This window comes from Phodopus roborovskii, unplaced genomic scaffold (assembly GCF_943737965.1).
Source record: "Phodopus roborovskii unplaced genomic scaffold, PHOROB, whole genome shotgun sequence".
Taxonomy (NCBI): Eukaryota; Metazoa; Chordata; class Mammalia; order Rodentia; family Cricetidae; genus Phodopus; species Phodopus roborovskii.
The window spans coordinates 26,701,782-26,813,930 of record NW_026126416.1 but is presented as its reverse complement, the minus strand read 5'-3'; the positions used below and the strand labels follow the sequence as shown (position 1 = coordinate 26,813,930).

At 38.0% G+C, this 112,149-nt stretch overlaps 1 protein-coding gene across 3 annotated transcripts; it reads right to left on the bottom strand.

Moving 5' to 3' along the window:
* Positions 1-8,241: 8,241 nt before the first annotated feature.
* Trpm7 (transient receptor potential cation channel subfamily M member 7) lies at positions 8,242-94,664 on the bottom strand. Of its 3 annotated transcripts, none has more exons than XM_051183467.1 (39): positions 94,515-94,664; positions 75,827-75,906; positions 72,095-72,133; positions 67,196-67,394; positions 65,161-65,374; positions 63,161-63,285; positions 61,985-62,156; positions 59,827-60,001; positions 58,152-58,275; positions 56,265-56,337; positions 54,231-54,331; positions 52,413-52,547; positions 50,631-50,684; positions 49,990-50,130; positions 49,042-49,176; positions 47,814-48,094; positions 45,514-45,742; positions 44,633-44,788; positions 44,412-44,555; positions 42,418-42,546; positions 39,876-40,154; positions 38,758-38,932; positions 36,744-36,870; positions 34,008-34,192; positions 31,724-31,856; positions 29,518-30,230; positions 27,240-27,307; positions 23,954-24,047; positions 20,530-20,600; positions 19,267-19,301; positions 17,681-17,706; positions 15,924-15,974; positions 15,781-15,846; positions 14,534-14,817; positions 14,081-14,163; positions 13,684-13,889; positions 11,139-11,190; positions 10,934-11,040; positions 8,242-9,645 (listed from the first exon to the last, which is right to left on the bottom strand). In XM_051183467.1, exons 1-39 carry the CDS (start codon positions 94,515-94,517, stop codon positions 9,515-9,517), a joined length of 5,595 nt encoding a protein of 1,864 aa, XP_051039424.1. In that variant the 5' UTR covers positions 94,518-94,664; the 3' UTR covers positions 8,242-9,514. The 3 variants fall into 3 exon arrangements, 2 of the variants coding, with proteins under 2 accessions (XP_051039424.1, XP_051039425.1); XM_051183468.1 differs by having other exon boundaries at positions 20,530-20,597; XR_007834449.1 differs by lacking the exons at positions 8,242-9,645; positions 10,934-11,040; positions 11,139-11,190; positions 13,684-13,889; positions 14,081-14,163 and adding an exon at positions 16,934-16,982 and having other exon boundaries at positions 14,734-14,817.
* Between the last annotated feature and the right edge of the window lie 17,485 nt (positions 94,665-112,149).

Here is a 112,149-nt window from a genome sequence, read left to right as displayed (position 1 = left end):
TGAATCCAGTGCACACTGGCTGCAGTGGGGCTGCACCAGGAGTACTCCTTGGGAAGAGACACACAGACACATTACCTGTAGTACACAGGTATATTATAAGATTTACAAGCTATGACCTCTTAGCTCAGGTTATTCCCAGGGACATGTGCTTCAGACCAGGGAAGAGGACAGCATCCTCACTCAAGCAAGCACGTGGCTGTGACTTGGGAAAGCATCTGTGCTGGGGCCCTTGGTGCTGCTGGCCTGCTCTTCCCTGAGCAGATCTACCAAGGCAGCCAATAACAGCGAATATGGATGAGGGGAATGGGAGGCACATATGACTCAAGACAGCCATCCCTAAAAACATACCCAAATATGAGCGACAGCTTATGGAAGCTGGACTCCAGGAGCATATTCAACAGGTCTTTCAATTATAAGCCACACACTATACCTTCCCCACCCCTGCACAATGGCTAAGAAACATCAATTATATCCACTATAACCCTTGCTGTGTGTGAATTAGAATTCACACCCATGATCCCAACTCCAAACCTTTCCAGATTTATTCTAGTTTTTTCCTCATATTTCACTGATGCATGGGACTTGCCTGCCATTCCACTTCCCAGAGCATGATACTCTTGACCCAGCTGCACACCAGGGTACTGCCCCACGGCATGCTCTTACCTCACTCGGCTCACACTAAGTTACAGGAAGATGCAGCTGGCTCTTCATTGTTCCTTCTCTCTTCGGTGGTTTGTTTTTAATCTGCTCCTCTTTATTTCTTTTTGTTTTCTAGTTACCTGAAAGTTGTGCGGTATTTTCAAAATCTACTTCCATGTACTTTAGATATTCTGACAATATGAAAGTGTGGTCTATGTCCTTTTAATATATTTATATGACTAAAGTTGAGTAGAAAGGGTAACTATATTATTTTTAAGCTCTGGGTGATAAATAACAAATTTGTGTGAACATTTATATTAAATCTACTTAATATCTCCTGGTGAGGCTGGGAAGTAAGTTCAATGTGACATCGTAACAAACGAAACTGCTGTCTTGGCAGCTGTCTCCTGTGAGACTCTCCTGTGCAGTTAAACATCCTTGAAGCTGCAACTCTGGCTCTCCCTGATGTATTAGGAATTAAAGCGCCAGGCACTTTGGCACAGTTACAAAGCACCTATTTACATTGTGGTTTTGACAGCCCTTTTCTTGTAGGCTTTTCTAGAATAACACAGGGAAATTTATAAGAAAAGGAGAGATCAAGTGCATGACGTTTGGGGAGGACACTTCACTCCTATAATTATGAAATTCATTTCACAAATATTGACAAAACCTTGTAAAATCCCCAGCACATAATCCAGTCGGCCGACCCCTTCCTGCTCAGTCCCCTCCATCTCACTGGGTTGTTAAATTTAAATCATAGCTGAATTATTTACTTCAAGGAGACAAAGAGAAATCTCTAGTAAGAGACTCTAGTAAGTGTGAAATCTAGGAGAGTGAGGTTTGCCCATACTTAAAATAATTTTCACTGGGTGCAATTTTGAGATCAGTGGGACCTTTCTCCACCCAGATAGACGTGATCCAATACTTGGGGTTCCAGAAACTCAACACCCATCAAAAGTTAACTCAAGGCTGTGGCTCTTGAATTCATTCACAATGACAAAGATTAAACATGCAAAGTGAAAGCATTCTTTCTTGGGAGAAATCAAAGAAAAGTGAGAAACCAGGGAAGAGTAAGTGGAAGGGCTTCTAAGAATGGAATATACATTGAACTGGTTGGTTGTCTAAGGCCTTTTTATAGGGTTTAGAGTAGAAACTGGAAACACTGAGAATCTTTCTGGGCACACCCCTTTAATCCCAGCACTTGGGAAGCAAAGGCAGGTGGATCTCTGAGTTCAAAGCCAGCGGTCTGCAGAGCGAGACACAGCCAGGGCTACATTGAGAAATCCTGTCTCAAAAACAGAGAATCCTATTGCAATTGGTTGACTCTCTGCACACATCAATTAGACCAATTAAAGGTGTACATACTCTGTGCATGCACTTCTGGCCCACTCAGAAAGGGGCATGGTCACCTCTGAAGCCCTCTGTTCATCTCTGATTTGCTTTGTTGCATTTGGCTAGTTTGTTGGCTGTTAGTCTGGCCCTGCATTACCAGCTCTGCTAACCTTGCAGATGTTGCTGATCTGACCTGGATGGGGTCTGTGAGTGTTCATTAGTTCTCTTGGCTCTCATGTGTTTTAGCATAGTGGGAAGTGACTCCTATCAGTTACCAAGACGTAGCCACAGTCCTTTTTGATTACCACACACTAGCTCCTTGTCTATGGGGTGGTGTCCTCTGGACGTTTCTTGGTAGAAGCTGTCTTCACCTAAGTTCAGTCTGTTACATTTAGTGGCATTACAAGCAAAGATTTGAAAGCACCATCTTCCAGAGCTTCATGGAGCTGCCCACCCAACCTGCAAACATCAACTTGCTTCCCAGATGTAGGGTAAAAGGGACCAAGGAAGAAACACCCTGTCCCTGACTAGATCCAAGACTGGACCCTGACTTGACCCCAGACCAAGGCTTGAAAATCCACCAATCTCGAGCTTGCCCCAGAGTTAAGTTGTAGAATTTCACCAATCCCTGAGCACAGAATCCCATCAATTCCTGAGCACGAAAACCCACTAATCCCTGGGCTTGCCTCAGAACCAGGCTACAAAGCCCCACCAATCCCAAGCCACCCAAGAAATCCTATATAAGGTCTGTACCCTATTTAGTTTGCCACTGTTTCTCACAAAAGGCAGCCACCCTTTGGGTGTGGTCTGTTAATATTTTCGTGGGAGAGAAGCCCACTGTAACAACTTTCAAGGGAGCAGATCAGAGAAGAGCTTCATTGGGGAAACCCTTCCTTGCCACAGCAGAGTTGCTACACTTGCACTGGGGAAATCTTTCCCTGGAGCAGAGTTGTAAGGTGTTATAGTTATGGTGACTTTGTGGTATTCCTTGGTGCCCAACTACCAGGATACCTTTATATCCAAGCTGCAATGATTACACCAGAGTCCCTGGTTTTCCTGTCTCATATCCAGCTGTAAGCCATCACCACTCCCTTCCTCAATGTTACTAACCCTAGTTTCCATCTCTGTGCCCCTCAGCACTGTGGTTACAGATGATTGTGCAATCCCAACCAGTTTGCTCAGTAAGCACTCTTACTTGCTAAGACATCTCCCCAGCCCTTCCCTCCCTCCTTTTTGAGAGGTCTCACTATGCAGCCCAGGCTGGCTTTGAACTCATGAGCCTTCTGCCTCTACCTACTAAGTGCTGATATTACAGGTTTAAAATACAAGTAACTATTCACATTATAACTTATGGTTTTTGACAGTTTGGATGTCAGTACTGATTTCCACCTCTTACATATTTCCATTATTTAGACTTAAATTTTTTTTTTCAATTTAAGCTTTGCTGACATGTATATATGTGTACCATGTGTGTGCTTGGTGTCCTCAAAATCCAAACAGGGTGTCAGATGTGCTGGAATTGAGCTTATGGGTGGTTGTGAGCCACTATGCAGGTGGTGGGAACCAAACCTGGATCCTCTGCAAGAGTAACCAGTGTTCTTTTAAATTAATGTGTGCCAGTTATAAGATATTTATACACTGTGTGAAGGTGTAATACACTGTGATTGGTGTAATAAAAAGCTAAACAGCCGATAGGCAGGGAAAATAGGCAGGACTACCTGGCAAAGAGGAACTGGTGATGAATCTAGGCACACAGAGGGATGCCAGAGGAAGCAGGATGGGCCGAACATGGAAACATATAGATTAATAGAAATGGGTTAAGTTATAGGAGATAGTTGAAAATAAGTCTGAGGTCAAGCTTTCATATTAATAAGTCTCCATGTGTTACTTGAGGATTGGTGGTACAGAGAGAGACTAGATATAGCCAATGTTTTGTCTGTACATGCTTTGTGCACATGTGTGCCTGTGGAGCCCAGAAGAGGGAAGAGGATCCTCTGGAACTAGATTTACAGATGTTGTGAACCACCATATGGGTGCTCACATGTGGGTCCTCTGGGACAGCACCAGTGACCACTGAGCCATCGCTCCTGCCCAATTTAGACTTTAAAAAAAAATTCAAATTAGGCTTCTTAAAAGGATATTTTTATGTTGCTTGTATTGATTTTTGGCCCTTTCGTCCAGTGCTGGGTAGAACCTAGGGCTTCCTGTATGTATATGCTAGTCAAATGTTCTACCTAATCTTTTCCCTAGTTTTACTCTTAAAGTTTAAACCAAAAAATGCCATAAAAAGTTGAGTTCTGGGAGATGGCTCAGTTAGTAAAGTACTTGCCATGCAATCATGAGCCCCTGAGTTCTATCCCAGAACCCATCAGAGGACCAGATTGTGGTGATGAGTACAATCATTGTGTTAAGAAAGCAGATACATGAGGATCCCTGGGGCTTGCCAGACAGCCAATCTTGTCTACTCACCAAGCTCAAGAGACCCTGCCTCTACAATCAAGGTGGATGGCTCCTGGGGAAATGTCTGAGATTGACCTGTGGCCTCCACCAACACATATCCACATACACAGATATCAAAGAGAAATCAGGGCTGGAGAAATGGCTCAGTACTTAAAGAGTGCTGGCTGCTCTTGCAGAGGACCCAGGTTCTATTTTCATCACGCACAGGCTGTTCACAGCTGTATGTGACTCCAGCTCCAGGGGATCCAACACCCTCTTCTAGCCTCTGAAGGTACCAGGCACTCAAGGGGAGCAGACATGTGCAGCAAAACACATGTACACAAATATAAAGTAAAGAGAAATGTATAAAGTTGAACAGAGAGGGATGGAGAAATGGCTTGGTGGCCAAGAGCACTGGTTTCTCTCTCATGGAGATCACACAAAGGTGATCTCAGCACTTGGGATCACACGCCTTTAATCCCAGGATTTGAGAAGTATAAAAGGAAGAAGCAGCAGTCTGGGATTGCAGTCTGAGATTTGATGAGGAGCAGTGCAGTCTGGAGATGCAACCCAAGGTTCAGTAGATCGCCCTTTTGGCCCGAGGTAGAGGTAAGACCTAATGGCTGGCTGCTGTGCTTTCTGATCTTCAGCTTGAACCCCAATATTTGTCTCTCGGTCTTTTATTTTTTGTGCTACAGATAGGTATACTTCTTGGATATGTGAGTTCAAGTCCAGTGTGCTCTACATAGTGAAGTCCAAATGTCTCCACCTCTGGGGTGCTGGGATTAAAGGTGTGTGCCACCACACGTGGCTGATATATATGCTCTTAATGTGTATCTAATATACTTTCATATATAATGTATGCAATATGTGACATACAAAGCTCTAAAGAAAGCTTTTGGGTGAGAAAGGGTACAAAGGCCATGTTGTCCTGATGGATGCTGTACACCAACATAGTATCTCTGCTCCCACACTATAACAAGAGCCTACAAAAACTAAAAATGTATCATAGAGACAATCAGAATATTTCTGAGCTTAGAACCCTCCTAAGGAAAAGCCCACAAATTTGTGGGCCCTCCCAGCACAAGATGTCCTTTGTAAAAAAAAAAAGTAAGTTGCAGTAAATAGGGGGAAATGTTTTTCTGCACAGGACTACCATCATATTTCCAAGCAATTAACAGCTATTTACTAGGAATTCTTGCCTTAGCTGTCTACTCAAACATGTTCCACATAATCGTTTGGCTTTGTGATTTTTTTAAAAAATATTTTATAGTCTATGGACTATTTTGCCTGAATGAGAACATGTGTACCATTTTCATGCCTTGATGCCTTTGGTGGTCAGAAGAGGGCAGCTGATCCTGTAGGACTAGAGTTACAGATGGTTGAGTCACAATGTGGGAACTGGGAACTGAACTAGGTTCTCTGGAAGAGCAGGAAATGCTTTTAATTACTGAGCCATCAAGCCAGGTGTAGTGGCCCAAGAATTTAATCTTAGCACTTGGGAGGCAGAGGTAGGGAGATCTTTGTGTAGGGTGAAGGGCCAAGGAAAATCACCCTGACCCTGACTTGACTCTAGGACCAGGACATGAATTCCCACCAATCTCTGAGCTTGCCCCAGAGTCAGGCTACAAAACCTACCAATCCCAAGCTCTCTCCCTGGAAAGCCCCCCATCATTCCCCTGCCCCACAAACGCAGAAAACCCACATAAGCTCTGTGCCTTGTTCAGTTTGCTGCTGCTTCTCATTCTAGAGATAGCCACCCTCCTGAACTTTTCCTTCCTTCTCTCATGAAGTTTGTTTTGCAGTTTGACACTTGAAGGAGGAGTCCAGCTGCAACAGCTTTTGCTGGAGCCAGAGTAGAATGGAGCAGAGAGCAGAGCAGAGCTGAACACTTTGGCTGGGGAAGCTTTCCCCAGCAGACGAGAGCTGTGACATTTCTCCAGAGCAGAGCAGAGCTGTACCAACTTCACTGGGGAATTTTTCTCTTGAGCAGAGCTGTAAGCTGCTACACTTAGTGACTCTGTGGTATTCCTTGGCTCCTGACTGCCAGGATACCTTTCCATATCAGCTGTGAGGCTTATACTTCGTGAGTTCAAGGCCAGTCTGGTATACAGAGTCAGTTCCAGGACAGCTAGAGCTACAGAGAAATGCTGTCTCCAAAAACCAAAACTCAACCCCCCCAACTGATTTCAAAGGACAATTTTAATCTTTTAATAAGGAAAAAGGAAATTAAGCTAGTGCCATTTAAAAAGTGGATTACTAATTTGCTTCAACAATCAAAAGCAACAGTTGTTTGGGATTTACAGATATACTCATTCACTCATTCTCCAGAATTAACCAAAATAGAACAAAACAATAACAAAAGAAAAAAAATTAAAAGGAATTGGATCTGTTTTGAGTGAAATGTTCAGGAAATATTAATTTTTGTTGCTGTGATAAGATTTCCTGACAAAATTCAAGTTGGGAAGGAGGCTGGTTGTACAAATGCAGTTCCCTATTCAGCATTTCAGGGAAGCTCCAGCCAGGAAGTCACCATACCCACAGTCACACAAAGGGAATGACTGCCTTGTGCTCAGCAGCTGCCCTACTCTTGCACAATCCAGAACCCAGACCTGGGAATGGCTAAACTTTCCACATCAATGAAGACAAGCCCCTCTCCCCCCAATAGAAGTGCCCGAGGCTGACTTGAGATAGATAATTCTGTTTCTGGTTTGTTTATTTTTTAGAGACTGGGTTTCTCTGTAGCCTTTGAGCCTATCCTGGAACTCACTCTGTAGACCAGGCTGGCCTTAAACTCAGAGATCTGCCTGTCTCTGCCTCCTGAGTGTTGGGATTAAAGACTTTTGCCACTACTGCATGGCATGCTAGATAATTATTAACTGAAACTCTCTTCTCAGTGACTCTACACTGTGTCAAAGTTGACAGTTAAAAGTGACCATCAATGGTCATTGGACTTGACAGTCAATACAGGACACTGTTTAAAGGTGTGGGAAAACCAGCATGCCTGGGTTTGAACCCTAATATAGCTACAGACTAGAAATCTCTATAGTAACCTTGCTTTCTTTTCACCTACAAAATAGACTAGCATCTATTCTACAGGAGTGTTACAAGGATTAAGTATATAAATTATTTAAAAAATACTTTGCATACTATAAGAACTAAGTTTTAATATTATTTTGTAAAAATAACGAAATTAAGCATGAACCAATTCTTTTTCAGATGAATTGGAGATTAAGAACAACAAAAGTCATGATGTAATGGGCTAGAGTGCTTGCCATTAAGCACAACGACCTCAACTACTCAGTCCCTGGGACCCACACGGTGGAAGGAAAACTGACTCTGGTAAGCTGTGAGTTTAGATCCCCAGACCCATGTGAAAGCCAGCTGCCCTAGCCCCAGAGTGTACTATGGAGAGATGGAAGGAAAAGAGAGAAGAACACATACAAGGCCCAACTACCCTCTGTCCACAGTGCTGAAAGTGTCCAAACAAGGCTGGGGCCACTGGTAAGACAACTTAGCAGGTAACGCTTGCTGCCCACCCCTAAGGACCTGGATTTGATCCCTGGAACCCACATGGTGGAAGGAGAGAGCCAGCTCCTGTAAATTACCCTCTGACCTCTTCATGTGCACTGTAAGATGTGCACATCTCTCAGTCAAAATCATTAATAAATGTCAAAAAACCATTCCTAAAATAAAAGGAGAGGGCTGACCCCTGAAGTTGTCCCCTGACCACACATAACCCATGACAGATCACATGGAGACACACACACACACACACACACAAACACTGAAAAACCATACATTTCAGAATGAATATTCATTAAACATCTGTAAACAAGAATAAATTTAATTTCTTTTAAAGATTTAATGATATACAAAATGTATATGGTATAGTATCTTTAAGTAATACACTTTTTCTCTCCACATCAACATTAAACACTATTTAAACAGCTTATCTCTGCTTGCCTTGTCTGTATCTATGAGATACACTATTGAATACAAATAAGCTTTACACTGCTCCCTTCCAAATAAAAATTAAAATTAGTACCTAGGAAATGAAAAGAAAGAGAAAGCATAAAACTTGAGTCAAATGATAAGGTTTTCTTTTTGCTGAATATGAAAAAATATCAGGGCAATTAAATTACATTTTATTGGTATAAAGTTGGATTGTGATCTCCCTATACTGAATAAGGATAACCCAACAACTGATTTCTTAAATAAGTACCAAAAGCAGAATTCACATTGACACATTCCTACACAATTTTAAATGTGAGAGCTCACACAACACTCTGATTGGATACATTAAGTCAGTAAATCTTTGGAGATGTATGCAACTGCAGGTCGTTACTATTGTAACTTTCCTTGCAGGACACACCCATTTAACAGTGAGTTAGTTCTCATTTACCATGGCTTTCTTTTACTTAACATTGATAAAATAATATAAAAAAAAAAAAAAACCCTTTGCACAATTTGGGCTTTGTTTAACAAGAAACTGGCTGTATCCATAAACAGAATCTAAAGTTTATTCTTAAATAAAATCCCTCTTAGAAAATGGTCTTCGTGAGGTCCTGGATTTGATACTAAGGGGGCGGGGGCACATACATAGTTTTCAGTGCAGGCTTTTGAAGATGCCTGTGAAACTACAATAGTAAGGAGTCGTTTTTCCTGTGATCACAGACCTAGCTGAAAGCTGGAATCATTATCATGCAGCACATCAAACTGAGGAAGACATCTGCCATTTAACCAGAGAGCTATGTGGTTAGGCTCATTAGCTGAATGGCTGTAACTGAGCAGCCAAAACAACTTAAAGACACTTGACTTTGGCTAATGGTGCTGCACTGAGTGACAACAGAGCAGAGTTTCAGAGTTCTGCTGTAAGAGCCCTTCACAAGCTGAAAGCACTAACTTTTTAACCACTGTTACATGTCCCAGCTGTCATTGTATCAAGGTGCTTATCAACAAGAACAAGAACATCAGCCTCTAAACTATGTGTGGGGTCAGAAAGCTCAGTTTGCACACACATTTTTATATCATCAATTCCCTTCTAAAAGGAAAAACGACAGTCACACTTTGTGAAATGTAGGCAAAAATCAATGATTCAGGACTACAACATCAGACGAACAGAATTTGTTGCTTCTGATTCTTTGGTGGAATTTCCAGATTGAAGATTCAAATCTGATGGCTCATCTTGAGGAAATATAATTTTATCAGGCGTATAGTCATTCCTCTTCAGATCTATATTCACAATCCCAGCAAGGGGGAAAAGTCAGTATATTTACAAATGAAAAATTAAGTCATTTTCTACAACAAGTTTCCTCTAAACAGGTCAGATCTACTTCCTTAAATCTTACACTTAATAGTCAAACATTCCTATACAATTATTACTTGAGGACCACAAAAATCAGTAAACATATATCAATGAACACAGCATACGAGGTGCTGGCTTTTGCAATCATGGGAGTAACAGTACAGTAACAGAAGCACTGTACAAGGCCCTGTTAATGTGAAGCTGAGGAGAGCAAAGTCTGAACCAGAAACTTCCCATGCTCATGGACTGTTACAGTAAGACTGTGAAAACAGCCATGCTACCAAAAGCTATCTACAGATTCGATGCAATCTCCATCAAAATTCAAAATTCCAACACAATTCTTGACAGAAACTGAAAAAGAATTTTAATTTCATATGAAGCACAAATGATAGCAAATCCTTTTTTTAAAAAATCATCATGATTTTAAGTGATATATTACAGAGTTATAATAATAAAAACATCATGGGGCTAGCATAATGGCCCACATGCTTACAGTTACCTGATTTTTGCCAAAGAGGCCAACAGCCTGCCTCACTGGAGAGAAAAGGGGATATTCAACAAATGGTGCTTTTCAAACTGAACTGCTACATGAAGAATGAAATTTGATCCTTCTCTCTCACCCAGTACAAAACTCAACTCCAAACATATCAAAGAGCTCAACATGAGATCTGATGCACTGAATCAGATACAGGATAGAGTTGGGAATTGTAGTGAGATAGTCTTTCTGTGGCACTGACCACGCCCATTGGGGGGTGGAGCGATGGGCGGAAGTGACCTGTGGAAGGAGGTCGGAGGGAGCCAGGAAAGGCGCTCTCTTTCTGGCGTGACTCGGACAGGAGAGGATCGGGTTGAATTTCCTGGTGTTCATTTGTCTAGGTTGTAAGTTATTTCTCCCTGAATAAACATCTATTCAGCCTATTTGTTTATCCTGATCCTTATTTACCGCAATAGGGAATAGGCTTGAATTCATTGGCACAGGACAGGATTTCCTAAACAGGACCCCAGCAGGCCAATTAACCAAGTTTTTGTACCTATGGCCTTATTATTATAGTAAACAACTTGGACAACAATTTATATGGCATATGAACTAAAATACGGAAGTCAGGTACAGTGATAAATGTATAATTACCATATCCCAGAGGTTAAGGCAGCTGAATCCTGAGTTCAAAGCTAACTTGGACTATATAACAAGAGAAAAGGAGGGAAAGTTTTTACCTGGAAGTTTAAGCTTTCGACAGCAAGAATTACAGTGGTGTTTGGCTCGGAAGTTTTTTATCGCATCTTCTCCTAGATTGGCAGGACCAAAAACCATGTCACAGGATCTGTAGAAAGGGCAAATAAAGGGAGTTTACTCGAGTGGAAACATGGGATTTAAAAACAGCAAATTATGACTCAATGACAGGCATTTAAATCTTATTACCTTTTTTCTTCAGCTTTTATTACAGATGGGTCAGTCAAGTTTTCACCAACACCTTTAAATGTATACATAAAAAAAGACAACATAAATTATACAATCAATATAAATATTTATGCTTAAATAATAAAAAGGTTTAGAGAGATTTTATAGCATTGATCTTAATTACACTGTTAAATTATTCAAAGAAGTATTTTTCTCTCTTGATATTTCATAACTGTATTTTAGCATTCCATCATATCTGATATGTGACTAAAGTTACATCTCAGAGTGGGTGAGAGTAAGCACAAATGTTGATATTTGATTACACCATGTAAAGATGTGTCACTGTGATTGGCTTAATAGAAAGCCAAGTGGCCAAAAGGTAGGCAGGAGGTATAGCAGGGACTTCTGGACAGAGGGAGCTCAGGTAAAAAGAAAGGCAGAGTTGCCAGTCAGACTCAGAGGAAAGCAAGATAGGCAAAATGATGAGGTAAGGAACATTGGAAGAATGTAGTAGATTACACCCAAAAGCTCCTAGTGGTTCCCAGCATCTGATTCAATGTATAAAGGTATACACAAGCTGCCTCTGGTTCGGCTTCACTAGAAGTGTGCTTTGCTATTTGAAGGCTTTTTAAAAAAGTCCTATAGAACATTTGTTCTGCATTTAAGAAAGCTTTGGCTATTTGTTTACTTATTTATTTTTACCTTCAGTCTTCCCCAGAGGCATTAAAAAATTGGTTGAACCTTTTTTGAATAATCATAAATACTCAAACCCACCACAGTGAAACTCCATTAAAATGGTCCAGTTTCACAAATGGAAAACTAGAATTAAAACATGATACCAGGGCTCAGGTGGCAGAGTGCCTGACTACCATACACACATCTCTGGGTTCAAGCCCCAGCACTGCATAAACTGTGAAAGTGACATACATCCATATTCAAGGTCATCCTTGAACAAAGTGGAGTGGAGGTCAGCCTGGGACAAATAAGATCCTACTTCACAAAAACAAATAACAAAAGAATACCAAAAGCAGAGCAAAGCAAAACAAACACAACATATTTCTATTTCCAAAAAGGGTTTTAAAAACATTTAGAGTTTGTGTAAATATGCACATGCTATGGTGCAGTGTACAGAGGTCAGACAACAACTTTTAGCAGTCAGCTGTTTTCACTATGCAGATTCTTCAGATCAAAACCGTATGCCAGGCTTGGCAGTTCAGTCATTTCCTGGGCTCTCAATACTTCTATGTTTTTACCCAATGGATTGGAAAAGACTAAAAATTCTCAATACTCTTATCACTAGTGGATAGAAAGGTACTCACATACAAGGCTGAAAAGTCAGGACCCACAACCTTTTCTGAAATAAAAGCTGTACTAATCTCTAAACTAAGCCAATGTAGGGACCCACTGACAAATGAAAGCAGCAACAACTCTGTAGCAGCAAAAGTTCCAACTGGAAAGTCTACCAATGCAGGCATACATCATGCACCTCCACACTATTATAAATCATCACACTGGTACTGAAAGTAGTAAGTTAGACTCATCAGTTACATAAAGGTCACCTACAAAGTTAGGTTGAAAACATGCATTTTGTAACCCTAGTTTTGGGAAGTCTAGCACACCATATCATACCCAAGTAATTAAAAGAATTGTACTAATCTGTGAGAGTGATGGGAGTGGTGATTGTAGTTTCTGGATGTCTTCACAACAGCAACAAAGACAGGAATATTTTGGTCTTTCTGTATCATGACATTGTCTCAGTAATCATCTAAAATATCCCTACAAAAAATGGCTCAGTTGGACTTAGTGGCATAGGACTGTAACCTCAGCTACTTGAGAAGCTGAGGCAGAAGAAATGCAAAACTCAAGGCCTAATTGGACTACAGGCAGAGTTCAAGGCCAGCCCAACAACTTAGTGAAACACTATCTCAAAGAAAAAGGAAAAGGGGCGGGGGGAGGGGGGAGAAAAGGAAGAAAAAGAGGAGGAGGGGCTGGAGAGATGGTAGTGCAGTCAAGAATACCTGCTGCTCTTCCAAAGGACCAGGGTTCAATTCCCAGTACATACATGGCAACTCACTACTGCCTGTAACTCCAGTTTCAGACCTCCACAACACCAGGAACACTTCTAAATGCTAGATACCATGGAGGCAAAATTCATGCATATAAAATACAATTTAAAAATCTTTAAAAATGGGTGTGCATGTTGGGGAACTAGCAAGATGGGCTTAGGACCTTGCTACCTGAAGATGCAACTCTTGAGAACATCAGTTTGATTCCCAGAATCTGGGAAAAGATAGAAGCAAAAAAGCCAACTCCACAAAGTTGTCCTCTGACATGTATCACCTGACCCCCACTCCCCACACAAGTACTAGGCCAACTTGGGATGGAAAGTAAAACTCCACCTTAAAAAAAGGAAAGACAACCAGATCCCATTACTTAAAACCCCAATGACTATGCTGTCACTGTGACTTATTTTACACCCTCTGTCAGCCTCATGTGTAATATATGAATAGGTGAGAACCTACTATACAATTTCACTAGAAGGTAATTAAATTAGTAATAGATTTACCTTGTAAGTCAAGTACCAGTAACTCCCCTCTGGTATATTCATAGGTCCAGTGGCTAAAGGCTAGCATGATCTCTTCCAGAGTGTTCGTTGGAATAATTTCATCACCATTATTATTATTGTATTTTCTAAATTCTCCAGTCATGCATTCTTCTACAGCAAACCACTGCCCTGCTGAGTGGCAGTACAGCAGGAAAACCTCAAGGAATCTTATAGAAAAGTCACAGACAATAACAGAGGGATTGTTAGTAAGATTCTAACTGATAAGCAATATGTATAATAAATACCCAACATCAATAATGAGTGCCAAAACAAAACAAAACAAAACCCCCAAAACAACAACAACAACAAAAACTACTATACAAATAATACTAAGCTCTCACCAAATGTAAAGATTTACCTTGGAGAATATGGTATAGATTTGGGTTTCATCTGATTAAAGGCAAATGTGAGCTTTTGCGCGGCTCTCTGTTGTTGGATTTCCTACAGAAGGGGAGAAATGCCTTGATCAGATGGAGGGAAAGAAGGAGGGAGAGGGAACTGGGATCAATACGTAAAACAAGAAAAAAAAAAAAAAAGGATTTCATGTTAAAAGTTAAAAACACGGCTGGGCATTGGTGGTGCATGCCTTTAATACCAGCAGAGATAGGCAGATCTCTGTGAGTTTGAAGCCAGCCTGGTCTACATTGAGAATTCCAGGACAGGCTCCAAAGCAATACAAAGAAACCCCTGTCTCAAACAACAACAACAACAACAACAAAACAACAACAACAACAAAACCAAAAAACAACAACAAAAGTTACACTACGAAATTCAGATTATATCTTTCAGTTACATTTTCATGGATACTTACTCTGAGACAGAGATGAAGAACTGTATCTTCTTTATAAATACTTGACCATGTGTTAACCACTTCAGGAAGAAAAGACTTTATGATATAAAGATGCCCTGATTTTAGGATATCATGTTCTGACCAGGTACACTGTACTTTGACTGCTCTTCGTAAACCTCCTCCCATTTCCTCTTTACTTAAAAACTCTATTTTGGCACAGAGGCCTAGCTGAGACCAAGAAGACATGCTGTTATTCAGTATACTGGGAGAACTCTCTTCCAGACGATACACCGTGACAGGCTCACCTACAACACAAATGGACAGTTTAAGATCAACACATAACTTTAAAAATAACATAGTAGAATAAATATCTGTAAGTATCTATGGCTAATATTAAGTAAGGTAAAATAAAAATACACTTCCTTGAGAGGGGATGTAGCTCACTGGCTAAAAATATTTGTTAGGTAAATATGAGGGAGGCCCTGAGTCCGTATTTCCAAAACCCATGTAAAAGGCCAGCACATGGGTACCTAGAACCCCAGTGCTACTTGGAACTCTAGCCTTTATGAGCTGCCAGCCTAGTTCCAGATAGTAAGAGATCCTGTCTCACAGAAATAAGGCAAAGAGTGATAGAGATATGCTCTATGTGTTCATACCAGCATGTTTTGAACTCATGTTTAAAGGTAAACATGTTTCAAATTATGATAAAGACGAACTGTGTGGGGGGAATACACATACACATGAGGAAGTGGGTACCAGAAGGTAACTTTATTTCTCAGCAGCCATCCACAAAAGCTCAGTTACTCCAGAGTACCCCAAAATGACAACACAGGCTGGCACACCTGGCTTCTTCACATGGGTTCTGGGGAATGAACTCATCTTCTTACTGACTGAATCAACTTCCTTAGTTCTTGAGGACAAATTCTTAGGAAGCAAGTAAAACTTTAAATAATTCTAGACAGGTTAGAGAAATCTGCTGCACACACGCTATGATGTCAACTGTCTTACACTTCTGCTGCCTGACAATTGATCAAGGTCTCTGAAATAGGCACATAGAATGCTTTCCAATGCCCGCACCTCCTTCACTTCATAGAATGGTTTCTAAGGCTCCCTCCTAATTCAGTATTCCTTGCCCTGCTAGTAGGCAAAGAAGGTACATGAAGCTTTTATTTCTTCAAAGGAATCCTTCTCATTTTCTCCTGACACATGTTCTAAGTCATAATCAGAGATCAGTGGGGAATGCTTCTTATTTATTTTTGGGGATTTACCTCGTGGAGGTACAGGCACGAAGGGAATACTCTGTGATAACCTCATCAGGTTATTTCTTTCCACAGCTGCAATGAAATAGAGAGAAATGATGAAATCTCTAATTATTCAAATATCAGTAAATTTTGTTTTCAGTATCACTTACCTGAATAATAGTAATTTGTATCCATAACGGGCTTAAATGGAGAAGCAAGACCTAAAATTGTAAATAAACCAGACTGTTTAAAAAGGACTTGAGCAGCATAAATTTATGATCAGACATTCTCAAATAATAATCTTAAATTTCTTTCACAACCTCTCTTAACCAGCAGGGAGAAAAGAAAGGAAGGTAACAAAACTACTATCAGATATCACATGACCCTATTTCATTTTGGCACAATAGTGGCCACTGTGCTCCCAACACTTGGGAAGAAGCACATGATGCTCCACTCTCCAGCTCTTGATAAATTGCACTTTCACACCTGCCACTCAAAAACAAAACAAAACAAAACTACAAAAAAACTGTTCAGTTTCTTGCCTTTTGGGTTGGGGACTATCTAACCATTTTAGGTGATCTAACATGAGAAGTGAGCTCCCGGGATGTAAAGATAATTCAGGTCCCTTTCTCCACATCTACTTTTTATATATTTATTTATTTTGAGGATTTCATTTTTAACCACAGGAGAAGAGATGGGAGAATAACAGATCTGTGATGTGCTAAGTTTTAGAATATAAATGAAAAGGAATCTACTATTTCACAGGTAATAAAAGCCAACAGTTTTAACACTGTGATAATATAAAAAGATGTAGTATATATAGATACTTATACACAAACACTTGCATCATAAGACTAAGAGGAGGGTAATTAAGGGTGCCTGGTTAATAAGGGTAGAGGCTCCCTCACACAGGGTAAGAAAGAGATAGCAATCTGCAAGACAGTGGATTACTAGGGATACATTTACAAGAATATCTGAAGTGCTAATGTACATGCTACATTTGAGAAACCCCAGGCAGTTTAGTATGAATGAACAGTCTGTGGAGCTTTCTGAACATCACCCACTGACACTCAGTCCACAATCTCTAATTCCACAGGTCTGTGGCATTACACAGATGACTCTACAGTGATTTGAATATGCAACCAAGATTGCAAATTAACGAGCAAGAGCATAAGCATACCTGAAGGAGGTGAAGCTACAGAAGCAGGCAATATCAAATTGTGAAGAGCCTAATATGTCATGCAAAGAAAGGACACTGCATTTTACTGAATGACAATGGGAAAAATGTAAAGCAGAGGAGTGGCAAGATCAAATCTTTCAGGAGAATTATTCTGGTGGTAGCCCGAAATAACTACACTGAAAACCTATCTGGAAGGCAGTAACTACTGAATATGAACATATGCATCAGTTATGACCCAGCAATTTCACCCTTAGGCATATAACCAATGGAAAGTAAATTTGTTACCAAACAACATGAACAAGAATGCTCACAGCAACAGAAAGCATAATGATTACACACTGGAAGCTACTGAAATGCCCATCAATTAGAATGGATAAATTCAATATATTCAAACAAGAAAATAACTAATAATGCACAAGCTACAGTAATACAATAATACTGATGAATCTCATAACAATTACATTCTCTATGACTCCATTTCTATTGTAGCATAAAGTAAGCCCATGTTAGGATGGAGGCCACAGCAAGAGCCTGGAATATTAGCAACATTCAGGTTTTGGGTGCTGGTTAAGTGGGGAGTGGCAACAGAAAAGCGGCCATCATAATTCACCTCTATTAAAGATGAATTCGATAAAGATAAAATACTTCTATTAAAGATGAAGTCGAAAATGTCTTCCCTATGATAATGTAGTAAATGCTTTAAATTATGACCTTTAATTTTCTGAATTAAGTCTACCACACACTCACCATTTAATGTTCCTCCTTCAGGTGGCCTAAAGAAATATAAAAATTAACATAAGCTGTGCAACCTTAGTTTTGACTATCATTTAACTTTTGATTTTATAAGATTATCATAATTATTTAATGAAATGCAATTAAAGGAATACAGATGTTCAGATCTCTATGTCTGAATAATCGCCATTCCCCTGCCCCATGCATGTATTTATTTACATGTATCTATATTACCAACAACTGTACTTCCACTTTATGGCTACATAGTTATTATTTTGATGCCAAATTGATGGCTATTAGATCTTAATGGAATAATACTTTTATTTCATGGTTCAGAATATGTGGAGACTCTGTACTGTGACAACACCAAGAAACGATTTTCTATGATTTCAGAAGTACTCCAACAGACTGATATAAAAAGGACCGAGGCATCATTTCGCAAGACTGAATATCCAATGTCCAATCCATTTATTTATAACAAGTCTTGATTCTAAGTGGGAGTTCTTTGAATCCCAAGGGTTCATATGCAACTGAGAGTTATAATGAAAAGGGGAGTGGGATTCGACCAGGATGAATTCCAGGCTTAGTTCTCACACTATGCAGCTCTGAGCCTCACTTGGAACCTGAAGTTCAAGATCCAAAAAGACCCTGGAAACACAGCCACCATGGCCTCTTTCCAATTATCATATTCCAACTGGCCCTAAAGGTTATCTTCACTTTAGTAAAGATTTTCTTGTAAAGAATATTTTGATCCAACATTATCCCCTTTTCTGATGCTGGTGAAACCACTCTTTCCTCAGAACTTGATTCAACCTCCATTACCAAAAAAGAAAAAGGAAAAACAAAGCAACAACAGCAACAACAAAAACAACACACACACACACACACACACACACACACACACACACACACACACACACACACACACACAAACACCCGCCACCAAACTTTTGTTTATTTCTTAAGGCTTTGATTATATAGACATAATCCTGGAAGGGGATTAAATGTGGTTAAGTTTTAACCTAATTATGTCAACACCATTTACTTAGACTCACAAAGTGGAGATATTGAAATACATTTTGCTTGAAAATGGCCTTTCTTCCCCAGGAGGAGTTATCTGGGTGTACTGACAAATGGGTGTCAGTCATTCAGGGGCAATTACCTATCAGACTGCTTTTTGTTTACTCTTCTAGCTCTGGATTTGTCAAGATATTCAATGGATAATTTTTCAGTACCCAAGCTTTTTAAAGTATGCCATTTATTACTGTTCTAATCATCAAGGCATTCTCTAAAACACACATATATATACATATGTTATGTTTGTTTAGAATGACTGACAAATACATTAATATTAACCAAGTAATAACTGAAGTATCCAGATATGTCTTTCCACAATTTATTCAAGAGTATGTTGAAATAATAGAAATAGGAAGATTATAATAAAGCTTTTACAGCTAAGTTCTTCCAATTTCCTATCTGTAAAAATGAGAAATGTTACAAGTATCTTAAAAGGAGTATAAACAAGGTAAGACAGAGGAAGAACAAATATAGTATTCATTAACTCAGATACATTTCAGGTCATTAAGACAAGACTTACTTACATTTCTCTGTTTGATGGTCTATCTCGTAACCAGTCCTTCAGTCAAAAGCAAACACAAAAACTTAAAATATAGTAGTAGCTCTCTAGAACCAATGTTAACTATTTAACATTCATTTCTTAATATTTTTTTAAAATGAAAAGGCTGAGAACTTGTTTTACACAACTAATAACCATAAAAGGGAATAAGTACATTCAGGAATGTTATTTTCTACAAGAGTTGTGTTTGTGTCTCTCTGTGAACCCATGTGGTTATCCTCCTTTCTCAATGCTTGGCTTTACATGGATGCTGGTAATCTGAAACCAGGTCATGAGGCTTGTATAGCAAGCACTTTACCTACTGACTCATCTCCCAGCCTCCGGGATTTCTAGTTTTTCAAAATCTTTGTTTCTGAGGACAATCTTATTCTCCAAGCATGTCTCTGATTCTAAAAATAATCTGTGCTTCTTGCCAAAAGAACACCAAAGTATAAATAGAATTGAAATCACACCAACTAAATGCAAATAAGATGGAAACACAAGCATTAAGACACTGCAGCCACTTTATACACCCATGCACATAATTTCTATTCAGCAAAGATAGTAGTCACATTTCTAGACATGTTTAACTTCCCTAGACAGTGATTAATATTTTTTAATTTGAATTTTTATGTATTTAATCAATTTAGGAAATCCCAATTGGTTCACATTTCTTCAAATTCTACTTTCTCATGGCCAGTTATATGTACTTCCCTGCCCCCAATCCCCATTTCCATCGAAATGTACTTTCATCTGTATTGCATTCTGGCCTTACTTAGTAATTCTCTCTTTAGAGCACTTCACCTGTTACCCAACAAAAACATTCTGGGCTTTAATCTTGACAAGATATTACTGTATAGCCAGGTTGGTATGGGATTTACTATGTAGCAAGGCTGGCTTAAAATATGTTCCCTCTGTTCTCTGTCCCCTCAGGCACATGTTCTACACTCATGAAGGTTTTTTTTTTTCTTTTTTTGGTTTTGTGAGACAGGGTCTTTTAAGGAGAGTTTACAAAAACCAAACATTTCCACAGGTGGCTGGGAATGAATTCATATAATTAGTTTAAATTCAAACAAGAAGTCTTGGTTTTCTTCCACTGCCACTATGTACTGAGGTCAGTTTTCTAAGGAAAACTGATTTTAAAGCTTGATATAATTACCCATAAAATACTAATCATGGTTTTTTTTAATATTCATTAGTAAGTGTATTATATTCTTGTCAATATGCCACTTAATTGAAATATACAAACCGGCAACAAAGCTGCTTTGGAATCTACTTCTGGGGAATCTTCTGTAGATGTTCTTCGGCTTCTGTTTTCTGCTACAAGAAATTAACAAGACATAATTGAACAACTTTTTTTTTTTTTTTTTTTTTTTTTTTTGCAAGACAAGGTTTCTCTGGGTAGTCCTGGATCTTGATCTGTAAACCAGGCTGGATTCAAACTCTTAAGAGAGCCACCACCCACCTCTCTGCCTACCAAGTGCTGGAATTAGAGGCAAGCACCGCCACTACCTGACTAAACAACTAAACTTTTAAGAAGCAAAGCATACCAAAAAAAAAAAAAAAAAAAAAAAAAAAAAAATTCTTTATTTATTATGTATACAGTGTTCTGTCTACATGTATGCCTACAGGCCAGAAGAGGGCACCAGATCTCATTATAGAGGGTTGTGGTTGGGAATTGAACTTAGGACTTCTGGAAGAGCAGCCAATGTTCTTAACTTCTGAGTTATCTTTCTAGCCCAGCAAAACATTTTCAAAACAAGTCCTCTCCTATTTTCAAATCACCCCTACTAACAATCAAAGTTATTAGTTTCTTGTGCATCTTTCTGGACTATGTTTCAGTCGGTGTAAGTATGTACCATATAACCCCTATCAATTCACATAAACAGCAGCATAACACATATTTTGAGGGTATCTTTTTTTTTTTTTAATGGTTAGGTGGCTTTGTTTTCAGATATGGGTGTCATTGTATGATTCCCCAGGCTGTCCTGGGCTTAAAAATGATCCTACTATTTCTGCCACCTTAGTATCCATAACTATAGATTGTGAATGTTTTTTAACTTTAAGCTTGGAGATGTTTCATTGAAGTACACAGGTGATTCCCTATTATTATTGTTGTTGTTGCTATGGTTGTTATTATTATTATGTCTCCACTAGGTTAAGAAAGCTAAAATCTAGGCACAGTGGTACATACCTCTAATATAATTATTATTTTAAAAGGGGTCCTACTTTGTAGCCCTGGCTAGCCTGGAATCTGATATATAAAGAACACACTTGCCCCAGCTTACAGAGATCTACTTGAATTCTGGTTTTATTATCAATACATTTTTTAAATTAATTAGGATTCTCTAAGGCTGGAGTTACTTAAAGTGGTGAGCCACAATGTGGGTTCTGGGAATCAAATCTGGATCTTCTTAAGAGCAACCAGTGCCCTTTACAGCTGAGCCACCTCTCTAGCCTACCCATTTTTAATATTAACTTTTATTTCACTGTACAGACATATAATAATGACGTCAGACAAACAACTGGTTGACACGGCTCTGTTCCTAATCTTTTTTGTTTTTTGAGCCAGGATCTCTTTGTAGCTCTGGCTGTCCTAGAGCTCGCTATGTAGACCAGGCGGGACTCAAACTCACAGATTTGTCTGCCTCTGCTGGGATTAAAGGTGTGAGCCATCAAGGCACAGCTTTGTTCCTAATCTTTTACTCTGATAATATTGAATGCTATATTGTTCTTCCCACTCTTGACTTAAGATTATATAGCTTTGTTGTCACAATCATTTTTTACAATCCCAAATGAACTTTAAAATATATTTTTGTAAAATGAAGAAATTAAAAATCTTAAGAAAATGTACAGGGAAAAAAGTAAGTTATTGTGGCACACCTCTTCAATTCCAGCACTTAGGAGGTTGAGGCAGGGGTACTGCTTTGAGTTCAAGAGTCATAATAAGACCTTATCTCATAAAACAAAAAAGTTAAAGTAAAAAATAACACAATGAAACATTACAAAATGCAGGGTAAAACTTTAATAGTTGAAAATGACAGACTATCTAACATTCTAAGTATCCCAAGGAAATATAGTTAAATATTAAGGAATTTAGGATGCTGGCTTACATAAACTCGTAACATGACTACACTGGTGAGAAAGAGTGAAGGCATGTGTGTCTGTGTGTAGGTGTTCAGTCTGGAAATGGAATTTCTACAGTAATATGTACTGTACATAAACAGATTAAAAGAAGTGATGGTGAGGGGGCAAGAAAGCACTGATTTTAAAAAGAAAACTTCATAATTATTCAACCTTTCAATTTTAGGCATTTATATAAAAACAAAGCCAGGAATGGTATTATGCATGTTTAGTACCAGCAACTACGAACACTGAGGCACTTGTTTGAGACCAGCCTGGCTACAGTGAAGCCTTATCTCAAAAACAGGGCCACCAAACATGGTGATACACCTATAATCCCAGCCCCAGAAGGCTGAGGTAGAAGCATCAGAAATTCAAGGGCACCCTCAGCTACACAGGGAGTTTGAGGCCAATCTGGGAAACATGATTCCCTATTTCAAAGAAACAAACAACCAAAAAGTAATTACCTGATATGGCCAGGCAGTGGTGGTGCATGCCTTCAGTCTTGGCACTCTGGGAGGCAGAGGCAGTCATATCTCTGTGAATTCAAGCTCAACCTGGTCTACAGAGTGAGTTCCAAGACAGCCAGGGCTACACACAGAGAAACCCTGTCTTGAAAAACCAAAAACCAAACCAAACCAACCAACCAACCAACCAAACAAACAAACAAAAAAAACCCCACATCTAATATGGAAATATCACAATGGCACAGAAAATAAAAAACTAATATCACAAAAGAACAATATGCAGCTGGGTGTTGATGGCATATGCCTTTAATCCCAGCACTGGTGAGGCAGAGGCAGGCAGATCTCCGTGAGTTTGAGGTCAGCCTGGTCTACAGAGCAAGTTTCAGGACAGGTTCCAAAGCAATACAGAGAAAAACCTGTCTCAAAAAACCAAAAGGAAAACATATATTGTTATAAATGATTACATAAGGGTGAAGACTAGCAACATGCCCGACCTCTGACACTGTGATACAATGTAGTCACCAAGTTCATGCTTAAGAATTGCATAATTAAGCTTTAAAGAAAAAAAATTACCAAAACTCTTAAATGCTTTACTAAGTCACTACTTCACTACTTTGTGTTGGCCTGTATTTGTAGCTATCCATGGCTATATATGACCTGCAGGCTACAAAATGAATATACTGGCTAAATACAGATAAAAACAATAGTGGTTCAATGTGTGTAGTTGGAATGAGAGGTGATTTTTTTTTTCCCAAAGTGTATTCTAATTTCAACAGATTTTAACCAAGTTAAACTAGAAAAGTAAATCTGTTGAAGAACTGATACAATCTGTAAATGTTAAAATCAGGTTTAAAAGACTTTAAATTTCATTTTTTCTGACTAAATATATATTATATGTATCATACTCATTGTGTGTGTATGTGTGTGTAAATGTAAGGATTACATTACTCATTTCCAAGGTTACATTAACTATTACCATGATTTTCATCTTTTGACTCGCATACCATTTATGACTAAGGTACTTGATATATACTTAAAGCTTAGTATGTCTGCTAATAGAATTCATAAGGTCAAAAGACTCACCTTGTTCTGTTCGAAGAGAAGCAGAAATCTTGTGACATTCACTATATCCAGCAGCACCCACATGTTTCAAAGTGTTTTCAGAAGGAGTATCATTCTGTATAGATTGTATATATATATACATAAATTTTAAAAATAATTGAACTTCAAGCCATTGTTCTTTGTAGAAATTCTTTTGTTCTCTAATCCAGTATGCTTTATTCTACTTGAGCATTAAAATATGTATAACAGATCTGATTACTTGAGTATGAATCTCAAAAACTATTTACTCATCTGAATGAATCCTTTTTATACTAATACTCATTCTTAAGATGTTTGGGAAAATAAAAAAAACTGGGGAAAAGCTGAAACTAAAAGTATTACTTTATAAAAGGAAAAAGTAGGTGCCACCATGGCTCAATACATACTACTTTGTAGGAACTGTGTGTCAAACTTTAATTTCTTTGAAATTGTCCTAATATGTGAATACAGTATTTCAATCTGTCTGAAGCTTTCCTTTTGCTTTGTATTATTCATACATTTAAAAAGGCCTGCTGTGCCAGGCAGAGGTAGCACATGCCTTTAACCCTAGCACTTGGGGAGGCAGAAGCAGGTGGATCTCTTATGAGTTTGAGGCCAATCTGGTCTACAGAGCTAGTTCCAGGATAGCTAGGGCTGTTACACAGAGAAACCCTGTCTCAAAAAACAAAACAAAACAAAACAAAACAAAACAAAAAAACAAAAAAACAAAACAAAAAAAAAAGCTTGCTGTCTTTCTGACCTAATAATTACTTTGCATTTTTTATTAAAAAATTTCTACAACTAGACTTTTCATAGTTCTAGGATTCATCCAAATTCATGAAATCATGATAACATAATTTTTTTTCAAACTCCTATCCCATTCTCCAATTTATACTAACAATTTCCTTCATCAATTTCAAATTCAGCCCTCTTACTAAAATTCTTTTGTTCAAGGTTTACTTCAACAGGAATATTTCATTAAATATTTATGTTTCAGCTATTCTAGCTATAAAATATCTTAGCTACTTCTCTCTGACTTTCTTCTTTCCACACTAAGTCATCACATCATTTTCTTTTTCAAGATTCATTTTTATGTATGTGTCTGTGTGCATGCTATATATACGTGGCTACACACAAAGGCCAGAAAAGAACATGGGATCTCCTGGAGCTGACTGTGATACAGATGCCAGGACCCAAACTCAGATCCTTTGGGAGAGCAGCAAGTGTTCCTAACTACTGAGCAATCTTTCCAGCCCCATACTGCTTGTCAACTCTAACACTATTATACAACCTTTAAAATACTTTTGAACCTTCATTAAAGCATTATTGCTGCAATAATCTACCACTTTCATTAAATTATTACCTCAAAAGACTAAGCATCAGCTGGGCGGTGGTGGTGCATGACTTTAGTTCCAGTACTTGGGAGGCAGAGGCAGGTGAATGGGTCTCTGTGAGTTCAAGACCAGCCTGGTCTACAAGAGCTAGTTGCCTAGTTCCAGGACAGCCTTCAAAGCCACAGAGAAACCCTGTCTCGAAAAACCAAAAAAGATAAAACACCCTTGGCTATGATGGTGCATACTCTTCACATTGTAGGTAATTTACACAACAATGCTATGAGTCTTGACTTGGGTTTTACAGTCTGAAGTGTTATTTTACCCTGAACTTCATGTTCTACATAGAGGAAGTGTTTCACACAGTAAAATAATGCCACGAATACATTAAGTTATTTGCATATATAAACAAGAAAATATACTAATTTTAAATTTCAGATTATAACAGCTTTCCTAAGATTTATGAATATCCAAAAAGTACTTCATTTACCTATAAAATCCACTTCAGCTGGAAACTATTCAATAAAACCCCTAAATTAATACATAGCACATAGCATATCCCCCACCACAGTAATCCTAAAACAAGTTCCAATAATTTATGTCTTCTGGTTTTTTCTCCTTTCATCATCACACCCCAGCTAAAGCTACCTAAAATGTATCCAGCTCACCTATCTAGCTTTCTCCTTCAATATCATCATATATAATGAAAACATCCACAACTTTAAAAGTATGCCAACAGAATTAAAATGGATAGAAATACTGTGCAAAAAAGCTGAGTGATAGCACTTGCCTGCAATCCAGTTGCTGAGAAGAGGCAAGGCAGCTAAGGATTTAGAAACCAGCCTGAGCTCAGGTTACATGAGACTGCCTCAAAAATACCATTAAGATTTAAAATGGGAGTGAAGAGGGACTGTGAGTGAAGAACAGTCTCAGGATGGGTACACTAAGTTTACGGACTGCCTCATTTAAAGGCTTCTGTGAACACTAAGCTGAGTTTCTTGATTCCCACACAATGAGCTGTTACTGGATATTCAGGGACCTCTGAATACACCATGATCACATTTTATATATCATCCTACTGCTCCTCCTTTGAAGCAAGAAAATCATGCAACTATCTTCAATAGATATCATGTTCACAGTGTTAATGCAATACATCTGAGTCTGCCTTTTACACACAGGGCAGAATACAACAACCCTGACAGCAATGACACAGTTAAGGCTGGATCATATGAGGAGTGATGACTCAGAGAGCATGTCAGTTATTATATCCCTGGCTATCTCTTTAGAAGCAAATCTTCCTTCCTTTATTTGTCATTTGATCATTTCTAAAATGTAAGTCCTTTGAGTGAGAGAGGCATTAAGACACTTCAAGGAACTCATGGTATTATTGTAGCTACATCACTACTCTGGGGGTGATGAGTAGTTACGGGCAATTTACAAAAGCAACAGAAACAAAAACTAATTTTTAGGCAAGAAATACATATGTTTATTTTTTTGCCAGTTGTTCCATTCACTCACTAGATGTCAGTAATAATTATTAATATTTTATATGTGTATATTATAAATAGCTTTTTAATTTCTAGATTCCAAGTTCTTTGAGAGGAAGGATCATGTTTGAATAAACTTTGGGTCCTTGAAGAAAAGTTAAGCTCAGTAACTACTACACAGAAAATTAACAGGGAAAAGCATTTTTAAAAATTAAATATTTTATTTTAGTTAATGAAAATGCAAGTTAATTTGAACCTTTTCATGTTTCTCTTTGAAACATAACAGATTCAAATATCTGGGGTAATCACACCAATGACCATAGTTTCAGGTATCTGATAGTTTCAAGTATACGGTAATCATACTAATACTGCTACGCTATATTTTACTGAAAAAAAGTTTAGTTCTATTTAGAAGAAATGATCACAGAAGTGAAATTACATTTAATTGAGTTATTATAAAGTATCACTTACGGATAATAGTTCTTTTATTTTGTTTGATGTTTCTTTAAACCTCTGTAAATCCATACTATCTCTGTGTCCTTAATAAGGGAAAAGGAAAAAAGGTTACAATAAAAACTTTTTCTTCCTTATTAGATGAAGTAAAATCTTAGAAAAAATGATTTAAGTTGATCTTTCAAGTAGTTTTTAGGCTCTATAAACCTTCCTTTAGCTCTTTTTTATAAGTCATACTGAAAATACCTATCAGGAAGGTGGCCAACAGCAAACACAAAGGCCTCCTATTGAGAACCTCACAAACAACCTAAATCAACCTTAGAATTAAAAGGAGACATTTTACTCTTAACAATGAAATATAAAATAGACTGAGACAGGCATAGTGGCAAATATGTGGAACCTCAGCACTTTGGAGGTAGAGGCAGAAGCAACAAGATGTTCAAACAAGTTTAGGGGAAACTTGAACTTCGTAAGATTGGGATAAATTTAATGTAGGAAATGTTATTTAATTCTCCATATAAGCTAATAGTAAGTATCAGTAATATAATAACTAGAAAGCATGCCAGGTTCGCCTTAATATTAATCTTTTACAAAATCTTATTAACAGATTCTCCAGATAATTGTTACAGTGTCTACAACTAGGTAAACTGATAGGATGGGAAAGCTAGAAAAACAGTTAAAGACTAGAGTAGGAAGCCAATGGACAAAGACAGGACAAGGCAAAAGGCCTCAGGTAGACCTTATAATAGTATGAATATTACTATAAAAGAACAGGTTATTATTACAAAAACCTCTTTAAATACTTTAATACTCTATCGGGAGACAATTACAATACTATATTCTCCCAAATCACAGAGCTGAACTAGACCTATGACACCTTCTCTCTTTATTCTTCTCTCTGTGGCATACTGCCAGCTTTTAAATACACTTAGGTCTATATTACCATGTCACAGAAAGACAATCTGTCCAGTATGACAGACTATGTTTTCAGTAATGGGCAGGACTGGGAAGCTGAGGTAAGAGAATTCCAAGTTCAAGGATATGAGCTATACAGCAAGACCCCACTGTCAGTTATAACTGTTTTTCCTCTCAAGATTAAGCTTTTCAGGGAATTGTCCAACTACCCTTTTATGCTCTCCTCCCACTCATGCCCCACCCACCCTCCCCCACCCCGCCAAATAATTTTCAGAAATGTCAGTAACAAATGATTACTGTCTTAAGCTATCCTAAGTGTAAGAATTTCTACCTGCCTGTTCTGGTGTGATTGTGGCATTTCGGTTGTAGTGAGCTGCTTTCTAATGAATTTGAGGCTTGCTCCACAACAGATCCATCCTGATACTGTAAACCTATGTCTGCTAATTGGCTAACTGTTCTAAATGTTTGTTTGTATCCACAGACCTGGGCTGCTCAGCTGTGGTCAAAGAAGCTTCTTTTTGCAGTGGGTAGCAGTCAGTACAGAGATTCATAACTGTTTAAGGAGCTGAGAATCAATGATGGTGAACGTCACCCCTTAAATAAGACAATGCTCAGGGAACAGTGTGGAAAAGGAGGTGGAAAGAATTGAAAAGGTAGTCTTTAGTACTGGTTCCTTAGTGCACAAGATATCTTATAAAAAGTGGGAAAGGGGGCTGGAGAGATGGCTCAGGGATTAGTAATACTTATTGGTCTTGAAGAGGATCCAGGTTCAGTTCCCAGCACCCAAATAGTGGCTTACAACCATCATTAACTCCACTTTCATGATATCATGACATGATATTTTCTTCTAACCTCTATGGGCAACTGACACACCTATGGCACACAGACATATATGCAGGCTAAACATCCTACACATGAAGAAAAATCTTTACATAGAAATGTTTTCATCTTTAGATATATGACTGGACTGTAAATACAGACATATATCTGGTAGAGTAACAAAACTTGCTTTTAGGTAAACCATTTTTTTGTTTTTATTAAAAGTTTTCATACTGCCTAATGTATTACTGTTAAGTAATGAATGACTGTTCTGACCCTGTATGCCTAACGATAACTGCTTGTAGTACACTTTTCACTTTTCAACACTGTCCTGGATGTATATGAAATTACACAGGCCCAGCTTCTAACTTCCCTTGTAACTTTTTACAGTCCGATTCAGTTATTTTTTTAATATTTTTAATATTTCTGATTCTCTTAGAAGACTATATGAAAAGGCCACCTGTAACAAGTACATTTTTACTAATTAGCCAATTACTTTTCTAAGATAGCATTTCTGACATCAAAAGCAACACTAATATGCAGTAAGATTTACCAAACTTACCCACAAATGCTCCAAATTCTATGTTATCTCCTTCTGTAACTCTATAGAAAATAGGTTCTGGATCTTTGGTTGAAGATTCCAAGTGGCTCTTGCAACTTGGCTGGGATGGAGTACTCACAGAAAATTTGGTTGGTGGGGATGACATATGTGGTGAACTATTAGGTGAACTGCCTAGTTTCTGACTTTTATTGAATACTTTTAAGATTTCTACCCCATGTCGCCTCTGTCGTAATTCTGGGGGAGAAACAGCACTTGGGAATAAGGCACCACAGGAGGAACCAGCCTCTGGAATGTTGAATTCTTTTCTCTGGGGTATCACAGGCAAATCTTGACCAAACAGGCTATACTGGGGGTCTTTTTCATCTTTCATAAAAATGTTACAAAGAAAAGGATTATTACTTTCACGATCACCTTGAGGAAGAGAGGAACTTAGTGTATTTACAATGCTATGCTTTTTCCACATAGGCCTTACAGGAACATCGTCAATAAGATTCTGGGCCAAGTGTTTGGAAATACTCAATTCTCGAGTGATCTCATGGTGAACTTTGCTAGCTTCTGAAGCTTTCTGGGCTGTAAGTGTTTTTAATGTATCTACTGTCAGGGCTGAGAGATCTTGCAGATGACCAATTTGAGAATCTAAAGACTGTAACGATCTTTTTATGTAGTTGACACGATCTCCAACTTCTTTAATCTGAATGCACATCTGCTCCACTCTGTAGGGGGATAAAAAGGGCATTTTACAGATGTGAAAATTAATGTAGATGGAACAGGGAGATGGCTCAGCAGAGACCAGATCTGGAAGCTGATCAGGAGAGGAAAGAGAGAATGTCTCTAGCAAGGCTGTCCTCTAATATCTACACTCAAGCCACAGCATACATACTCCCCACATGTCATGCATACATAGGAACAATTTTTTCCACCCTGAAACAGGGTTTCTTTGTGTAACAGCCTTGGCTGTCCTGGAACTTGATCTGTAGCCCAGGCTAGCCTTGAACTAACAGACGTCCACTTGCCTCTGCCCTGAGTGCTGGGCACCACTGCCTAGCAGTTTTATATTTTTTAAAGCAAAACTTCATATGCATTTATCAGTTTTTAATGACTAGGTTATTATTTGTGAGCTACACAATAATTAAAAGAAAACATGCAGATTACTTTTTGTAGTCTAAATGGATGAACGGTAAGGGTAGGAGAAAATTTACTTGTTAAATAAACTGCAAAAATAAAGTAGGGTTATAAGTTTGTACAAATTATACCTTGTGTTTCAGAAGGATGAAGTGTTAATATAATCATAATTAAAATACAAAGGGCCCCTCCCCTCATCCCTTTTGAAACAGGGTTTCTTTGTGTAGTTCCAGCTGTCCCGTCCCAGAATTCTCCCTGTAGACCAGGCTGGCCTTGAACTCAGAGATTTGCCTGCCTTTGCATCCCAAGTGCTGGGATTAAAGGCATGTGCCACCATGCCTGGTTTAAAATACAAAGATTTACAAACAAATTTTGTTTCATAGGTTATCTGAGTCTACTTCTCACAAAATGTATAAACAACTACATATACAAAGCTCTACCATTAAGTGTTGTACACAAACACCACATGCTTCTAATACGAAACTAAAACAATGTAAAGAAACAAAAGCTTTAAAATAGCTATGATAGCTTTACTTTTATTTTCTTAAAAGTTAAGAACATTAATTCTCCTCTCCTTTATAACCATAGCCAAAAAAACAAGAACACTGATGGCCAGACTAGGAGATATAAGCACTTTCCTAGAAAGTGTGAAGCCTGAGCTTGACCACCAGCATCACTAAAGAATTAGTAAGAAACTAGACAGGTGACTCGGTGGTTAAGAGCACTTGCTGGTCTTTCAGAGGACTTGGGGTTTAAATCCCACCACCCTCATCGTAGCTCACAACTGTCTGTAACTTCAGTTCCAGGGGATCCAATGCCCTCTTCTGACCATAAATACACACGTACCCGCACGTACTCATTAAAACACTCATACACATAAAATAAAAAGGTAAAAATATATTTATGAAAAGCAGAATAAAAGCTTATAACACGAGATCTACTAGGTTACATGTAGTATATGTAAAAAACTTGATTTATCAATGTTTATAAAACTTTCTATTTGATAAAATAAGCTGAATAGTGAATGTGTATCAACAAGATCCATTCTAACATACAGTCAGTGATAATTAAAGAGCATATCTACCTTTCAAAAGTGACACGGATTCTCTCTTCACTCCCAGAATGGAATTTATCGTCCTTTTCATCAAAATACATCTCAACACACTGCTCTTCAAAGTCATGAAGTTTCTTTTGATCTTCTTCTGTTAAGAAAAGTTCTAAGGAAGACCAGAAAGGAATTAGAACATAAAACAATGAATACCACCCATCAGGTTTTCAAACTTCAGCTCCTGTGTCTTTTTCTCTTTCTACTTATTTATTTTTATATACAGGGCTTCTCTACACAACTTGTTTATTTATTTATCTTATAGATGGTGTCTCTCAACATAGTCCAGGAACTCATAGATATCCCCCTTCCTTTGCTTCTCAAGGGTTGGTTTTAATGCAATGAAAACTATGCCCAAAGTTTTAGGTATTTTGTCTCCTTTTAATTCCTTTTCTTATACTATGTTGATCCTATTTTTTGTTTAGCTCTCATCACATATCTCATCAGAGAAATTTAAGAAATACTTTTATGAAGAAACCCACAAAAATTTAGGCACAGCCAAGTAGTGGTGGTGTACACCTTTAATTCCAGCACTCAGGTGGCAGAGGCAGGTACATCTCTGTTGAGTTTTCGAAGCCAGCTTGATCTACAGAGTTCCAGGTCAGTCAAGGCAACACAAAGAAACACTGTCTTAAAACACAACTGACATGATGATTTACCTCAGGCTGTACAAAGATGCACCAATTTTGTTTGTTTATAGAATGTTAAGAATGGCTTTCTAGAACAGTCAAAACCACATAGTTTACATTACTATTAACAAGAACAACAAACCCTCAAGTGCCATTCTCTCCAAAGAAGTTAAACATTGACTTTTATGTATCATATTGTTTTGTTTTTGTTTAAATGATCAATAGTTTATTCTGAGGCCAAATACAAGTTGCTATGGCTCAGAAACAGAGATTTAGATTACCCAATTCCTCGTTCAAACATGGGAGCAGTTTTGTGGTAATACCTTTTTTGCACAACTAAAGCCTGCCTGGGGGTCAGAGAATGGAGCTTGCCACAAGCTAAGCATAGAAGTCTGTACAGATAGACAGAAAGTGTCATATTAGGCAGAAACAGGATATAAGCAGGGAGGAAGAGGCAATTGTTCTCTTCTCTGCTGAGATGCTAAGGAGGTAAGGTGTGCTGTGGTTTGCTCCTTCTCTCTGATCTCTCAGCATTTCCCTCTATATCTGACTCTGGTTTTTTATTATCTAGACCAATTAAGAACTCCTTTCACAAGTTTCATAAAGTCATAAATCAAGGCATTTTTTTCAAATACACAGAAAGACAGTTATGATCTGATGACACTTCACATTTTTAAAAGTTTCATCTGTAATCAAGATGTTATGTCCAAACAGGCTGGGAAGTGAAGAGGTGCTGCAAGGAACAGCTATTTAGTGAACTAAAGATTACTCAAGATAAATAGATTATAATTAGGCCCTGGACCTACCTGCACATTCCAAGCTCTCCACTGCCACTGAGGTTTTAATCAGTCAGACAGACCTTGCAAACACTACATCTTTCAGGGAATCCTTCTTTGTTGTCCCCTGTTGCTGGCACATGACATTTTGTGCACATGGGAAGGGGGTTATATGTCATTATTAAATATACTGTAAATTCCCATGTAGCTAGGATGGGCTGTTCATACTATCTGATATAGATGAGGCTGAGCAGTACGCAGGAGAGCAGATGCTAATCCAGGTATGACTTTTTTGTTTTTGTTTTCCAAGACAGAGTTTCTCTGTGTAGCCTGGCTGTCCTGGAACTCTGCTCTGTAGATCAGGCTGGCCTTGAACTCATAGAGAGCCACCTGACCCTGCCTCCTGAGTGTTGGGTGTATGCTACTATACCCAGCTGAAAAACTTTGTTGTTTTCTGCATCTGACATAACATTTATATGCGATAAAAATTTATACTTGAAATTAAAACAATCAAGAACACTAATGAAATGAAAGCAGCAGATGAAGGAAGCAGACATCCTAATCAACCAAGGGCTTGACACGTGTCACCATATCTTTTAATTCTAGTATTCTTCTGGCCAGTTTGATTTCATAGCTATCACTTTATGTACTTGCTCTAATACTGAAAAAGACTGATCTTTAATATTCAACTTATATAGTGCTTATTTGCAGATACTCAAACTGTATCTAAAATTTCTTTATGTTGAGGCAAATTTTAAGTTTTCACAATAACCTAATCCAAAAGGCTTTAAAATCAATCCATAGCATTCAAGTATAACAATGAGAAGAAAAACATTTTCCTTAATTTATTTTACTTACTTGGTCCATCAGAAGTCTTATCTTTCTTTCTTCTTTTGCACACACAGCAAAACAGAGAAACTATATGGCTAAGAATGATAAGTGGAGGTGGCAGAACTGGTTTTTCATGATAAGCCATAATAAAATGATAGCGCTGATACTTCCATACAATATTGGAAATTGCCTTCACTTGTAAATATACATTGCTAGAATGAACAAAAACAAAGCAAACAATTATATCCTGAAAATTTAAATATTAAATACTTCACTTTAATTCTGTACTACATACTTGAGTATACTTTCATTCAGAAAAAGTAAATGAAAAATTATAACGTATTTAAGCAACATGAAAAGTTGATATTGTTGAGGAACTAAGGACCTCAGAAAAATGGGCAGGAAAAGACTACTTCAGGCTTTTACAAAATTATATGTAATGGATAAAACAGCCTTTAATCCTAGCACTTGGGAGATAGAAACAGACAGATAACTGTGAGTTCCAGGCCAGCATGATCTACATATATATATATAATTAGTTCCAAGACAGCCAAGGCTATGTAGAGAAAGACCTGGTCTTGAAACACAGAATGAATGAATGAATGAATGGATGAATAGATGCAATCCCAGAGATGACTCAGTGGTTAAGAGTACTTACTATGCAAAAAATAAGAACCTGAATTAAAACCTCTAGCACCCATGTATAAATCAGGTGTGGCTGCACATGCTGTAACCCCAGTGTTTACAGAGAAAGAGTTTCATAAGATGCACTAGACAACCAGCCTAGGTGAAATAGTAAACCTCAGGTTCAGTGAGAAACCTTGTCACTAAACAGCTATAGAAGGAAACACTTGGTATCCTCCTCATTTCTCTACATATACACAGACCAGTACACATGCACATATCCCTACACCCCCAAAATTAAGCTTAGTTTAGGCACCCAAACTTAAAAAATAATAGTTAACGTTGAGTAAAAATAAAAACTAGATGTTTTTTATATACTATCAAAATTGGCAACCAATAAATATAATACCAAGTGTCAGCAGGAAGTTAGGGGCACAGCCTTATTCTGATGTAAAGCCAAACAGCACTAGAAGTACATATCCTCAACAGTTCTGAACAGTTAGAGAGGGAAGGAAAAAATATTTTGAAAAAATGTTTATCAGCAAAAATTACAACCTAATTGAATAGTTTAATATACTGGCACAAAATATGATCTAGATCATGGAGAATGACATACTCATTAGAAACTGATAAATGGCCAGGCAGTGGTGGCACAGGTCTTTAACCCCAGCACTTGGGAGACAGAGACAGGCAGATCTCCATGAGTTCAAGGCTAGTCTGGTCTACAGAGTAAGTACCAGGGTAGGCTCCAGAGCTAAACAGAAAAACCCTGTCTCAAAAAACAAAACAAAAAACTGATAAATGAACATTAATTTTTGCTTTAAAAAATATAAAATTACCAAGTGTGGTGATACTCCTTTAATCCCAGCACTTGAGAGGTCAAGGCAGGTAGATTTCTGTGAGTTCTAGGCCTGCTTGGTCTACAAAGTTACAGGACAGCCAGAACATGCAGAAAAACCCTTGTTTCAAAAAAATCAATACATACACAAACACACAGTAAGATTATTTTGAGAAACACAATTTATATATTCAGAAAAATAATATTATGGATGTCACCTAAATATCATGTGTAATTACTGATAATTCTGTGTTTTTCTGTAATTTTCTAGCAATCTAGGATAAAGATTTAAATTATAAAACATTTTTTTTCCTATGTGTATCATGTGCAGAGGCCTCCTCACCATGTAGGTCCTGGGGAATCAAACTCAGGTCATCAGACTTGTTAATAAGCACCTTTATTGACTCATTTTACCAGTCTTTTGTTTTTTTTTTTTTTGTTTCCCAAAAGATTGTATTTATAAAGACACTACATGTTGAGGGGTAAGACAAGCAGACCACACAGGCTCATTTGCTAGGCAGCTTAGCCAGACTAACAACCTCCAGATTCAATGAGACTCTTCCTTAAAAAATAAGGTGGATTAAAAAAACTAACAAACAAAAACAAAAACAGCTGGGCATTGGTGGCACACACTTTTAGTCTCAGCACTTGGGAGGCAGAGGCAGGTGGATCTATGTGAATTTGAGGCCAGCCTGATCTATAGAGTGAGTTCCAGGACAGTCTCCAAAGCTACACAGAGAAACCCTGTGTCCAAAAAACCAAAACCAAAACCAAAGAAAAAATTAAGGTGGAGGGCTAGAGAGATGGCTTAACAGTTAAAACTGCTGGCTGCTTTTCCAATTTTGGTTCCCAGGGTTCACATGTAAGCTCACAATAGTTTGTAACTCCAGTTCCATGGATCTATCTGGTACTTTCTTCTGGTCACTGTGGGCACTGCATGAATGAGGTTCAGACACGCATGCAGGCCCAAACAAAGAAAATAAAAACTAATACTTAAAATAAATATATGAAGTGGAGAATGAACAACAAAGACACCCAATACCTCCCACCAGCCTCTACTTCACACACATCCTCACACACATGTGAATGAGTACACACATAACACAGACACATACAAATTTTATGTTGAAAAATAATAAAACCTAACATTTAGAATTCCTTTGATTTGAAAATTCATGTCTTATTTTTAATTTTCCCAAGATATTCTATTACTTTAGGTGTTTTGAGATTTTAAAACTCAGTCTCTCACTCAAAATGAGAACTCTGTATCAATAAATATACTAAGTAAATAAAATTCTTACTTGAAAAATGCAATAAGAAGATTAACCATAATGATATACTGTACAAAGAGGTAGACTGCTTGAAGAAATGGAGTCAACCATGTGCCAGGACCACAGATTTCCTTGATAGTGGAATCATTTGCACACACTTTGGGAAAAAAGAAAAAAATTTTTAAATATAACAGTTTAGTGTTCCAGGTTCTTTGTCTCGACAGAAAATTCTGAGCATACGCAAATCTGCTTAAGAGTTTAAAAGACAAGGATCTCTGACAGGTGGCCATTGGAGCTCTGCTTTACAAAGTCTCCAACACTTAGGGGTATGGGGCCTTCTGTTCTGCCACTCCACTACACTGCATACAAGCAAGGACTATTACATGTTACAGCTATCTGAAGGCAGGATTAGACTGAGGGTAAAGGTAGATAAAACCCCTGGATAAAGTGAAATTATAACATTAATATAAGAAAAAAACACCTGAACCTAAAAAATGTATGACAGATCCATACATAGTAAACTCTATGGAGTTACAGACTTCATTATGTCTCCAAAGAGTACTAAAATGCATTTTAAATATAAAATTACTACATCTGGGGTTTTGAGAGATTGCTAAATGGCTTAAAGTGAGGATCTGAGTTCGTTTCCCAGCACCTACGTATGACAGGCGACTCAGAACCATCTGTAAGTACAGCTTCAGATATATCCCATGCTTCTGGCCCTCACAGGCACCCACACTTAGGTACACATACCCACACACAGACAAATGAATATACACATAATTAAAAATAAACATATATTTTTAAATGACTAGTTTTGAATTCTTTGTTTTCCATTACTCTTACCTGACACCTTTTTGAGGCTAGGACACAGCTAAACACAAGCAAAGAAGGGCATAGTTTTCATAGCCACCAGAATTATAATGAATAACACAAGATTCATTTGGGCAGGGAAGGGATGTAAACCATCATGATTAGAGATAATTCTTTATATATAGTTATAGTATACTTTCAGTTAGTATTTTGTCACTTTTAAAATGTGTGTATTACTGAAGTTCTCATCATCATCAATAGGTATGCTGGCCTCAAAATCACAGACGTCACCCTGTCTCTGCCTCCCAAGTGTTGGGATTAAAGGTGTATGACACTATGCCCAGCTTGCATGTTTTATAACAACCACACATTAAAACAGCATTAGAAAAATAGCAGGCAACAAAACCCTGAAAAATGACACTGAATGAGAAGCCATTAAATAAAAATTTTGACAGGAATGTAAAACACCAGTATTTTAGTCACTAGGTGGGTATGAGAGATGCAAGTGTGGGGCAGGGAAGACTAGAGAGAAACCAAATACACACTGTATACGCTACAGCTCAGATGCACCTCTGGAAGCTACTGTCTATCAGCCAAACTCAAAAATTACCTCAAAGAAATGTGCAACAGATGTAATGCTTTTACCAAGAATGTGTTGAATAGAGAGGGGGTGCTTCATTTATTAGTTTATTCAGGTTTTCAAAATTTTGATAAGCTTGTAATAAATCAGTTATCCCCTTAAAAAGTTACAATTATTTAAGCTTTTCAATTTTCATGTAGGGCCATTACTTTTGCCAGTAACACTGTGCTTGATCCAACACCAAGCTGACTTGGTCTAGGATAAGCATGGTAAATAAGCTCATCCCATGAAAGGTGACCTTCCAAGAGATAAGCCAAGACCGGACATGAACTAGTGAGATGGAGACAGGTTTCCTCCTCTAAAGAGATTTCCTCCTCAATTAACCAGCCCCAAACACAATTCTACTTCTGAACTTTCTATTATGTGAATTAGTAGATAGCCTCATTGTCTAAGAATTTAGGGCAGACCTCTACCACATATGGTTGAACAATTTTTAAAACACTTTTTGATCCACATATTGTTTTTTTCTACTGTTAATGCATTGTGAGGGGATTTAGGCTGTAAGTTTGTCTGGAAAACACAATATTTTTAAAATGTAATTCTGACTTTATAAGATAACCCAAAGATGATTTTGCAAACATAAATCCTTACCATCAATTTCATATGCATAAACTTCACCAAAAATCATCCAGTATGGATGAAAAACTATATCTTTAGCAAGAGACCAAGATGGTGCTTCGTGAGGATAAAGTATTGCCTTTCTGGGAACACCAAAACTAAGTAATACAAGAGCCATTATCACTACAATGTAGAACATATTGGCCACCTGTTTAAAAAAAAAAAAAAATGTTAAAAAACAAGAGAACTTAATTCCTGAAACAAATTTCATCCTAAAAGGTGTTTCTAATGTTCTAATAGATAGATAGTGTTTGAGTTTCCATTTATTGCTGATAACAGCATTCAGGAAAATGTTATCACCACATAAACCCAATGAAGGAGACTGTATTTAAAAAATGACTTGGGGGGGGATGACCAATAACAATGACCAGCGAAGCTAAGCAAGTCGCAGATGTCTTTGTCTCTACCTGTATCAATAATTCAAAACACAGCCTATCTAACAAATATATCAAAAACTATGGTTTACATGGGCAATTAAGAGACTTAATTCTAGTAAATCAATTAACAATGGAAGTGTAGACTTTTCTCTACCTTGCCTCATATGAGATAAAGCTTAAACAGAAAGAGTGGAGATGTAACCTTTGGAGGAAGCAAGATAAATAAAGGCTACCAGGATTATTATTACTTCTTACAGCTCCATATGAATCTATAATAATCTCAAAATTAAAGAAAAATGGCAGGAGCAAAAAAGAGAAAGAGGAGGAAGAAGGGATAGAGGGTGCAAAGGAGAGAGTGAAGGGAGGGAGAGAGGGAAGGGAAGGAGAAAAGATTAGTGTCAGTGAGCGACCCTGTCCACAAGGAACAAGATGAGGGATAACAGAAGCTATCCAGTGTCATCTTCTGTCCACCACATATGTGCATATACATACACATACACACACACACATATATACTCCCCTCCCCACCCCCATACACATACACCACAAACACATTCCAAATCATACACATTGATGAAATATCCTTAAGGAATGGCAGATTCAGAGTATGAGGCAAATAAACCCAACAAATATTTGTGAGCCCAAGTAAAGCTATATTAATATAATTTTAAAGAAACAATTAACTCATGAATATCAGCAGACGTTTCAACTTACCATTTTCCCAATCATCATTACATAAGGTCCTGCCTGTTGATTTACGGCTAGAAAATCTAGCAAACGCACATACCAAAATATTATATTAAGACAGTAAATTAATCTTCCAGCCACAAAAACATGATTATCATATGCATTCATAAAGTTCCATTTTGCTCCAAATCTTAGTCCAAATCCAATGAAGAAAGAAATTATGGCAATTGTGTCACTGACATTGAAGTAGTCACTAAACCACACTTTGATCTTCTGGCTGATTTTCCCAGCTTCAGACATAAAGACCTAAAGGGTTACAAGAAAAAAAGATTGAATCAAACCCTTTCTATTAAAACATATTTAGAGGATCTAACTATAACATCAGTGAAGAATTTTAGTTATATTTTAGTTTCAAAGTATTTAAGATCTTGTCTTGTATCTGAAGATGTATTTAATAATAAAACAGTACATTAACAGATAAAAGACAACTTACAGGGTCCGTCATGGTCGAAAATACGTTTAATCTCAGAACCTAGAAGGCTATATAGTAAGAGCCTGTCAAAAAAGCCAAAGAACGCACAAAGACTTTATAAATGAATGCCTTGCTCAGCAAGATGAAGGAATTAGGAAGCTGGAATATGAAATGCTTTTGAAATGTGTGTGTTTTTTTTTTTTTCAAATCAAAGCAGTATTTGAATACTGCTGGCAGTATATTCCAAAGATGCCTTATTTGCAGAAAGTAAATTAATTCAATGATTGGACTAACTATATATCTTATTAAAAACGTCTACTAACCAAGTAATTTAAAAAATTACCTTTTGTGGGCACACACCTTTAGTCACAGCACTAGGCAGAGGCAGGCGGATCTCTGAGTTCAAGGCCAGCCTGGTCTACAGAGTGAGTTCCAGGACAGGCTCCAAAGCTACACAGAGAAACCCTGTCTCTAAAAGTTAGACCAAACCAAAAGAAACCAAAAACAAGAAAGAAAAAAAAAAAAAAAATTACCTTTGAGTAATATATTCACAGCTACAAAATAAGAGTGTTTCCCAATAGTGAAGCCTGTTTTTGCTTTCCTCTCTCAATTTCCCTTCCCATGTAAGGCAGATACAATTAGTACCATTCACACAAACACATGCAAAAAATAATATGGATACCTTATCATTAAACAAATTAATTTCAGCCGTCCTGGCAAAATAACAGATTTCAAAAACACATGGACTGCAGTCATTAGTTATTTTAAACTCCTGCAGTAGCAAAGTAGGAGGGAAATACTATGTCTAACTTCTAAATTTTCCTTATTTTCTTTTTTCCCCCCCTTCTGTTTCTTTTTTTAGTTTCTTGAGACAGTGTCTCTCTGTGTAACTGTCATGGCTGTCCTGGAAATTGCTTTGTAGACCAGGTCTCTAACTCGCACAGATCTGCCTGCCTCTGCCTCTTGAGAGCTGGGAATGAAGGCGTGGGCCACCACCACTGGGTTACTTCTACAATTTCATGCAAAGCAGAGACTTGAAATAACTATTCACAAGTGTGTTACACACATATAGCTACTAGTTTAAATAGGAAATAAAACAAATATCTGGGTAGTAGTGCAACACACCTTTAATCCTAGCTGAGGATTCGAGGCTGAGGCAGTAGAGTTTGAAACCAGCCTGGTCTACAGACAGAGTTCCAGGACAGGACTCAAAGTTACACAGAAAAACCTATTCGAAAAACAACAACAGAGTAAATAAATTAAATGTTCATTTTTTATTTTTAAAATAGAGTATGAAGTTACCCAGGCCCTCAAATTCATTGTATAGCAAAGGATAACCCTGAACTCCTAAACCACCGAGCCTGCCTACCAATGCTGGGGTTATAGATATACACTACTCCTCCCTGTCTTAAGCTTTTTTTCTTTTTCTTTTTTTTTTTTTAAAGGAAAGAAAACTTTTTCCCTTCCTCAAAATTAGGGTGTTACAAAATTGACAATTTTTAAATGGAAAAATAAGAGACACAAGAATAAACCCAATTGGTGACTTGGGGCAAAACAGGACACTCCAGTGAGTTTACAGTGTAAGTGAAAAATGGAAACTTACCTTTCATTTTACCTGACTACTGACATGCACATTCAGTATTTCTGAAGTGTCAAAGATCATGGAAAATTTGAGGAAGTTAAGGATAAAAATAAAATCTATGCTTTGTTTCTGAGACAAATTCTTACATTTGTAATAGCAAAGCAAACAAATTACTAATAACCATATTATTTTGTTTTTCCGGAAAAAAAAAAAGGGTTTCTCTGTGTAGTCCTGGCTGTCCTACTTGCTTTGTAAGCCAGGCTGGCCATGAATTCAGAGATCCACCTGCCTCTACCTCTTGAGTGCTGGGATTAAAGGTGGGTGCCACCAACGCCTGGCTTAACACCATTCTCACCCTTTTTTAAACCATGGTTTTCAGAATGGCAAAATAAACATGCTCCAGACTTCTATTTATCACTACTGAAATTACAGTAACATACTCACACCACAACAAAATCAAAGAATCCTACACACATATATACATAAGTTATTGGAAAGAAAAAATGTAAACATACCTCACGGACTTTCTCAATAGCATAGGTAAAAATATAAGCGATAACAATCCATTCTTGAACTGAAGGTAACTGTTCCATTTGTACAAGAACTACAAATGTATAGAGCATCAGAAATCCTAAGTATGCCAACTAATAAAAAAGAAATAAAAGTTACATGAATAAAACTGATCACAAAATAAAACATTATGGACATATTCATGTATACATAAAATCTAATTTGAGCTATGGTAAACTAGGGAAATGTAAAGACAGATATTCAAGTGGCAACCTGGGCTAGCTATTTTAAGCAGCTATTCATATGCAAATATTAGCAATCTCATTATTTCCATTAGTGGGATAGAATTTGGGGATCAGATAACAGAGGTTTGCATTACCTGCATCTAGAAGGAACAAGACATTTTCATATACAGAAGAAATGTAATAAATTAATCTCAAGGTAATTAGCCATGAGTATCACTGAGAACAAACTCTGAAATATCCTAACACAAAACTATCTGTCAATTGTGGCAACTGTCTAATGCTGATGAAAGTGAACAAACACCATTACTTTGCTTTCCTGGGAAGGGAAATAAAAATTCATTCCTTTAAGCACATGCCACCATATACAAGCATCAGAAATTTATAAGTGCAGCACTTGTAGGCAAAAGCCAGCCTTGCTTACATATCAAGTTCAAAATCAGTCTGGCTACATGAAACTCTATTTCAAATAACTCCAAATCAACTTTTCAGACAAATCCCATAGCTTGAAGGAGGGGCTAATTTGATGTATTTCTTCAGATATGTTCCTCCCTAGAGGATGCTCCAACAAAACAGCCAACTAGAGGTTTCTAACTAGAGAACTAACAACAATGAGCAAAAACTACATTTCAACATATAGATACATTCTTCTGTGGATTTATGCTTTTGTCAATACATTTAGCCCACAGATTAAGAGAAAAGCCAATGCAGGAAAGCAATGGAGCACATGACTAAGGAAATGGCCATTGTAAACACAGCCACTAGAGTGACCATCTGGATTACTGTGGGCCTTCCATTTTAAAGCAGCAATCTTACTTTCTGAACACTTCTGTGTGCTATCTGCACAACCCTAAAACACAAATTACAAAGTTTATCCTTTTGAGTTGACCTTTTAGCATTATTTTTGTTTTTATTATGATGATGTTTGGTGTGTGTGTGTGTGTATGTATGTGTAACACAGTTCACATGTGGAAGTCAGAAGACAACCACTGGATTTAGTTCTCTTCTCCCTTTACAACTATGTTGATAGATGTCAGTATTTTAGATTTTCCCCCACTTCTATTAAGTACTGAGGGTTGAATGCAAGGCTTCACACATGCTAAGTATGTTGCTCTACTACTGGGCCATACCCACAACTTTATTTTTAATAAGAAAGTTATCATTGTTACCTTCTGTTTGTTTATTGAAGACTACTGTCCTGAAATTCCCTATGTAGATCAGGCTGGCCTTGAACTCCCTGGGATGCACCTGCTGGGATTAAAGGCAAGTACCACCACAACTAGCTCATATTTGTTACCTTCTAGAAAGGTGTATGCTTATTACATTAGTTAATAAATTTTATTTCTAATCAGAACTAAAATTTGCTAGTGCTTATTATACTAGGCACTGGCAACTTAGATGAAGTAAGGCAAATGTAATGTATTTTCAGTGATCTCAATTATATAAAGATTAATATGGATTCCAGACTCAAAGTTTTCTTTTGGCTGGGCAGTGGTGGTACACGCCTTTAATCCCATAGCTTGGAAGACAGAAGCAGGTAGATCTAAGTTCAAGGCCAGCCCTGGTCTACAGAATCAGTTCCAGGACAGTCAGAGATACACAGAGAAATCCTGTCTTAGAAACAAAAACAAGGTGTTTTTTTTTTTTTTTTAAACCACTAAGCTTTCCCCAGAACTTAAAAACAAATAAACCAACTTAAAAACAAATAAACCAACCCTGCCAAACCAAACCATGAACATAACAATTTAAAAACATACCGTGTTAAACCAAAACTTTACAATTGGTGCATGATAAAAGGCATAAAACTTTCGTGTGATTGGAAGTTTTTTTGATTTAATATGTATCTCCATTTCATTCTTTCCTTCACTGTTGTCCAAAATCCTTACTTCTTTAAATACTTCCTAAAATTAAAAATATGCACTTAGTTTCTACTAACTCATATCAAATTTACATATGCTCTGAAGTCTTCTATCCTTACCATGGGTATCTCTTCTGTTATGTTGTGAAAATTATTTTCACTGTCCTCCATAGTCATCTGATGAGCATCTTGAGATTGTGGGATATGGGACATTTCAGCCTTGGTTTTATACTCTAGCATTAATATGGCAGGTGGAACCAAAATACTTAATATGACCTAGAATTTTTAGAAACATGTAAGTTTGCATCTTAAAGCATCTGAAAACAGTACATTAAATATCTTTTGAGTGCTAAACATTTTACCCTATAACTGTAGGGGAAATTAAAAATTCATTTTTCTTTATATACAGTATCGCCTTAGTATTATGGTAGTTGCAGCATTCATTACAGACTGGTCCTTTAAATAAAGTTATTATAATTTGTTAAGAAATACTTTTATTTAGTCAAAGCTTAAGCATTATGAAGGTGCTATTGTTATTTTACTTGAGATCTCTCTTGTAAATACCCCATGCTGAAGCATGATGACTCATTTTACAGCTAAGCCAAAGTTTAGTTCTAAATCATTACATATCACTCTTACACAATCTTCTGCCTTCTAATTTTTTATTGTTAATACAGATGTAGGAGAGAATAAAAAGTTTCAAGAATGTAGTTATCTCTCATAATGTCAAAACTGAAAGGACTAGTCATTTTACCCAAATACTTAACCTTAAACCCTACACCAATCTCTACTATAAACTAGGCACATGGATACATTTAATTCAGTATACTTCAGTAACACATTAAGTTAGTATATGATAGGCCTGGAATTTTACAAATTAGTAATCACTCATTTCTTCATGTTCTAATTACCTTGCAAATCATTTTACCAGACATGTATAGGTTAATTTTTTTATACTTTGTATTCCATTATATACTTTTAAATCTATTTTTAAGATATACCTTATACCAGGAGTTTTTTCTCATATTCAGCCGTCCCATCCACATATCAGATAACAACATCTGTGTACAGGTATGAGCTACAAAAGGTCTGAGTCTCGAAGAAACTGCTAATTTAAGGCAGGTTGAATTACTCCAGTTTTTCAGTTCATAAGTGAGTAATTTCATAGCCATGGTTTCATCTTGCCTGAAGGATTGTTCCAGTAATTCAACTGCCAGTTGGCCAAAATCACTACAAAACAAACAACCCACAAAAGGTTTGCTTTTGCTGAGAATATAACATCTTTAAGCATGTTAGATAGAAACTCTAGTATCTTCTCCAAACAACAGAATAAATAAAATATAATTTAAAAGTTAATAGCTGAGTTGGATGGTGTTGGCACATGCCTTTAGTCCCAGCACTCGAGACACAGAGGCAGGAGGATCTCTGTGAGTTTGAGGCCAGCCTGGTCTGCAGAGTGAATTCCAGGACAGCCAGGGCTGTTACACAAAGAAACCTGTCTCAAAAAGAAAAGGAGAGAAAAAAAAAAAAAAAAAAAAAAGAGCTGGTTTAGCAGTTAAGAGCACTAGCAGCTTTTCCAGAAGGCCTGGGTATGATTGATTCCCAGCACCCACATGGCAAATCACAAATGTCTGTAACTCTGTCCCAGGAGATATGACACCCTCTTCTGGACTCCTTGGGCATCAGGCACACAAGAGGTACACAGACATATATGGGAACAAAAATACCCATACATGTAAATTATAAATATATATATGTATGTACATACATACACACACACACACACAGACACACACACAGACACACACACATATATATATATATACACATATTTTTTTTTTTTTTTTTTTCTTTCTTTTTAGGTTTTTGGAGACAGGGTTTCCTCTGTGTAGCCTTGGCTGTCCTGGAACTCACTCTGTAGACCAGGCTGGGCTCAAACTCAGAGATCCACCAGCCTCTGCCTCTTGAGTGCTAGGATTAAAGATGTGCATCATCACTGCATGGCCAAAAAAAGAAAAAGAAAAAAAAAGAAAGAAAGAGTTTATCCATATTCCATATTCCCAGTCTACAAAGTGTACTTTTTTACCAAGTACTCTTAAATTATCCTATAACTTTATTTTTTCTTTAATACTTATTTTTAAGTTAATTTTTATGGTATGTGTGTGCACTATAAGTGTGCAGAGACCACAAAGGTCAGAAGGCAGCATCAAATCCCCTGGAACTGGAGTTATGGGGGGAGTTTTAAGTTACCATGCAAGTGCTGGGAATTGAACACAGGTCCTTTGGAAGAGCAGCCAGCACTCTTAATCACTAAGCTATCTTTCCAGCTCCTCTACATTCCATTTCAAACATAGAAATAGGAACAATGTAGTAGGGACTAATTTAATCATAAGAAATAACATACACAGTCAATTCCCACTTAAAGAATCCCTTTAAGATTTTTCAGTAACAGCTGTTAATGTCTTACAAAATTGGCTTACTTGGAGATAGGAAGAAGTAAATATCTATTATAAAACTTTCACTGATTACCTTTCCAGATTGATATGAACACTATCTTCCAAATAAACTATAAACTTATAAACTGTTTTATTCTTTAGTATCTGTGATTACATCATCTAAAATGTCTTCCTAGCTTAAATTTAGTTCATTTCTTAAACCACACCTCAAAACAAACATTCTTTTAAGAAAAAATTATTTATTTTATGTACATTGGTGTTTTGCCTCATGTGTGTCAGGATGTGGGTGTTGAATTCCCTGAAACAGTAAGTACAGATACTTGTGAGCTGCCGTGAGTGTGCTTGGAATAGAACCCAGGTCCTCTGGAAGACCAAGCTGACCCATCTCTCCAGCTCCACATTCTTTCTTTTACATCCCAAACAGAATTCTTTCCCCCACCCCCTTTTGTTTTTCAAGACAAGGTTTCTCTGTGTAGCTTTGGAGCCTGTCCTGGAACTCGTTGTATAAATTCACCTGCCTCTGTCTCCCAAGTGCTGGAACTAAAGGCTTGAACCACCACCACTTAGCCTTATTTGCTTAATTGCTACTTGGTATACTTATTTAACTTCTCCCATTTTTTCTTGCCTTCTGAAATGTTTAACACATCAAACAGAAAGTTTCTTTTCAAACTTTAAAATTACATAATACACCTAAAATATTTCTGTCTTAGTTATACCAATAAAACCAATCCCACTCCCCCACCCCACCACCCCTCTACCCCCCACCAGCCTACACACATTCCTGTTAAAGACATAGCACTGGAGCATGCAGGCAAACACTCTCATGTGTTAAAATGTCCACTTACTTGGAATACTGTTTCAGTTCCTCTGAAGTGTCATCTACCAGGTCACTCTGCTTTGCTTCATAAGCCATGGAACGATAGATCTTACAGGCAACCAATGCCTTAGCCATTGACTCTTCACCATGCTGCCAGAGAAAGCGGGCCATGACCTGCCTCTTCATAAGGCAAGCCCAAATTAATAATTCATTAAGGGGATAAGGAAAGCGCTTGGTTTCTGGATCATCAATATCTACAATTTCATCTTTGGTTCTTTTCTTCTTCCCTTCGTCCATAGTTGTATCCATCTTCAAGACAAATAAATACTGTAAGACTCAAGCAAGGTAAGGCCACATGAGGGCAGGGGGTTTAACTCTGTGGGACACAGTCTACCTACTAGGCAAAGACTTTGGACCTGACCTCCAGCATGACAGTAATGACAGTGATAACAAGACCATATGACAACCATCTAAGTGAAACTTTTTTTTGACAGAGTTTCTTTGTATAGTCTTGGCTGTCCTGGAGCTCACTATGTAGACTAGTCTGGCCTCAAACTCACAGAGATCTGCTTGCCTCTGCCTTCTGGAGTGCTGGGATTAAAGCATGTACCACCACTGCCTGGCTTAGTGAAACTTTTAAATAAATATCCTTTATTCAATTTCATAATTGCTGTATCAAAATAATGTAAATTTCATACTTTTTATTATAATTCATCATTTTATAAAAGTGTAATTCAACAAAAAGGCTGAGGCATGATCATACTATTTGAACTAATATCTGATAAAATATAAATTTAATAAAAGTTTAGTATATACTAGAATAAAAGTTAAAGTCTGTTAATTTTTAAATCTGGTTATTACTATAGGTAAAACTGGACAAACTTAATAGAATTGTTAGTTCATAATAATTCTCTTTGTTTATGGAAAAAATAGTCAAATATATAGGAAAAAAAAGTTACAAACCAAAAGTTAATTCTCACTAAATCAAAGTTTTTACTTAATACTAATTAGTAAAAAGCAAAATTTAGGAAGGATAAAATTTTCATTTTTAATATGCTGAACAAGCCTTTTGGAGGGTAGTGTTTAAGACATTGTTTCTCCGTGTATCCCTGGCTGTCCTGGAACTTCCTCTGTAGACAAGGCTTGGCCTTGAACTCAAAGATCCACCAATCTCTGCCTCCTGAGTTCTGGGATTAAAGGCATACACCACCACTGCCCACTCAAACCCATTTTCTTTAAAGAATAAACCAACATACCTTTGGTCTATAGGGTTGGGCTGTTTTAATGAAATGATTGTGTCTCATTTTTTCCTTTTTATCAGCTCTATTGCCAAAAGTTTCATGACTCTTTCGCAACTGAGGAGTGCTGCTGGAGGTATTTCGACCTGACCTCTGAAAATGAGAGCAATAATTTAAATTTAAAATGCTAAAATGTTATTAAAAAGTCCAGGATAACGTATAAACATTTGTAAATGTTTGTCTATATGTAAAAATTGTTGGCTTAGGATTTTAACTACCACTGTGTATCATGATGACTGCATTCATCCACCTCTTGCTTTAGTTTCCTCTCCTTTTTTTCTGTAATAGAGCTATCTCTAACATTGCCAAGCCTGGTTCAGTCACCCAAAGAACTGGTTTACAAATATGTACACACTACCAACCAACTTTTAAAAAGTAATTAAAACATAATTACTTTTAGCCTGAATGTCAGGTTTTGTTTTAGAACAGTTTAAGTAGCAGTGGCTTGCCTGGAACTCTTTGTAGATCAGGCTAACACTGAACTCACAGAGGTCCTCCTGTTTCTGCCTGGTGAATGCTGGGATTAAAGGTGTGCACTGCCACACCAGCTGAAATCTCACATTCAGACAATTATCACTGTCACTATTCTACTGAAACTAACACTTTGTCCTTTTTATGATGCTGAGCATATAATTTAGAGACTGACTGATACAAACTAGGGAATCATTCTACCTTGGAACTACTTCCATCCCTTTTTTCTGGGGGGGGGGGGGAGGGTTGTTTTGTTGTTGTTTTGAGACAGAATTTCACCAGCTAACCTATAACTTACTATGTAAACCAGGCCGGCCTGAAACTCACAGCCATCCTCTTGCATCTGCCTCTCAAATGCTGGGATTATAGGTATGCTCCATCAAACTCAGCTCCTATAACTAATTTTTTACATTTAACCACCAAAACTATACATACCCGGTTATTCCCTCCAAGACTATTATATATTAATCGAAAACGTTTTCTTGTGTATGTGCATCTGTAGGTTCCTCCCATGAGATATTCAATCACAAGTCCAATATCAATTAGAGTGATCTTGTATCCTGGAGGAAGATTACCCTGGAAACAAAATATTAAATAGAATAATATTACTCAATATTGCCTTGCCAGACCTAGGAATAGGCATAATCTGCCAAATTAAGAACTGTTACTTGTTATAAGAAGTTGGGCTGCCAAAAGTTATCTTTACAGTAGAAATAAATGAGTGGTTCCTCATAAGATGATGAGGTTATAACATATCTAAAAGGTCTCAGGTATGGTTTGGATCAGTCCAACCTAACACTAAAAGACAGCCCATTTTTATGCTCCCCCCAACATTCTACACATGGAGGAAGAGACAGAGGAGGAGGAGAAGAAGAAGAAAAAAAGTTTATTAATAGTACATTTACAGTAGAACATAAAAGTTTCACAAAATAAATTTTAAGTTACATGTAGTGGCACACACCTTTACCTCGTACAAAAAGCTATTGTTTCTACTCTCATTTTAAAAATGCACTTACAAAAATAAAGTGTAAATGACTAAAAGGTAAAGTTTTCCTATAATGAAGACAGTTTCTTACCTGTTTGACATCTCGAATGAGATGGAACAGCATTGGATTTGTTGGACCTTGTTTCTTTAGGGAAAAACAAGAAGAAAACTATTAGCTTTGGTCTAAAATAAACAATTTCCCTTTTTGTTACTTATAGTACTCACAATGAGCCTCCTGAATAAACACTAAAAACTTCTTTGATAATGGGATCAATTTTTATTTTTACTGCTTTATATTTGGTTTATATTTCACGGAGAAACTTCATTATCAACAATGAGTAATCCTTTTAATTTTTATACCAATTAAAAATAGAACACAAGTAAGGTTCAGTGTAATCATACCAGACAGTATTAATGGATAAAACCAAAATAAGACTATAGCCCTATTCAAAAGAAATTTGTAACCCATGGTGGAAGATGCAATTCTTCTTAACTAGTCTGGCAGTTTCTTGGAAGTAGAAGAGTATGTGGCCTGCATCATGCACAGAATAAAATTTCAGTAAATGAAGATAGAAAAAAGCAGGCCAGCATATCAAGTAATCAATGCTTTTCTAAATAGCTTGTATGTTTAGAAAATGGTAGGTAATATTCTCAGCACACACAGTATCTGAGGTTGCAGGCACCAAACAAAAAGGTGAGTGAGAAAAGTAGGTAGGGTAAAAATGTGGCTACCATCTAACACAGTGACACAGGCTTTTAATCCCAGTACTCTAGATACAGAAGCAGCCCAACATTTATGAGTTCAAGGCCAGCCTGATCTACATTGAGAGTTGCAGGTAAGCCATGTCAGCACAATGAGATCCTGTCTCAGAACTTTAAAATCACCATTGTCTATTTCTGAAAATAATTAAACTATATGGTGTAAACACAAAAGAGTCTACAAAGGTTTCTAAACTACATGAAGACACAGCAAAGTATATTATTATAAAAACTAAAAAACTTGATCAAGGAAGGAGATTAAAGATATAATATAATAAAGAAAATTAAAATGCAACCAGACAGTTGTGGCATACACCTTTAATTCCAGTGCTCAGGAGGCAGAGGCACGCAGATCTCAGTGAGTTCGAGACTAGCCTGGTCTACAAGTGGGTTCCAGGAGAACCCTGTCTTGAAAAACCAAAAAGAGGAAATAAAAGAGAGGAAATAAAATGTTTAACAACTGTCCAGAATTCAATTGGAAATGACCAAAGTCAATTAGAAATGATGCTAGGAATAAATAAATAGTAGAAATTGATGAATTAGTATACAATTTCTAGAAGCTATAAAACCTGCTTTGTTCAGAATTCCTTACTGCATAGCTCAATCAGATATGCACTAGAGCCACAGAAAACTAATGAGGAAGTATTTATCCTCCCTAGTGGTACTGACATGAAATATAAAACCAAGAGAGAAAGAATATTAAGTTTTTACAAGAAAAATGACAAAAATACACCCAAAAGAAAGATACCAGAAGTTCAACAACCATGAATTTAGAAACAAGGAAAATATTGTGTACATTTTGCAATAAACCTAAGAGTAAAAAAGACAAAATAAAACATCATCCTCTAAGTAAGAAGTTGATCCTACACTTTTAAAGGTAAGAAAGGAAAGGAAAGATGGGCTATTATGTCAACATCACTTTTCCTACATGGCTACAGAAGGGCTTCTAAAACCAGAGACTGTCATACAAGAATTCATAGTAAGAATGGTTGTGTTTCTCCCCCACATAACAACTAAGACACTGAAAACTGTCAATAGGAGCGTATATTTTTTCAGATAAAATGACATTTTAAAGGACAATAAAACAGTGAACAAAGAAGTTTATCAGACTTACAGTGTTATAAAGTTCTTCCAGTCTGGGAATGGTAAGAAATTTATGCATGCTTACTCCATTTTCAATAAGAAGTTTTACAAATGAAACTCTATCCATTACAAGAGCATCAAGCATAGCTTGTTCCAAGGATCCAACCTAAAGAATCAAATTAATAAATATATTTCACATGTTCCAACTATTGATTCCTTAAATACAAGTCCTCATAATTTATACCTACATGTTCTCAAATAGTGAGAACAAAATGAGAAAGATACAAAACAGTGATCTAAAGTATATACAGAATGGACCTACTACCTTTCACAGGATTCCCTAAATAACATCACATAAATGCTCTAAGTATGGAGGAGGGAAAAGCTGCAAAGCCCATCACCAATTAAACTGACAAAACAGGTCCAGGAGATGCTCAGTGCATGTTTAAAAAACCTTTTTGTAGAAAAAATTATTTTGAAAAAAATCACTGTTTTACACTGCTATTTTAAATATTCTGATTGTGTCCTCAAATGTTTTCCACGCAACTAATCTTTTATCACCACCTTCAATCCTCCAATTCATCCTCTTTTGTCCTCACCTAGAGGATGAAAAAAATATACATACATACATACATACATACATACATACACACACACACACACACACACACACACACACACACACACACACACACATTTTGCCCCCTTTTGGTTTTAAGACAGGGTTTCTCTGTGTATCCCTGGCTGTCCTGGAACTCATTCGGTAGACCAAGCAGGCCTTGAACTCACCGAGATCCACTGCCTCAGCCTACCAAGTGGTAGGAGTAATAGTGTGCAACACAACACCACTGTCTGGCCTCTGATGTACTTTTTATTTACCTGGTAACCACACATATTTGCTATACATGATGAAATTTCAAGACAGAAGCATGATTTTTTTAAAAAATATTTTTCACTACTCAGTTTTGTGACAAGGAAAATATTTTGATGTTATACTAAAATATAAGTGCAAACTTAGAAAAATGTAAATTTTTCTCTAAGTTAATAGCTTACACTTTATCATGGATGTTACTCCTATTTTAAGTGTCTATTATGTTATTATAACATTTACAATCTAACCTACTCAATTTTACCTTTAATTCTCTGCTCTACTCTACATATTATATTTACCCTGTCTCCCTTATAACTAGCCAGACACTTTACAGGCAGTGCATACAGTGGGGGAAGGAACCCAAAAGACACTCACCCTCACAGAATTTACTTTCTAGGAATAGAAAGATAAAATTACGAATACGTAGTAAATGGGGCGACTGTATAGGAACCAGACTTTTAAAACCAAGACATGTCACAGTGAGTTCTATACATAGGGCAAGAGTTCTAAGACTTTACCCTTAGATTTTAACAGATATTATTAAAAACCTTATTTAAAAAACAAAGTTATTAAGCAAATACAACTTACTAACATTTACACTTGGGGCAGAAAGGTAATATGTGAGTATAAATCACAGTCCCAATAAATACTTTCTTATAGTCACTCTTCTGCAGTGGGACTAGTTCCAAGGACCCTCTTCTGATAACAAATTCACAGATGCTCAACTTTTAACAAAATGATGTATACTGTCTGAGGTAACACAAATATCCTACATCTCTAGATTACTTAAGATACTTACTTTCATAGAGAGATGTTAACACTATATTGATTATGGAATAAGAAAGGAAACTTCTGTATAGGCTAAACTATATAGTACTCATTCTGTGGTTGGAGAAATCCATGGATATAAAACCTGTAGCTATTAAGTGTCCACTATAGTTAATTTCATTATATTGTGCATTTAGGTTACCTACATACCAGCCACTGTTGTCCATACACAAATACATGATTTTTGGCAATATCAACTCTGTCCCATGCCAGTGTAAGGATTAGCTGGTCAAATGCAGATGCATTAGTACCTAATTGAGTAAAGAAAACATTTGGTGAGTATATCTCCATCAATTTGTAAACATTTACAAACTCCCTAGAACCCTTAAATTTATACAGGTACTGTCCACCACTATGGAACTAAGTATAGGCATGCATTTTATGCCTGTCGACTCGAATTCCATCTCCTGGCCCCACATGATAGAAGGAGAAACCCAACTCAAGTTGTTCTCCAATCTCTCCATGTGCATCATAGCATGCTTGAGTGTGTATGGGCATGCACACCACATATAAATAAACAAATAAATAAATAAATAAATAACCACAAGTAAAATTTTAAAAACTGAATAAACAGAAACAGGGAAGGGAAGGTGGCAGAGCAGACAAAAATATCTGCTCTGAGTCTAAGGACCTGAGTTACAATCCCAGCACTTTTTAAGAAAAAAAACAAAACAAAACAAAACAAAAAAACAAAATGATGGTAACACAAATGCAACCCTATGGCTTAGATGGGGAATTTGCTTGCCAACCAGTCTCACTGGATCAGTGAACTCTAAGTTCAGAGACCAAAAAGGCAACAGATTAGGATTGTCATGACAATAAAGTCAAGTAAATCTACAGAGCAAGTCTGACTAAAAACACAAGTTTAGTTGCTGGCTTATGAGACTCACTATACATATCTTTCCTTAACAGAATACATAATTTCATTTTGTATGTATTAAACTTTTAAGCATGAAATAGTTAAAACATTTTAGTGCACAGATATTAGGTTGCTCTGAAAATTTTCAAGTATAATTTAGCACATGTTTGATTAATTCAATAGAATGATTCTCTAGAAGGTAATTTCATTTTGCCGGGCAGTAGTGGCTTACATATTTAGTCCCAGCTTGGGAAGTAGAGGTAGGCAGATCTCTGTGAGTTCAAGACCAGCCTGATCTACAAGAGCTAGTTCCAGGACAACCTCCAAATACACAGAGAAAAACCCTGTCTCAGATAGATAGATAGATAGATAGATAGATAGATAGATAGATAGATAGATAGACAAACAAACAAACAAAAAAACAAAACAAATCACTTAAAGCCGGGTGGTGGTGGCTCACACCTTTAATCCCAGCACTCGGAAGCAGAGGCGGGTGGATCGCTATGAGTTTGAGGTCAGCCTGGTCTACAGATTGAGTGCCAGAACAGCCAGGGCTGTTACAGACAAAGCCTGTCTTGAAAAACAAAAACAAACAAACAAAAAGAATATCAGCTTAAGACTTCTGATACATTCAGGAAGCTTGTACCATTTATATAGAAGATCTGTATTTCTCTATGTGGGAGGGAAGGTAGTAGCAATTATTTAAAATTCATTTCTATTTTATTATTGTTCTCTCTCCCATCAAGCATGTAAACACACACACACACACATATCCAATCTCAAAATGAAAATCAAAACAAACAAAAAGCCAATAATACAAAATAAAAAAAACCAAAATGAAACAAAATCTCCCTTATAAAAATAAACCATGGATTCCAGGGCAAGTCCAATACTCAGGAATAACTGGCCAATATAAAATCTGTCACAAGTTTAAAGAGATAATTGAGCCTTGAGGCACAAAGTTAGAAAAATAAAAATAAAAAGTCTACAAGACAGAAAACTACAAATTTACAAGACTAATTAGTTGTCAATTAAAAAGTTAATGTGTTTTTCATTAAAAAAAAAACTATTGAGAAATCCACTCAACCTTTAGCTAAATGAAAAGTTCTACCTTATATAAATAAGACAAATTAAAGATAATATAAAATTTTAGAATTTTACATTTTAGTCAAGCATGGTGGCTCAGACCTTAATCCAAGCACATGGAAAGCAGAAGCAGGAGGTTCTGTGTGAGTTCCAGGACAGCCAGGGCTATGGAGAGATAGACCGTGTCTCAAAAAACAAAATAAAAATAAAAACAAAACAAATTTTTTAAAATCCCTCACCTTTTAGCAGTGCAGTAAGTATTGCCACATCTATATCTTGATGTTCCTCTGATCCAATGTGGAAAACAGTGATCTATTTCAAAATACATCAGTATTATATCTTAATTTTTAAGCTAAGGTATTATAAAACAATTTCAACCAATACAAAGAAATATATGAGATACGTATGTATGTATAGAAACATATCTACAGGATTGGTAAGATGGCTAAGTGGGTAAAGGTGCTTTCCACAGGTGACAATTTCACTGAGGATAGCCCCCGTAGGCTCATGTTTAAATGTTTGGGTCTCAGTTGGTGGAACACTGGGAAGAATCAGTAAGTGTGGCCTTATAGGAGGAGGTATGTCACTGTGAGCGAGCTCTGAGGTTTCGAAAGCCTACACTATTCCCAGTTAGCTCCCCTGCTTTGTGATTATTGTTTCAACATGCTACAGCTCCATGCCTGCCTATTGCCATACTCCCTGACATGATCATCATGAACTCACCCTCTGAAACTGTAAAACCCCATTAAATGTTCTTTTATAAGTTACCTTGGTAATGGTGTCTCTAAACAGCAATAGAAAAGTAATTAAGAAACAATATAAACTAAGTTCAGTCTCCAGAAGCCATGTAAAAGTAGAACTGACTTCACAAAGTTGTCCTCTGACCTCCATTCATGCCCACAATCACATACACACATGTAATACTAATAATATTATTATAAGAAAACAGATTTTTGAAGTCACTTAACATATCTCTATAACTACACAGATTTCTAAATCTATAGACATAAGTGATCTAACATTTCAACTCAAACAATGAAACAGAAAATTCAGACTACATTACCAGGCATTTCCAAAAGTAGTTTGTTTCATATGACAATCTTTTTAACCTCTCTTACGTCTGTCAGCTGACTAAGCAGTTTGTGGGTAAAAGCTAGAGATTAGCTCTCACTATGGTGTGACCACTTACTCAAATGATTACTGTATTCCTTTTTCTTTTAAGGAAAGTTCTTGAAATATAGTCCTAGCTGTACTAGGACTCATAGGCCTCATGCTATAACCTCCAGGTGCTAAAATCATAGGTGTATACCACTATGCCCTGCAACACACGCATTCTTTGAGGAGGCACATAAATCATATGAAATGTAAAGCCATTTAAGAAGCTTTTACCTAAGTACTTTTAAGAACGTAAAAGATGATTACTACACAAGTACAAAGTTTTCAACTAACTTCACTTTATAGAGAACAAAGCTTGCAATGAAAGACAATGCAAATCAACACTGATCAGAGCCAAAGGCCAAGAACTCACAGCAAATTCATGTTCCTATCTACTTACAGAACTTTCAAAATTTTATCTCTGAAAACATAAACCTATGTTTACATGTATAAAACTAAGCAGCATAGACCTTTAATCTAGTAGTCTTCAACAGAGTAAAAGGCTTAAAAAACTTTCCCAAACATTTTATGAGAGAAGTCACTAGTAGCTGTAATTCTTTGTGTATGTGTGTGCGCGCGCATGCGCGTGACACACAACATCCACTAAAAGGCAAAAGGCAATTTGCATGAGTTGGTTCTCTCCTTGTACCAGGAAAAGTTGCAGGGATCTAATTCAGGTCACTGGGTTTGTGGCAAGCACCTATAACCAATGAGCCAGTCCTGCTGCTTGTTCCTCTGCAGTCTTCTTAAATACTAAGCAGAGTCAGTTGAGACAAAGTTATGAAAATTCCAATAAACACAATGTCTCAACACTACATAAAAATTAGTCTTTCTATGCCACTAAGCTAAAGACCAAAAAGCAAATAACAGAACAGCTTTAAAAACTTAAAACACAAACTTAAAACTAAAGTACTATATGAATTAGAATGCTTTAAAGGAAATAAAGATTTGTTCTGCTGAAATCTACTCACAAGCTCTTTTTTTTTCATGCACTCCATCAACGTTTGAAATAAATGAATTGCTTCACTCTGGCCAAAGTTAAATGTTTTTTTGATAGTTGATATAATATCAGGCTCCGCTGCATCAGGAAGATTCCTGGTAGAAGAAGAAAAACAACTTACTTCACTCATTTCATCTTCTCTGTAGGATCAAAGCGAAGTACAGGTAGACCCATGCAAGGCTTCTGAAGGTTCTGTAGTAATATTAATAGTAACTTCCTGAGACACCCATTATTAATCTATGACATAAGAAAAGGAATGGAGTATTTTCACTTTGAATTGTTTTGTGAAGTTTTAAACAAAGTATGTGGTGTAGTATTAGTACTCAGATTTTACAAGGTATCATAAGGATAGTTCTGTATTATGGCTTATAAAACAATTTACCAAGGTGTCTTCAACATGACATATTTACACAGCTCAAAGTATCAAAATGTAGGAGTTCATGATCAAAGTCTTCATTTGCCTAGTTTCACTTCAGTTCTTTTCAAGAATCACAGTCAACCAGCGTGATGTTTTGTGGAATATTCCCTTACACTGTGTGAATATATGTTGCTGTGATGGGTTTAAAGAAGTTGATTGGCCAATAGCTGGATAGAATAAAGTTAGGCAGGAGAACCAGACTAAGGACAGTGGGAAGAAGAAGGAGTCAGGAGTTGCCTGGCCAGCAAGACACAGAAAGGAAACAGAAGGTGCAACATGAAAGAGAGGTAATGCCATGTGGCAGAACGAAGATTAAGATAAATGGGTTAAGTTGTAAGAATTGGCTAGTAACAAGCTTGAGCTATTGGCCAAGCATTTATAATCAATAATAAGTCTTAACTGTGGTTATTTAAGAGCAGCTGCAGAACACAGAAAAACACTACCTACAGTAATGTGAGAAATTTTCTTTTTCTTTCTTTTTCTGTTTTTTTTTTTTTTTTTTTTTTTTTTTTTTCTAGACAGGGTTTTTCTATAACCCTGGCTGTCCTGGAACTAGCTCTATAGACTAGGTTGGCCTCAAACTCACAGAGACCCACCTGCCTCTGTCTCCCTAGTGCTGGGATTAAAGGCGTGCATTACCTGGCTGAGAAATTTTCTTCTTAAAAGTATGAAATGTCTCACAAGTTCAAATGTAATCCTCGCATAAAGGGCATACTACTCTCTGCATCATGACAGTTTGAGTGTGTGTGCTGCCATAGTTAGGTGAGCACAGGTATCTCCTCTGGAAACAGAGCCATACTTCTTCCCATGTAGTTAGCTGCCAAATATTACACACAGGTTTCATCTTTACTAATATTCAGCTATAACCATTCCACTGCATAGATATGCCAAAATTTATTTATTTAGACCCCCTCCTGGTAATGTACGACTATGTCACTATCTTGTGTAAATAACCCTACAAGAAATTTTATACAAGTGTTTACCTGTAGAAACTATTACATGAAATTAAACTATCAGGTGAACGGTATATCTCTGAAGCAATAATTATTTTCTAAAGATGACACTTTAGTTCAGTCCAATAGTGTATGACTCAAGCTACTGCCTTAGGTCTGAACAAAGTATTTTATTAAATCTGAGATATTCATGCTCACTAAATAGACAAAAGAATCCTACTGCACAAGTTACAAGACTCTAATATAGTGTAAAGTCTGCTATACTCCACACTCACCCTCCTTCTTCTGTCTGCTTATGGATATATGCTAGTAAATCTGCAGCTCTGCCTGTCCCTTCACACACAACAACTGGAACAGGGGGGCTTTCCTGAAGATACTCCAGTACTGTAAGGATGACATTTGGCCCACCTTCAAATATCAAAGCCACCACAGGAACACCTTGCCCAATTCCTAAAAAGGATAAAAATTTAATTAGCAAATCTGACAAAACTTAGTAATTTAATCTTCTTTATTTTAGATAAAAATTAAAAATAAAATTTAATATGAAACAGTTGGCTTTACTTTAAGCACTAGATATTAGTAACAGCCAGGTTCATGTAATGGAGCTCTAAATAATCACTGAAATTTGTTCGGGTGATAAAATCAGGAAATTCAACAAACATTTAGTACCAACTAGAATGTGTATAATTACTGAAAATAAACTTTCATATATTTATTAAGCTCTTGGTAAGATACTTATTAGTATTAATCTGTGGCTAGGTTCTTTGCTTTTTATTATTTTTCAAAGTCTCACCACATAACCCAGGCATGTCTAGCATATAAGATCCTCCTGCCTCAGCCTCATGAGAACTGTGATTACAAACAACCAAGAACCACTGGGGGGGGTTATTTTACATTTTAATACTGCATTGGTTGAATTTCTAAAATATACCTACATTTGTTTATTTTAGTAAGAATTTAAGACCTCTGCAAGAGGAAAGAAAGAAATTAGAATACTAATTTTCATTTTTACTACAACCTAAAGTGTGGTGACAAAACACAAAATACTTCTAAGTATAGGTTTATAAAACATTACTAGTTCTCAAGATGGGCAAGATGGCTCAGTGAGCAAAGCATCTGGCAATATGAGTTCAACTGCCAAGTCCCATAGCGGACCTTGAAAACCAGCTCCCAGGAGCTATCCTGTGACCTCCAGTCACCCACACACAAACACAGAGAGAGGGAGAGATGGAGTAATGAAATAAAAATAATTTTATCTAAGATTTATTTCCTTTATAAACGTTTTGTACACATGTTGGTCTGTGCACCACATGTGTGCCTAGTGTCCTTGGAGGTCAGAAGGCATTGTATCCTCTGGAACTGTTGTTACAGACAGTTGTAGGCTACCATGTGGGTGCTGGGAACTGAACTCAGGTTCTCTGAAAGAATAACAAGTGCTCTCAACCACTGAATCATTTTTCCAACCCCAAGAATATTTTTCTTAATTACTGGTTTACACAAATGTTGTGACTCTACTATGTGTGCTATTCTGCAATTTTGTAGTTCTGTATCACTTCGTCAGAGTTCATCTTTTAATTAATTAATTATTTTTAAAATATTTTTTCTTACTTTACATATCAATCCCAGTTCCCCAGAGAGTTCATCTTCTTTGTGAACAAGGGTTACAGAATTCCTTCTACTTATAATAAAATACAGAGGTTAAAGGAGAAAGTTCAGTCACAGTTGGAATGGAAAATCTGTTCCAAGGATATCAGCTTTTAAGACTCATTTGCCAATAGCAATACAGACTCACTTTATAAACTTTAGGCAAAACTCAATCTTACTGAATTGGTATTGCATTTTTTTTTTCCTTCTGTTTTTTTCATGACAGGGTTTGTCTGTGTAGCCCCTGACTGGCTTCAAACTCACAAAGATCCACCTGCCTCTGCCTCCAGAATGTTGGGATACATACACCACCACTACTATATCACTATCTTTAATGTCAAAGTTATATATTAGAATTACCACACATTAAGATTGTTGGTAAGGCCTTTAATCCCAGTATTTGGGGAGCAGAGGCAGATGAATCTCTGTAAATTTGAGGCCAGCCTGATCTGCACAGCAAATTCCAGGACAGCCAGAGCCATTACACAGATAAACCCTGTCTCAAAAACAAACAAAACCTGTTAGTAAGCATTTTAAGCAGGGGTTTACAATAACAACAAAGTTAAACACAATTTTTTTTTCTTTTTGGATTTAGCCATAAAACTTAAATAAGCAACTTAAGTCTTATCATTTTGTTTAAATCTGCCATTTTTGGCTACTTTGTAGGTTCTCTTGCTATGTAAAGAAAAGTACTTACTGGAAAGGACATGTTACTTTTAAGTATGCTGCTGGCTATTAATAAACTTTGAATAATTAAACAGTAAAAAAAAAATCTGTTAACTCCCTTACTGGCATGAATTCTTTGCTGATTAATGGTTTTTTCAAGTTCTCTTCTCAGTCTGACTTCTGCCCCATACTTTCCAACAGTGCCATCATCCACCAATATGAAATGGGAATGGAGATTATTCAGAACATTCAATTTGCTCAGGGGATTCAATAGGGTTTGATAAGGAGCAACCACCTAAACAAGAGCAAAACAAGAGTCAATGGACAGAAGTTGAATGTAATAAAGTGTAAGTTAAATTCTGAAGTGACCCACAGATAAAATGTAAAATTCTATTTTCATTTAGATATAAAGAAAAAGCATTAAGTTTTTAAGTATTTGAAGATGAATAACAGATTGAACCACATAATTACATCATGCTTCTTTTTGTGAAATTATGTTTTTTATCATCACATGCAAATGGAGCAGTTAGGAAGTGTGTATATGTATGTATATACAATGCTAATAAATTATAAGGTTAGTAAGTAAATAAATACAATACAGAAGACAATAATAAGATAGTGTTATTTCAAAACTATAAAAGCAACCTTTTCAAGCTGACATTAGAAATTTAACAACACTTGAAAATGATCCCTATAATTGAGTTTTGTTACTGTTTTGTTTGAGACAGAATTTCATTATATAGCTCCAGTTTGCTGGGAACTTGCTACTTAGATCAAGTTTGAGACAGGCCTGCCTCTGCCTCTGCTGCTGTATCACGTCATTAAAGGCCTGTGCCACCAAGCCCAGCCAGTTTATTTTAATAGGCTCATGAATATCTATAAACCAATTCACATCTTCAATCTATTTAAATAAGCACTATCATTTGATTCCTACTCTTAATGACAAAATTAATCTTTAATGTTATAATCATCAAGCTGATCTTTGAGTCTGAGGCCAGCCTAGTCTACAGAGCAAGTTCTAGCATATCCAGAGTTCTCAAAAAAAAAAAAAAAAAAAAAAAAAACCAATTACAATACAAATATGATATGAAAAATATGTCAAAATAATAGTCTACATGAAAGACAAAAAACAAAAAATACTATATTCTAAGCATTTATATTAATAAATGTATTTTCCAAAGGATCAGAAATGGTCACTGAAATTTTTGTTTTAAACTTAATGAAAGTATAGTATAGCCTATCAAGTTATTTCTATTTATATACAAGCTCAAATTTAAGACATACAAAAATCATTCTTACATCTCTCCCAACAAGATCATTTCTGTTTTCTATTACTCCCCATGGAGCTATTCCAATTGTGCAAATCTTTCGAGATGATCTGGAAGCATGCTCTTTGAGGGCATCACCAACATGTTTTGCCACACCTGTTCATACAAAATTTATTCACCATTAGAAAAACCCTGTATTTACAATTATGAAGTTTCTTTAAATAGAAGATTCTAAGGCTGTAAGATCTAAAGCCAAGCTCACCAACATCAAGTCCATTGCAACTGTCCAAATCACATGTAAATAGAATCCTATCACATTGGTAGGTAGACCTAGTACTAACAAACTGATCTTTTAGCTTGCTTCTTTGAACATATCAGATCTCATCTTTCATATAAAACACAGAAAATAAAATTTTCACTAATCTTTTCCCACTGCCTTCCTTGCTTACAATCAATTTTCAAAACACATTCAAATAATCTTTGTTCTTACCAATTAACAACTTCACTTCCAATTAAACCTTCACTTCCTATTCAAAAGGAAAGGCCACAATGTTTGTAATGGCTCGTAGAACCTTAAAAAGTCTGTAACCTATGATGGGCTACTCTTCCACATCACCATACTTTTATCATCTCCCAAGAAATTCTGGCCAAAATTCCTTGCTTACTTCCCTTTCTGTTACATAGGAAACATCTTATTCTCACAATACACTAGTGATTTTCTCTTCTTACTTGCTCTGTCCCAAGTTTTTCTGTTCCTTTGTTTCCTTCCATCTTTCTTGAAATGTCATCCTATCAGTAAAAATCTATTTACTCTTGCCAACGTGACTGAATCGAGAAGAGACTAGTAAAGCTCCAGTCTAAATGTCTGATGTTGCCAGACACATTTGATCATGAATACTCTGATGAGATAAATGAATTCATGCCATTATTTAGAGGTCACAAAGAATAGGAGGTGGGGCCAAGCTTAAGGAAGTAGATAAATCCCTAGGCACATGTCCTTGTTTTTTCTTATGTTTCACCTCTCTGCTTCTAGGCCACTATGACATGAACTGCTCTACCCTGACATGACCTTCCTACCATAATAGACTGATATTTGAACAATATATATCCTACAGCTCAAAGAATGTTTTACAATGAGGCTCAATAGTTAATTATCAATAATGAATAAATGAGATGCTTAAGGTAATTTAAATAATTATGTTTAGCTTTAATCATAAAAATAAACCCATCCTCCTTAAATTCAAAGCCTAAATATTATACAAAAGATCTTAAATGAAGACAGAATAATGGATGAAAAACTAATTTTTGAAGGCCATTTTTTCACAATTTTATTTTTATGTATATACATGTCTGCATGTGAACCACATATGACCCTAGTAACTGAGAAGGTCAGAAGGTGGTTTCAGAGTCACTGGAACTGGACAATTTTGAGATGCCATGTGAGTGCTGGAAACAAAACATGTCTTCTCCAAGAGCAGCCAGTGCTCTTACCTGCAGAGCCAGCTCTCTCTCCCCTAGAGGACACGCCTTTACCAATACCAAAAGATCAGACTATCATTCTTTTACCAGTTTATCAGCAGTCAGAAAATGGAAACACTTTGCTTTACAGTAGAGTCAACAAATATTTTGTTGTTTAGGGGAAGCTGTAAGCATTATGGTTGTACAGAGTATTTATTTACTAGTCTTTGTTACAAGTACTCACCTTTGCTATTAGGATAGTATAAACTCAGGTAGTATAAACTCAGGTAAATATGAATGTGGTTATGTTCAAATAAAACTTTATTCATAACAACAAGGATTAACTACACTGGACTTGGCATACAGGTCAACTTTGCCAACTTTTGCTCTAAAGTGTATATTTTAATAGCCTGAATGACAACCAAGCAGATTATGTTATTTTTATCAGTGATATTACCAAGGATTATAGATTAACAGAAGAATAAAATATATTTATAATTTATTATTTCAAATGCCTAACTGATAAGAAAGATTGACAAGTATATTTAATAAAACTGACAGTGTTCATATTACCTGTGTTTACTCCTCCAGTTAAAATCCAAGCTCCAGTTGTAACTGCGGCTTTAATAAGACCCTTTCCAAGCAACTGCTTGATTCTTGGGTGAAGCTCAAATTTCTGCATTCCTCCATGTACAGAAATAACAAGTTTGGGTAACTCCATTTGCCATTCTTTAAGCAGAAGTTGCAGAATGATTTCAGGTTTGGTATCATATGACAGTCTCACATACTAAAACAAACAAACAAAGGGCCAAAATAACTATGTTCACTGATTTAATAATGCAACATCATCTGATATTCAATAAATCAGATATATTAAGTTATCTCAGCAGCTGAGAAGCAGATGTGACAGATCTCTTGAGTTTGAGACCAGCATGGTTTAGTGTTGCTACAAGATATCTGTACACTGTGAAGATATTGTGCTGTGATTGGCACACTAAAAAGCTGAATGACTAATAGCTAAGTAGGAGGTAAAGGCCAGATTTCTGGGGAAAGAAAGGAGGAGGAGGAATCTAGGCATATAGGAGAAGGTAAGAGACATGCAGTTACAGATGTTCTGAAAGTTCTTAACACTGTAGAATGATGAGAGAGAGATGTGGTTAATTTTTAACAGAGTAAGTTTAGAGCATGCTTTAAAAAAAAACTGTTGTATATTACAAAATTACACCAATGAACAGAAGAATGAAATATGAATAAAGGAAGCCAATAATAAAAAAAATTACTTAACAAAAATAATGTAAGACAAGGGGATATAGAAAAAAAAAGAGAAATAAGGCAATAGCTAATACTATGATGGTTAAACTTAAATTCAAATACAAAGATTTAATTTTTTTTTTTTTTTTTTTTTTTTTTTAGTTTTTTGAGACAGGGTTTCTCTGTGGTTTTAGAAACTGTCCTGGAACTAGCTCTTGTAGACCAGGCTGGTCTCAAATTCACAGAGATCCGCTGGCCTCTGCCTCTCAAGTGCTAGGACTAAAGGCGTTTGCCACCACTGCCCAGTTCAAAGGTTTGATTTTAAAAGACAATCTATATACACTACTAAAAAGATACTTTTGTGGATTTGATTTTGTTCAGCCGACAGGCTTTTTCTATACTAAATAGCGTGATCCCAAAAGTGGGCTCAAGTGGTCATCGAACTTTGGCTTCTCAGGTAGCATTGTGACAGGCACACATCACAATGCCTAGAAAATGATATCCTCTACCTACAAAAGGACCTTGCTAACACATCCCCCATGGAGGGGTAACTGCCTTAACCTAGAGACAGGAGAGAAGCCCTAGTCCCTACTTCACATGACCTGTCAGAGCTACATGACCCCAACTGGATGGCATTCCCCTACATATGGAATTGGGGTGGGGGGATGGGAGGGGAGGGTGGTTAGGGTGCATGTGAGAGGGAAGAGAGGGTAAAAGGGAGGGAAGGATCGACATGTAAAATAATAAATTAAAAAAAAAATGCTCTGAATCAAAAATTTAAGTTAAAGGAAAAGTTACCGGGGAAAAGGATTTCTATTTTTGTTTCCACAGAAAATGAAAAGCTGTGGATTCCTTCCAGACTAATGTGGTTTGATCAAGCCAGACCGCCTGAAACAGAGTACCAAGTGATCCTACATTCAAAACAGCTGGACAAAGTAGCCTTGCAGACTACAGCTAGGCTTTCTGCATCTTCTTAGAATCCCTTACCAGCAGGAAGTAGTTTGGAAAAAACGATGCCCAAATTCCCAAATATTGTCTATAAATGTTTTTCATTTAAATGGACTTGGTTATAATAAATAAATAAATAAACAAACAAATAACTAAATAAATAAATAAATAAATGGAAAAAAGTTTAAAAGGGAAAGGAAAGAAAGGCTTAGCTGTCCTTTCAGAAAACACGGATTATATCAATAAAAAAAACTTTTTATAATGATAAATGATTTAATCTACATACAGTAATTCTGTGTTTATGTCAATCCATATGAAGAACTTTAATATATGTACTGCACCTTACTTTCTTTTTTGTTACTACACATATTACAAGATAAATGAAACAAAAAATAAGTAAGTGACATACCTTAGCTCTGTAGGAATGAGAACCCCCTTGAAAATTGATGACTCCATAAGCATCTGTTGGACTCTGTTCCGTGTGCTTTTCCACAGACCATTCTTCTATTGCCTGATTAAAATGTTCACCCAATTTCACATCGGAGTATTTCATGGCAAGACTTGCAGTAAAGCAAGCATGTTGCTTGACCAAACGGCCACAAAAACACCTAAAGAGAAAAGGCAAGAGTATATAAAGAGCCATATCACCAGACAGTGGTGGCACTTTTAATCCCAGCACTATTCTTGGCAGAGGCAAGTAGATTTCTGAGTACACTTAACCCCAAAGCCACCTCTCCAGCCCTCAACATATACTTTAAAGTATGTAACATTTGCCAGGAGGTGGTAGTGCACTGCATGCCTTTAATCCCAGCCCTGGAGGGGAGGGGGGACGACAAAAGCAGGCAGATTCTGAGAGTTCGAGGCCAGCCTGATCTACAAAGTGAGTTCTAGGACATCCAAGGTTACACAGACAAACCCTGTTTCAAAACACACACAAAAAAATAAAGTGGGAAGGGAGGACATGTCACTAAATAAAACCAAGTATTAGAAATAAGCACCAAGTATTAAGAATATGCCCCATATAGTTGAGGAAAATATGAACACAATGAAGGAGAATTGGAAGACATCTTAAAAGTTAGAATAATATAAAATAGCTCAACACATATAATTTATGCCTCCAAAAAGGAAAAAATGGCAATCAAAATATGAAGCATGTTGAAGGAAAGAAAATTTCCAAATTTGAAAATTCTTGAGTCTACATATTAGCAGTTCAACAAAAAATAAACCAACCAGGCATAAACAAAACCATACTAGAGGCAGGAGTGGGTGGCATGAATATCTTTAGACCCTGCGCTTAAAATAGTCAGAAGCAGGTGGATTTCTGTGAGTTCAAAGATATCTAGGACTACACAGAGAGACCTTGTCTCAAAAGTAAATAGAAAAATACGTCAGCAATACTAGGGCATTGCTGAAAATGGCGAGGAAAAAAATTCTTAAACTAGAATATAACCTAATGAAAACATAAATAAATAAAAGGTGTAGTCATGTGAATATTAATTAAAAATGATAAATTCTGGCCAGGAATGGTGACATATACCTGTAATCCAACACTTAGGAAGTGGAGGCAAGAGGAGTAGGAACTCAAGACCAGCCTCAGTCAAGAAGTTTAAAGCCAGTGTAGGCTACATGAGATCCTGTCTTCAAAACAAACATGTAAAAAGAATTTTGACTGTAAAGAAAGAGAGGTGAGAAAATCTATGAGAAAATTAATCTATGTTAATTTTATGTGTGTTGAGTATATATCTGAATATATACGTGCATCACATTCAGGCAATTCCAACAGAGGCTAAAACCAGATACTAGATCCCCTAGAACTAGAGCTAAAGAGGTTTGTGAGCTGCCATGTAGATGCTGGAAATCAAACTTGGTTCCTCTAAAAGAGCAGCTAGTGTTCTTAACAATAAAGCCATCTCTCCAGCTTGCTACTAACCTCTTTTAATGGAAAATCACAAGTAAAAGACATTCTATATACTATACATAAATTATCTGGTCTCTTATTTCTCTCCAATTGTTTTGTTTTGTTTTGTTTTTTTAAGACAGGGAATTACTGTGTAACCCTAGGTGACTGGGAACTCACTATATGAGGCAGCCTTGAGCTCAGATCTATCTGCCTGCCTGTCTTTTTGAATACTGGCAAGCCTACTAACCACATCTGATTGGAGATGTCATTCTGTAAATATGTCTCTCTTATTGGCTAATGAATAAAGCATTGTGTGGGCAAATATGAAGACAAGATAGGCGGGACTAGGAGACAAGGGGAATTCTGGGAGATGTAGTAGGGAGAGTCAAGATGTAAGGGCTTTAGGGAGGAAGAGGTCTGAACCCTCTCTCCAGTAAGATAAGACCACTTGGAAACACTTAAATTGAAAGAAATGGGTTAATATTTAAGACCTAACCAGTAAGAAATACTAGTAACAGGCCAAAAGCTTTATATCTAATACAGTGTCTCTATGTGTTATTCAGAGCTGACGAGGCTATAAGAAATTGGCACCTGCAATGTGGTTACTAAGAACTTCCACTTAAAACTTAACAAAAGCTTAAGAAAGGATTTTAAAAACAAAATAACAGCAACAAACAAGTCATATTGGTAGCAGCATTTTTCTTGGTTGTGCTGTTATGCTAGAGACAAAATTTGCACAGCTACTTTAAGAGAGATTTCCTGAGTTGACATTAGCGGCAAACCCTGCTAACAGCTTAATGGGATGTACGACAGCTGGCAATGGCAGTGACCACTTCTCCAAGCCAGCAACATGCTGCTGGATGGCAGCATAGACCAAGGCAGTGAGCACAGCTCTCAGTGCTGGCAGTAAACGTACACCAGCCATCTTGGATTGACCTCAGCTAATAGGATGTGGCTTTCATTTTAGCAATGTTGTTTAGCAGATAAAAGACTCAGGACCAGAAGGAGATAAAGATTTACAGTAAAGACAGATTCAGATAAAAAATAAAATAAAACAAAAACCTCTAAAGATTTACAGTGTATCAGTGTGCTTTAAAATATACTTAGGCTTGGGAGAGAAAAAGAAACAGGATAAAGTGGTTTAAGGAGATAGCTGGGTGTGGTGGCACACGCCTTTAATTCCAGCACTTGGGAGGCAGAGGCTAAGCAGATCTCTGTGATTTCAAAGTGAACCTGATATACAGAGTTAATTCCAGGACAGGCAAAAGTTACAGAGAAATCCTGTCTCAAAAAATGAAAAAATAGAAGTAAAAGAACTAGAGTAATAAAAAAGCCACATGAAGATGGAAAATACACAGAAAGTCTGGATACTATATGCTATTGTATTGTCTTTGAATTGCTCAATTGCTAAGGAAGGAACAACAATTGCTACAATACACTTGATTATCAATGATGCTGAATTAATCTAATTTATATATTTTAAAAATACTTTGACTTCAAAATTTAAGTCTAAGGACAAGTTACTGGGGGGGGAAATTTTTTCTATTTTTGTTTCCACAGAAAATGAAAAGCTGTGGATTCCTTCCAGACTGACATGGTTTGATCAAGCAAGACCTCCTGAAGCAGTATCCCACGTGATCCAACATTCAAAAACAGCTGGGACAAGGCAGGCTTGCAGACCACTACAGCCAGGATTTCTACATCTTAGGATCCCCAAGATAGCGCACCCTACAAGCAGGAAGCAGTTTGGAAAGAATGATACTCAAATTCCCAAATATTATGTTTGTTTTCATTTAAATGGGGTTGGTTATAAATAGTTAATGATCACAACCAATCTCTTTTTAAAGGTAAAAAGGAGATTATGGCATAGAAATGAATGTTTTGGAATGGATTTTCATTTATTGATACAATTTAAGGTCAATTGTGTGATAAGAATATTTCTCTTGTTTAGGTATTGTGTTTATAAAGTTCATGTAAAATGTAATGTACAATTTAGTACAGATTAAAGATAGTTACCTACAACAGTCAAAACTTATAGTTAAGTTAGTTAGGCTTTCCAGATATACAGAGATATATTTCAAATGGATAGGCATTCTTCAAACCTTTCAAAGACCTACAGAATATGGTATTTAAAATGGTTTAGGGTTTTTCTTAACAGTGAGACATAAGTGCTCCTGGCAACACCACCTGCATCAGAAAGGAAGATGGACATCAAAGAACTCATTATGTGTTTACTTCCAATATGGCAAGACTAGCCATTCAAGCAAGATATTGCTCTTGTCTGGACTGTTTGACTTTGTGCTGTATAAACTGGACATACAGGACCCACAGAAAAGTGACTGCTGAAACAAGATGGACATTGCTACAGGGTTCCATCTAAATGGAAGAGTCTGCCAGACATTTTGCAGGACACAGAGAAAAGTGACTGACAACTGCCAATACAGGTGGACAGTTTAAAGTTTCCCGCTTTGCTGATACACTATGGCCTATAGGCTGAAGATGGAACATTACAGAAGAACTTTAGGCAACTGACCAGGCAGCAAGATGTCTCTGTCATTTCTAGAGTTTATATATTATCCTTCTGTGGTCTTTGACAAAGTTGAAGACAGATAGTTATGGTTATAGTTTTCCTTAGTTGGGACTAAAGATAAATTACATATGGGGCTTTAGACTCACAAAGATAGGATAGATGGAATATTTTCTTTAAATTTTGCTAAATGTTAATAGACTGAATATTGTTAACTGTGGTTCTTATTTGATAACTTTTTTGCTATATATTGCTATGTTAAGGTTAAAACCCTTCTTTTTCTTTAGACAGAAAATAGGAGATGATGGGAGATGCCATTCTGTAAATATGTTCCTCTTATTGGTTAATGAATAAAGCACTGTTGGCAAATAGGAAGGCAAGATAGGTGGGACTAGGAGACAAGGATTCTGGGAGGTGTAGTAGGGAAAGTCAAGATGTAGGAGCTTGAGGGAAGAACTCCAGACCCTCTCTCTAGTAAGATAAGACCACTTGGAAACACTTGGATGTATAGAAATGTTAACATTTAAAACAGAGCTAGCCAATAAGAAACGCTAGTAATAGACCAAGAGCTTAATATCTAATACAGTATCTCTGTGTGTTATTTGGGGCTGACTCTGCTCTGGGTCCAGGCGGGAAAAAGTACTTGTAACACGCATCTTATATCTTGCACTGTAGTTTCCTGATAGAACCACAGTGTCTTTCTTTAACTGTCAGCTCTTCCTACAACCTGCTTTGCTTGTCAGAATCCCCTGTCCCTCCCCTCTCTGTTCTACTAACTCACTCTCTCAGAACCCTACTCTGGTGTCTTTATCCTATTATACATAGCAATGTTTTTCATATCAGTTATTTTTCAAAACTTCTTCAATGCATGCTAAACTTACCTGACAAGCTGCTGACAGATCTGACATCCTGGAAGACATCTATAGAATGCAGAAAGGTAAATTATTACTTCATGAAAAAGCGTTTAAAGTAAACTATATTAAATTCATACAAAAGTATGAAACAAATGAAAATTATAGTACATAATTAATTTCAGTAGATACCGTAGATCACATATACCTTGGCTTATATATTCAACTAACCCTTTAAATTTTCATAGATTTATATTTTAAGTATCATTAATTTTAAAATAAAACTAATATTAATTTTTAAATAAAACTAAACTACAACAGAGTAAAATGACAAGTTTAATTAAATAAAACCATGTTTACATGTAATAAAAATCTGCAACTAAGATTTAAACACAAACTTTAAAAAAAAAGATAGTTTCCTCAATGTATAAAGAGCCTCCTCCTGCTACAAACAGGCCAAAAGCTTTATATCTAATACAATATCTCTGTGTGTTATTGGGGGCTGCTGAGGCTGTGGGACCAGGCTGATGGGAAAACTGATCGTAACACTCTATCATGAATAAGGTACTACTACTATACTAATACAAATGATTCAGACAACGAACTCAGCCCTCCAAAGCCCTCTCCACATTGTTTTTAATTCAGGATTGCTTTCAATGAACCTGGGAGTTGTTGTTTAAGCGAGAGTAGCTCAGGTCAGCATGGCCCCCAGATGTGCCTGCTTCTGCCTATCACAGTGCTTTGTTTATAGGCACATGATACTACACTCAGTTTTTAGGTGAGTGCTAGGGATCTGAACTTATCATTGACTGCTTTTTACCCAGGTCTCCCTGGAAAGTATGTCAAGGAATGGACAGTACCACAATATTCAGTTGAGGTGAATTTGTGGCCAAAAAGTGATAGTGGAAAGACTTTTCATTTAAAGTATTTGATAACAGTTTGTGGTTTCTTTAAGGTCTGGTGAGTGCTTATATTATTTCTACTGCAGATTAAAACTAACAAAATCACAACAAACTCCTTATCAACAATACAATCTATTGCTTTCATTTGGGGGAATAAGGTCTCACTATGCAGCCTTGACTGACCTGAAAACTGACTATACATAGACAAGGTTGGCCTTGAACTGTACCTGTCTCTGCCTCCCATGTACTAGGATCAAGGCTTGCACTACCACACCTTGACAAATTTATTGTTTATTAGTGGTGATGTTTTAGAAGTATCTTGATAGTTTCTGTTTTGGTTTGCTTTTATAGAGTTTCTCTGTAGAATATTGGCTGTCCTGGAACTCAGTCTGCTGGGGACTTGGAGATCCACCTGCCTCTACCTCCCAAGTGCTGGGATTAAAGGCATGTCTCACCACCCTTGGCTCTGAATCTATTATTTTTAAAAAAACTAAAAAAAAATTACACTTTTCTTGAAGAAAAATGGTGTCTTAGGACTAGCATGGTAGCACCCTAAATACGAATTTCGGTGTTAGAAACTACTCCTGTTTCCCTGTGATATAACAGAACTCAAGAAAGAAAAAAAAAAAATCACAGAATCTACTTCAAAGGATATTAAGGTTATCTAATAATCAAAAGAATTTAAGACCTTTGCAGGGTCTAAAAAGTTGCCTCAGTCAGTAAACTGCTTGCCACACAAGCCTAAAGACCTGGATCTAGATTTCCAGCATCCACATTTTGGAAAGAGAAAAAGAGTGAGAGAGAGGAAGGACTAGACACAGCACTACATGCCTGCAACCCCAGTGTTGGAGGGCTCCCTAGAGCTTGTAGATCATCCAGCCTGGCCACTGGGTGAGCTGTTTCAAAAGGTACAATGGATGACGCCACATGAATGCACACATTCCACATGAACACACACATCCATATGTTACAAGCAATTTCCTGCCAGCCTGGTCCAAATAACACAGAGACTCTGTATTAGATACAATGATGTGAGCCTGTTACTAGTGTTTTAATTGGCTAGCTCTGTCTTAAATATTAACCCATTTTCTATCTATGTAAGTGTTTCCATGTGGCCTTATCTTACCGGAGAGAGGGCCTAGACCTCTGCTCTCTTGATCATACATGTTGAATCTCTTCCTACCTCTTCCCAAATCCTCCTTGTCTCCTAGTCCCGCCTATCTTGCTTTAGCCAACAGGGCTTTATTCATTAACCAATAAGAGAAACATATTTACAAAATGACATCTCCCATCACCCATAAACACAGGTACTCACAACCACACAAACACATATATAAATACAAAATTAAAGAAGAAAAAACTTTCCAGGATTTACTAAACCTAGAGAACATTTTTAAAAATTTCAAATTTATGACATATACTATTATGGCCAACTAAAAATAAAGAGGCAGGGTAAGTCAAGTATGAACTGACAGTTTCAGCAGACCTGGCAACCAGAGGACTGAGTTCAGGAGTTCAAAAACTAGCCTAAAACAACAGAAAAATGGGCTGGAAAGATAGCTCAGCAGTTAAAGAGCACTAGCTGCTCTTAAAGGATCCAGTTCTGTTTCTAGAAAACACATGAGACTCACAACCACTTGTAACTACAGTTCCAGGGAATGAGAATTGTCTTCTGGCCTCCACAGGCATCACAAATACAAATCATACACTTAAATGTATGCAGGCAAAACACCCATACATATCAGGCACATTAAAAAAAACAAATAAAAACAAACAAACAAACAACAACAACAAAAAACTGCCAGATGTGGTGTTGTCCTCCTTTAATCCTAGGCAGATCCTAGGCCAGTTTGATCTTCAAAGTGAGTCCCAGGGCAGCCTATTACTTTGAGAAACCCTGTCTTGGAAGAAAAAAAGAATTTTTCTTTCTTTTTAAAATTATCTTATTTGTAATTCTGTGCATATGTGTGTAACTGGGGGAGGATATATATGTATGTATGAATGAAGCAGAGTTTCAGATCCTCTGAAGCTGGAGTTGTAAGCAGTTGTGAGCAGACTGATGTGGATGTTGGAAATTGAACTTGGGTCCTCTATAGGAGCAGTCAACACCTTTAGCTTTTGAGCCATATCTCTAGTCATATTGTGATTATTTCTTGAGCTATTTCACAAGATCAACTTTTTCTATATTTATAATGTCCTTAACTGTCAGATTCCTTTTCTCTCAAAGCCATTTTAAAGATCAAAAAGGCAATTAGATATCTATAATCTCTGGTGACGGTTTTACAAGTAAATATTAATCTATATGCATATACAGGTACATGTGACAGGTCTTAGGTTTGATCTCCAAGCAAGAAGGCAGGGAAATGCCTACTGTGTTCATATTCTTCAGCATCAACCATAGTGTGCATATTAAGACGCCCAATAACAAATTCTGAAGTATCTTTAGTTCTCAGGATTGGGGTGGTAGTAGCAAGAACTTTATTGTAGCCTCTATTGCTCTTAGACAGGTTTCACAGACAGGCAAATCCCAGAGCAGCCAGATGGTGGTGGCACAAGCCTTTTATCCCAGCACTCAGGAGGCAGATACAGATGGATCTTTGCGAGTTCGAGGCCAGCCTGGTCTACAGAGCAAGTTCCAGGACAGCCAGGGCTACACAGTGAAACCCTGACTCCAAACAAAACAAACAAAAAAAGAAATCCCAGAGCACTGGTGCCTTGCTTAGTCTCCCTTTCCATTCTAAAAAAAAAAAATTAACAGTAACCTTAAATTATTACACAACTTTTGTTAACTACAAGCAAATAACAATAAATTTACATCTAAATTTCTAGAAGATTCTAGAAGAAACCAACATGTGCTTACCTGTGAGGGTCTTTGGAGCTTGGTATAATATACACGCACTCCCTCTTGGTCAAAGTGCTCTCTATCCAGGATTTCTGGGACTAAAACAGAGAGTTCAAGGATCGTTTACAAGTTCACAGCCTCCTAACCTAAGGAAATAATTTCACAACAGATACACAAAAATGTGTACGGTATTTAATTTTGTTTGAATCTATTAAGTAGATGCTATATACTATTTTCAGTGCTGGCACACCTAAATCGTTAAAATAATTCCACTTAAATCCAACATGAATTAACAGTACTGTGCCAGAGGAAACAAAACAAGTGAGAGACTCTCACAGTAAGCCTCAAAGGGAGTAATGTGATCCTAAGCCATTTAAAAGAGCCAAACGTGACAGCCACATTTAATTCAGAGAAAATAAAGGCCTAGCCCAAGCTATCAGGCATTTCTAGAAAGCTTAAGGGCACATAATAGCTAATGGTATTTCCCATACAAAATGACAGCAAACAAAATTCTAGCCAAAGGAAAGATATCAGAAAAAAAAATGTTAAACACCAACAGAAATACAGCAGGTTATCTTATGATCCACTCAGAAAGTAGCCAATCTTTCTGACAGGACAGGCACTCGTAAGTACCTGGATGGGAGATACAATAAGTTACTAAACAATTCTAAACATTTAATCTACCTAGTCTGTAAGATCAACCATGTCAAGCAGATTCAAAAGACAAAGAAAAAATTTCAATGAGAAGAACTAAACAGTTCTAGCTCACATGCATTCAACACATTTCTCTCTCTAATCAGGTAAGGTATTTTTAAAATGTTTTGTTTTGTTTTTGTTTGTTTGTTTGTTTGTTTTGAGACAGGGTTTCTCTGTGGCTTTGGAGACTGACCAGGCTGGTCTCGAACTCATAGAGATACACCTGTGGTGTGCCACCAGCACATGGCTTAAAAGTTTTAACACAATTGTCAGGCGGTGGTGGTGCAAGCCTTTAACCCCAGCTTGGTCTACAGAGTAAGTTCCAGAACAGGCTCTAAAGCAATGCAGAGAAACCCTGTCTAAAAAAAAAAAAAAAACAAAAAAACAAAAAAACAAAAAAAATGTTTTAACACAATTAACAAGTTCAACTTGATGAACACCTGCCTATTTTTACATCCCACATAAAAAAGACCCATTCACTTTCTTTTATCCATAAAGAATGTATCAACAAATATGTAGATCACACTGTAATTAACAAAGCACAGATAAAACTAGCCCTCAATATTTAAAATAAAACACTTAAGAATCAAGATAAAAACCATAAGTATGTAAAGTTCTTAGATGTGAATGATGTGTCAGTCTGTTCTAGTTTGCTTCCTTGTTGTGATGACAAAACACCACAAGCCCAAACAACTAGAGGAAGAAAAGGTTTGTTTTATCTTATATTTCAAATTAACAGTTCATCACTGAGAGAAGTCAAGGCAGAAACTGAAGCAGAAATCATGGAGAAATGCGATTTATAATTTCACAAAGCTACCAGGTCCACTTGCTTAAGGATAGCACCACCTATAATGGGCTGGGCCTTCCTACATCAAGTAACAATAGGAATGTGCCCTGAGACAGGTGCTGGTAGTACATGTCTTTAGTCCCAGCACTCAGGAGGCAGATGCAGGTGGATCTCTGTGAGTTTGAGGCCAGCCTGGTCTATAGGGTGAGTGCCAGGACAGGCTCCAAAGCTACACAGAGAAACCCTGTGTCCAAAAACCAAAAAGAACGTGGCCTGCCAGGTGGTGGTAGCACATGCCTTTAATCTCTGAGTTCAAGCCAGCCCAGCCTAGTCTACAGAGTTCCAGGACAGTTGGTACTACACAGAGAAATCCAGTCTCAAGACCTGATCTCCCATCCCCCCAAAAAGAATATGCCTTACAGACATGCCCACATTAGGCCAATTTGAAGGAAGAAATTCTTTTCTTAATTATTTTATGTTCACTGGTGTTTTGCCTATATGTATGTCTGTATGAGGGTTCCTCTTCACATATATATATATAAAGTTGACAACAGGCTAAATATAGTCTAAATTGTGTGAGAGGAGAAAGTATAGCCTTAGAGGATGGATGTAGGGAAAAAAGAGGACCTGAGTTCAGTTCCCAGCACTCACATGAGATGGTTCACAACTGCATAGAATTCCTACTAGAGGATCTGGTGCACTCTTCTGGCCTCTGCCAGCACTGCATTCAAGTGCCATTTACATACAGGCATACATACAGTAACAATTATATAGTTTCTTTTAAGCTAAATATAGTGGAGTACACATGTAATTCCAGTAACTGGGAGACAAGAAAATGGAGCACCTTGAGATTCATGCCAGCATGGACTACCCACAAAGACCCAGTTTCAGCATATCTCTATCTCTATCTCTCTCCCCCCCCAAGAAAGAAAAGATAAATTAAAAAACAAAAATCAATGATATAAAAACCAAAATTACAAAAAAGCAACACTGGTCCGGTGAGGTGGCTTTGTGGATAAAGGTGTTAACCTGAATCTAATTCTTGAAGCCTACATATAGGAAGATAAAACTGACTCCCCCAAGCCCACTTCTGACCTTCACGTGTGTAGACATACACATGCACCAAATAAATAAATGATGATGATGATAAAGCAAAAGCAACAGGAAGGAGAACCAAGGGTATGAGGTTAAGTTCGAAGAAATTCCCTAAAAGAGTAATTAAAGATTGTAGAACCATAGCTGAGTGTCAAAGAAATTCTTAGCATGTTCAGGCCCTGAGTTCAATTCCCAGAACTACATTAAAAAATTTTTTTAAGTTATATCCTACACAAGCACACGCACACAAGCATGCATACACGTGCAGACACACTCAGAGACAATACTGAAGAATTTATTAGACGAAACAAAATTAGGAGTGAAGGTCAAACACAATAATGATAAATCTTAATTCATTTCAAATTCACATCTGTTTACAAACTTCAATCATTTTGATCTCATTCAAATTCTGTTTACTAGAAAAGGTTCCTTTGAATGCACATACTTAGAAAAAAATTATACCATGGCCCTCAACCACAAATCACAGATGAGGCCCTATGGAACTTAGGGTCTTTTGTCAACATTTCTTACATGACAAAATTCATTTTGCATAGCACTTCCAGAAACTTCTTAGTCTAAACTAAAATCTTGCTATTTTCTGAAGAATGTGTTTCTCTCCCATCACTCAGAGAAGAAAATATATGAGGAAATGTGTAGGTTCACTACCATGGCAGTCTTTTTACACTACCTGAAACTTCACTGATTTTTTTTTGGCTGCTTTTGTGTACTTGCAATTCCTTCCCAAACTCCCACCTGCCATCATTCTCAGTCTCTTATCCCACTATTGAGAAAAACCAAAGTAAGCAGAACAAAAGTGCAACAAACTCTGATTAGAACTGGCAAGATGGCTCAGAGGGCAAAAGTACTTGTAGCACAAACCTAGTAACTTTAGTTCAATTCCTGGAAAAAGACTAGAGGAACATTAAGAGTTTATAAACCAGTCTGGACTATAAAGTCAGATCCAGCCTCCCTAAAAACAAACAAAAGAACCCAAGACAAAAACAACAAAATTGCCTTCTTACTGGATCAACATTCATTCACTTTTCCTTATGTGACAACTACATTCCCACTCAAATCCAACCACTGGCCCCAGATCCCATCTCACTCTAAGCCAAGGACATTCATTCTTCACTGATTCTATTTTTTTCCCCTTAAGTTAATTGACTCATTCCCATCAGGATGCAGCATATTATCTCTGACTCTTTAAAGACAAAACTTTTCTTGACTCCACTTTTTTCCCTCAAGCTAAGCTGTTCATGTTTCTGCCTCTACTTGCAAAGAACACTGGAAGAAAATGTTGGTTTTACTCTCTTCATCTCCTCTAACAGTTTCTAGAACCTACTGTCAGATTTTCAGGTCGACTCTCCTTATGTTTCACTGTTACTGAAACAGGGCCTTCCTATGTAACTCCCTGCTTGGCCAGTAACTATGAAGATCAAGCTGGCCTCAAACTCAAAAGATCCACCTGCCTTCCATGTCAAAATGTTGGAATTAAAGGCATGCACCAATCTCTGAAATGTTTGACAGACCACCAACTGACATTTTTTAGATCCCCAGAATTAATTCTGTCTTTGTCCTCACTTATGAAATAGAATCACTTAATAAAGTCAATCATTACTGACTGTTACAACATGGTCCAATCTTTTCCTTGCAGATTCATTCTCTTTCCCCGTGGGTGTTTTTTTTTTTTTTTTTTTTGTTGTCCTTTTGTTTTTTTGGGGGGGGGGGCTTCTAGGGATTGAATTCAGGGACATGCCCATAATTAATAACATTTTCTGCCACTGAGGTATATACTGAACCCTCTCCAATTGTTTTTCTTTTCCTTCCTTTAAACAAAGACAAGCTCACTGGGCAGACCTGGCTGACCTGAAACTCCAGAGCTGGAATATGCTGGTCTCAAACTCAGAGATCTGCCTGCCTCTGCTTCCTAGTGTTGGGATTAAAGGGGTATATCCCCATGTCCAACTTCCTTCCCAATAAAAAGCTTTATTTTTACTTGGTCCAAGACCTGGGAGGGACAAAGCTGCCTAGTGGCTTGAGAGGTTAGGGTGAAGGTCCTGAGGCTGGCTGGTGCAGACAGAGGGAGACCCTCAGAAGGTGAGGCCTCCTAATCATGCTTGAGAATGAGCTGCTCAAAGAGACACTTGCCCAGAGATGGCTGGGGCCCAATCAATCTATGGATGTTGGTCAGGTGGTTGACCATCTTCTTGATGAGCTTTACCTCGTCATCCAAGAAATGGTAAAGACTTTTAAAAAGCAGACATTAGGAGGCAGGAAGTGCTGATGTACACCTTTAATCCCAGTACTCGGAAGGCAAAAAAGCAGGCAAATCCCTGTGAGTTTGATGCCATCCTGATTTACAAAGCAAGTTCCAGGACAAGTTCCAAAACTACAGTGAAACCCTGCTTCAAAAAACCAAAATAAATAATAAACAAATAAATAAAAAATAAAAAGCAGACATTGTATAACTCACAAATTTCCATTTCTACATTCTACCCCAACACTGAAAAAAATTACAGGCCAAGTGTGATGGTGCACATCTTTGATTTCAGCACACGGGAGTGAGTTAAGGACAGCCTGGTCTACTAAAGAGACCTGTCTCAAAAACAAAAAATTGCCTTTCAATCCAAATCTTCTACTAAACTCTTATGTCACATATCAACCGTCTGGCATTCAACTCTTTTGATACCTAAGATGCACGTCAAACTTAAAATTGAACCTTCACAAAAACACTCATTCTTCATGCAGTTTTGCCTATATCAGCAAATGGCAAATTAATTCTCTCAATACTGTAGTGACTGAAATAAAAGTCTTTCGTGCAGAGATTACAAGGGCCACCAAGCCCAAGTAGCCAAGCAAAGTCATAAAAAGAAACTACACCTAAAGCGCTTCCACCAGGTGGCATGTAGGCAAATGTGGGTGCATTTTCTTGATTAATAATTGATACAGCAGAGCTGAACACACTGGGGGCAGTGCCAACCCTGGGCAGGAGGTCCTGGTTCGTATAATAAAGCAGGCTGATCTAGCACAGGATCAAGCCAGTAAGCAATGTTGCTAAGTGACTTCTGCCTCAATTCCTCCCTGCAAATTCATGTTCTGACTTCTCTTGGTGAATGATGGAGTGTGACCTGAGAGCTGTAAATTAAAATAAACCCTTTTCTCCTCAATTTGCTTTGATCATTTCAGTGATTATTTCAGTCACTGTAGTTTTTCACAATAGAAACAGAAACCTAACTAGGATTTAAAAAAAAAAAAAAAAATGGTACTTAGATTATGGGAGACAGAAGCAGGTGGATCTGAGTTCAAGGTCAGTCTGGTCTACAGAGTGAGTTTCAGAATAGCCAGGGCTACACAGAGAAACCCTGTCTCAATAAATAAATAATATGCAAAAGCAAATTTAAAAAAGCACAAAAAAATCCATAACAAATAAGTTATCAGAACTTGGGGGAAAAATGAAAAGGCGAACAGCATCACTGAGGTAAACTCTTGTGGGAAGTGGTTTTTCCGGTTCAGTATACAGAAGCTGAAGTACGGAGGGAACCAAAGCTGTACCTCATGTTGGCAGCTGAACTTGGTCATGTATTAGAATAATACCTGGTTCTAAAGGCATGAAAACAGTCAAAGAGAGAAGCTGGGACCTGACACTATAAGAGATCAGGAGAAGCCAATGGTAAAGATGTAGCCTCAATTGCAACAGAAGGTCTGAAGAGGCCAAGCTAAGGCTTGGTGGCATGTAGCAGGGTCAGAGTCCCTGAAGAGAGCCCAGGAGAGGCTACTAATCAAGGTGCAAACTAGTTGCAGTAGAGACTCCAGTATTTTGGTGATAGGGGACAATCAACAAGGTCAGCAATAGCTATGAAACGGAGCTAGCCTGAGACTATGATCCATGGTACGTATGAAGAGACAGAGAGGTGGAGCTACTCATGCCCTTTAGAGTCCAGAAGATCATGAGTCCCAGATGTCTGACAATTAACATTACATCAATGGACCTTGGTTTTGCTTTGATCTGAATGTAACTGTGCTCCCGTTCTTCCCTCTTGGAATAAGTATTTAACTTGTTTTTAGATTTTACAGGAACCCATGGTTATGAAACCTTAGCTATTTTAGAGACTTTGAACTTTTTTTTCCCCTGGAGGGTTTTGTTTTTCAAGATAGGGTTTCTCTGTTTAACTGTGGCTGTCTTGAACTCACTCTGTAGATCAGGCTGGCCTCGAACTCCAAGATTTGCCTGCTTCTGCAACCACCACCCAACTGAGACTTTGAACTTTTCAAGTTTGAATTTTTAAGACAGTTGGACTTTTAAATAGTTGGAATGTTACCACAAACAACATAAAATATCTTGGTGTAATGTTTACCAAACACATGAAAGGCCTATATAATAAGAACTTTGAGTCTTTAAAGAAAGAAATTAAAGAAGATACCAGAAAATAGAAAGATCTCCCATGCTCTTGGATAGGTAGGATCAACATAGTAAAAATGGCAATCTTGCCAAAAACAGTCTACAGATTCAATGCAATACCCATCAAAATCCCAGCACAATACTTCACAACCTTGAAAAACAATCCTCAACTTTATATGGAAAAACAAAAGACCCAGGATAGCCAAAACAACCCTGTACAATAAAGGAAATTCTGGAGGCATCACCATTGCTAACTTCAAAACTCTATTATAGAGCTATAGTTCTGAAAACAGCTTGGTATTGGCACAAAAATAGACAGGTAGACCAATGGAATCAAATTGAAAACCCTGATATTAACCTACACACCTACAAACACCTAGTTTTTGACAAAGCAGCTAAATTTATACAAGAAAGCATCTTCTTCAACAAATGGTGCTGGCATAACTGGATACTGGGTGCTGGTTTGTAGAAAACTGCAGAGAGAACCATATCTATCACCATGCACAAAACAAGTCCAAATGGATCAAAAACCTCAACATAAACCCAGCCACATGGAACCTCTTAGAAGAGAAAGTGGGATATAGCCTTGAACAAATTGGTACAGGAGACCGTTTCCTGAACATGTATCACCAGTAGCACAGACACTGAGATTGGCAATTAATAAATGGGATCTTCTGAAACTGAGAAGCTTCTATAAGGCAAAAGACACAGTCAACAAGACAAAACGACAGCCCTCAGAATGGAAAAAGATCTTCACCAACCCCACATCTGACAGAGGGCTGATTTCCAAAATATACAAAGAACTCAAGTAGTTGGCACCAAAACACCAAATAATCCAATTAAAAAGTGGGGTACAGAACTAAATAGAGAATTCTCAATAGAGGAATCTAAAATGGCTGAAAGACACTTAAGAAAGTGCTCAACATCCTTAGCCATCAGGAAAATGCAAACCAAAACAATTCTGAGATACCATCTTACTCTTGTCAGAATGGCTAAAATCAAAAACACCAAAGACAGTTTATGCTGGAGAGGGTGTGGAGAAAGGGGAACACTCCTCCACTGCTGGTAGGAGTACAGCCACTTTGAAAATCAGTATGGCAGTTTCTTAGGAAAATGGGAATTAGTCTACCTCAAGACCTAGGAATTCCACTCTTGGGCATATACCCAAAAGATGCACAATCATACAACAAGAACATCTGTTCAACTATGTTCATAGCAGCATTGTTTGTAATAGCCAGAACCTGAATGTCCCTCCACTGAAGAATGGATGGAATAAAGGTGGTACACTTACACAATGGAATACTACTCAGCAGAAAAACACAATGGAATCCTGAAAAAAATCACAGGCAAATGGATGAACTAGAAGAAACCATCCTAAATGAGCTAACCCAGTATGTACTCACTCATATATGGATTTTAGACATAGAGCAAAGGATTATCAGCCTACAATTCACACTGCCAGAAAAGCTAGGAAACAAGGAGGACCCTAAGAGAGACACATATGGTTCCCCAGAGAAGGGGAAAGGGACAAGATCTCCCGAGCAAATTGGGAGCATGGAGGGAAGGGAGAGGGAGTTAGGAGAAAGAGAAGGGGAGAAGAAAAGGGGAGAAGTGGGCATCAGGGAACAAGAAGATTGAGACAAGGAAAGAAAAAAGAGAGGAGAACAAGAAAACAGACACCATAATAGAAGGGGCCATTATAAATTTATGGAGAAATCTGGCCCTAGGGAAATGCCCAGAGATCTACAAAGATGAACCCAACTAACAATCTGAGCAATAGTGAGTGGAGAGGCTACCTTTAATGCCCTTCCCCAATAATGAGATTGACTACTACTTTATATGCCATCCTAGAGTCTTTATCTAGCAGCTGATGGAAGCAAAGCAGACAGACACCCACAGCTGAACACTAGCCAAACTCCTGGAATCCAGTTGCAGAGAGGGAGGAGTGAAGAGCAAAGGGGTCAAGACCAGGCTGGAGAAACCCACAGAATCAGCTCATGCACCCCAGTCTGATAGCTGGGAAACCAGCATAGGACTGATCCAGACCCCCCTGAATGTGGGTGTTAGTTAGGAGGACTGGGCAGTCTATAGGGCCTCTAGTAGTACATCAGTATTTATCCCTAGTATATGAATGGTTTTTGGGAGCCCATCCTACTTAGAGGGATACTTTCTCAGCCTAGACAGTCTAGGCCCTCCCCCAAATGATATGTCAGACTTTGAAGACTCTCCATGGAAGGCCTCACCCTCCCTGGGGAGCAGAAAGGGGATGGGCTGGAGTTTGGTAGGGGTGAGAGGATGGGAGGTTGAGGGAACTGGGATTAACATGTAAAACAACTTTGTTTCAAATTTAAATTAAAAAAAAAACACTTCCAGAAAAAAAATAGTTGGAATGTTTTATATTGTGATATTAATATAAGATCTGGAGAATAAAAAAAAAGAATTATGGTTTAATAGTAATGTAGAAGTGTGTCAAGTCGACAAGGGGTCAGTTGTCCTGATCATTCTGTCAACTTGACACAAGCTAGAGTTATAGGTGAGAGTTCTTAGATTAACCATAGAGCAGATAAATCCAATCCTGCCTTTTGGCTCTTGGGGGAAAAGAAAATTTATTCTTTACTGATGTGTAACTGACAAATAAGAACTGTATGCTAGTTGGGCATTGGTGATACACGCCTTTAACAGAGGCAGATGGAGCTCTGTGAGTTCAAGGCCAGCCTGGTCTACAAGAGCTAGTTCCAGGACAGTCTCCAAAGCAATACAAAGAGACCCTGCCTCAACAAAAAACAAAAACAACTGCATGCTTCCAGAACAGCCAAGACTGTTACACAGAGAAACCCTGTCTGAAAAAACAAACAAACAAAAAGACCTGTAATATGATGGCATAGCCTGTGATTCTAGCACTTAGAAGGTAGAAGCAGGAGACTGGGGATTTGAAGTTAGTCTGGGCTACACAGATAGTTTCAGTCTAACTGGATTGCAATTCAGGCCCAGTTTCAAAACAAAACAAGAAAAGTAGTATTATCTTCAAGGTATGCAATTTGATGTGATGTGATTGTAATTAAACTAATGCATCTATTATCCAAATAGATTTCAAGTCTACAAAGCAAATTTCAAGTATACAAAACATTATTCATCAAGTCAATTAGGTTTCCAGATTGTATTCCTCTTGTGACTATAAGCTGAAACACTTTAAACATTATTCCCCGATTCTCCCCCAATGTTATAATGGATCCAGGTCTAAAGTATTTAGGTCTTTCTATCTCAGAGCAAAAATTTGGACCCGGGACACAGGATTAGAAATAGGAAGAGACAGTTTCAGGAAGGAAAAGTACTCCTGAGATTGGGAGTAGGCTAGTGACCTGAGGGGAAAGCCCCCAAAGTGCTGGGCTGCTACCTCTCCCACCTACCCCACAGCCTCTTCTTGAGCACCTCTCTTCCATATGTAAAGGGCTTCCAGTCTCTGTCCTGACACTATACCACTGTACTCCTGGTAACCACTGTTCTGTACTCTGTTTTTGACTTTTTAGATTCCACGCGCTTTCAGTCAATAAAAACCCTAACTACAATACACACATTCATATGTATGTAACTTTTTGATATGTTAATTTTAGTTACCTTAAAACAAAGTAAAAAAAAAAAAAAAGTCTAACAAGCAGTGAAATCAGCAACATTGCTTAAAGCTGATCAGCTATTGAAAATCAGTAATTTTCCTGGCAATGGGTAGTAAAAATCCCAAAGGAGGGTGAACAACTATTAAAGGTTCTATTAGCTAATCTGGCATCATAATTTCAGTCTTAGACCGTCCCCAAATACCTGGAAGAATACGGGAAGAGGTGAGCTTGCTGAAAATATAAACAGTGACTCTTTTGGCCCCAAGCTGGCTAAGGCAACACACAGGGTCTGGGACTGATATGGAACACAAAAGCTTTGGGATGAATCCATAAATGAGGCAGGCCCCACAAGAACTGAAATCAGTGAGTTCAGAATGCAGAACTGGGGTGGGCATCAGGAACTAAGGAGTTTCTTCTTGGTTTTCAAGTAATTTAGCCAGGTTTAAAATGTCACAGTTCTGAGCCAAACACATTCTAACAGTGTTGCTCAAAGTAATCCAAGAAGCCCCTGGATCATAATATGGGTGGGGAAGGGGAGAGGGGTACATACACACACATACACACACTCTTTAAGAATATTAAAAACCATAAAGAAGAGTAGTAGTTCCCAACCTTCCTAATGCTGCCACCCTTTAATACAGCTCTTCAATTGTGGTGACACCCAATAATGAAGATATTTTCATTTCTATTTCATAACTGTAATTTTTGTAATTTCATTACTGCTATGAATTGTAATGTAAATAATTCTGGAAGTAGAGGTTTTCCAAAGAGGTCAAAACTCATAGTTGAGAACTGGGCTAGAACCAGCTTACTAGTTAATATTGCATACTACATGCATTAGTTACTTTCCTGTTGCTGTGCTAAAAAATACCATGAACAAGGCAACTTATAGTGAAATTTATTGGATCTTACAGTTCCAGGGGGATAAGAATCTATCATGGTGGGGAAATCGGCATGAACAGGAGGCTAAGAACTTAAACCTTTACCATAAATATGAAGCAGAGAAAGAATTGGAAGTAGGTTAGACTTTTTAATCTCAAAGCCCACCCCCAATAGCATACTTTCTTTAGCAAGACTGTACTGCACATAATCCCCTCAATAGCAGCACCAAGTGGGGACCAAGTGCTCAAATGCCTGAGGCCATGGAAACATGTCTTACTCAAAGCATATACTTAGCAGTAGATTCTCTAAATAAAGGGACTTTTTCCTAACAGCAGAAGATATGTCAAGTAAATATACCCACCCACCAATAGCCAATGATAATGTTTGGATATGTAACAAAAATTATTCTGAAAAGGGGATACCTAAAGAAGTACTGAGGCATTATCTACTAGAAATCCTGGTTTTTACACTATAAGCAAATGGTATTAATACATGAACTGTCCCTGAGTATTTTCATAGTTCTTTATTGATACATACATGTTTCTCACTCCTTAATACAGGATTTACTCTCAAAGGATCTATTTGGTTTAGTAGACAACTTTTCCAACTACTAAGAATTCCCTCACATAGTTTAATAAGTCTTTACTTTGTCAGAGTAAAATGAATAAAACTGAGTTGCATGTAACCTATCTACATATAAGGAACTTAGCAATAAAGTAAATTCTACTGGGTTTCATGTCACTGGAAAAAATATGGTATAATAATAAAAAAAAAAAAAAAATCACAACTGCTGGTGGTTGTAGAAGCCTTTAATCCCAGCACTCCAGAGGCAGATCAAGTTCCAGGACTGCCAGGGCTAAACAGAGAAACCCTGTGTCAAAAAAAAAAAAATTTTTTTTTGTAGCAATGATTTTACTTTTTAAGTACAAATATTTTTATATTTATTATGTATATGTGCCATGAGCTTGTCAACACTCTAACATGCCAAAAGAGGGTGTCAGATGCCCTGGAGCTGGAGTTACAGCTAGTTGTGAGCTGTCCAATGTAGATGCTAGGAACCAAACTGATTCTCTGGAAGAGCAGCAAATGCTCTTGACTACTGAGACATCACTGCAGCTTCCAATCTTACTTTAAAACAAAATCAAAACCAAGCTGGGCGGTGGTGGCGCACACCTTCAGTCCCAGCACTTGGGGGGTTGGGGGGATGGAGAGGCAGGCAGATCTTTGTGAGTTCTAAGCCAGTGTGGTCTTCACAGCAAGTTCCAGGACAGCCAGGACTATTAAATAGAGAAACCCTGTCTCTGGAAAAAGCAAAACAAAAACTAAAGAACTTAACCTTAACACCTTTCCCATCTGAAAGCTCACAAACATACATCTCCTTAAATACCAAGCTCCACTCCGACAGATCAATACCTAGTCCACCACTCAGTAACCTGAGAAACTTTAACAAGTAATTGTGCTTCCCTTCTTATACAATTAATAGAGAAGTGTTTACTTCATAGTTTTCTTGAGTGATTAATCTATGTAACTGGCATATGTAAAACATTCAGAACAATGACCACATCTAAATGCTACTAGCTATCAAATTTGTTTCAAGCCTATTATATCTTGTGTCTGTTATAGTAAATCATATTCTTAAAGATTAAAAGGTAAGGGGAAAGCTCTTGTTCTCATATAAAAAAAAGTGCTTCTCCAGTCTCCTCCTCATAGTAACAGCTTCTTGGCTACCTTTTCTTCTATCACTTTGGGCACACTACCAAATTGTCAAAAGTGGGTAACCACACCTGTTAAATTTCACTTTGTGTATACTTTTGCAATAAGTAAACTTTGTCAAGGCTGCTAAAATTCTTGATATGGCTTGGCTTAGGAGCCTTTTTACTTTCCATGAGTAAAGGAAAAGGTTAAGGTTTCCAGCACTCTGGAATTTAGATAGTTGAGGTATTAGATTATTAGTGTGTTTGAATAATGGTAGGAAAGACAAAAAAGGGCTTCACAGACTTTAATCCTAGTGTAGTTCCTGACGTCAGAGAAAAGTGACCATCTACCTTTAGAAGTTAATAACGACAGCAGGCTATGACATTAAACTAGGTGGAGCAGCATACAACTATAGTTACAGTTATTCAGGAGCCAGGAGGCCCAGGAGGTAGAAATCTGCCTGAGAAAAAAGCCAGACCCATTCTTAAAAAGAAAGAAAGAAAAATGATTTTATCTGATAAAGATACTCAGGAATAGCCAAGTCTACCAATGCTGAAGAACTGCTCACCTTCACAGAGGAAAACTTAACAGGTACTAAAACTTCTAAATCTTCAGGGAATGAGCATACTACCAACCATTTTCTACATATAAATCAAACTGAACCAAAAAAAAAAAAAAAAAAAAAAATCAACAAATCTCTAAAAGTACTAATGCAATTCAAATTAGAATCAGTAACTTTTAAAAATAAACTGAAAGGTTCAATTCTCCAATCATATACATGAACCATCTCAACTAGTCTAATAGCTACAAAATACCATTTAAAGGTGACACACTAAGCCAAGTATAGGTCCACCCTTTTAATTAATCTTAGCAATTGGGAAGCAGAAGCAGGAAGACCTCTATGAGTTCAATGCCAGTCTGGTCTACACAGCAAGTTCCAGGCCAGCCAGAGTTAGTAAGATCCCATTATTTAAAAAAAAAAAAAGTGACACCTGGGGCTGGAAAGATTGCTCAGCAGTAAAGGGCACATACTGCTGTTTCAGAAGATCAGAAACTGATTCCCAGTACCCCCACCAGATAGCTCACAACCACCTGTAACTCCAGCTTTGGGGAGATCTGACAACTCTGGCCTTTGCAAGCAACTATGCATGTGTACATACATAAAGACCAACACACACACAAAATTAAAAACAAGTGACACCCACCTAAGTGTTTACATATTCACATAAATGGGGAGGGAGTTCGATGGCAAAAGTCATTAATGGCTACAACTAAAAGTATTATGTGAGTAAGTTGAGGGAAATTTTACAACTAAGGCTAATAACAAATCCACTGGTCAATCTTTTTTGTTTTTTTAAAAGATGGAAGTATGTAACCCAGTGTTCAAATATTGAACAAAAATATAAGGATACAGTGTCAAATATCTCTATCTAGAACGTTCCAACTTCAGTTTTACAAGTGCTTACTTTAGTACAATTAACCACTTCAAAACTTTTATTTACCCACCTCCAATACTAAAAATTGAACCAAGGCATCAAACATACTAGGTAAGCATTTAATCTACCAGTGAACTATATATCTAGTTATAAGTATTTTTATCTTAAGTACTGTCAATCATCATACCTGCACATTTTAGGCAATGACCAAATGCAACATAGTTTCATTTCACAGCTGATCATAAACAACTCTGAAAAATATTACTGCACTCAAGTGACATAATTCTTTAACTTTTAAATAGTTTCATCTTTTTTTTTCCACCTTTACCCAAGGAGCCATCTCCATGACCTGTAACAGACTCTTGTGAGTTGCTCTCAATTTAACAACACACCAATTCACCATTCATAGCACTGCTTTCTGTAGACTCCAACACTTCCAGAAGAACTCACACTTCACTACATGACATGCTACTTTCAGATATCTACTGCTTACCTTTATAACATTCCTACCAGGACTGTGTATCTTGTCATACTGTACTCATTACAAATCATGTCTAGTTTTGTACAACAACAGTGTTAGAAAAGAATGTTCTTCTCTTCTAGAGGTTGGTTCCCTTGCACTAAAATTACCAATTCAGAAATGCATCTATTCCAGGTTAATTCCTACTGTTTTTAAAGATTTATTTTGTGTGACACACACACACACACAGAGAGAGAGAGAGAGAGAGAGGGAGAGAGAGAGAGAGAGGGAGAGAGAGAGAGAGACATGTGCCCATGAGACCAGAAGACAGTATTGCACCCCCTGTTGCTAGAACTAACTACCAGTGGTATAAGCCACTGGGCATGGGTACTGAGCACCCATCTCCAATCTTCTGTAGCTCTTAACCACTGAGCCATCCCTCCAGTACCCAATTCCTCCTTTTTAAAAAAAGTCTTTACTTTTATTTGTATGGGTGTTCTGCGAGAATGTACATGTGTGCATTGCAATGCATGCAGTGTCTGTGGAGATCTGAAGGTAGAACTAGATTCCTCTGGGATTAGAGTTACAGATGGTTGTAAGCCACCACAAGAGTGCTGGGAATCAAACTCCAGTCTTCTGCAAGAACAAGCAGTGTTCTTAACCTGAGCTATCTATCTCTCTAGCCTACCACCTCTATTCCTATTCTTTACCTCTATCACTTTACAAGCCTAATCAAAATAATCCTTTTCTCTCCTGGGCTGTCCTATCTACACATGTCATAGTAATCCAGGTAATTGTATTAAACTCTCCTTTTATGTTGAGTATATTTATATCGCCCTTCAAGAAACCATGAGAGACAATTTGTTTCATGAAGAAATATGTCTACAATTAGACAAGTAGATTATTTTATAAACTAGTACAATGTATGATGTTCAAAGGCAGATTTGTCTATGGGGCAAGGGATGCAGCTCTGTGTTGGAGCAATTGCCTAATTCACTTGAGACTCTGGGATCTAGTCCCATCAATGCAAACAAACAACATAAAAGCAACTGGAGAAATGATTCAGCAGTTAAGTGCACTTGCTGCTCTCCCAGAGAAAATACAAGTTGGGTTCCCAGCACCCAAGTCAGGTGGTTCACTATAGTCTATAATACCAACTCCAGAAAATCCAACATCTCTGGCCCCTGTGGGAACCAACACTCATGTGCACAAACCCACATGAAGACACACACACACACACATACCTACAACTAATTTAAAATAATAAAAGTAAATCTTCAAAAAGAAAAAAAAGAGTACTTATCTAGCCTATCTTTGTTACTCCAGTGTATCACAGTACTTAGAATACATAACTTAATAAGCAACTGACTATCAAATGAGAAAGAGAAAAATTTCCTGTAGCTATGACAGATAATTTTGTTGTAGGGTTTTATGTTTGTGTGGGGAGGCTGTTTTTTATTTTTGAGACAGGGTCTCACTATGCAGCTTGGGCTGGCTGGAACTTTGTCTCTGCCTCCAGGAGCACTGGGATTAAAGACATGCACCACCACTCTAGACAGATAATTGGGGGGTACCTTGTAACTTATATTGTTATTTAGTCAGCTGACCGACTAAAATTTCTGAAACCACATTTTTATTCTGTTATAGTGTCAAAGTAGAAGCTACTTACCAGAATTGTTTTAAATAACAATTCACAGTAAAAATTACACAGCATAGACCCATTCATTATACCTAAGTTAATTTTTTGTCAGATTAATCTAAATGGGTAAGGAAATTAAACTGAATTATTGAATAAAAAACCCACCTAGTGGTCAAGCATGGTGGTGCAAGCCTCTAATCCCAACATCCAGAAGGCAGATCTGAGTTGAAGGCTGCTAGCCTGGTCTACTGACAATCAGGGCTACACAGAGAAACTCTGTCTTCAAAAAACAAAACAAAAACAAAACCCCATATTTTAAATTATCCGAAGGTTTCACTAATAATTCAATTGCATACTGAAATGCTAACCATTCAATTTAATAGAAGTCATGATGTAAGCAGTGCAGGAAAAATAAAGTTAAGGATCAATTTTGGCTGGGTGGTAGTGGCCACCCTTTAATCCCAGCACTCTGGAGACAGAAGCCCGCAAATCTGAATTGAGGCCAAACAGAGTTCCAGGATGGCAAGGGGTACACAGAAAAACCCTGTCCCGAAAAACAAAAGCAAAACAAAAGACTCTTAATTTCAAATTTTAAGTGAGATTATTCTCTCAACAAGTTTATCCATGTCCAAACAATAGTTAAGTTCACACTATGAACCATATATGGTGAATTACTTACAAAGTAATTTTGGGAAACAATTTCATCTGTTAATGAAAACATTTTTTAATGCTGAGTTAGTATGTTGAAATTTATGCTATTTACCATCTAAAATGAAGAACTAGATATATCACTGGATAGTCTGTATTTAACAGTTTTCAAGGCACTTCGATTAAACTCACCCATCAATAGAGTCCTTTAAATCAAAGCCACTTAAGTACTTAAAACAAAATGATTTAGTGGAGGTAGAGGGATTTGAACTTTCCTTTCAGGATAGAAAAAACCAGGAATGATGACTGACAACTGTAATCCCAGCGCTCAGGGATCCAGGCAGGTAGGTAACTCACTGGCAGTTTCAGAATTTGAGGCCACCCTGTGGGCTACACGAGAACCCCCGTCTCAAAAAAAAAAAAAAAAAAAAAAAAAAGTCGTCTCCACTGACACATTACAAACGAAGGTGGAAATGCAATATTTACTCAAAGTATAACTCAGTACTTTAAAAGTAAAACCTTGATGCAAGTTTGGCAAGGCACTTCTAAACCTAGCCCAGAGTGGTGGCGCATGTCTTTAATCCCAGCATGGAGTGGCAAAGGTAAGCGGATCTCCGCGTGTTTAAAGCCAATCTAGTCTACATTTGAGTTCCAGGACAGCCAGGGCAACACAGAGATTACCTTGTCTCAAAAAATAAAGAAAAGGAGGAAAACGAAACCTGTCAGACTTCGCCAAAGGGAGACCAGTTTGCACAAAGCCTATCAAGTTAAACTACTGCCCAGGAATGCCTTCCCTGCTCAGGTCCTGGATCTAAATGGCTTTCTTTGTAAGAAAACTCCAAATCCGGTTCCTGGCCTTAGCAACAACAAAAGCTCTAACCAAGACTGCAACGCACCGACTCCCTCCTGTCTGCACCTTTGCTTCCAAGTGTCTGGGACAACAGATGAGGTAGTTCGACGCAGACCTGGCAACGCACTGTCTCGGCGTCCCAGGAACTGTCCTTCCCCGTTCCTTCACTCTTGCTTAAAAAAAAAAAAAAAAAAAAAAAAAACCCGAGCCCCATCACCGTCTACAGCATCAAAATCACTCCCGTTCGGCTAAAACAAAACAAAAATGAAGAAGAAAAGAAAGAAAGACAGAAAATGTACCTGTAGAGCGTTTGTGGCACAGTCAACAAGTCACGGCTCGGAACCCGCTCCCTCCCCGTTACCGTTAACACGCCAGCCCTCCCTCCTTTCCCGTGTCAACTCGGCGACTCCTCTGCTAGCGACGGCGCCCCGGAGGGCCGCAGAGCTCCCCGGAGCGCCGCGCAGGCTCCCGCGAGGCCCGCCCGCGCCAGGCCCGGCCGGCTCCGTACCATTCTCCTCACGGGGCGGACTCCGGAAGGGCAGCGGCTCCTCCTCCTCCTCCGCGGCCTGCAGCCATCTATCGGAAAGCGTCTCCGGAGGCGGTGGCACGGGCCACCGAACAAGGACAGCCCCGGGAAACCTTCTCAGAACTAACTCAGCTCCGGCGCTAGCAGCAGAAGTCGAGTCTTTCATAATTGTGCGACCAGCTCCGCCGGGTGACTGGCCACAGGGACGCGCCCGCGCCAGCGCCCGCCTCCGCCGGAGACGGGCCGAGGCAGCCACGTGACGGGCGCGTCGAGTGCGTCGCGCGGAGGGCGCGTCACGTGAAGGGCGCGCTCACTGCGGCCCACTCCCGAAGCTCCGCCCAGCCGTCGGCAGGGAAGGGCGGAGCTGCCGCTTTCCCGGGTGCTGCCAGCTTCGGCTTCCCCTACCTGGGCCAGTGAGAACTTGTTCCGCTTCCATGACAAGCCCCCAGGGTTCGCCAAAAATAGCTCTCAGAGCAGCGCATGCCTGTTTCTTTTGCTATCGCATTTGTCTATGTTGGTTACTAGTGATCGCTACCCGCACGTTATCCTTTCGCATCAAGGGTGCAATTATTAGTAGCATATTTTATGATTTCATGTGCATGTGTCTCTTGCCTGAATGCCATGTCTTGTGTCCCAAGTGTGTGCAGTGTTCTCAGAAGATCGCGCTGGAATTCCAGACAATTAGTGGGGTTTGAGCTTCTTGAAGTCCGGGTTCCTGACCTTGAACTCTGAATTCTGCTTTTAACTCCACAGTGCTGGGATTACAGACGCTTGCCATCCTGGAACAGTGTTATTAGACTAGGAGTAATAGCACTCAAAAGGTTAACTCAAGAGGACTGCAGTAAATTCGAGGCTAGCCCGAGTTAGTATGACATCATCTTAAAAACACAAAACCAAACCTGCTTTTGAAACGTCTTTTTCTGCTCATACAGATTTATAGCCTCCTGCCTCTATCGTTTCTCTTTAAAAAAAAATTAAAAAGCAGGGCGTGATGATGAACGATTTTAACCCCAGCGCTCGGGAGGCATAGGCAGGCGAATAGTTGAGTTGAAGGCCAGCTGGTATATGTACATAGCAAGTTCCAGGCCAGCCAGGGATACATAGTGAGACCCTGTCTCAATAAAACAACAACAGCGAAAACAGGTTTACTGATAAATAATTCACACATTTAGGTGTACAGTTTGATAAAATTCGATATGAAATCATCACTACAATCAAGGCAATGAACAAATTCACTAACCCCAAGGCTCTGGCACCTTTTTTTTGTTTTTTGTTTCTTCCTGTGTCTGATCATCACAATCACACCCTCTAACTTCAATTGTCTCTAGGTGTCTGAAGGGAATTGGTTCCAGGACTCTCCATACCTATAATAAAACCAGCGGATGTTCAAGACCCTTTTATAAAATGGTGTATGTTTGTATATAACATACACCCTCAAGTATGCATTAAATTTGTGCAATACCTAACAAAATGAAAAAAAATATATTTCTTCAGAGGTTAACAAAATGCTCAGTATAGATATAATTTTATTTCCAAATATTTTGGAATATTTCCAGATCCCTTCTTTGGTTGGTTGAGTTCACAAATGTGGAACCCAAGGATAGGGAGAACTGACTGCAATGGCCTGCTTTGTCAATACTGATGTATGTCTGTACAAGCTGAAGTTCTGTACAGAGTGCACTTAGCTTGTTTTGGCCTAGCTACTTTCATACTGCATAATTATTATCTCCCAAGCAATATGACCCATAGGTCACTGAAGCAGAGTCTCTTCAACAAAACTGACCCAAACACTGTTTCTCTAACAAGTTTTGAGGTGCTGGTAAACAATCTTCAGGCACTGAGTACTCCTTCCCTATCTTGCAGGACTAGGAGGAACTGGGTTTTTAAATGTTTTAATTGCTGGCCCTGGTGGCACATGCCTTTAGTTCTAGTACTTAGGATGTTGAGGCAGTCACATCTCTGTGCATTCAAAGCCAACCTGGTCTACATATGAAGCTCCAGGCCAGCCAGGACTACATAGTAAAGAACCTGTCTAAAAAGAAAAGGTTTTAATATATATGTTATAATAGATTTCCAGCCAAGATCTTTACTAACTTATGTAGTCATTCAATAAATACCTTTTTTACTCAACTGGAGCTATCATTTCGTGCCTTTAGTGGCTTTATAGTCTAGAAGGTAGGGCAAACAAGAAAATCAAAATATAATGAAATTAAAGTACTTTATTTCTTGGGAACTTTTTGTAACTCAAATCATTTTGTGCCTATAGCAAATGTTTCTCTCCTTTCATGAATGATATAGTAATAAAATGGTAAATAATCTTCAAAATTCTGGTAAATTGAAAAACTTAGATTGGGAAATGGTGAGTGGGAATAATTTTAATTAAACTAACCAAAATATAGAGGCAGGAGGGAGGGCCTAGTCCCTACTCCAAATGACTTGACAGATTTAGATGACCTCTCCTGGAAGGCATCACCCTACGTGTGGAGTGGGGAGGGAATGGGATGGGAGGGTGGTCAGGGGGCATAGGAGGGTGAGAGAGTGAGGGAGGAAAGGAAAGAGGGACAGGGGAGGGAGAGAGGGAGGGAGAAGGAGGGAGAAAGGGAGAGGGAACTGGGATCGATATGTAAAATAAGAAAAATAAATTAAAGAAAGAAAACACAAACTAAACAAAATAAATTTCTACTATTCAGATATCGGACAGCCTTGAAGTTTTTTAATACTCACCAACAGTCATTCTGAAGACTAATTTATTAGATAAAAAAATATTTACTAAGTGCCCAAGAATGTGTCAGGAATAGCTGGGTGTGGTGACACAGGCCATTAATCCCAGCACTTGGGAGGCAAAGGCAGGCATCTCTCAGAGTTTAAGGCCAGCTTGTATATGTCAGGCACAGTTCTATTTAATGTCAGTGATTGTCTTAATTCAGGTTTCTATTTCTGTGATGAAACACTATGACCAAAGCAACTTGTGGAGAAAAGGGTTTATTTTCCTCATATATTCAATATAACAGTTCATCATCAAAAGCAGTGAGAGCAGGAACCTAGAGGCAGGAGCTGATGCAGAAGCCACGGAAGGGTGCTGTTTACTGACTTGCTCCATATGGCTTGCTCAGCCTGCTTTCTTCTCTCTCTCTGTCTCTCTCTGTCTCTCTCTGTCTCTCTCTGTCTCTCTCTCTCTCTCTCTCTCTCTCTCTCTCTCTCTCTCTCTCTCTCTCTGATGTTTTGAGACAAGGTTTCTTTGTGTTGCTTTGGAGCCTGTCCTGGAACTAGCTCTGTAGACCAGCTCTGTACTCCTTCCTGCCTCTGCCTCCTGAGTGCTGAGATTAAAGTCCTGTGCCACCACTGCCTGACTTTCCAGCTTGCTTTCTTGTAGAACCAGGACCACCAGGCCAGGCATGGTACCACCCACAAAGGTGGGGTCTTCCCGAATTAATCACCAATAAAGAAAATGCCCTACACACTTGCCTACAACCTGACCTTATGGAGGCGTTTTCTATTTTCCTTCCTTCCTTCTTTCCTTCCTTCCTCTCTTATAATATCTTTTTTAATTTAGCATAATTTCTTTATTGATTCTTTGGAAATTTCACATCATGCACCCTAATTTTTGCTAACCTCTCAGTTCCCCCCCATATCCTCTCCTTACCCCTCCAATACACCCCCAAAAAGTTTTTTAAAAATCAGATGAAAACAAAACCATCAAAAAACAAAACAAAACAAAAAATCTTCACTCTTCCATCTTTCCCTCATTTCTAGTACCTCTTCATTGTTTTGATGGTGTTGGGAGTCAAGGTTTGTCACACAGCATACCCTTTTGACCAATCAACTTGACTGGCAAATGTTCATTGCAATGAGTCATTGGTGGTTCAAGGCCTCTGGTTTCTGGTATACCATCATCACTGGATCCTCACTGAAACTCCTCCCCAATATCCCAAGACCTGCAGGTATCTTTCTACAGGAACAGTAGGTCCTAGATGGGGTAGATGTTAGGGTGGGCCAACCCAAGGCCTGGCTGTAGGCCTGGGAGGTAGATGATTTGGTCAGTCTGGGTCACTGGAGCAGCCCCTCCCAGGTGAGGGGTGGAGCCAACTCCCTACACCTGTGTAGGCATTTTCACAACTGAGGCTCCCTCCTCTCTGCTAGTGTCATGTCGACATATAACTATCCAGCACTGTGACGAACAGGAATGGTAAACAGTTTCAAAAACTGTTTAGTAAACAGTTCTTTCTCCAACACCTCTTTCTTTTAGGAACTCTTTTCCATTTTGGTCACTGGCATGTATATTTCCCATCCTCACAGCATCTCATTCTTCTCCATGCCCTTGGCAATTATTTAAAACAGTTTAGTTCAGGGCTGGAGAGGTGATTCTGTGGTTAAGAGCACGGCTGCTCTTTCCGAGGACATGGGTTCAATTCCCAGTACCCATATGACAATTTATAACCATCTGTAATTCCAGTCCACTTCCTCTTCTGAATGGGCTTTGTATGTATCAACCACACTCTGGTGCACAGACATACATACAAGCAAAATACCCATACACATAAAATAAAAGTAATAATTTTAAAAAAAGTAAAACTAGCTGGGCAGTGGTGGTGGTGCAGGCCTTTAATCCCAGCCCTCAGGCAGCAGAGGCAGGCGGATCTCTATGACTTTGAGGCCAGCCTGGTCTACAGAGTGAGTTCCAGGACATTCAGGACTGTCCCACAGAGAAACCCTGTTTCAAAAAATCAAAACAAAAATAAAGTAAAAATAAAGCAGTTTAATTCAAGTTCGCAAAATGGTTTAGTGGGTAAAGGTGCTTGCTGCAGAAGTCCAGAGATCTAAGTTCCTTCCTAGACCCCGTGTTAAACTAGAAAGATAGAACACACACACACACACACACACACACACACACACACACACACAGAGAGAGAGAGAGAGAGAGAGAGAGAGAGAGAGAGAGAGAGAATAGGAATTTAAAACATGAGCTATCTCTCCAGCACACTCCTTATCTTCTTATACTACAATAATAATCATAATCAGAATAACATATTTAAAGGTAGTGTCCTGTGGGAGGTCTTTAGGTCATGGGGGCACTGGCTTTTGGTTACCTGAAGTGGGTTCTTGTAAGAGTGAGTAGCTAGCCTCGCTAATACCCTCAGTGTTTCACATTGAATAGGGCTGACCTCATGTTCTCAATGGGGTATTGTAGAAATGAAAGTGCATGACTTCTGAGGCTTGATCACAAAGAACACTTTGGCTTCCATCTTGCTCGTTTAATCACTATTCAGAGAAAGCTAGCTGCCAATCTGCCCTTCAAAAAGTACACATGACAACTAAGATCTCCTGCCAATAGCCCGTGCCTACTTGCCAGCCATACAGGTAAGCCATTGTGAAAGGCTTCAGCACCCTCATTAACTTCAAAGACCTCTTAGAGGAAATCAGCTAAGCCATTCCTAACACTCTTACCCTTGGGAACTGTGAAAAATACTGTTTATTGTTCTTGTAAGCCTCTACATTTTGGGATAATTTACGTAGCAATATCTAACTGATAAAATTATGGTATGACTAAATAATTATTTCATGGTATAATCTAATTACACCTGGAGATGTTTGAAAATCATCAAGGCAAATTACAATTGAGTCTTGTGAAATTACACAGAAAAAAGGGAGGGCATTCCTAGACAAGAGTATACTACAGAAAGGCATAACCAACCCACATTGATCCTTTTAAGTGGTAAGAGGCCTGGGATTATTGTAATGAGCCCAAAAGAATTACCCAGAATGAATGTAATAAGAATTGCACTCATAACCTGTGAATCTTTTCCTGGCACTTGTTGCTCTCAAAATAAATTTGAGCCAGGCATAGTGATGCACACCTTTAACACCACAACTTGGAAGACAGAGGCAGGAGGATCTCTGGGAGTTCAAGGCTAGCCAGGGCTACATAGTGAGACCCTGTTTCAATAAAACATACATACACATATTAAAAACATCCACATACCTTAAAATCTTTTCATTTTAGCCTTGCCTCTGGATACCTCTAAACACTCTTCTGTGAAGAGTCCATTATTAGTACAACTTATAAGTTTCTTATTTCAAGAATCTGTAGCCCTCCCCTCAAAACACATGCAACTTGGGTTAGGAGCCTTTTCTGGAATGCTCATTCACATTGCATACTGTATATTTTTAGTTATGTGTCTACGTGCATAAGACTGAAATTGTCTCTAGAAGCTACAGACGTTGGATCCCCATGAAGCTGTAGTTACAGGGAGTCGTGAGCCTGCTACTACATGGGTGCTGTTGACTATCCCCTGGAAGAGCAGTATTCGCTCTTAGCTGCAAACCATTTCTCCCGCCCACCAGTTCCTTCTGTGCTCTAATTATCAACTTATTTGTCTTTTGCCCACTAAACAGTCAACTGAATGAGGATCATAACCTTAGCCATCTTCCCCAGTGTATCCCAGCCTACCATTTAATGACATAAAGGCATTTGTTTAAAACCAAACAAACCTAAAGGACTGGCTGATTCTCTAGTGATCCAGAACTCAGTTCTCAGTAACTGTATCGGCCACCCACAATTGTCTGTGACTTCAGCGCCAGGGGATCCAACATGCTTTCTGTCCCCCGAGGACACGTATACAAGTGGCACACACACACAGACAGAAGAATACACATATACATAAAAATAATAAACACCTTCATGATATGTAATTTAATATGTAACTCTGTCCTCCAATTCTGCATGAAGAGCATCATTTCTAATTGAGAGGAGATGCTGGTTCTTAAATTGTGATTTTTTTGTTTGTGATCTAACAAATAAAGCTAGCCACAGCCATAGAGGCCAGGCAATGGTGGTCCACACCTTTTATCCCAGACTCAGGAGACAGGGGCAGATGGATCTCTGTGAGTTCAAGACCACCCTGGGCTACATGAGAGTAAATCAGTCCAAAAATATCACACCTTTCATCCCAGCACTTGGAATGACATGTGTTTAATCCCAGTACTTGAGAGGCAGAGGCAGGAGGATCTCTGTGAGTTTGAGGTCAGCCTGGTCTACAAAGTAAGTTCCAGGACAGCCAGGGTTATTAGTTAGAGGAACCCTGTTTCAAAAAACAAAACAAAACAGCTATCCCAACATGGATGATGGCTCACAAAATCTGGGAACCTGAGCACTATACAAATTGCTGGCAGCTCAACAAGCAGGAGACTGTCTCCTTCAGACAGCCTTTTCTAGGCACTACACTTGTCTAAGAGTTACTAAGAACAAGTTACTGGGGAAAAGGATTTCTATTTTTGTTTCCACAGAAAATGAAAAGCTGTGGATTCCTTCCAGACTAATGTGGTTTGAGCAAGCCAGACCCCCTGAAACATCGTCACAGGTGATCCAACATTGAAAACAGCTGGGACAAGCCAGCCTTGCAGACTAAAGCCAGGATTTCTTCATCTTCTTAGGATCCCCATGACAGCGCCCCCATCAGCAGGAAGCAGTTTGAAAGAACGACGCCCAAATTTCCAAATACTGTTTATAAATGTTTGTTTTCATTTAAATGGGGTTGGTTATAAATGGTTAATGATCACAACCAATATCTGTAAAGGTAAGAAAGGAATTATGGTATGGAAATGAATATTTTGGAATGGATTTTCATTTATTGATACAATTTAAGATCAATTTTGTGATATGTATATTTCTCCTCTTGTTTAGACATTGTGTTTATATAGCTCATTTAAATATAATGTATAACTTAGTACAAATTATAGATAGTTACCTATGATAGTCAAAACTTAGAGTTAAGTTACTTAGATTTTCAAGATGTATTTGATATGGATAGGCATTCTTCAAACCTTTCAAAGATGTACAGAATATGGTATTTAAAATGGTTTACGGTTTTTCTTGACAGTGAGACATAACTGCTTCTGGCAACACCACCTGCATCAGAAAGGAAGATGGACATTGAAGAAACACGTATAGAGTTTGCTTTCAATATGGCAAGACTAGCCATTTGGGCAAGATACTGCTCTTGTCTGGACTATTTGGCTTTATACTGTATAAACTGGACATGCAGGACCCCAGGAACATGACTGCTGATACATGATGGACATCGCTACAGGGTTCCTGCTTCAAGGAAGAGTCTGCCAGACAGTCTGCAGGACACAGAGAAAAGTGACTGACAAACTGCCATTACAGGTGGACAGTTTAAAGTTTCTTGCTTTGCTGAAGAGTCTGCCAGACACACTATGGCCTATGGGTTGAAGATGGAACATTACAGAAGAACTTAGGGTGACTGACCAGGCAGTGAATTGTCTCTGTCATTTCTAGAGTTTATATTTATATGTTATCTTTCTGTGGTCTTTGAGGGAATTGAAGACAAATAGTTATGGTTATAGTTTTCCTTAGTTAAGATTAAAGATAAGTTACATATAGGACTTTAGACTCACAAAGATAGGATAGAAGATGGAATATTTTCTTTAAATCTTGCTAAATGTTAATGGACTAAATATTGTTAACTATGATTCTTACTTGATAACTGTTGTGTGATATATTTTGCTTTGTTAAGGTTAAAACCCTTCCTTTTATTTAGACAGAAAAGAGGAGATGATGGGAGATGTCATTCTGTAAATATGTTTCTCATACTGGTTAATGAATAAAGCACTGTTGGCCAATAGGAAAGCAAGATAAGCGAGACTAGGAGGATTTGAGGAGGTGGTAAGGAGGAGTCAGCATGGAGAGACCTAAGAGAACAGAGGTCCTGGCCCACTCTCTGGTAAGATGAGACCACATGGAAATACTTAGATTAATAGAAACGGGTTAGTAATTAAGACAGAGCTAGCTGATAAGAAACTAATAACAGGCCAACAGAATTATATCAAATCAGAGTTCCTGCTTCAAGGAAGAGTCTGCCAGACAGTCTGCAGGACACAGAGAAAAGTGACTGACAAACTGTCAATACAGGTGGACAGTTTAAATTTTCCTGCTTTGCTGAAGAGTCTGCCAGACACACTATGGCCTATGGGCTGAAGATGGAACATTACAAAAGAACTTCGGGTGACTGACCAGGCGAGTAGTCTCTGTCATTTCTAGAGTTTATATATTATCCTTCTGTGGTCTTTGAAGGAGTTGAAGACAGTTTTAGCAAAACTAAAAAAGCAAACAAAACATCAACAAAACCTTCCTGAAATTATTTAAAATTGCTTCACAAATCTTGACAATATAGAGGTTTGCTTCCAATGTAAGTGAAAGCAGGAGACTCCAGTCTTTATGCAGCATAGCTAGCATTAATTATATGGTTTCTTCCAGGTCTCTGTTTTCTGATTCCTCAACATTATCTTAAGTTCTTGTGCCTCTATAAGCTGGGTGTTATCAATAACCATATTGAACAGAGAGGCATTGTACAGAGGGCAGAGTCAGCTATTCAGGTACTGTATTATCCCTTCCAAAGTTGTTCTCAAGCTGTGTGCTGTGTTCCCTATTGTGACAAAAAGACCCATATGAGCAACACCCATAATAATATAAAAAAAGATTACACATTTTTTAGTCTTTTACAAAATCTTTCCCTATTCTGCTTAATCAGTCAACTTGTTGGGCTGTGTAGTTATTTCCACTTTAGTCATCCCTCAGACCTCTCTCTGGGAGGGGCTGCCACCAGTATATCTCTAGTCAGCTGAGAGGGGTCACCATATACCAACCCTGAGGCAGAGGTGTGGTGAGCCAGCCCTGAGGGGGAACTGTCCCCATTACTCATCTGTCTTGTGGCGGCATGGGTGGAGGAGAGTTGCCCCCCCCCCCAGTCCCAGGTATAAAAACTGGCTGTGAGGTCACAAGAATGGAAGACCTGTCCCTGCCCCCACTAGCTGCAAAGCTCGTGTGAGCAGGCCCTGCACCTCGCCTGGGTAATTCGCTAGAACTAACCTTAATGATGGAAGTGTGGGTGAACCAGAAGTTGTAAGCATGGGAGAGGTGTCCCTACTACTTGGCTGTCATGTGGCAATGTGGGAAGGTGAGAAATGCCCCCCTTTATCCCGCCCCTTACTGCCTGCAACAGACTAGAGAGCTGACCCTCCCGCTTACCAGCTGCAGCACTCCGGAAACAGGCCCTGGCCCCTGCCTAGGCAGTGCAGCAGAGATACCTGGTGGTCATAGGTGAGGGTGAAATGGCCTGGGTGGTATGAGCATAGGAGAGCTGTCCCCATTAATCATTTGACCTGTGGTAGGGTAGCATGGTTAGAGGAGAGATGCCTTCCCACCCATCAACACCCGAGACAGATGGAGGAGCTGGCCCTGGGCTCATAAGAGCAGGAGGGCTGCCCCTGCCTCTCACCAGCTGCAGCACTCAGGAGAGTGGCCCCTGCACCTCACCTGGGCAACACCATCGAGCTGGCCCCGCTGGTGTAAGGATGGGAGAGAGGACCCTGAGGGTGTGAAAGCAGGAGAGCTGGCCCCACCCCTCCCTCATTGCTACAAGAGCTGAATTAGCTGGGGCAATGCTGGAGAGCTCACCCTGGTGGTGAGGACAGGGGAGGGTTGGTATACTGACCAACCCTGAAGCCGCCCAGGAACAGAACCAGGGTTATGACCAGAGTCCTTGATTTCCACGACTCAGGGCAACAACAGATAACCAGAGGAGTCCCAGTGAGGGCCCAGCAGAGGTAGTGTAGTGAAACCAGGCCAAGGACTCTGCAATGAACACTTGCAAGTAAAGATGTATGGACAAAGGGGTTTACTGCATGACTCGCTGTGTCACACTGCAGCTTCCATGGTGAGATTTTTATTTTTTTTCCCCTTAAACTTTGTTTTATTTAAGGGGGGCAGGGGTGGAGGGCGGATGCAAAGGAACAGGGAAATGAATGGGATCAAGATACATCATGTAAAAGATACATAGAATAAAGAAAAAAGCGATTTAAGATATTGACATTAAAACTCAGTATATGAAATGTCCAGATAACATAACATTTTTCTATTAAAGTCTGATAGTCAAGAATGTTTGGCAGTCAGTACAGAATCTTTTATATAAACAGAGGGTGATTAACCAGTTTCAACAAATTTTGCTCTGCTTTGGATAGATTAGAGGATTTTTAAAAGATACTATTTCAAAAGCATTATCCTCAGTCACAAATAGAAAACTTTTTCAATGCCAACTACAAAAACTTGGAATGTTTTTAATTAATCTTTAATACCAGTACCTTGGTACTGTTGACATAAAAATACAGCTCTCACCTCAAAGGGGATAGAAGATAGTTTATTCTGGAGCACAATATGAGTGCCCATAGCCCAAGAACACAGATTTAGGTTATCTCAAATTCCATGGTCCAACATGGAATTGGTTTCATGAAGTTTTATGGTAATAGAAACTAAGTTATAAATTAGAAATCTTTTCAAATACATCACTGGGTACATTGTGTGGATGGGTTATAGAACTGGGGGAGGGAGGAGAAAACCCTGCTATAGGCTTTAGACACTACCTGAGAGCATTCTTAGCCCTTTGATTGGTAGAAGTGGGGTTTTATTAAGTTAATACATTCCAAAAGGTAACTGCTAGTCACAGCATGTTAGTTCGACTTCGTTAGTCACAGGTTATGTGAGGAAAGACAGTCTGAGAGATGTGATTAGGGTCTGGACCTGCATCCTCCGCCTTCTCCACACCCATGAAGTTCTAATTGGTCAGCCTCTCCACGACTCCCTTTCACAGCAGTCTGGCATGCTATAAGGACTTAATAACTATTTCCTGAATGGCTTAAGAAGAAGCAAGCAGGTACTCTTCAACCATATGCCAATATGCTAATTAGCTATACAATGGACAACTAAAACATTTATAAACTTTTATTATATATGAACGTATTTCTACCTATTTATGGAGGGAGAGTATGGATAAACCAAGGGTTTTAGGAATGTCACACAAGTGCTCTGCCACACAACTGCACTTTAGGACTCTCAGAGTTTCTTTTCTTTTTAAAATGTTTAGTGCATGTGTGTGAAAGTGTATATGTGTGTGTGCGTGTGTGCATGTCTACAACATTGGAGAACTGGGTTCTCTCTCTGCGTGAATTGAACTCAGGCTGTGTTTTAGCTTGAGAGCACCATTACCCATTGAGCTGACTCCCTGGCCCTCCCTCAAAATATTTGTAAAGGGAGAAACATATCTTGCTTAAGTACATTTTACTTTGTTTGTATGTGTGTTGAGAGGTCTGTTTTGGATCAGTGTTCAAGATTGCCCTCAGGGACTCACATGTGCTAAATATGTTCTCTACCACTAAGTTACTCCTTTGGCCTTCTCCACAGTTTTAAAAGTCTTCCTTTGATGACAAGATTTGGACAAAATCAAAAACAAATCACCAGAGCTGGATGTGATGGCACAAGCCTTCAATCCCAGCACCCTGAAAGCAAAGACAGGCAGATCTCTGTGAGTTCTAGGCTAGCCAGGGCCACACAGTGAAGCCCTGCCTCAATACATACATACGTACGTACGTACATACATACATACATACATAAAATTACCAGTAGCCATTTCCCTTCAAATTTAGCAAAGCTTCTTTGTTAGAGAGACAAAAAGATAAAAAGCCAAAAATAAAAACAACATCCTCCATTCTCCAGCAGCTGGACCCTAACTGCTGGAAGGCTGACTCAGTGACTTGAAATGCCTAATGGAAACAATTCTGTAAGAAGTAAGGTTTCTGGTCCCACTGCCACGCCAGCCCCAATTAGCGCACAGAGACTCTGTATTAGATGTAATGCTGTTGGCCAGGTACTAGTTTCTTATCGGCTAGCTCTGTCTTAAGCATTAATCCATTTCTGTTAATCTAAGTACTTCCACGTGGTCTTATCTTATCGGAGAGAGAGGCCGCCGGTGTTCTGCTCTCTCAGTCTTCCATCTTGACTCCTCCTTTATCCTTCCTCTTTCCTCCTTGTCTCCTAGTCCCTCCTGTCTTGCTTTCCTATTGGCCAACAGTGCTTTATTCATTAACCAGTATGAGAAACATATTTACAGAATGACATCTCCCATCACAATTCCAGTCTAATGGTCCCTTCGTGTATGGTATCACACAAATGGCCCAGAAAGCAAGACCAGGTAAGTGCTTTTAAGGGCTCTGTAGGAGCCCCATTCTGTCTCAGAGGGAGTCATCCTTACCCTCCGTGCCCCACCTGTCATTTGTTCTAAGCATTTCTTCCCATACCTCCTATTCTTTATCAGAACATTTGTATCAATTCTGGTCAGTAAATGCAATTGTCCCTAGGCCTTCGACTTGTCATTCTGGACTCATTAATGAAGATTATTCCTGCTGGGACTGCAAACTGAGTATATGATGAATGAATTATTTTGGCTTATTTAGCACCCTATAATAAGCTATAGCATTTTAATGATGTAGCTATCTATCCCTATTATCACCTGATTTAGTTCCTGAAAAGAAAAAAAAAAAAGATACCATGTTTTTTTTTTTTTAATTATTATTGTTGTTTTGTCTTTTTTGTTTTTGGAGCCTGTCCTTGAACTCACGGAGGTTTGCCTGCCTCTACCTTCTGAGTGCTGGTATTAAAGGTATATGCTACTACCACGTGGCCTGAATAGTTTTAAAAATAAGGTTTTCAGGGTCTGAGGGGCAGGTAGCACACACATTTAATCTGAGCATTCAGGAGGCAAAGGCAGGTGGATCTCTGATTTTGAGGCTCGGGCTATAGAGTAAGACCTGTATCTTAGTTATTTTTATAATGCTATGAAGAGAAAACATGACCAAGGCAGCATACAGAAGAAAACATTTAATTGGGGGCTTGATTAGCGTTTCAGAGGGTGAGTGAGTGCATGATCACAATGGCAGAGGCATGGCAACAGGCAGGTAGGCATACTGCTGAAACAGTGCTGAGAGCTCACATATTGGCTCACAAACAGGAGCAGAGAGCCGCACTAGGAATGGAGTAGGCTTTTGAAACCTCAGAGCTAGCCCCATCGATAACACCTCCTTCAACGAGGCCTCAACTCTTCATTCATCCCAAACAGTTTCACCTACGGGAGACCAAGCATTCAAGTGTATGGACCTATGGAGACTATTTTCATTCAGACCACACCGGAACTCTTGCTTTTCTGATGCATTCTAGTTTTGGGGCTCTGGGGTAAGCATTGTTAATTTTAATACATTAGCTTTAGTGCTTGGAAGCAAATCAAGGGCCTTATATATGCCAAGCACAAACTCTCTCTCCCACAGCCCCTACTTTCAATTTAATTTGATCTGGGTCATTTGGGACAACCAAACAGATGAAACCTTTAGACACTAGACTTCATGGGATCATAAAAGTGGAATGACCTTAATTCTGCTTCCCATTTCCTAATATAACAAGTTACATTTCAAACTAATGTAATTTTTAATAAATTAATTTCATTTAAACTAAATATAAAACAAACTCCCAGTTGATTATTTCTCCTTTAACTCAAACCACATACATTTAACTATTTTCTGCCATGTACCTTTCAACTTTCTGTAGAAAATATGAATAAACCAGTTGTTAGTATGAATACTTTTATAATACAGCACTAAAGGGTCAGATGCAGTTTGTACAGAATTGCACCCCTCTTCTAACATGAGTACCTTAATTAAGAGAGTAACAATGGACTTTTATAACTTTTATTTTGAATACTTAATAGAAGCATAAAATAGAAAATGCAAAGGCCACAAGGCTCCAGGCAGAGGGGCTAACTTCTTCTTGCTATGTTCTAGCCATCTCCTTTTCTCTATGAGGTACTCTGTATCTTTCCAGATACCTGGACCAATGGAATGAGGCTCCTCCCTATCAGGGAATTCATGGGGGGGGGAGCGCATTCTCATCATTTCAAGACTACAGCACACATGTAAAGCAATCTCAGAAAGACAGTAGATGGCTGAGGAAGGACCTCATTTCCTGGAGTTTGATCTTCAGCTCTACAAAAACAAACAAACAAACAAACAAAAAACCAGTATGATGGCATCAAGGAGAAACATCTGCAATGCTCTCAAGAAGTGAGATACTTAAGGTTTTTTTTTTTTTTTTAAATCAGTGTCGTCTGTGCATATATAATGTATGTATGGGCACCATAGTGTGTGGGGGGGAGGCTGAGGACCATTTTTAGAGTGAGTTTTTTCCTTTCCCTGTGGGGTCAGGGGACCACTTTTAATCAGTGAGCCATCTTTCTGGCCTGCCATGGTACTTTCGTCTTTTAATATTTATTATTTTTATTTATGCATATGTGGAGTGTGTGTGTGTGCTTGTGTTGAGTTTATGTGCATCACATGTGTGCAGGTGCTCATGGAGGATAGAGGGTGTTAGGTCCCCCAGAACTGCAGTGGTGAGTCCCTAATGTTGTTGCCGGGGTCTTATGCAAGATCAGTAAGTGCTCTTAACATCTGATCCATCCCTTCAGCCCTGAGGTGAGCTACTCATGATGATATTTTGTATATGATCTAATAAAGTTTGCCTGAAGATCAGAGTGCAGAGCTAAGCCACTAGTTAGCCACACACACACAGTAAGTAAGTCACTAGTTAGCCATAGAGGACAGACAGTGGTGGCCACACCTTTAATTCCAGAACTCAGGAGACAGAAGCAGATGGACATCTATGAGTTCAAGGCTACCCTGGGCTCACATGAGAGTGAATCAGTCTGAAAGAGAAACTGAGCTCATGCCTTTCATTCCAGCTCTAGAGAGGAATAATATAAGACAGGAGCTTAGAGAAGTCTGAGGTTTCTTGGTGGAGAGCATTGCAGTCTGCAGTCACATTAAGGACAGGATGGATCACCCCTCTTTGGTATTAGTCTTGGTAGAGGTAAGAACTCTCTAGTGTCTTGGCTGCTTTGCTTTTCTGATCTTCGGTTTGAACCCCAAAATCTGTCTCTGGGTTTTTATTAATCCTGCTACACACATTTTCTAAAAACATCAAATCAAATCAACCAACCAAATGAACAAAAATGTCTGCTGTTGCCCAAGATGGTGGCATACACCTATAATCTCAGTAAGTGGAAGGTGAAGGTAAGTAAGATCTGAGTTCAAAACTAGCCCCAGACACAGCAAATTTCAGGCCAGACTAGGCTAAGCATGGTACTCTCATAACAATGGATAACAACAAACAGATCCTGTGGTATGTGGTATTGCAAGCCTGTTTCTCAGCAGTTCAGAGACTGAGGCAGTAAGATCTAAAGTTACAAACTAGCAAGCTCCTGTCTCAAAAGGAATCTACACATACTGTACAATATAATTTTCAATTAAGTCTCGCCTATGAAATCTGAATTTTAAAAATAAATTGTCAACCCTGAATAACTGCAAAATTTCATGTTGTTTCTTTTTGTGAGTGTGCATAATACATGGACATGATCTAGTGTGCCTTTGGTTCATTTTCAATAATTTCTTTTGCCATACCAAAAAAAAACCCAAATTCAATTTTTCATTTTAAAATAAAATTTATTGAACACTGCAGAAAATTCAATACACTAAAAGTTGTCTTTCTTGTCAGAATTGGCACATGATAAAGAACTTCACACTGCAAAATTAACACTCCAAAATTTAAGTTTTAAATCATGTTCCATAAAAAGTAAAGTCTAGTAGTGTTATAAAAATATCAATTTACACTAGCTTACATAGAAAAAGTATTAGAAAAAGAGTCTCATATACAAACCAACCATCTAAGAAGTAAAAATCCAATTATGTATTTTAAAAGGGTATAAGGGGAAAACAGACAAAAGCCACTGAATTTATGCTCACTTCTCCTACTGGGAAGTTGCAGGCTAACCAGATATACTTTAGATATTTTTTAAATGTATATTTCAAAAGAATAGCAAGACTGTTTATAATATTTTTAATGCCTCATCAAAACCACTTTATGGCTAACTGATCATGTACTACAACCTTGAGTTGATTCAACCTATTTTTATTCATGGGAAACTATAAAAGTTTCTTTAAGCAACGTAGTCTTACCAACCAGGAAGACGACTCCTAGCACTGAAAGGTCACTGACTGTAATCAAGCCAAAAGAGAATCAGCTTAATAGATTAGACATGTTTTCATCAAATGTAAATGTAATTTCCACCTCTACCTTGAACGCAAACTGAGGAGCTGGACACGCAGCTCAGTGGTATAGCACTTGCTCAGACTGTGCAAATCCTGGATTAGAGTCCTGTGATTGAAGAATAGTTATAAAATTATGAACACTGGCCAGGCAGTAGTGGCCCATGTTTTAATCGCAGCACTCAGGAGGCAGAGGGAGGAGGATCTCTGTGAGTTCAAGGCCAGCCTGGTCTACAGAGCGAGTTCCAGGACAGCCAGAGCTACACAGAGAAAGCCTGTCTTGAAAAATGAAACAAACCGAACAAAAAATGTGAACACTGAAAGAGCAAAGAAAACTAGAAATATCATTAATATTTATTAAAAATATGACATTCTACCAGAACCTGTCTGCCCATGTAACTAAAATACATAAATGACAGCAGCATATGGTCCTTCAAAGGGGTATTAAGTTATACTCTACTATAAAGAAATTGCTAATTAAAATTAAACTTTAGAAGCTAGAAGAAAATAAAATGCATTTAAGAGCAATAATTTCTATTTTCTAAGCCACAAGCATAGATCCTACTACCAAGTACTTTATTTTGTAATAAGTGCTAATAAATACAATAAACTTTATTTTTAA

Coding starts and splice junctions, on each gene's coding strand:
- Trpm7 (XM_051183467.1), bottom strand. Junction 65,375..67,195: donor CTCATTCCTACAGAGCTAAG/GTATGTCACTTA, acceptor TGTTTGTTTTAG/TATGTGAGACTGTCATATGA. Junction 54,332..56,264: donor ACTTACTGCACTGCTAAAAG/GTGAGGGATTTT, acceptor TTACTCAATTAG/GTACTAATGCATCTGCATTT.